This window comes from Salvelinus namaycush, chromosome 18 (genome assembly GCF_016432855.1).
Source record: "Salvelinus namaycush isolate Seneca chromosome 18, SaNama_1.0, whole genome shotgun sequence".
In the NCBI taxonomy this organism is placed as follows: Eukaryota; Metazoa; Chordata; class Actinopteri; order Salmoniformes; family Salmonidae; genus Salvelinus; species Salvelinus namaycush.
The window spans coordinates 11,713,227-11,857,405 of record NC_052324.1 but is presented as its reverse complement, the minus strand read 5'-3'; the positions used below and the strand labels follow the sequence as shown (position 1 = coordinate 11,857,405).

The 144,179-nt window shown below is 43.5% G+C and overlaps 5 protein-coding genes across 5 annotated transcripts; 2 read left to right on the top strand and 3 right to left on the bottom strand.

Moving 5' to 3' along the window:
* Positions 1–15,924: 15,924 nt before the first annotated feature.
* On the top strand, positions 15,925–16,860 carry LOC120062840 (forkhead box protein B2-like). The gene has a single exon (XM_039012912.1). It carries the CDS (start codon positions 15,925–15,927, stop codon positions 16,858–16,860), a length of 936 nt encoding a protein of 311 aa, XP_038868840.1.
* A 17,782-nt stretch (positions 16,861–34,642) lies between these two features.
* On the top strand, positions 34,643–87,865 carry LOC120063084 (vacuolar protein sorting-associated protein 13A-like). Its single transcript, XM_039013222.1, has 69 exons — positions 34,643–34,812; positions 37,744–37,787; positions 37,900–37,942; positions 38,073–38,168; positions 38,322–38,423; positions 38,590–38,699; positions 38,799–38,858; positions 39,058–39,117; positions 39,231–39,311; positions 39,430–39,484; positions 39,715–39,842; positions 40,241–40,347; positions 40,588–40,759; positions 41,514–41,576; positions 41,847–41,982; positions 43,573–43,667; positions 43,796–43,938; positions 44,267–44,468; positions 44,629–44,743; positions 45,033–45,169; positions 45,475–45,607; positions 45,818–45,935; positions 46,053–46,197; positions 46,338–46,422; positions 46,537–46,715; positions 46,869–47,025; positions 47,608–47,687; positions 47,826–47,885; positions 48,028–48,207; positions 48,595–48,694; positions 49,011–49,114; positions 49,221–49,388; positions 49,584–49,891; positions 50,132–50,279; positions 50,400–50,550; positions 50,682–50,806; positions 50,914–51,083; positions 53,251–53,492; positions 53,617–53,939; positions 54,142–54,504; positions 54,632–54,733; positions 54,954–55,106; positions 57,550–57,811; positions 59,746–59,906; positions 60,199–60,302; positions 60,396–60,690; positions 60,826–61,260; positions 61,421–61,525; positions 61,707–61,853; positions 62,098–62,229; positions 62,376–62,509; positions 64,191–64,317; positions 65,014–65,243; positions 65,512–65,665; positions 65,812–65,958; positions 66,158–66,239; positions 66,932–67,001; positions 67,092–67,206; positions 73,941–74,054; positions 74,532–74,677; positions 79,735–79,816; positions 80,031–80,144; positions 80,304–80,379; positions 80,554–80,717; positions 80,961–81,245; positions 84,211–84,296; positions 84,431–84,554; positions 86,325–86,399; positions 86,586–87,865. Exons 1-69 carry the CDS (start codon positions 34,713–34,715, stop codon positions 86,634–86,636), a joined length of 9,660 nt encoding a protein of 3,219 aa, XP_038869150.1. The 5' UTR covers positions 34,643–34,712; the 3' UTR covers positions 86,637–87,865.
* Positions 87,866–88,738: 873 nt separating this feature from the next.
* LOC120063085 (guanine nucleotide-binding protein subunit alpha-14-like) lies at positions 88,739–102,889 on the bottom strand. Its single transcript, XM_039013223.1, has 7 exons — positions 102,512–102,889; positions 92,318–92,502; positions 92,004–92,158; positions 91,018–91,146; positions 90,559–90,688; positions 90,184–90,337; positions 88,739–89,923 (listed from the first exon to the last, which is right to left on the bottom strand). Exons 1-7 carry the CDS (start codon positions 102,633–102,635, stop codon positions 89,733–89,735), a joined length of 1,068 nt encoding a protein of 355 aa, XP_038869151.1. The 5' UTR covers positions 102,636–102,889; the 3' UTR covers positions 88,739–89,732.
* Positions 102,890–105,668: 2,779 nt separating this feature from the next.
* LOC120063082 (guanine nucleotide-binding protein G(q) subunit alpha-like) lies at positions 105,669–139,743 on the bottom strand. Its single transcript, XM_039013221.1, has 7 exons — positions 139,080–139,743; positions 124,459–124,643; positions 121,925–122,079; positions 121,692–121,820; positions 119,166–119,295; positions 108,992–109,145; positions 105,669–108,807 (listed from the first exon to the last, which is right to left on the bottom strand). The coding sequence occupies exons 1-7, from the start codon at positions 139,213–139,215 to the stop codon at positions 108,617–108,619; spliced, it is 1,080 nt and encodes a 359-aa protein (XP_038869149.1). The 5' UTR covers positions 139,216–139,743; the 3' UTR covers positions 105,669–108,616.
* A 3,462-nt stretch (positions 139,744–143,205) lies between these two features.
* On the bottom strand, positions 143,206–143,850 carry LOC120063370 (ladderlectin-like). Its single transcript, XM_039013719.1, has one exon. It carries the CDS (start codon positions 143,848–143,850, stop codon positions 143,206–143,208), a length of 645 nt encoding a protein of 214 aa, XP_038869647.1.
* Between the last annotated feature and the right edge of the window lie 329 nt (positions 143,851–144,179).

The window sequence follows — 144,179 nt, the reverse complement described above, 5'->3', positions numbered from 1 at the left end:
ACCATGTGCTAACTAAACTCAGCAAAAAAAGAAACGTCCCTTTTTCCGGACCCTGTCTTTCAAAGATAATTCGTAAAAATCCAAATAACTTCACAGATCTTCATTGTAAATGGTTCAAACACTGTTTCCCATGCATGTTCAATGAACCATAAACAATTAATTAACATGCACCTGTGGAACGGTCATTAAGACACTAACAGCTTACAGATGGTAGGCAATTGAGGTCACAGTTATGAAAACTTAGGACACTAAAGAGGCCTCTCTACTGACGCTGAAAAACACCAAAAGAAAGATGGCCAGGGTCCCTGCTCACCTGCGTGAACGTGCCTTAGGCATGCTGCAAGGAGGCATGAGGACTGTAGACGTGGCCAGGGCAATAAATTGCAATGTCCGTACTATGAGACACCTAAGACAGCTCTACAGGGAGACAGGACGGACAGCTGATCATCCTCACAGTGGCAGACCATGTGTAATACCTGCAGAGGATCGGTACATCTGAACATCACACCTGTGGTACAGGTACAGGATGGCAACAACAACAGCCTGAGTTACACCAGGAATGCACAATCCCTCCATCAGTGCTCAGACTCTCAGCCTATTGCGAACAGAGGCTGGACTGAGGGCTTGTAGGCCTGTTGTAAGGCAGGTCCTCACCAGACATCACCGGCAACAACATCGCCTATGGGCACAAACCCACCGTCGCTGGACCAGACAGGACTGGCAAAAAGTGCTCTTCACTGACGAGTCACAGTTTTGTCTCACCAGGGGTGATGGTCGGATTCACGTTTATCGTCGAAGGAATGAGCGTTACAGCGAGGCCTGTACTCTGGAGCGGAATCGATTTGCAGGTGGAAGGTCTGTCATGGTCTGGGGCGGTGTGTCACAGCACCATCGGACTGAGCTTGTTGTCATTGCAGGCAATCTCAACCCTGTGTGTTGCAGGGAAGAAATCCTCCTCCCTCATGTGGTACCCTTCCTGCAGGCTCATCCTGACATGACCCCCCAGCATGACAATGCCACCAGCCATACTGCTCATTCTGTGCGTGATTTCCTGCAAGACAGGAATGTCAGTGTTCTGCCATGACCAGCGAAGTGCCCGGATCTCAATCCCATTGGGCACGTCTGGGACCTGTTGGATCGGAGGGTGAGGGCTAGGGCCATTACCTCCAGAAATGTCCGGGAACTTGCAGGTGCCTTGGGGGAAGAGTGGAGTAACATCTCACAGCAAGAACTGGCAAATCTGGTGCAGTCCATGAGGAGGAGATGCACTGCAGTACTTAATGCCACTGGTGGCCACACCAGATACTGACTGTTACTTTTTATTTTGACCCCCCCTTTGTTCAGGGACACATTATTCCATTTATGTTAGTCACATGTCTGTGGAACTTGTTCAGTTTGTGTCTCAGTTGTTGAATCTTATGTTCATACAAATATTTACACATGTTAAGTTTGCTGAAAATAAACGCAGTTGACAGTAAGAGGACATTCCTTTTTTTTGCTGAGTTTTTTTTGCTAGTTAGCTAGCTAGTACACGGTGTCGCTCCTGCCTCCCGCCTGCTTTGTACCGAAGTCTTCCGTAGGACTAGCTGGCTAAGGTAGCACACAGTGTCCTTCACTCCCACTTGCCAAACACCTGCCCTCGCTGTCATTAACAGAACTGCGGGTAAACAATGCCTGACAGGAGGGGGCGAAGGACACACTACCGCTGTGTCCCAGCTATAGCTAGCTACACTTCTCTTTGGCAGCTGGAAATGAACAGATGAGAATGATTAGTACCATTAAAGGTAGAATATTTAACCAAAGTAATTGTTGGCGCTTGTTGATTGATGAAATGTTTTAATAATCAGGCCGATGTGGAGGCTGCTTACCAGGCTTTTCTCACATCTTTCAATTCTGCATTTCACCACTGTTTTCTCTTAGTTAAATCACATAGGAGAGCAGCAGATGGGTTCTGGAAACCTTGGTTTACAACCGGTTTTAAAAAATCCAAGTTTAAAAAAAACTAGTTGTGGCCTCCCGAGTGGCGCAGCGGTCTAAGGCACTGCATTGCAGTGCTTGAGGCATCACTACAGACAAGGGTTCAATCCCATGCTGTGACACAACCGACCGGGAGTCCAATAGGGTGGCACACAATTGGCCCAGCATCATCCGGGTTGGGGGAGGGTTTGGCCGGGGGGGCTTTACCTGGTTCATCGAGCTGGAATGGTGTTTCCTCCAACACATCGGTGCAGCTGGCTTTCGGGTTAAGCGGGCAGGTGTTAAGAAGCGTGGTTTGGAGGGTCAATTTTCGGAGGACGAATGACTCGACCTTCGCCTCTTCCGAGCCCGTTGGGGAGTTGCAGTGATGAGACAAGATCGTCATTGGGGAGAAAAAAAGTGGCAAAAAAAAAGTTTCTCACAAATATAGTGATCCTGATGTTATTTCATTGTGAATGTGGGTTCCTCTCTGTCAAAGAAAATAGAGAAAACTGACAGAAATCCCTTGGATTACATTAAGGGACATGTCCCTTCTCTGCATCAGTTTGATCCTCCTGATGTAATGGAGGTGATGGAGGTAATTGGTAACTTAAAGATATCAGCAGGAGGCCATGACGAGATTGGTGCCTCTGGTGAAATCAGTGTCTTCCTTGATTACTGAGCCTCTAACGCATATCTTCACCAAATCAATGCAAACTGGCAATGTTACTAAAGAGTTTAAAATGGCAAAAGTTATCCTCCTCTATAAATGTGTCTATAAGAGAATGTTGAAACATTTAAATCAACACTGTATTCTATATGAGCACCAATATGGTTTTCGTAAAAACTACTCCACAGATATGGTTCTTTAGCAACAATGAATCCGCTCTTGTCATCTTTTTAGATTTATCCAAGGCGTTTGACACAGTTGATCATAAAATATTACTTTCTAAATTGCATTATTACAGTTTTCATGATTATACATATAATTGCCTCTATAGTTATGATTATGGTAGAGATCAAAGTGTTTATGCAAATGGCCGTGCATCTACTTGTAACGGCTGTTGGAAGGAGAGGACCAAGGTGCAGCGTGGTACGTGTCCATATTTATTAAAAGAACACTGAAATAACAAAAATAACAAAGAATAACGACCGAAACAGTTCTGGCTGGTGCAGACACACAACAGAAAATAACTACCCACAAACACATGTGGGAACAGGCTACCTAAGTATGGTTCTCAATCAGAGACAACGATAGACAGCTGCCTCTGATTGAGAACCACACACGGCCAAACACAAAGAAATAGACAACATAGAACACCAGACACAGAATGCCCACCCCAACTCACACCCTGACCAAACCAAAATAGAGACATAAAAAAGGAACTAATGTCAGGGCGTGACACTTCTAGGGACAAGATATCCTGTGGCATGCCACAGGGTTCGATAATTGGACCTTTGTTATTCCCAATCTATATCAATGACCTTCCTGCTGTGTCTTCTACTATACTTCCCATTCTCTTTGTTGATGATAACAATTTGATTTTATCACACAAAAATGCTGATTCACTAATTAATGAAGCCAACTCAGGTATGGACAAATGTTCTGAACGGTTCCAGATAATTTGCTAATCTTTAAATGTTAAACAATCCAACTTTATTGTATTCGCTAGTAATAAGAAATATTGTAATAATAATAATAATAATAAAAAATTAAAAAAGAGCGAGAATCTCAATTGGTGGGAATGAAATAGAACAAGTGACATCCACTAGATTCCTCTGAGTTCTAAGTGATGAAAAGTTATCCTGGAAAGATCATATTCAATTTGTCTCCAGCTATACAATAGCTTCATTTATCCATATCTCATTTACTGTGATATTGTCTGGGCCAGTACATATGCCTCCTACCTACACAAATTACTCATCATAACAAAATTAATTTGTAAGACTAGCCACATCCTTTAAATACCTATTTACGACAATAATGTACGCCAATTATGCACTTTCATCTACAAATACTCATACCTGCCAGACAGTTTACCTAAATCCTTCAATGGATTCTTCCAGGTGAATTCAGAAATCCATCTATATAACACAAGACACTGTGATAACCTTCACCCTCTCCACTGCCACACCTCACATAGTAAATTCTCTATCAGATACAGAGGTATCATACTCTGGACTTCTTATCTTCAACATTGCCAAAACACCATCACCCCTCAATAACTTAAAGTGAAGACTGGGGGTCAGCCTGATGAACCAAACTACTCAGTAATCTCCTCCATATAGCCTAACTCTCACACACTCACATCAAAAAAAATATATATATGTTTTTTTCGTGATTGCTGATCAATTCATTTATACATTTGTAATTAGTAGGTTTTATTATCTGTTATAACATAACTTTTTTATTTTTGTACTTGTATATTGTATTGTGTATTGTTTTTTTGTGGTGTGGTTTCATTATAAGCCCTTGGGCTTCCAACCACACCTGCACACATTTTATTTTATTACATTTTTATCTATCACTTGTTTTCTTTGGTGCAAATAAATACATTAATAAAATAAATAAATAAATAAAATGTATTCTCTGTGGGGTTTATCAGCGGTTGGCATCCAATGTTATGGCGCATTACCACAATATAATGTACTGGAGCACCCCTGCCTCCCGCCTATGTACTGGAGTCATAGCTTAAAAATGGACCAATAGAAGTACAAATAGGGGTTCTTGCAGATGCAGGAATGCCCACATGCAGGAACGCCCCGATTTGCGGACTGCAGTTGCATTCTTCTTAGTAAAAGACGCAAAAACTAAACTTAAGAACGGGAAGCATAGAAATAGTGCACATAGAACATATCTACACTTCTTAGCCTTGCTTTCAATGAGAATGACAGATCTAGAATTCACATTTCTATGTTTCGCCACACAGATCTTGACTATAGACTACTGAAATATTCTGTATGTGAATCTCTGTCTGCAATTGCATTTTATTACTAAAGAGTTTTATACCAAGGTTCCTATGTCATCTATCTGGAACACTGATTGTTGAAGGAAACTTACATCACCCCATGCAAAGGACCAGCCAACACTGTGCTGGAATGCAGTACTCAGAGTGCGTGTACTTGCATGCGTGTATCCTAGTCACTACTACCAGTACTAGTACTACACCAATGAGAATGAAGAGTACTACATCATACACAGTTGTGACAGTATCTGGGGTGGTTGTTACATTGAGCTAGTCAGCATATTAAGGCAGTATTGGGTATACACGCCAACTGCAGTATACCGTGCCACACTGGCCTGCTGAAATCTCTCCTGGATACAACCACAGGTCAAATAGGGAAATTTGCAATGAATACCCATCCATATCTCAGTCTCATATTACCGTGCATGTCCATGATTAGAGTGGATGAGGAGGGGAGCAGGGGAGGGATGGGCACTGGGCAGGGATATCTGTTTGAGATGTTAATATCTGGTCTCATGTTTCTTAAGGTGGATGGATGGGGGAGGTGGGAGAAGGGGGGGGGGGGTTGGGTCGGTCGATACTCTGATGGCTACGGGAGGAAGAGACGCATTAGCGGAGAAAGGAAAGGCCACTCACTGTCTGTTCCACTGCAGCAGCAGCAGCAGCAGCAGCAGCACACAGACAACAAAACACACAGCCGGTACCGCTCTCTCATCTCCATTTCACTGTGTGCTCCTCATCTAAAATTCACCCCATTCATCTCAAGGAGGCTCGGGGTGGACAGACGCAGTGCTGCTGCTTTTCTCTGCCTTCCTTAGCTCTTATTGCTTTCCCTCTCTCTTACCCTCCATTATCTCTGTCTTCCTTAGCTCTTATTGCTTTCCCTCTCTCTTACCCTCCATTATCTCTGTATTCCTTAGCTCTTATTGCTTTCCCTCTCTCTTACCCTCCATTATCTCTGTCCTTCCATCATCTCCTCTCTTTCACCACCACTGTCTTCTGTTTATGAATCCCTCCAACTCCCCCCTTCTCCCCTCCTCTATAGCTCAGCGGTAATATCGTGACTCCTTCTCCAGTGACGTGGCTAATTTAGCAGGGCTGCCTGCCCATAAAGCCTTCCGTACTAAAGACTAAAATGACTAACAGCTGACTGCTACCTGGGCATCAGTGATTTACAGTGCGTCGTCATGAATAAAAGGAAAGCTTTTTACACAAATGTATACACACACACGTACATATCAAAACACAGACACACATACACACATGCGTATTCCCCATGTGTGTAAGAAACAACAGTCTGTGTGTTTCTGTCAATCACATGCACTGTCCAAGTCAAAGCGTGTCCAAGTCTAAATGTTTTAGGTCTACTATGGCAATACATCTCTGTATATATATGTACATCTCTGTATATGTCTCCAATCTCCACAAAGTGTGCAGACACTGGGCAGGGTTCTGCCGTGGGGTGATGGACAGGGTGATCCACTTTCCAAATCCCCTTGCCAAAGCCTTGATCAATGTGTTCCTTAAAAACATGTGTGCACTGTGTATGCATGCGTGCGTATGTGGATGTGTGTGTGTGTCCACTAAGCACATTGCCTTAGTGCCATGCCAGAGAGCGAGCAAGAAAGCGAGAGAGTGAAAGAGAAAGAGCCACAGACAGAAAGAGAAAGCGAGCGAGACCCAGTAAGCACTTATACAGGAAAGCCAATTAGAGGTATGGATGTTCTGGATGGTTGCCATGCAGGAGAAGATGAAAAAGGAGGAAGAGAGGCCATTCACACACTGCAATGCTAAAGGAAGGTGAAAAAAAAGATGGCGAGAATGAGAGAGAGACAGAGGGTGGAGTAGTCCTCATGTCGATAAGCATGTATTGTACTACACGGCATCTCCAACCACGACACAATCAGCTAGCATCCTTATAGTCCAATTGCACGAGCACGAGCCTTGGCTTGTGCGAGTCTCCTGTTTCTGTAGCGTGAGACAGCTTGATGTACAAGTACACCCGCTGGACACTACGCTATAGTCCATCGCAGGGCCTTAACCTCAATCTGTCTCCTTAATGTGGCGTGCCAAGCAGAGACGCATTCGGTACCATTTTTACAGTCTTCTTTGGTATGACTCGACCGAGGATCGAATTCCCAACCTTCCAATCTCAGGGCGGACACTAACCACGAGGCCACAGAGTTGGGCCTTATCGTCCAATTACTCTTTCTCTTTCAGTTGGCCCAATTTATCCCAATCTCCATGGTGGATCCCATGCTCCCATGTGTATTTCCTGCTTTCTGTTATGACATCATCTCTGTCTTATCCTTCTATGTTATCCTAGTAGGATCCCATGATCTCATCACACAAAAGGGAACTGTGTATTCAATGGATGGACCAGCAACAAAAAAAACAACAACATTGCACACACTCTACCTACAACACACACAACTACCTACAACAATAGGCATACTGACACTATTAGGCTGTAATGCATGGCTCTGGACATATACAGAAAACGACAGACTTCACGGGGGTTTGTCTATTCAAGGAGCTTTAGACACAACATGACTTTATGGAGAATGACCAAACAAAATCAAGCAACTTTAGACCTCACCCGCATGTTTATTGTAGCTACAGGCCTACACTCATTTATACTGTTGTGATGTAGCCTAAGCCTACCTAAAACGAACAGTTAATATCCTTTCGCCTACCTGTCAAGTAAGTGAGTAGTCATCATGAGGTGTTTACAACAACTTTTTACTGGAAACTACTTCCCTGAGCTCTGCCGAGACAGCGGGCCTTAAATGCAAATAGTCTGCTTGATGACAGATTAGGCGTAAATAAAATGCAAATAGTGCGCTTGATGACAGATGAGGCGTTATCTGCAGCATAGGTGCGTACGGGCTGGTGCGTGCCTCTGATGAACTTGCTATTTCCATGCATTCCCTGATCAAAATGTAATTTTAAAAAATGTGTGGGAGGAGAAGCTTATGGTTTGGACCGCTCGTTTTTATTCATCATTCAGGCCTGGCGCCGTAGCCTACTCAAGGCGCTGCTTGTGGGGCAAAGAAACGAGAGAATGTACAGTTCAGCAACAGGAATAGAGCCTGTAGCATGTCGTCATCATCCCAATCAGTAAAACCCTTATTAACCCCGGGCTGTTTAGGCTAAAACTCACCAGCATGGTCTTGGCCCGCCGCAAATAATCTTCCATGTTGGACTTTGTCGTTGCGGGGACGCTGCAGTCTCCATATACAAGTTTACAACGCTGGTTGTCTTTGCGCTGTTGCGCCGCCGAATCCCCCGCTGCGCTCACTGCAGCACTGGCTCAACTAGCGGTCCTCCCTCTCCAGGCTGGCCAGATATGGAGTGGGTGTGACGGGAAGCTATCCAGCGGGGGCGCGCTCGCTGAATTCAACGTGCACCCAGCGTTTGGGAATCCCCGCCAATGGCAAAAATGTATCCGGGTAGATTAAAGCCGTTTATAACAGGAATGCAAACATGGATAGAGCGCCCAGCCGCTTCAGAAATGCAGAATTCTGCAGCGCCGAGGATACGGTTTGACGTGTTTGTAGTAGCCTACTGGTGAGACTGTCCGACCACGGAGGCCAAAGACTGTGTGTGTGTGTGTGTGTGTTTATGCGCGTGAGTGTTTCGTGCGTGTGGTCGCGTGCGCGTCCCGTTGGCGCACAAATTGATAATATGCACTGCATGACAAATAAAAACCCAGAGACGTTGTTTTTAAGAACCGTCAATAAAATGTTGAACGCTCATACAATTGCCTTGGCATACATTTATGCTTTTTTTTTTTTACTGTGATTGAACAGTAATCAACCCCAATTGAATTAAAACGCAATGAAAACATGTTATAGGATAACATAAAAAAAACACACCTTCGGGAAGATCTCTCTCTCTCTCTCTTTTTCACACACAGACTTGGAGCAATTTGTGATTGACCGCATGCAAAAGGCGTTTGGCGTTACACACTGTAGTCCCCGTGTCACATAGGCCTACCCAACCATTTCAAAATACCAGTAGGCCATATGTAAAAGTGGTGCAACACACACCTCAGCAGCCTGCCTCTCACCCCTCTTCAAGCTCACTCCTGTCCTCTATAAACAGGCCATGACTGTAACTGACTGGCTATTACTACGTAATAATTCATTTTTGTTCGTCAACAAAATGCAATTCTATAATTGTTATTATAAACTGGGAAGTTCGAGACCAGAATGCTGATTGTTTGACAGCTGTGGTATATCAGACATATACCACAGGTATGACAAAACGTTCATTTTTACTGCTCAAATTACGTGTGTAACCAGTTTATAATAGCAGTAAGGCACATATATGGCCAATACACCATGTCTAAGGGCTGTGTCCAGGCACTCTGCGTTGCGTCATGCGTAAGATCAGCCGTTAGCCCTGGTTTATTGGCCATACACCATACCCCTCCGGTCTTATAATATAGTCAACATTGTTGTTCCTTGTTTGAAACCAAAATTAACAATTTTCTGAAGTCTACTTTGTTGAAACCACACAGAAGTTGTGGAGGGACATCCGATGTATGAGCAACAAATAGCTTACCAGCGATATGAGATTTCAGCATGGACAGCGGCGAAACATTGGTCTCGTCCCGACTCCAGAGAACTGACCTTCAGCACCACACTGACAGTGGACAGCGGCCGTTAGGTAGGCGGGTCTATCAATAGCCTAAATCTCACTGGCCACTAAGGAAAACCCAATTTAATGGAAGAGGGCTGCACAATAATCCTGAACGGGAAAGCTCCCAGTGTGGTTGTTCAGCCATATTTCAAACGTTCAACTTTTACAATTGTACATAATAGGGGATATATAACTGAAATAGACTTCTTCAGTGATTCGGACTCTAACCAGGCTAGTCAACTCCACAACTCGAATATTCTTGCAAATAAACTGGTCTTGCATGGCCAGGGCAGGTGCATAACCCATGGTGTGGGCACGTGCAGAACATTATAGCTGAGAGGCGGGGAGGGGGGGTAGAGAGAAGGAAATGATGGAGAGAGCTGACCACTGCCGCCCAGTGTCCATTGCCCGATAGAGCATCAACGGTCTTGCCCGCTCACCAGCCACTGCGCTACAACTGTCCCCCGTACCAAATGATCTTCACCTTGTAATTTCTCTGAAAAACTGTCTCCGAGGTGAATGTGTAATTCACTCACTGTTCACAACTGACAGACCAATTTTTATATTTTTCCAATAATTGGTCTTTTGACCGATCACGTCAGATCATTTAATGTCAGCTATTTCTCAGAGCTGATCTGATTGGTCAAAAGACCAATTCTTGAAAAAAAATATAGGCCGGTCTTAATAACTAGCCTACTTAAATTACTAAATGAGGACCAGATTTATGTCGTGATGGCACCAACCAAAAAGCCACTTTTCTGTCATGAGGAATATTATATAGGTTCACCAGAACTTGACTGAGTTTCCAATAACTTTTAACGACAACAAGGAGACGCCATCACCACCACCCCACCCGCTGTTTTATGGGGAAATAGAGCAATCATGGAGCATTATGCGTCACCACTAAATAATTTCCCATTACTCCAACGGTAGGGCCTAAACCTTACCACTCCCAAACCGGCTAATTTTTCCCTTGAAACAATAGGGTTAATTGATTTAAATGTTTCGCTCTGCTGCTATGCGCCCTGATGACTTCACGAGGGGTCTTTAAAGATTATTATCATAATTTCCATTATCCACATCTCTTTTCAAATGGGAGACAGAGGAATAACATCCTGCCCTAAGCTGAACAAATAATTATTAGACTCTCGAAACAAACAGACGACCCCTTTCCCCGCACCCCCACCCCATGTGTGGGCCCCCTCCCTGCGCCTTTATCCCCCTACCTCCTTCTTCAGCGGTGTGCCGCCTTAATTTATGCAAAATTAATTGATATATATTTTATAATTGATGTGCTGTAAAAATTAATGAGTAATTTATGTAATTAGTCAATTAAGGATAATTCCAGCATATGTTCAGTATGCCCAGAAGGTGTGCTTTACAAGTAGTTATTTGTCCAGGAGTTGGATGCTGCGAACACTACCTAATTAATTTTGTTATGCATATCAGCGCGATGTCTAGGCCTACTTAACGGCCCCCTATGTGAAAACAGATTTAATATTTATCTTTCCCGCGCGTTTAAAGAGGATGTATCCACCCGCATTAGCCTCTGTGGGCCTCGAAGGGCACCAACTAAATTTTAGGCGCTGAAAAACAATGGATTTTTCATGAAGCCTATAGGCCTAAATTACTTTTAAAAAGTGCTTTATTTTAAAGGTGCTTATATGAGGACTCATAGGCTCTGTATAAAATATACTCTTATATGGCGCTGGTGACTCTGTAGTGCTTGAAGGTGGCAGACGTAATGGAAGAGATCTGTTGGCAAATTAATTGACATGTTTTGCAGGGCCAGCCCTGGGCATAAGCTACATAGGCATTTGCCTAGGGCCTAGGGCTTTTTATTTTAACATTTTTTACTCAGTCGGGGTCTTAACTTACTGTTGAATGCTAGAATACACAAAGTGCCATTTCGAAATTTGGTTGTGCATTCAGTAAAACATTTTAAAGTGGTAAATTAGTCTAGGAGGGGGGGGTTCTACTAAGCTAGTGCTGGCTGCTGAGGGGAGGACGGCTCATAATAATGTCTGGAACGGCGCAAACGGATTGGCACCATTCCACTGATTCTGCTCCAGCCATTACCATGAGCCCGTCCTGCCCACTTAAGGTGCCACCAACCTCCTGTGAAGCTAACATATGGAATTGTTTTGAGATGGTCATACCAAGGATCATTTAGCGATTTGATTTTGAATATTAGGACCCCTTTAGATATCCTAAAAATACAGTACCAGTCAAAAGTTTGGACACACCTACTCATTCAAGGGTTTTTCTTTATTTTTACTTTTTTCTACATTGTAGAATAATAGTGAAGACATCAAAACTATGAAATAACACATATGGAATCAGATTCTTCAAAGTAGCCACCCTTTGCCTTGATGACAGATTTGCACACTCTTGGCATTCTCTCAACCAGCTTCATGAGGTAGTCCCCTGGAATGCATTTCAATTAACAGGTGTGCCTTGTTAAAAGTACATTTGTGGAATTTATTTTCTTCTTACTGCGTTTGAGCCAATCAGTTGTGTTGTGACAAGGTAGGGATGGTATACAGAAGGTGGCCCTATTTGGTGAAAGACCAAGTCCATATTATGTCAGGAACAGCTCAAATAAGCAAAGAGAAACAACAGTCCATCATTACTTTAAGACATGAAGGTCAGTCAATACGGAACATTTCAAGAACTTTGAAAGTTTCTTCAAGTGCAGTCGCAAAAACCATCAAGTGCTATGATGAAACTGTCTCTCATGAGGACCGCCACAGGAGAGGAAGACCCAGAGTTACCTCTGCTGCAGAGGATAAGTTCATTAGAGTTAACTGCACCTCAGAAATTGCAGCCCAAATAAATGCTTCACAGAGTTCAAGTAACAGACATTTCAACAAAAACTGTTCAGAGAATACTACGTGAATCAGGCCAGGCAAATTGCTGCAAAGAAACCACTACTAAAGGACACCAATAAGAAGACACTTGCTTGGGCCAACAAACACGAGCAATGGACATTAGACCGGCGGAAATCTGTCCTTTGGTCTGAGGAGTCCAAATTTGAGATATTTGGTTCCAACCGCCGTGTCTTTGTGAGACGCAGAGTAGGTGAACGGATGATCTTCGCAAGTGTGATTCCCACGTGAAGCATGGAGGAGAAGGTGTGAAGGTGTGGTGGTGCTTTGCTGGTGACACTGTCTGTGATTTATTTACAATTCAAGGCACTCTTAACCAGCATGGCTACCACAGCATTTTGCAGCACTATCATTTGTTCTTCAAAAGAACAATGACCCAACACACCTCCAGGCTGTGTAAGGGCTATTTGTCCAAGAAGGAGAGGGCTGCATCAGATGACATGGCCTCCACAATCACCCGACCTTAACCCAATTGAGATGGTTTGGGATGAGTTGGACCACAGAGTGAAGGAAAAGCAGCCAACGAGTACTCAGCATATGTGGGAACTCCTTCAAGACTGTTGGAAAAGCATTCCTCATGAAGCTGGTTGAGAGCATGCCAAGTTTTGACTGGTAATGCATATACACATTTTGGGGGGGATGAAACATTGAGTTTGGCTATTAGCCCATTAAAACGCATTGAAAAACAACAGATTCATACATGGAAAAACAGATAGTTAAAAAATGTAACAAAAGGAAGTTTGTTTTAAAGTGTCAGCGATATAAGAAAGATCAGGAAATTATTTGTATATCATTTTTTACCCATATTTAACAACAAAAAAATCGACACTAAACTACTTCCATATATACTTCCATAAATGTTTTTAACTGGTACTGCCTACCTTCAGACGAGTCATGTGAGGCTTGTGGGCGTCCTAGAGCAAAAAAACAAGTGTTCGTGAGAGTTTAACCTTTCCATATTAGTATCTAGCCCAAACTGTTTGGACACTACAAACAGAAGTTGGCAGATCGGCGGTGCAGACTTCAGACTAGTCCCGTGACTCTTGTGGGGGTCATAGAGCAAAACGGAGAGCACCATCGTGAGAGTCTCATCTTTTTGGTCGTTAGTTTTGTAGGCCAAACCGTTCGGATGCTACAGAAGTTTTCTTGAGAAGTCCGATTTTCAGGATGTCTCATAGTCTGACAAACACCGCTGTAGCTCGGTCTCCTTCCACCTCAGATGAGGCTAGACCTCCATTGGTGGATTGAAACGCAGCCCATGCAAAAAAAACAACAACATATCTCTAGTTTAAACAGACAGGGGATTTTGTATTATGCTAATTAGATTTATGCGGGGAATTGGACATACACTCTATGTTAACATGACACAAGGCTGTAAAACTGCACATTTTTCTCTCCGCCCCATGCCAAAACAAGTAGAATTTTATGAAATGAGTTATTCAATTTGAAACAATTCTCTCCGCCCCATTGCAAAATGTGTCGTATTGCAGAAATCTTGCTTTAAAACTGCTACATTTTCTCTATCCCCATGAAAATGTTTCTAGAATTGCAGAAACTTGACTTTAAACCAAATCTTGCCCAGGGCCCCCAAAAGGCTAGAGCTGGCCCTGCCGTTTTGAATATTCATATATAAAATAGCAAGCTCATGCTTAATTACATTGTTGGACCTCTCTCCAAGGAAGGTAAATCACGGAAGGCTTAATTATTGTAATGTATTCGGGTCCCGCTGGGGCGCACGAGAAGACGGGCGCCGTTGAGGGCCGAGCCGTGACACCTGGCCGTGCAAAATCAGGAGCAGCTTTTGTTATTTCGTTTATCGGAACTCAGAGGAGGGAGCAAGTTTGTTTACATCCTTGTAGTATACGCGGGAGGGTGTTTAAACAGACAGACAGCAGGTTGGCTGCAAGGAGTCCCCTCACCGCAATTAATCTCCAACAACATGAGTGTGTGTGTGTGTGTGTGTGTGTGTGTGTGTGTGTGTGCGCGCGTGCGTGCGTGTTGGCAGGTTGGTTGGTTGCAACGAGTCCCCTCTCCGCAATTAATCAACGTGCGTTTGTGTGTGTGTGTGTGTGTGTGTTCATAGCCTACATGATTGATTGTTATCTTAAACTGCAGTTTCAACAATTTGAAAAAGAATGGAATGAAAATAGATCTTTCTAGATTTACACTCATAGGCTTACCATTGCCATATGTGATATCCTTCTGAACAGTGTGCATAAAGTTAAATTGCATAATGTGTATTTTCAAGCATCAAAATTACTGGTTAATAGCTTAGACTAGGTTCGAATCGGTCATATTTCGTCACATAAACAAATAATACACTAAGATAGAAAACGAAGATAAACGTAGCTATAACGAATTTGAGATTTTTCCAAAGAAATTGCTTCTTACAATGGCATCACACAAAAAGCTATTGTAGAGTTTAAGAAATGAAAAGCAACGTTAAGAATTCAGAGATCTTTAGCTCTATCCAAGAAGGCATTAAAAAGCTCCAGTGTTTCAATTTGAACTTATTAACATAAAACACAGACACGCGGCAAATTTTCATGGACGATTTACGAGAAGAAAATCTGACTTAAATTAACAAAATTGGTGAAAGATAAATTACATTCAAACATATTCGAATAAAGGTGAAAAAACTGTAAGAACATTTTGTTCTGTTTTAATTATCCCTTTATAGTTATCATATTCTTCCCTAAACATTAGTATTGTAATGAAACAGGCAGGGAGCAGGGGTCGTTACAGTATTATTAGACTAGGCTACTATTATGGGGTTTTATATGCCCCATCACTAATATTTACTGTTATGTCCACCCTTTATCCTCTTGGAGCGCGCGAGGGTCCTGATTGGCACGGGCTAAGGGCACGCGGATGAGTTCAGATTTCCCCTTCCCCTCCTCTTTATTCCTCACCATCCATCCCTCCCCTTTCCCCCAACGTGTCTTTGAGTGCTTGTATGCCAGCCTTACAAAAACGGCGCGGGGTGGCCAGAAGAGCGCACTAGGAGCGCTCGGCCCCACACGAGGAGCATCACCAAACCCTCGCCCTTTTGCTGTCGCAGAGACTGGTCTCGTATCTCCTGTGTAGCGGGAAAAGAAACAGCAAGAGACGGACTCTTTCATGTGTTGTCATTTTACGCACGAGATGAACTTCTGAATTTGTGTGCGCCGGTGGAGGAATGAGAAACCTTTTGGGGCTTTTTGTGAGCCACATCTTTGAGGAATTCATCTGGAGAAAGCATGACCGAAATGTGTGTCTGTGTTTGCCTGTCTGACTCACACATGATTTTAGACCACTAAAATACGAACACACAATGCCAGGAAATAAATGATTTTGGAGTCTCCAAACTTTGGAAAATCGTGCGTAAAGTCACTGATACTGACCAAAGCCTTGCAACAATATTCAGGCGCCCTCATCAGAAAATAGACAGCAGAGCTAAATCATAAATAGGCTTAGTAACCACAAGCATGCCTCGTCCGGGGAAGAACTCGTACAGTGACCAGAAGCCGCCTTACTCCTATATCTCTCTGACAGCCATGGCCATCCAGAACTCAACGGAGAAGATGCTCCCACTGAGCGACATCTATAAGTTCATTATGGACCGCTTCCCTTACTACCGGGAGAACACACAGCGGTGGCAGAACTCTCTGCGACACAACCTGTCATTCAATGATTGCTTCATCAAAATCCCCCGGCGGCCCGATCAGCCGGGGAAGGGCAGCTTTTGGGCCCTGCACCCAGACTGTGGGGACATGTTCGAAAACGGCAGCTTTCTACGCAGGCGGAAGCGCTTTAAACTGCTGCGCGCTGAGCACATGGCCTGCAAGAGCTCCCCGATGATGCACTACTTCCACCACCAGGGCAAGCTGAGTGGAGGGCATCATGAGCATCCAGGCCCCGCGGCGGCAGTGGGCAGGCTCCCCCACTTTCAGAGCTACGGCAGCATCAACTGCGGACAGTCCGGCGGCTTCAAGCACCCGTTTGCCATTGAGAACATCATAGGTCGGGACTACAAGGGCGTGATGACGAGCGGGCTGCCCATCACTTCGGTAATGCACCACCTGGGCTACCCTGTGCCCGCGCAGCTCAGCAGTGTGGTCAACTCAATGTGGCCGCACGTCGGCATGCTGTCAGATTCCATGAGCGCCATACCCGTCTCCTCAGAGTATGCGCCCTTTGGCGTGTCCATGAAGGGTCTCTACCATCACGCCAGTGGACAGACGCTACCCGCTGTTCCTGTGCCCATCAAACCCACCCCGTCTATGGGTCCGATGCCCGGTCTTTCGGGCCTTCCGTCCGGCCCATCGCAGCTCTGCTCCTCTTCATCCATGCTGGAGAAGAATGGTTCCGACCCTTTGGAGGGCAAGGGCAACGCGATACACCCGGCTCTTCTGCTGTCTTAACCGGGTAAAACATCAACAACTCGATTCTGTATCTACGAGGGAACGAGAGCAGTATCTAAAATGTTAATCATGTATAGTTGCCTAGATGTTGAGCAGGTATGAAGAGCTGTAAAGGAATTCAGACTGTATCTTTATAGTGATGAGTTGTAAGCTACCACGTATTTCAGCATAATTTCTTCTTAAATCCATTATTAGCACATTTTGTGAAGGTATTTATGACATTACATGTGGCACTAAAATACAATGAGGAATTGACCCAAAGAGAGTTTTAATTTAATAATAATAATTTAGTCAATCAAAATAAAGAAGAAAATCAAAACTTGCTGCCTCAGTTTTTAAATGTATGAGCGGATAATATAAATGATTTCAAAGTTTTTGTTCATTAGATTTAATTGAAAAATGAAACGTGTTGTCTAATAATAGCACACATGTTTATTATGGGCTGTTCTTATTAGCACGCTAAATGAATATAACATGTAAGATAAATGTTATGACTGTAAAATAACATGATTTATCTTAAGAGATTTATAAAGAACTTTAAACGAAATTCATCATCTGTCTGAGTTATTTTGTCATTTTTTTTGTGTGGATTGTTTCGTTTGAATTATCGAGACGTTTTTTCTGACGTCGTTTGTTTGCTGGTTTTCCTCAATTGTGTGACACCTCGTGTGAAAGGCATGAGAGCAAGTCACACTATCTTGCGCTTGTTATACACGATATTTCAGGTGTCAATTTATGTGGTCAAATTGAAGATTAGAGAATCATTCACGCACTTGAACATGTTGTAGTACAAATATGGTCTCATTGCCTAATGTAGGCCAATGTTTGCTTTAAGGGGTATCATGATATTCACAGAGCTCGTCACCAAGCTAAAGAGTAGATGCATTTATGCCTTTATGATTATTATGATTGTTATTATGTTTGAATCATATTAACATAATCACGCGCATAAACGAGCGCAGTAAAGCATCAAACTCTGGGAGAAAAACGGCCTGACGCGCGGGGCACCTGTTGCGCGTTATCCAATTGAGACAGTTTATTAACCAGGGATTTCACCGTTTTTGTATACAATCAAGCAGAAAACAAGCGTCCCACACATTGAACTATATTGAGATATCTGGTATTAAATTGTTAGGCTATGCTATGATAACATCAAATATACTTTTTTCCAATATTGTTGTAACATGTAGCTAAAAGGTCATTAAATATATGTCAATTAACTTCCGTGTTTGCAAGGACTCCAGATGTAGCACTGAACCTTAGATTACTGTGATTGTGTGTATGTGTGTGTGTGTGTGTGTGTGTGTGTGTGTGTGTGTGTGTGTGTGTGTGTGTGTGTGTGTGTGTGTGTGTGTGTGTGTGTGTGTGTGTGTGTGTGTGTGTGTGTGTGTGTCTAGAAGGCCTGGCTGCTATGAGTGTGCCACAAAAGATGGATTGAGGGGGGTGTATTATATACCTCCATAACTTCAAAAGCGGGCATTAGATGAAGTTTTCTTTTGTTTCTCTCTTTCCAACATAATCCCACCTTTGAAGTCCAGGGAGCAGGTCCCCTCCAGAACACAAAGGGCTTGGTACTGCCCACTGACAGTGACTTACTTTCAGGCTTCCTGTTTAGCATTCCAAAGGCAACCATAACCCATTCCGTTGTCACACCGGCCTCTGAACAAATAATTGAGACGTACAAGTGGAGGAAAGACGTGGGAGTTAGTATTAAAATGGGTCTGTGTCATTATTAATGAGGTATCTGTCACATACGCACATGCATACACAAACACACGCACCATGTCTCAAATCCTTCTCTTTTTGTATAATTCTCCATGACTTTCTCTAAATAACAGCCCAGTGGTGAACTGAAAAAGCATCTGGAGGCCTCTCTCTCTCTCTCTCTCTCTCTCTCTCTCTCTCTCTCTCTCTCTCTCTCTCTCTCTCTCTCTCTCTCTCTCTCTCTCTCTCTCTCTCTCTCTCTCTCTCTCTCTCTCTTGCTCTCTAGGTTAATCTACAGTATATTAGTTATACCGAGTGATATTGTTATGAGGAGGTAATACCCTAATCTGTGTTGTCTCTCTAATGATTCTCCCAGTGTTACTGTATAATTAAACACCTCTTAATTACCAGCTAATAAGAGGCGTAATAATGTCTCAATTATCCTCGCTGATCCTCTAGCTTCAGAATATCACAGCTTCTTGAATCAGAATATCACATGACCATCTGACATGTGTATGTTTGCACATTCAGTTTTCCTGGCTATTCTAAGTGGGTCCCTGTGTGTGTGTGTGTGTGTGTGTCCCATGATATAGCTACTCGGTACAATAGCACAGTAATAAACCTATCATATCAAGTTGTACCTGATCAAGAGGCCACAGACAAAGAGATAAAATGAATATGAATGGGGCTGAAAGTGAGATGACAATATTTCGTTTGCGCAAGGCAAATACGTCATTATATCTTAGAAAAACTGATTAACTAAACTGTATGACATGAATATGAATCGAACTTTTGTTCTGTGAAAATCTGTTAATCACGAATAATATGACTGTTAAGATGAATAAAATATGAGGTCAGGGGGTTGTTGCTGCACGACCCTCCTAAGCATAACGCTCCAGCCTTGAATAGGAGATGAGACATTAACCATAATTACCCAGACTCCATCGGGGCCAGGGTGACAAATTCTACATGAGTTTTTTTAATGACCAACAAGAGCAGACCATTATAATGAGCAGCTTAATTCATTAATGCTCTCATTCATCCACACACACACGCACACGCACACACACACACACACACACACACGCACACACACACACACACACGCACGCACGCACACACACACACACACACACACGCGCACACACACACACACACACACACACACACACACACACACACACACACACACACACACACACACACACACACACACACACACACACAAACACACAGATTAAGCAGAGTAGGGATATAACATTCTCTGAAACAGATAGTACATTTTATTATGTTGATACCATTGTATGAGAGAAATTGTGGTAATAGATAAAAACATATAATTGCATTGATAGATTCATCGTTTAATCCAGCAGCATTTAGGGTGAGCAATTACAATTACATCGCTGCAGTTATCTATACTCGAGTTAAACCATCAGTGTGTACGTAAACTAAGGTCTACCCATCCGCACAGGGTAAACAATAGAGATAAGGTGTGTGTTTGGGATCGACAGCAGTTGGCGTCTGCAGACCAGCTGATCAACAAATAATAACGAGCTGTCATGTAGGATGTGATACGATTTGTACACTACTGGTCAAAAGTTTTAGAACACCTACTCATTCAAGGGTTTTTCTTTATTTGTACTATTTTCTACATTGTAGAATAATAGTGGAGACATGAAAACTATGAAATAATACATATGGAATCATGTAGTAACCAAAAAAAGTGTTAAACAAATCAAAATATATTTTATATTTGAGATTCTTCAAATAGCCACCCTTTGCCTTGGTGACAGCTTTGCACACTTAAGGACACCAATAATAAGAAGAGACTTGCTTGGGCCAAGAAATACGAGCAATGGACATCAGACCGGTGGAAATGTGTCCTTTGGTCTGGAGTCCAAATTGGAGATTTTTGGTTCCAAACGCTGTGTCTTTGTGAGATGCGGTGTGGGTGAACGGATGATCTCCACATGTGTATTTCCCACCGTAAAGCATGGATTAGGAGGTGTGATGGTGTGGGGGGTCCTTTGCTGGTGACACTGTCTGTGATTTATTTAGAATTCAAGGCACACTTAACTAGCATGGCTACCACAGCATTCTGTAGTGGTATGCCATCCCATCTGGTTTGGGCTTAGTGGGACTATCATTTGTTGTCAACAGGACAATGACCCAACATACCTCCAGGCTGTGTAAGGGCTATTTTACCAAGAAGGAGAGTGATGGAGTGCTGCATCAGATGACCTGGCCTCCACAATCCCCTGTCCTCAACCTAATTGAGATGGTTTGGGATGTGTCGGAACCCCGAGTGAAGGAAAAGCAGCCAACAAGTGCTCAACATATGTGGGAATTCCTTCAAGACTGTTGGAAAAGCATTCCAGGTGAAGCTGGTTGAGAGAATGGCAAGAGTGTGTAAAGCTGTCATCAAGGAAAAGGGTGGCTATTTGAAGAATCTCAAATATAAAATATATTTTGGTTTGTTTGACACTTTTTTTGGTTACTACATGATTCCATGTGTATTATTTCATAGTTTTCATGTCTCCACTATTATTCTACAATGTAGAAAATAGTACAAATAAAGAAAAACCCTTGAATGAGTAGGTGTTCTAAAACAATTGACCGGTAGTCTAGATCATCCGTCAGTCTGCAGTTGCCAAGTGCAATGTCGTCGATCTCAAGCATGCATTCTTCTCCGTCTCGGCACAAACTCGTGGCTTAACAAGACAGCAGACAGTAGAGAACAAGACCCCCACAAGGGCACAAGGGCTGCACCATATAGCAGCACTAATGAAATTATAATATTCTTAAGAGGTTTCTTTATCAACTTGAATTTCCAGTGCCAGGGAAAGTGTGACCTCAGAGGATACTTATCTCAGGACCTTGAGAGAGCAACTCCACTGTGCAACTGAGAAACTTTACACACTCGATCTGCAACACTAGAATATATTAAAATAGTTTTTTTCAAACCATTGTAATTATAGTATAAGTCACCTGCTGACATAGTTACTGTGTGTCACCTATGTTGACGTTTACACTCCTGACAAACTTCTGCAAGCCTTCGATTAGAGGGCTAGCACTCTACCTCCTGTGCCATAAAGGTCCACACATCTCTTGGCAGAGGCCATTAAAGTACACCCACACACAAGGAGACAACTATTTTGTTGATAAGGCAGTATTGCACTCCAATAGCCTACATCTGTACATAGCTGCCTTCAAAGCCAGCCTCGCAGATTGCCTGGATGAGTTACCCTCATCATGCTAACGTATATGATTCACTGCTAGCGGGCGCTGGGAGTACGGACCACAGCTGCTGCCACTCGGTAATAGCTGCCTCACCGTCTGTACCACGCCAGCCCATTGATGGTGGGGATAGTTGGCACATGACGTGTCTGCTGCCCGTCGAGACAGTAAAGCCCGGCTAATGAAAAACTCACCTAACATTAACCATCGGCCCCAGCAACAGAGAGAAGCTGTCAGCCCCGGCACTCTAAACGGCAGGTCACCCAGAGAGGACCGCAGATTACAATAACTCTCTCTTTTCATTGTCGTTCACTTTTTGCACAGCCTCTTATCTTGCTTTCTCCAACCCTTCCTTTCTCTCTCTCCCTTAGACCCCCCCTTTCTTCTCTCGATCTCTCTCTCTCATATTGTCTCTCTCTCTCTCTGTGATTCAGGGTGATTCAGTGCTCAGAGGTGAGGGTCTAGATGCCCTCTGGTTGTCCTTTGAACAAGGTCCTCTGACGCAACTCATCCAATCTCCATTCTGCTGTCGGCGTTAATGGTTCACATTATTCTACCTGATTAGAGATTATTACACTTCATTATGGATTACAAAAAGGGGTCAGGGGGCATTCTTGTTGGCCTCCGTCCCATGCTTTCTCCTTTTTCAATCCTTTCTCCTCTTTCATCTCTCACTTTCTGTAACGAACGTCGTCGGGAGAAGGAGAAGAGGACCAAGGTGCAGCGTGGTAAGTGTTCATATTACTTTAATAAAATACGAAACACTTGACAAAACAACAGAAACGACAAACGAACAGTTCTGTAAGGTGACGAAACACAAAACAGAAAACACCTACCCACAAACACAGGTGGGAACAGGCTACCTAAGTATGGTTCTCAATCAGAGACAACGATAGACAGCTGCCTCTGATTGGGAACCATACCAGGCCAAACACATAGAAATACAAAACAAGGACAACATAGAACACCAGACATAGAATGCCCACCCAAACTCACGCCCTGACCAACCAAAATAGAGACATAAAAAGGATCTCTACGGTCAGGGCGTGACACTTTCTCACATGGGGACACAGTCTACTTGGAGAAGAGGTTCATTTAACCTCCCAAAAACATTCCAACCTTTTGAGGAGGGTAAGGATAAGTGTTCATATTCTTTTTCATGGCCCCAACAATAGAAATGGAGGGTAAAGTACTCAAAAAGTGCTGAAAAGAGAAAGTCAAAGGTTTGGCTTTTCTCAGAAACTCGAAGTATAACAATTCCAGTTTTGAACAGTTAGAAATACATCTACTGCAGCCTACTAGACTTTCACACACGGTTCGTATACATTAGACAAAAACGGGAAAAAACAGACTCAAGCCGGGAAGGATTACCTGAACTTGTCCAACCAATTTCCATTGCAAAACGTTTTTCTACGGTGTATCCTAATGAACAGGCTCTACACTCAGACCCATTCCAGCCATTTCCCTTCCCATCCCTGTCGGGGGCTCCCGAGTGGTGCAGCGGTCTAAGGCACTGCATCTCAGTGCTAGAGGCATTACTACAGACCCTGGTTTGATTCCAGGCTGTATCACAACCGGCCGTGATTGGGAGTCCCATAGGGCGGCGCACAATTGGACCGGCATCGTCCGGGTTAGGGTTTGACCGGGGTAGGACGTCATTGTAAATAAGAATTTGTTCTTAACTGACTTGCCTAGTTGAATATACAAATTTACCCACTTCAGGGGACGTTAAGGATCTATAGGTGGATGTCTGACCATCCGACTGCACCGCAGCCTCTTTGTCCAGTAAGAGAGTACAGACAACAGGACACTCTCTGCCCAAGGCCACAGATATGGAGTTACCGGACCTGCAGGGAAGGAGGAAAGAGAGAAACAGAGAGATGGACCATTATGTGTATTCCATGATGTCGGTTTTACATGTTTGTATTATGTGTGTCTGTGCGATATGAGTGCGTGAGTATGTGCATGTCTGTGTAGTTATGGGTTTAGGAGAGAAACACACAAAGGGAAAGAGAGAGGAGAATATGAATGTGTTTGTATTGTATGGCAGTAGAGGGCCATTAGACCTGGGCATGAACTCTTAGATAAAGCACACAGACAAAGGAATGGATAATTATGGCAAAGCTTGAGCAGGTTTAATTCTGAAGCTCACATCAATCACATGAGCCCTGAGGGTGTGTGTGTTTGTGTGTGTGCTCGTCTGTGATGTATGAGTGAATGTGTCTAAGAGCAGAGACAGAGAAAGAGTGAGGGGAGGATATAGGTACTCAAGAGAGATAGGATCTCACATTACAGGTAGGTGTAGGTTTCTTCAACACGGGTGACAATCTGTCTTCTGCAGTTTGACTTTGACGTTAACATTAGGGTGCTTGCTTTCACAATATGCTGTAGGCACGCTTCCTATGCCACAGGGCCCGTAATCATAAAGTTTCTCAGAGTAGAAGTGCTGCTGTTCTAGGATAAGTTTTCTCTTTAAGACTATAATCATCGACAGGGGGGACCTGGTCCAAGATCAGCCCTCCTACTCTGAGATGGTTTATGTATACTGACCCAGACCTTGCAGCAGAGGCTACCGGTACGGTAGCTACGCAGGAACGGCGGGGTCTAGCTACGACCCACTGTTCTAGTCTCTCGTTAGTGTTAATTGCGGCTGTGGCAGCGGTTAAAGGAAAGGTCCTCCACTGACTCCCGGATCATTTATCTCTCCATTAGAGGAAGCACTTGGGTTTTTATTGGTGCAATAAAGTCTATCTTAACTCACCTGACCCCTGAGCGCGGTGGGGCCCCCGACTCCCTCTGCATATTCATCATCTCACTCGGAGCGTGAGGGAACACGGGCATGTTGTTCCTCCCAATCACTTAATTACTGTTATCTTTAATTAGGCAAACAAGGGGAACTGGATTAATCGCACAGACAAAGACCCCGGCGCGTCGTGTGTGTGTGTTTGTGTGTGTGTGTGTGTGTGTGTGTGTGTTTGAGCATGCGTGTGTGTCAAGGCATGTTCTCTCTCTGTAACTGCACACCAGTTTGTGTCACTTTGTTATTCATTGTCTGACTTTTAATTTTACGCAATGTTTCATTTTTATAACAAACACATTGTTGCTGTGCTTAACTGGACCCATGGAAATAATCAAAAACCATCCATTGAAAGACACTTATGATACGAGATACTGTGAATTTTTACTTTGATATCTATCCATTGAAAAAAAGAAAAGTTTATGGCAAAATGTTCAAAACCCCAAAGATCTGCCCTATACGAATAAATCAAGATTTTTGTTCATGAAAACATCAATAGCAAAATCACCCAGGTTAAATTCAGTCTGAAAGGTTAAATTCAGTCTGCTTGCACCCTCTAGTGGCCATTAGGGTTCATGTTTTTATGGACAAAACCTCAAATGAAACATTGGGTCCGATCCCAAATCAACTTCTAAACCCTACCTACACCCTATACACTTGAAGAGATCTAAAGGGATTGTGAAGTCTGCCACACCATCCATCCCTACTTCCGTACTGTGCCAAACACAAATAGAATTCTGACAGTCTGGAACTTTGTAGGGCTTGCTTTTGAGTGCACAAAGTTTGTGCTACAAGTTACATCGCAACATTTAATTTACAACCAGTGTCTGTGTTTGCCATCTCCAGTACTGTATAAAGGGTGCACGCACACAACAGTTCGGTCTCGTTCCCCTGCTCGGAAGGGATTTCCACATAACACGATCATTTGGATAGCCACTCTAGCTTCGCCCTCATGTCAGTCCTAGCAAGCTAGCAAGTAGGCTAGGTAGTGCTCGGTATCAACAGCCAATCCAGTACGGGCTGGAAACTATAGTGAGCTTTGATTGGTCAATAGCGTTTACATAAAGTTCAGCTTTACCCAACTTTGGTCGCTCTCTGTTCACGCCCCCTCCTTTGAAAATGAATTGGGCTCCGTTATTTCATCACACCCATCGTGTTTTGTGGAAATGCAACGTCACAGAGCGTTCACACTATAAAAGCGGCAATCGCCTAGCCACGCTAGCCTCGCCCTCATGTGGGTGTTAACAAGCTAGCAAGCAAGCCAGGTAGTGCAACATATCAACCATAGAGAATTAAAAAAGCCTCTAGTGGTCAAAAGGCCATTTAAGCATGGTCAGCGCCATTGAGGGCTTCCACCATTTTAAGTAGTCAAAATAGTTAACTGGGTGGGGATTCCTATGGGTTTTATGCTCAATGGAGCTGCCCAAGATGTCACAGACACTGTAATGGCAGAGATATAAAGATGAGTCCTCTATCTATTTCTATGGTATTAACAGCCATAGTCAGCCAGTCCAGTAAGGGTTGGAAGCTATGGTGAGCTTTGATTGGTCACTCTCCTGTCCCGTTCAGCTCCCTCGCCCATGCTCGAGTCGCTAAACGGTCCCCCTGCCCACTCTGCTTCTCTCGCCTTCCTTCCATTGACAGTGAATAGGTGTGTTCGAGCTGGAAGCCTAACGAAGCCGACAGTAGACAAAGTCAGCGAGTAAAGTCTGGGGAGGTGCATCTGTCACAGCCGAAAGTCGTACACTGAATTGGTCTTCCAACAGGAAGGCTCAGATCAACATGGCAGTGTCAACATAGCTGCTATTGTTTAGAAAAGTTTGTCTGTATAAATGTTGAAATAAACTATTCTATACCCCCATATCACACACTCACAAACTGGAAACATAACATGTGTACAACTCATTGGTTAGAGCAGGGTGTCAAATTCATTCCACAGAGGGCGGAGTTTCTGCAGGGTTTCATTTTTTCTTTTCAAATAAGACCTAGACAACCAGGTGAGGGGAGTTCCTTACTACTCAATCAAGTACAAGGGTGGACTGAAAACCCGCAGACACTCTGCGCTCCGTGGAAGGAGTTTGACACGTGGGTTAGAAAGAGGTTTCAAATATCACTTTTAAATTGTATCCCCTGTAGTTTTAGAATCGGGCAAAGTTGGTTCCCTGTTTCAGTCACTTATTTTGCCATGTTTGTAGGGGTCAAACAAAAGATTATTGGTTGACAAATAGTGCTTCTCACAAGGCAGGTGGTGCAGTTCGTGAGAAGCAACTGCAGCAACTAGAAGGTGACTTCATCAAAAACTGCAGGACCTTTGAGCACATCATTTTTGTAAAGTTCATGCAGTCAGCAAGTCAGACAATTTTTTTAACCATAATGCAACAGACTTGGAAAGGCAGTGACCAACGATGGTCAACAACTTGATAAAAGTGATCCGTTCGAAGGCGCCCAATGACTTCCTATGTTTCACTGCATGATGCGGATGTATAGTGTGAATGCATGCATCAACCAATGGTAACGTGTCATGCCGTCAGGCACCAGATTGCTATTTTTATTTTATTTATTTGTATTTAACCTTTATTTAACTAGGCAAGTCAGTTAAAAACAAATTCTTATTTACAATGACGGCCTACCAAAAGGTAAAAGGCCTCCTGCGGGAATGGGGGCTGGAATTTAAAAAATTACAAAATAGAATATAAATATAGGACAAAACATACATCACGACAAGAGAGACAACACAACACTACATAAAGAGAGACCTAAGACAACAACATAGCAAGGCAGCAACACATGACAACACAGCATGGTAGCAACACAACATGACAACAACATGGTAGCAACACAACATGGTAGCAACACAAAACATGGTACAAACTTTATTGGGCACAGACAACAGCACAAAGGGCAAGAAGGTAGAGACAACAATACATCACGCGAAGCAGCCACAACTGTCAGTAAGAGTGTCCATGATTGAGTCTTTTAATGAAGAGATTGAGATAAAACTGTCCAGTTTGAGTGTTTGTTGCAGCTCGTTCCAGTCGTTAGCTGCAGCAAACTGAAAAGATGATCGACCCAGGGATGTGTGTGCTTTCGGGACCTTTAGCAGAATGTTACTGGCAGAACGGGTGTTGTATGTGGAGGATGAGGGCTGCAGTAGATATCTCAGATAGGGGGGAGTGAGACCTAAGAGGGTTTTATAAATTAGCATCAACCAGTGAGTCTTGCGACGGGTATACAGAGATGACCAGTTTACAGAGGAGTATAGAGTGCAGTGATGTGTCCTATAAGGAGCATCACTGCACTCTATACTCCTCTGTAAACTGGTCACGGTAAAGAAAATCTAGCTGTTTGAGAGCACCCTTACCTTTATACCTTTATTTAACTAGGCAAGTCAGTTAAGAAAAAAATATTATTTTCAATGACTGCCTAGGAACAGTGTGTTAACTGCCTTGTTCAGATCGACAGATTTGTACCTTGCCAGCTCAGGGAATCGAACTTGAAACCTTTCGGTTACTAGCCCAACGCTCCAACCACTAGGCTACCCTACCTGCTGATCTATAAATGATGTCTCCATAATCTATCATGGGTAGGATGGTCATCTGAATCAGGGTTAGTTTGGCAGCTGGGTGAAAGAGGAGCGATTACGATAGAGGAAACCAAGTCTAGATTTAACTTTAGCCTGCAGCTTTGATATGTGCTGAGAGAAGGACAGTGCACTGTCTAGTCATACTCTCAAGTACTTGTATGAGGTGACTACCTCAATCTCTAAACCTTCAGCAGTTTGTAATCACACCTGTGGGGAGAGGGGCATTCTTCTTACCAAACCACATGACCTTGGTTTTGGAGGTGTTCAGAACAAGGTTAAGGGTATAGGAAGCTTGTTAGAAACTAGGAAATCTTTGTTGTCGAGCGTTTAACACGAAATCCGGGGAGGGGCCAGCTGAGTATAAGACTGTGTCATCTGCATATAAATGGATGAGAGAGCTTCCTACTGCCTGAGCTATGTTGTTGATGTAAATTGAGAAGAGCGTGGGGCCTAGGATTGAGCCTTGGGGTACTCCCTTGGTGACAGGCAGTGGCTGAGACAGCAGATTTTCAGACTTTTTTTTTCTGACTATACATTACACTCTTTGAGAGAGGTAGTTAGCAAACCAGGCCAAAGACCCCTCAGAGACACCAATACTCCTTAGCCTGCCCACAAGAATGGAATGGTCTACCGTATCAAAATCTTTGGCCAAGTCAATAAAAATAGCAGCACAACATTGCTTAGAATCAAGGGCAACGGTGACATCATTGAGGACCTTTAAGGTTGCAGTGACACATCCATAACCTGAGCGGAAACCAGATTTCATACCAGAGAGAATACCATAGACATCAAGAAAGCCAGTCAGTTGATTATTGACAAGTTTTTGCAACACTTTTGATAAACAGGGCAAAGTAGAAATAGGCCTATAACAATTAGGATCAGCTTGATCTCCCCCTTTAAATAAAGGACGAACCGTGGCTGCCTTTCAAGCAATGGCAACCTCCCCAGAAAGGAGAGACGGGTTAAAGAGGTTAGAGATAGGCTTGGCGATGATACGGGCAGCAACCATAAAGAAGAAAGGGTCTAAACCATCTGACCCAGATGTTTTTTGGGGGTCAAGTTTCAGGAGCTCCTTTAGTGACTGCCTGCAGGGAGAAACTTTGTTGCGGGGCAGAGGAAAAAGAGGGAGAAGCATCGGGGATAGTCGCATTAGAAGGGGTGGGAGATGAGGAAATGTTGGACGGGCAAGGAGGCATGGCTGAGTCAAATAGGAATCCTGATTTAATGAAGTGGTGATTAAAGAGCTCAGCCATGTGCGTCTTGTCAGTGACAACCACATCATCAACTTCAAGGGACATGGGCAGCTGTGAGGAGGAGCGTTTATTCTCCAGGTCTTCAACCATTGTTGAACCAAGACCATTTGTCCTTATTTTAAGTGCTCTAAAATCCACTATGGAAAAAATGAATAGTGGAAAAACTATTGGAACCATTTCCCATTATGGGCATTATGACTCATTCTCTGGTACTCTCTTGCATTGGTTTATTTAATTTTGGGTATATTCATGTCTGATACAGTCAGTGACTGCAGTTATCATTAATGATGTCTATAGTGTTTTGTGTCTATATGTTTTTGATATGCACATTTTGACCGGCCATGTAAATCAAAACCTACCTGTTTGATTAATCGTGAATGGTTTAGCCCGTTTTGGGAGTGTCAAGTTCAGGTAGCCTTTATGGCTTCCTTGTTGCGGATAACAGGTTGTGAAACAACGTGTGTTGTCTCTCTTGTATGTTTTAGGCTATCTAGGTATGTTGCCCTGTGTCTATGTTGGACTATCACTTTTGCACTGTTATCATTGGGCTGCACTGTAAATAAAATGTATATTTTCACCATGTTTTTATTCTGAGGTTTATTCTGTGTGCTCAAACCCTCCTAATTAGACTGTTGGCGCCCATTATATTTTAACATACTGGAAAGGTATAAGCAACATGGTACTTGATTCACCTTTTAATTCTGACACATGTATGCTTAATGCTTATACCTAGGGCTGTGGAGGTCATGACATTTTGTCATCAGGTGATTGTCATGAAAATAACTGCCGGTATTACGCTAATTGACCGTCAATTAACATGAACATGTTTAGCATCTCCGGCTTCCACTGCATAGCCTACAAGCCACTGATGCAGACTTTTGGAACATCTACATTTTAAAAAGTCAAATCCATTTAATACATCCTACACCAATAAATCCATTATTTAGGTCTAAAGGAACATTATGAAAAAAATGTAGCCTATTTCGGAAGAACATAATAGCATATTCTGAGTTGTCTTTATTTTAGGCCCTGGTCTGGCTATGCCATATGGCTGTGGGCTACATTACTTCATTTAGCAGGCAATATTTGCTTATAATTCCCTTGGCAAAATATTTTATATGATTTTATAGTAATAACAAATTGACGATAAAATGATTGTGGGGGCTGTCTTGTTAGACTTCAGTGCAGCTTTTGACATTATTGATCATAGTCTGCTGCTGGAAAAACGTATGTGTTATGGCTTTACACCCTCTGCTATAATGTGGATAAAAAATTACTTGTCTAACAGAACACAAAGGATGTTCTTTAATGGAAGCCTATCAAATATAATCCAGTTAGAATCAGGAACTCCCCAGGGTAGCTGTTTAGGCCCTTTGCTTTTTTCAATTTTTACAAACGACATGCCACTGACTTTGAGTAAAGCCAGAGTTTCTATGTATGCGGATGACTCAACAAAACTGAAATGACTGCAACACTCAACAAAGAGCTGCAGTTAGTTTCAGAGTGGGTGGCAAGGAATAAGTTAGCCCAAAATATTTCTAAAACTAAAAGCATTGTATTTGGAATAAAACCCTCACTAAACCATAAACCTCAACTAAATCTTGTAATGAATAATATGGAAATTGAGCAAGTTGAGATGACTAAACTGCTTGGAGTAACCCTAGATTGTAAACTGTCATGGTCAAAACATATTGATGCAGTAGTTGCTAAGATAAGGAGAAGTCTGTCTATAATAAAGCGATGTTCTGCCTTCTTAACAACACTATCAACAAGGCAGGTCCTAGTTTTGTCGCACCTTGACTACTGTTCAGTCGTGTGGTCAGGTGCCACAAAAAAGGACTTTGCAATTGGCTCACGGCTGGCATGGCTGGCCCTTGGATGTACACATATAGCTAATATTAATAATATGCATGTCAATCTCTCCTGGCTGAAAGTGGAGGAGAGACTGACTTCATCCCTACTTATATTTATGAGAGGTATTGAATGCACCGAGCTGTCTGTATAAACTACTGGCACACAGCTCGGACACCCATGCATACCCCACAAGACATGCCACAAGAGGTCTCTTCACAGTCCCCAAATCCAGAACAGACTATGGGAGGCACACAGCACTACATAGAGCCATGCCTACATGGAACTCTATTCCACATCAAGTAACTGACGCAAGCAGTAAAATTTGATTTAAAAACAGATAAAAAAACACCTTATGGAACAGCAGGGACTGTGAAGCAACACAAACACTGGCGCACACACACACACACACACACACACACACACACACACACACACACACACACACACACACACACACACACACACACACACACACACACACACACACACACACACACACACACACATGCAATAACATACGCACTATACATACACATGGATTTAGTACTGTAGATATGTGGTAGTGGTGGAGTAGGGGCCTGAAGGCCCACAGTGTGTTGTGAAATCTGTGAATGTATTGTAACGTTTTAAAATGGTATAAACTGCCTTCATTTTGGTGGACCCCAGGAAGAGTAGCTGCTGCTTTGGCAGCAGATAATGGGGATCCATAAAAAATAAAAATAGAAAGGATATTTTCCACAAATGATTTCCGCGGGAGTGAGCACATGCGGCTGGCTATATGTGCTGAGCAGTTAAAAATCCTTAAGAGTATATTGACGCACCCGTGCATGAATCTAAGTAACATAATAAGAAAATCCCCATCAAAATCCGTCAGTTTGAGCCCACATTAATTCTCTTAACCTGCCACGTTAATTTTCCTAACCTGCTACGTTTATTCTCCTAACCTGCCATGTTAATTCTATTAACCTGCCTAACCGGGTTCAGCTAAAATGCTACAAGGAAGCAGGAGGTAGCCATGCAAAACAGTCTTGAGTGGCAACAGATCTCCCCAATTGGCTGTTAGGTTTCGACGTTCGACACACCCACTGGTGTTGATCCTCCCACTTGTTTCGCAACGCCCACTTTCAGAGAATGATGAAGGCCTCTAGTGGCCACCATGTTTCCACCATTTTAAAGTGGTGAAAGTATTCAACTTGGTCGGGATTCCTATGGGTTGTAGCCACTGAGGTATAATAAGAACTGGAGACTGCATCCAAGATGTCCAACTGTTGTTTTCAAGCTTATCTACTTACGTTTGCATATGCCGATTCGTGGACCGTCTATGTCCGAGTTGCATCCGATTTATATGAACCAACATCACATGCGCACTAGCACTCAGTGTGCACCGGGAGCAGCAGCGACATCATCAGGTCAACCAAAAACATGGTAGACATTGGATGAATATAAACATTTTATATCTTCGTTGTGAGTGATGAAAAACTAAATTGGCCTCAGCGACAATTATTTGAGTGATTCAGTGGATGTTTTGTGCACAATGGTGATGTCTAAAAAGTCTTACGAGGAATTTTCTAGTCTGATTTCTCTATGTGGCCGTCTACGGAAATTGTCTTTCTGGGCCGTGCATCAGTTAAACTGCAGTACCGAAGCAAACCTGTAGGAGAAGTCGAAACCATGCTTCTGGGCCGGAACACTGGGCCCTTGGTTGTAGCCTCATGCCTCAATCACACCGACAGTGTTTTGCATTTTGGTTCACCAGAAGTACATTCATTTCCAATGAAACGCTGCGTTTGCCTTGCAGCATTGAGTTGCAGATGCAGTTGCAGTGCGTTCTGTGTGGTGCATTTGTAACAGTTGTTAAAATACTGTGAATTTCAACAGGTTCATATATTAATATAGCATGTTGATTTGTTATTATGCATGCCTGCATCCTGGGAAATAGGGGAGCGCATACTTACCCTTTGCCCTGTGTGCTCGTGCTCAAATCATTTTAATGCACTAGGAGAGTTAGGCACACTTTTTCTGTCATGTTCAGGAAAGTTAGATTCCTTTAAGTACAGAGTCATGAATAATGTTGTATATTTAGAGTTTACTCATAAGTGGATGGTATTGTAAAGATGCTATTGTAATTGTACTTGTTAGGATGATATTAACATTCTGAATTCAACATGTGGTTACTAGCTAGCTAAGGTACTGTATGTGTTATTGTAGCTATTGTGTATTGTGCGTCTATGTTGTAGAGAGAAGCGACGATTGGCAGAACATATTTGTTTTCTACAAATGTTTTGCCTTTTCTTTTGGATGCAGGGATGTGGTTTTATCTATGTAAAATGAGAATTGTGTTGATGCATTATAAGGAGAGGCTGTTCTCACTTTTGTATTCTAAAATAATTTTGATGCACTTGGAGAGAGGCAACGTTTGGCAGAACATATTTGTGCTCTACAAATGTTTTGTCTTTTCTTTTGGATGCAGGAGAGTGAACTCTGATACATTAAAGCAACCTGATCTCCGAAGTCCACGGCTTTAGTCTTAATCAATCACACACAACGCTGAGCTGCAGCGGTGCAGTACTTTTGTTGCACATATATCCAGATGATGCTTCATACCATTTTGCGCAATTTCACTGTAGATGTATCAAGGTATCAATGGCGCTGCCCATGCTGTCACAGACTTATAATGGCACAGACATAAAGACGAGTCCTCTATCTATCTATATAAGTTACCCATAATTGGGCCATGGCTAGAATGGATCCAGATTTTGTCAAATTAACTCAAAAGTTGAAACGTTTTTCATTTTATCTAAACCTTTCCTAATTTAATTATCCTAACCTGATATGTTAATTCTCATAAACTGCTACGAACCGACAACTCTGATCGATCCACCTACAACACTCGCTAAGTATGCAGCATCGTCTGGATGTGTGCAACACAAGTTCAACATTCAATTTCTGCTACAGCTTGACAGAAATGGTAGCAGAAGGTGTATGTTGAAATTTTGGTGCACACATGTCCAGATGATGCCGCCTGAGAACCATTTTGCACAAAATACTGTAGGTGTGACCTAGGCGTGACGTTAATTTTACGAAAGCTGCAACCTTTCTAACCATGACCACAAATTTCTACCTGTTCACCACTAATTAGGGCCCCCTGTGAATCATGGACCATAATTATGGTTCCTATTCTGTCACGGACTGTAACGCTAATCTACTATCTTTGGCAAGAGGAATAGGAACCTTGCATTGGATACTCCAAAGAGAATAATCTATTGACGCAACCACATGGGGTCAAGACCGTCCATGTGACCGAGCGTCGTTGGATATTTCAAGAAACAGGACCAGCCAGCTGTCATTATTAGCGAAAGGCGAGCGAGTTAAGCGTTAAAACGGAATGTAAACATGGTGACCGAGAGGTGAACGAAACAGCAACATGGTCTTCGAAAGCGTGGTGGTAGATGTCCTAAACAGGTTTTTAGGGGATTACGTTGTAAACCTTGACAGCTCACAACTCAAGCTCGGGATTTGGGGAGGTAACGATTATGTGTTATGGTTAGCTTCCTTGCTAGCCACCCTAGCTAGTTAGCTTAACGTCAGTTCAGAAACCTGCAGCTGTCATGATTGTCATAGATGTTAGCATTAGACAATGCTGCTGTGCTTGTTTGCTGGGGGCAGGTTTACTAGTTAGCTAGCTATTACAGTACTTGCTTATTTGTTAGCAAGGTTTTGTAGTCAACTGGCTAACTACAGTATATTAGTTTGCTAGCTAGCTGTTAAGCCAGCTAGCTAGCTAAATTGGATAACGTTAGCTTGACTCTGCCAGCTAATCTAATTAGATAGCTACACTGTATACACAAAAGTATGTGGACACCCCATAAAATGAGTGGATTCGGCTATTTCAGCCACACCCTTTGCTGACAGGTGTATAAAATAGAGCACACAACTATGCAATCTACATAGACATATACGTTGGCAGTTGAATGGCCTTAGTGAAGAGCTCAGTGACTTTCAACCTTTCCAACGAGTCAGTTTGCAAAATTTCTGCCCTGCTAGAGCTGCCCCGGTCAACTGTAAGTGCTCTTATTGTGAAGGGTAAATGTCTCGGAGCAACAATCAAATCAAATGTTATTTGTCACGTACACATGGTTAGCAGATGTTATTGCGAGGGTAGCGAAATTCTTGTGCTTCAAGTCCTGACCGCAGTAATATCTAACAAGTAATCTAACAATTCCACAACACCTACCTAATACAAATCTATGGGATGGAATAGGAATATATGGATGAGCGATGACCGAACAGCATAGGCAAGATAGTATAAAATACAGTATATACATATGATATGAGTAATGAAAGATATGTAGAAATTATTAAAGTGGCAATATTAAATCACGATGACTGGTTGGTGACCACTGGCCTAAACAGTATCTAGGCATATTTCATTTTTAGAAAGATATGATACTTGGAGAAAATGTATTGTAAGTCCAACGCCTGACATCTTGCCAACAGACGAAGCACAAAATTGTCTACTGATAGTCTTCACAGAGCCTGCATATCTGGGCACATGATAACATACTGCGCCGCTTGCTAATATTTGCTTTGAATGGAAAATGTACAGTGGAATTAGGCTAAGTTATTTGTCAGCTTAGACTAGGCCATATGTTTCCAACATCAGGTTACTATGCATTTTATTAGTGAAATAATCTGAGTGTACAAAACATTAAACACCTTCCTAATATTGAGTTGCACCCCCTCCCCTTTTTCCCTCAATTCGTCGGTGCATGGACTCTACAAGGTGTCGAAAGCATTCCACAGGGATGCTGACCCATGTTGATTCCAATGCTTCCCACAGTTGTGTCAAGTTGGCAGGATGTCCATTGGGTAGTGGACCATTCTTGATACACACATGAAACTGTTGAGCGTTTAAACATAAAAAATAAAAAAACAGCGTTGCAGTTCTTGACACAAACCGGTGTGCCTGGCACCTACTACCATATCATGTTCAGTGGCAATTAAATATTTTCTTTCCCGTTAACCCTCTGAATGGCACACATGCACAATCCATGTCTCAATTGTCTAAAGGCTTAACAATCCTTCTTTTAACCTGTCTCCTCCCCTTCATGTACACTGATTTGAAGTGGATTTAACAAGTGACATCCATAAGGGATCATAGCTTTTACCTGTCATGGAAAGAGCAGGTGTTCATAATGTTTTGTACACTGTATATTCATGTATCAGTGCTTATTGAATAATTTTAAAGGTCAACTGCCTCTTAGAACAAACTTATCTGGTTTTAAGCAGCCAATGTGGCATTGGTATAAGTCAAACATTAATTATAGTGTCAAAATTGCGTGTAAATAGGATCATTTTGGTCAGTCAGTCACTTCCAAAACTGAGTTACTGGAGGTTTGGGTATGGATTACAATGGTGCACACTAACAGAAGAGAGAGCGCAATCAGCACAGCTGCTTATCAGCTGTGTGAGTTCTATCCAATCATAAGTCAGAACCTCCAGACAGTGAGACAGATCTGACCATTATGCAGCGCCTCAGACTTGTTTACATAAGACAACGAGTCGCCTATGTTAAAATAACCCTTGGCCTTAGCCCTTTGAGTGGCTACTTACTCATGTGTTTGATAGTGTCAATCACTTGAGTCTGCCACTTTTTGAATTGAGACGACCATTGACAGTTGTCCCAACTGCAACTTATTAATTTTACAAAACACATTCGCGACCTGTTTTGTAACATGATTCCCTATGAAACACTGCCAGACAGATACGCACTCTGGTAATAGTGAGAAAGTTGTACAAAACACACTGAAGTACACACATGGCCAGTGACTTGATAAGCTGATTGTGGCCTGACTGCTCAATGTGCCTGCTAGCTACTACCTGCTAGCTTCTTTGACAAACACAGAGTTGGAATTTACCTAGCTAGCAAGTGGTTTGGGGCACTGATAAACGTGTAGCTTGTGCTTTATTTACGATAGATTGACAGCATGTTATTGTTCTAAGAATTCAGTCCTGAGCGCACAGCCAGACTTTCCCGACTCAATAGACTGTATTCAGTTGTTCATGGAAATGTTTTAACTTGAGAAATACTGCACCAAGTAACTTAGCTAGATGTAAAATTGCGCGACTAAGACCTCCTCGGCAAAAACGTCCGTGAATGACATGTTTCTCGATTTATCGTGACTATTTTAAGGAAGTAAATTTTGAGGAAGTGGCTGTTGTTGCTACGGTGACTCAGGAGGGGCAAACAACAGTACCACAGTACCTGCCAGGGTATGATATGCAAACATAACACACCTACATCAAACCACACCCCCCCCAAGAATTAGACAACGCTCGTTTGGCTTCAGTCATGGCCGCTAGCATTAGCGAGTAATCTTCAAAACGAGGCCAAATCAGCAAGTGCAGTCGCCCTTTAAACAAATCTTTTTTTTCTTCTTTTTTTTTTTCTCTAGGTGATGCAGTGCTCAGAAATCTTGAAATAAAGGAAAATGCCTTGGTATGTTTGACATGAATGGCTAGGCTTACTACTAAACGTATCCGTGGTTAAATGTTAATTATGTAGGTAGATTCACATTGTATTGTGCTGAATATTGTTGTTCTTGTTTCAGAGTCAACTTGACATTCCTTTTAAAGTAAGAGCAGGGCATATAGGTAAGATTTGTCCGATGACTCTCAAACCAACACCTCCTACCATTACCATACATTCACTGTTATAATTCCTCTCTATCTTTCTCACTCTTCAACCTTTTTCCTATTAACTGTGTGTGTGTGGTTCTGTCAGGACGCTTGGAGTTGAAGATTCCATGGAAGAATCTGTACACCCAGTCAGTGGAAGCCACACTGGATGGAGTCTACCTACTCATCGTGCCCACAGCCAGTAAGAAACCTAGCTGTAGCGTGTGTGTGTGTGTGTGTGTGTGTGTGTGTGTGTGTGTGTGTGTGTGTGTGTGTGTGTGTGTGTGTGTGTGTGTGTGTGTGTGTGTGTGTGTGTGTGTGTGTGTGTGTGGTTTTTAATGTTTGCGTGTTTCAGGTATAAAGTATGATGCAGAGAAGGAGGAGAAACAGCTCCAGGAGGCTCGTCAGAGGGAGCTGCAGAGGATCGAAGAGACCAAACAGAAAGCAGCAGAACAAGGTCAGAGTTCATGTGTCTGTCTGTGAGTCATGCTTTCATTACATCTTCAAACCGCTCTTAAATAGATGTTATAATGTCATTGAGTTGCAGCGCTGGCATCGGGCTAAAACAGACTCAGGACTGTGACCTGAACGCATGTACTGTAATGTGTTATTTGGTTCCACAGAAAACCCTGCACTTGAGAAGCAGGACACCTTTGTGGAGAAACTTGTGACGCAGGTGATCAAGAACCTTCAAGTGAAGATCTCCAACATCCACGTCCGCTATGAGGATGATGTGTGTATTCTACCCAGTGTGCTACAGTTGTATTACAACATTTTAAATGAGTGTATTATTCCTGTATTTCATTACTGTACGCTTCTCTCACTCTCTCAGGTCACCAACCCCAATTGCCCCTTTTCATTTGGAGTGTCACTGCAGAACCTCAGCCTTCAGGTAATGCGTGAGGCCCCGACCTCGTGAAATCGGTCATTCATTGGAGATGATATACAAGCTCAATTACAGTGGTTCAATTTAGTTAAGGTCTGGATGTGGGATATGAGATCTTTGTTGTGGTCAGGTTTATGATCTGTTTCTGGTCTGACCCTGAATCCATATCACGTAACGTCTCAACCCCATAACTGTGACCCCACAGACGGCAGATGAGAATTGGATGCCTTGTCTCCTGGATGAGAAAGCCAAGCTGTTTTTCAAGGTAGTCAGTCCACGGCAATTGATATACTGTACGAGTTTTACAACAGTTATGACACTGTTCTATTGTCTACAGCATTCTAAGCTGTTTTCTGTTATGCTTTTTCCTCTCCTCAGCTTGTCCAGTTGGACAATCTCTTTGCTTACTGGAATGTGAACTCGATGCTGTACTCCAATCACATGCCAGATGAGGCCCTGGTGAGTCACAGTGCCATCATTCAGTGCCGTCGCGGAGCGGCGGGTCCCTTAAGTGAGTGATTATGTCTATCAATGAGGTCTAACGAGGCATCTCTTCCTGTCTGTCGCATTTCCACAGCGATGCCTTCAGGACAGCATCCCGGGGGGTTCCACTCCCATCAACCACGATTTCAGTGAGTGTCACCCAGTCGATATAGGGGTGTGACATCCTTCACGTCTGGATCAGAGTCTTGATAGTAATGTTGTCACCCACCTGATACAGGGAATAAAATCTCAAGTCAGTGTAGTCGTTGGAGTTTTTATTGTAATTGAAGATATCTGCTCATTACGATGGCCCACAGTGGAATTGTTGATTAATTCTGTATCATATTAATAACCTTATTTCCCTGTCCATTGGTGGCAGTTTTTCGTCCGATAACGGCCGATGCGAAGCTGCGCATGAACCCCCGGTCAGATGTGGACTTCTCCTCTCCCAAGGTGGACCTGGTGGTCAACCTAAGAGAGGTGGCCGTGGAGCTCAACAGACCACAGGTGATGGAGGGAGATATGAGAGAGAGAAAGATGCAACATTTTAATCGAGCAAAAGAGCACAGGAAAGTACCATAAAAATAATTTAAATCTGCAGCCTGATTTAATTAGGAACATTTCTTCAACAATGTGCATAGTAAGGAGGATGACTGTTATTTAACCACAGTGAAGTAAACTGATGCATGCCATTCACACAATCAGAACTCGCATTGGATTATATACCATCCCGTCTATTTGAAATGTTACAGTATTTAATTTTTTTTGCACGATCTGTGCTCTCTTGCATGATGAGCGTTGCCCAGAGTTAGAATTTCGACACATTTTTAAAGTCACTGTCTTATTGTTTTCCCCCTCTGTGCTTCTCGATGACCCCTGAACTCTCACCCCTTCCTTCTCTCCAGTACATCAGCATTCTGGAGCTCCTGGGGTCAGTGGATATGATGTCACGCAACCTGCCCTACAGGAAATACCGGCCGCAAGTCCACGTGCACACCAACGCCTATCTATGGTCAGCTCTCACACTTTTTCTTTTACTTACAATTCTTTCCTCTACTAAAAAATTGTCACAACGACAAAAATGTTGGTTATTGTTGATGTTTAGATAGTGAATGCATTTGATTGATTGTGTTGTTGTTTCATGCCATCCAGTATAAGATTATGAGATACATTTCCTTCAATCGATTTGAGCTATCGTGATGTACACGTGCTGGTTCCGTTGTGACTGTCACTGCTTGTGTATGTCATCCAGGTGGCAGTATGTGATTACAGGCATCATGGAGGTGGACGTGAAGCCGCGGCTGCACATGTGGTCGTGGCAGCACATCCGCTGCCACCGGCAGACAGTCAAGCAGTACAGAGAGCTCTACAAGGCCAAGATCACCAGCAAGAAGCCCACTGAGAAGCAGCTCAGGGAGCTGGAGGTGTGTAGAGATCAGGGCGATGTTCATTAGGCACCAAATGGAAGACAATGAACTGAAACAGGGAAGGACTACCTGGGCATTAAGAAACACTCATTAACATTTTCCGTTTTGAAAAGTTTTCTGTTGCGTTCCCTAATGAGTGCAACCCAGACCTGAGTTCAAATGGTTTTCATTTCAAAACTTGAGCAGTGCTTGATTGAGCCTGCCTGTCTGTAATGGGAACAGTGGCATAGTCCTCAACGTGCATACTCTGCCCATCTGGCACAGCAGCCAGGCTCAATCAAGTGCTCAAACTATTTGAAAGGAAAGAAAATGCTATTTGAACCCAGGTGTGGAGATTGAGAAGGGCCTAGTTCTGAGTTGCATCCCCAGTCTTTGTATCTACTCTGCTGCATTGATTGATGATGGACATTAAAGGTATACTCAGCGACATGACGTAGATGCAGAAAGTAAACCGCATAGTGGTCAATTTTCGCAACAACTAAGAGCGTTGAAGCACAACGCTCTTCTCCACTGTTTTGGTCCCCTACCTACCAAGCTGTAACAGCGTGACGCGAACCTGTGCACACAGATACTGTGTGTGTGTGACTGTGAGAGCGAAGTCTTGCATCTCGCTCATCTCAGTATCTGCGGTGCTGCTCGTGGCAATGTCATTTTGCTGAGTCTACCTTTTAAAGTAATTGATGGATTCCCATAACGGTCAGGGAACTGTTTTAATGGACCAGTCGATCCGTCTTTCTTGCCGTGTGCCCAGGAGCCTGAGCGGACTCTGGATATTTTTAACATCACTCTGGCCAGGCAGCAAGCTGAGATGGAGGTACGGATTGAGCAATCTGTTGAATTATCCCTAACGAACTATCCATCTTCTCTGTATGTACTGTACTCAGTTTTGTCTGTCTACTAACTAATTTGTTCAAAATGGCAGAAAAGCATGACTGAAATGACCCTACTCAGTCACACTGCTGTAGCGTAACCACCAGTGCATCACCTGGTCAGTGGTCACAGTGGAACTAACAGTGGTTCTAGCTAGTGGTTGAGGCTGAAGTGTTATGTATAGACTGTGACTGGCGCTGGTCGGTTGTTCCAGGCAAGCAAAGCGGGTCTGCGTATCTTCCGTCCGGGGGTGAAGGTGGAGGAGGAGGAATCTCAGGGCTGGTTGGGCTGGATGTGGTCCGGCTGGTCAGGAGACGGTGGCGCCGAGGCCAAGGAGGTCAAGACCGGAGGTGAGATCGCCCGCGTAGCCAATCACCATGCTCCATTTTGTACATCCAGTGCCTTGAGAAAGTATTAACACCCCATGACTTTTTCCACAATTATTTACAGCCCGAATTTAAAATTGATACATTTTTTTTTTTTTTTTTTTCTACAAACAATACCTCATAATGTCAGAGTGGAATTATGTTTGTTTTTTTAATTACAAAATGAAAAGCTGGAAGGTCTTGATTCAGTAAGTATTCAAACCTGTTGTTATGTCAAGCCTATATACGTTCAGCAGTAAAAATGTTCTTAACAAGTCACGTAATAAGTTGTATGGAGTCACTCTGTGTGCAATAATAGTGTTTAACATTGTTTTTAATGACTACTTCATCTCTGTACCCCACACATACAATTATCTGTACGGTCCCTCAGTCGAGCAGTGAATTTCAAACACACATTCTACCATAAAGACCAGGGAGGTTATCCAATACCTCACAAAGAAGGGCACCTATTGGTAGATTAAAAAATAAAAGCAGTCATTGAATATCCCTTTGAGCATGGTGAAGTTATTAATTACACTTTGAATGGTGTATCAATGCTAAAGGTGCTTCTATAAAGTTTTGACTCGGGGGTGTGAACACAGTACTTATGTAAATTAGATATTTTCATTTTTCATTTTCATGAAATAAAAATATGTTTTCACTTTGTCATTATGGGGTATTGTGTGTAGATGAGTGAGAGAAAACAAATCAATTTAATCCATTTTGAATTCAGGCTGTAACAAAACAAAATGTGGAATAAGTCAAGGGGTCCGACTCCACCCCCAATGATAATGCAAAGAGCACCGGGCCAATCATTCAGCCGGTCATCAGTGTGTCATGAGCATGCCAATGCGCTGCAGTTACTATTTTTGATGAACAGTGTTCTTCAGTCCTGGTCCTGGGGAACCATGGGGTGTGTAACTAGGGCTGACACAATTACTGTGTAACTGACCGTTATCGATGAAAATAAAATAACCGTTAAACGAAATCTAGTGGATTAGTTGAGTCAATGGTGTTGATGTTGGGCTGGAGGTTAAAACCTGCAGACCCTGTGAGTCTCCAGAACCAGCATGAAAGAACACTGGACAAAAATTATTCCAATTGTGCATTTAACCTGTCCTGTCCCACCCTTATGAAGTATTGAATCACGTTGATGACCAGGTTCTCAAGATGATGGTTTTGGACCAAAGATGTTCATGTATATCTGTAGCGTTTCCACCGCCATTTCTCGCATCATTTATTTTACAGACACAAAAAGAGAGCGCGAACAAATGATCTGTCGGCATTTTATGAACTTCCTGTTTCTATCACAGGTGTCGTGATTTTTTTTTCTTCTCCGTACGATATGACTTTACTCGCATAGAAAATGTGGATGGGAATGTGGTTGACTTTGATTTAACCGTGCACTTGGAACCGCATTTTGCACTCTGTATTACCTTTTTGTGAAGTTGATTTGAAATAATCTTGATAAGGTGCTCCTGATGTTTTAATGCTGTTATTGTAAATAATAAGACACATTTCCACATTGCATGGAGATTGACGTGTTTTTTTTTTTTGTCTTATAATTATCCTTAGCTTTTGACGAGCTTATGACTTCTGCTGAGAAGGCCAAACTCTACACCGCCATCGACTACAGTGAGATAGCTGTCAATCATAACCTGCCAAAGAACGTGAGTTGCTACTGTATATTCCCACACACTGTAGGGCAGTATCACAATCCCTTGCGTCTTCAAAAAGAAAGAAAGATAATCCAGGACACTGAACAGTCTCCCTTTTCTCTCTGGTCTTGTTTGTGCAGTTTGAGGATATGAAGATTAATTTCCACATGGAGAGGATGTCTGTCTCAATGAAAGACAACAAGGACCAGAATGAAATCCTCAAACTCACAGTTGAAGATCTGAAATCCATGCTGACCCAGAGGCCTGGAGCACAAGCCATTAAGTAAGTACAGTATGCCCTCTGGGGTGTGTTCCCTAAGGTGAAACCTTTAGAACGTTGCAGATAGATATTAATAGAACTGACATGATGCCCAATTCTACTTGACATACCGGTAACGCTTTACGCTTCTGAACAAACCCTGTATTTAAATACTTTCCCCTTTCTTCCCTGCTCTGTTTTAGTGCTTTATCAATGGTATGCACTATATTTGGCATGTCATTATCTCTTTTTCTCTGCTTTTCCCGCTTTCTTCCCCCTCTCTCTCTTCCTCTGCCTCCACTCTCTCCCCACTTCTTTCTGCCCTTGGTTCTGATGCGGTATTTCCTCTCAGGCTGTCGGCCCAGCTCAGTCTGTTTGAGGTGACAGGACTAGCCAGTAACCGGCCGGCACCCACATTGCTGTCGTCAAGGAAGGCTGCCACGGTAACGGGGACCCCCTTGTTGGACATCCTGTTTGAGACCAACCCTCTGGACGAGAGCGCTGATCAGCGGCTCCGTGTCGAGTCCCAGCCTCTGGAGATCATCTATGATGCTGTGAGTTTGTTTGTGCATTTTTGTGTGTGTGTCCTGTGTACATAATTGTTTTCCAGTCGTTCCTCGGTTCAATCAGGCATGTTAGAACGAAAGTCTGCTCCTCCTGTTTTTGTGTGTGTGTGTGTGTAACAACATGGATACCTGTCTCTCTCTCCGGCAGGTGACGGTGAACAGCATGTCTGCGTTCTTCTCGCCGCCTGATGACCTCCAGCTGGACGAGCTGACCAACGCCACGCTCATGAAGCTGGAGCAGTTCCGAGACCGCACCTCCACAGGTCAGAGCCCCGCCTCTAGCTCTGACTGACAGGCCACACTCGCACTCCTGGCCTGTCACAAGAAACACGGCACTGATAGATTTTTTGACGTGTGCCGCAGACCCAAACATAGAGATCTATTCTAATTTGCCTTTCTATGGACATTTTACTCTGATTCATCAGACAGGATTACAAGCCTTTGACCTCAATCTCCACTCCATACTTCCTACTGGCACGCCTCCCTCCCGTTTCGTATCCATATGTAAGAACATGTTGAAGTATGCCCTCCGTTCTATGTCGTTGTCTGCAGGACTGATGTACGTGATTGAGACCCAGAAGGTTCTGGATCTGAACGTCAACCTCATGGCCTCCTACGTAATCGTTCCCCAAACCGGCTTCTACGACTCTACCCAGAACCTCATGCTGTTGGACCTGGGTCACTTCAAGGTAAGTCACTTCAACGTGCTCAGTGCGAGTGGTCGGTTCGAGACGATGTATGGAGAAGTTGAGAATTATGATCGAGCACACTTGGCTTTGTCTTTTTTCTCCTTCTTGTGAGTCACTAAATTCACCTGAAAAATGGGACACTGGAGGTAACACATTAACAGTTGTCTTCAACACAATTTGACCACAGAGAAGGATCCACTTGCCTGACTGTTTTAATTGACTTGCCCCAGGCAACCGTTAATGTCAATCCCTGCCTAATGAACAGGACCTCACCCAGGTGTTATGGCATTGTCTTGTGTTATCAGGTGTCTAGTCTGAGCAGAGAGGGGCTGCCGCAGCTCTCTGTGGGGAGAAGTACTATAGAGGACATTATGTCCCGAGCCTACGACAGCTTCGATGTCCAACTCAGCAGCCTACAGTTCCTCTACAGCAAACCAGGTACGCACGCCGCCGGACGAAGGCACACACACGCAAACTCGCGTATGGGGAGAGACACACACACACAATTATCGGAAGGTTTGCTGCCTAAATCGTCACGTGACGCAACTACGCAGGGAATACATTTTGTGTAGCTTATTGTGTTCTTGCGTTGGGTAATTAGGTAGACTATAAATGAGGCTTAACGGCGCCAGTGGTTGTTGTGTTTAGATGGGGACTGGAAGAAAGCCCGTAAGCTGAGGCAGTCGGCCCTCCACATCCTGGAGCCTGTCGACGTCAAGGTGGTGTTCAGCAGAGCCATGGTGGTCACAGATTCCCGCATGCCCAAGTAAGAGGGAAAGGTGGGGGTGCGGGTTGGTGTGATGGACAGTCAGCCACTGTGTAATGGTGTTTGTCAAACAACTGGTCAGATGAATGATATGAATAAAGTGTGTGTGTGTGTCAGGTTTAAAATCTCCGGGGAGCTGCCCCTCCTGTCTCTGAGGATCTCTGATGATAAGGTGCGGGGCGTGCTGGAGCTGATCGACAGCATCCCGCTGCCAGAGAGCAAGCCGGCCCCGCGCAGCACCAACGCTCACTCAACATCCAAGGTACTAACTCTACTGGGCCTCTATCTCTGCCTGTCTGTAGGTTGACTCTGTCTGTAGTGTCTGTTGGGTTTGTGTGTAGATAGACAAGCCAATAGAAATCTATGTGCGGCGTGTAATCTCCGCTTGTGTTTATGACGTAGGCTTTAAAGCAGTCGTACACCCCTCAGCTAACCCCCAGGAAACCAACCATGGCTGAACTGCGCAATTCCCTGATATGGGAATCAGGTGAGAGACATGCACACACACATATACAGCCCTGTGTACACATTACAAATGGATGTATGTACTTTAATACGCATACACACAGTGTGGCAATTACACGTGTGTGTGTGTGTGCAGGCTCAGAGGAGGACCTGTTCTACGATGCTCCCAGCTCTCCTATAGGAGACCGTCCGTTCTTCCCCGACAACATGCCCAGCCCCCTGCAGCGCTCCGACTCGGTCAAGAGGAGAGGTCTGGTCAAGAAAGACCCTAAGAAGAACATGACCGAGTTCCTCATGACGTTTGAGATCAGCAAAGTATGGTTAAAACTCATCTACATCTGTGTGTGTGAGAGAGAGTACCTAAACACTTCATTTAGTTGCGTTCACTCTGATCGCTAGTATAGGAGTGCGTGTGTGTGCGTGCATGAACCTGAACCTCCTCTCCCTTCTTCTTCTTCTGCTGTCTAGCTGTCCGTTCAGCTGTGTCGTCTGTCTGGAGGCGAGGAGGTCACAGTGTTGCACCTGGACATTGAGGGGCTGGGCACCGAGTTGAAGCTACGTACCTTCGACATGACATCCTACACGTTCCTACGAGAGATCTGCCTGGAGTGCCCCGAGTACATGGGTCAGTGAGGGATTGGCTGGTAGAGCTGTCAACTGAGGCAGAAATTCACAATCGGGGAAAATATTTTTTATCTAATTTTGGACACATTGATGTAAAAATGTAAATGTTGAAGTGAGCGATATGCACCTTTCGCTACAGCCTTAGATATCCACAGCAGCTCTGACGTTAGGGGAGACGCCAGAAAGGTAGTTCAAACTTGAATGTGTCTGTTTTCTGGAGGTGTTCTTTATATGCCATTGAAACCAGCGTTTCTCTCCTGTTCTATTGGTTTTCAAATCAACTTCATTTCGTTGTCCAATGCATTCAAAGGGACTTTGTTCGCAAACCATTATAGTCGCGTCTTTAGATCACCCCTCTTTCTACGCTTTTTACATAGATTTTCATCTCTGTCACCTGGTGCTTTCAGAACTGTGTTTTTCCTGCGATTGCATTTTTTGAAACACTAGCAGGACTGTGAAGACATTTGTATATATCTATCATACGATTAAACATTGTTATGTTGTTGGTAGTTGTATGTGTGTGGCATGTCTGCAGACGTGCATATGTGTGATATGCTTTTTCTGGTTTTGTAAACGTGTCCAGATTCAGAGGAGAAGAAAGTGCACCTGATCACCACTCTAGACAACACAGAGGATGACCTCCTCACATTGGAGTACACTAAGGTACACACACACACACACACACACACACACACACACACACAGTGAACACTTCCAACAGTCAACATTGGATGAAGAATGCAAGACGACAATGTAGATTTAACAGTAGAGCAGGTCTAATAGCATCAGTGTCTCTTTCAGGCTGATAAGAATGGGCCAGAATTCAAGTCTGAGTACAAGAACACTGAACAATCAGTTAAGGTAATGTCTTGCAATACAGTACAGTACAACTGTGTTAACCCGCAGTTGGAATTTCAACATGTTGATTTGAGCTCACTTCTCTGCGTAGTTGTATTAGTGTGTGTTCATAGTGAAGGTGGTATGTCTGTGTGTGACGTCTCAGGTGAACTTCTCGTCTCTGGACATACACCTGCACACGGAGGCTCTGCTCAATGCCATGAACTTCCTGATCAGTCTCCTCCCCCCGACCAAGGAGGTGGCGCCCAGCCAGGAGGAGCTGCCCACCATCCCCGAGGAGGACGAGGGAGAAGGGGAGGAAGGCGAGAAGAAAGAGGGATCGGCCGTGGCAAAAAAAACTTGTAACTATCCGTTTCATGGAATCGATTCTGCTTACTGGAACTTAGACTTCTCCGCGTTTTGATATTGATTTACAATTTCATGATTCAAGGTAGTTGAAAGTGGAAGAGACATCGGTTAGGTCGTATACTTTCTATATGTTTGTTGCATGTGGAGATATTGAGTAGACGCGTGTTCTCCTAATACGTAGATTAGCTAGCTAAACCAAATGTACATTTCCATGCCATTTGTATGGACCAGTGGACATTAGATGTATTCTGATGCACCAACAAAGTCCTCTTCACATCGATGGATCTTTGAAATTCTGACAACAGAGCAGCTCTTTCATAAATGTCTCTCTGCCCCCTTCTCCTTAGCTTCTAAGAAGTCAAAGTTTGAGGATGTGGTGAATTTGCACATCCGAGCCGATCTCAACTGTCTGAAGGTTTTCATCCGAGGCCAGAGCCACAGGATAGCGGAGATCCGCATCGAGGGTAAAGGCCGCCTCACACACGACAAGTCCCCGCCTGCAACACACGTCCACAGCATAAAGTCAACAGCTACATGCATGACTTATGATGGCCTCTGCATCAAATATCAAAATGATGTGTGATGTGTTGACAGGACGTGTTCACACACACACACACACATGATAATGATGCTAGTGCCACCTTGTGGTAGACATAAATAAACCACTGATGATAGTGTCTTATTGGCTCTGGTACTGAAACAGCTGTCTATGTTCTAGAATTGTCCTACACCTCCTCCTTCTGTTCTACCGGTTCTCTCTACCTCTGTTCTATGTTCCAGGCCTGGTGTCGGAGGTGCTGATGAGGAGAAAGGCGGTTGAGGTTCTGGCCAACCTGAAGAACATAGTCATCCTGGACTGTGATAAGGAGGCTTTGTACAAGCAGGTAGCCTTGGATACCTGTACATTTTTAAATTAGCTAAAAAGGAAATTAATAAATTTTCTGCTGGTGTGCTTCTAATGAGTATTTCTGTATGAATTCTGTGTCCTAGTGTGTATCCATAGCCGATGAGGAGGTGTTTGCTTTCCGCATGGTGAACCACACGGAAGCCACGGAGGGCGACGCCTATCTAGACATGGGTAAAGTGGACACCAGCATCACCCTGACGGTGGGCTGCATCCAGGTCATCTTCCTCAACAAGTTTGTCTCCTCCATCCTGGTAAGAGACCCGCCGCCATCTTTCTTCATTCCACCTATCGATCTTTTAACCTCGATTCTCCTGTTCTTTGAGAACCGGTGCCTTTACTAATACCGGTACAAAAATACCCCAGAATTTATTGACTTGGATAATCCTAAGTGCTATGACGATCCACGAGCACTTTGTAACATGACCTGACTCCTCCTCCTCCCCCAGGCCTTCATCAACAACTTCCAGGTGGCCAAGGAGGCCCTGGCTGAGGTGACTGTGCAGGCAGCGGAGAAGGCGGCCACAGGGGTGATGGAGCTGGCTGAGCGCAGCACGCGCATCTCCCTGGACGTGGACTTCAACGCTCCTGTCGTCTTCCTGCCGCAGTCGTCGTCCTCCGCCAACGTCATCGTGGCCGACCTCGGTATGGTCACGGTCAAGAACCGCTTCGCCATGGTCCCCTCCCAGATGCACGTCAAGATCCCTCCCGTCATGGACACCATGACCGTGGGCCTCAGCGACCTCAAGATGTACAGGTGAGATACAAACTGGTAGTCAGGCCATTCTGTAGATGTACAAGGATTGGAATTAAACGTCATAGATGCGTAGTTGTTTTACAATGAAAGGACTACTTGTGCACTGGGATGTGAAGTGTTGATTAACTATTGACACGTCTCTGTGTTATTTCACTTAGTTTTGCATATTTGGTCCGTCCCCGGATGTGCAGCAAATCAGAACCTGTAAAGTTGTGTGTGTGTGTTTGATTGATTGTCCAGAACCACCTTTGAAGAGGGGAGGTTTCAGGGGGAAATCCAGCTTCTGAAGCCGGTCAACCTGGACCTGTCCATCCAGAGGAACCTGTCAGCCTCCTGGTACCACAGCATCCCCGACATAGAGATCACTGCTCACCTCAAACCAATGAACGTGAGTGTGTGTGTGTGTGTCGGAGTGTATGCGTTTGTGTTAGTTAAAGCCAACTCTCAATGAACAAATGTTAGTATGAAATGTTGATGCATCAGTGTTACGGTGTGTGTGTCTTACTAGCTGATCCTGGGTCAGGATGATATGACGGTGGTGTTGAGGACTCTGAGTGGGAACCTGTCAGAGACGTCAGACTCTGCTTCCCCCCCTCCTCCTCCGCGTACAGTGGACCGCTCCGACACGGCCTCTACCAAAGGCTCACAGGCATCAGGAGGTACTGGTACTAACCCCACCAGCGGTGAGGACAGCAGTGTGTCAGTCTGGGTTGAATTTGGATGTGTTTTGTGGCCGCGTGTGTTGCTGGGATTGTGCTGTTATTATAATTGTGTTGAACCCTGTCTGTAGGCAACACAGTGGTAACTGCTGCAGTGGTGGAGACCCAGAAGAGCACCAAGCTGAAGAGCACACTGAAACTTGACTTCAAGTTTGACTCCATGACCCTGGTCCTGTACAGCCCCAATGGGACTGAGGTGACTACTACACGCCTTCACAAACACTGGCTTTGACCATATAAAACTCCATCCACTTGGATATTCTTACGCCCACAGACAGAGACTTTTTGTTGTGTGTCTCCAAGGTGCAGGTGTTGGACTCGAGGGATGAGCAGCTGAAGCTGGCTGAGTTCACCCTGGGGACGATCTCTACATCTGTCCACATGTTCTCAGACGGATCTATGAAGGCCTCCGTCAAACTCACAGACTGCCTGCTAGACGACAAAAGATGCAGTGTCAAGAAGATCACTGCCAGGTAGAGGACACACCCACAGTTACCTAGGTTTCGCTACACCCGCAATAACATCTGCTAAACACGTGTATGTGACAAATAAGATTTGATTTGGTACTGAGCCTACTTACACATTCACAAAACCTGGGAGAGATGCCACAGAGTAATGTATGTGTACTGTGAACATATGATCGTGTGACTCGGTGCTGGCGTTGATGTACGAGGCTCAGTGTGTGTTCTTCAGCGTGGCATCATGTTCATCACTGCTTCACCATCTGTCTACTCACATAGGACTCACACAGCTAAGATGAATGTCTTTGGTTAGCAGCCCCATCATAGTCAAAGCAACTAAGTTAATCTCTCACTCCCAGTCCATCAAAACCCATGAGTAAGGATAAAGTATGTCAATTGTGTTGAGAGAATGGAATCTTTGTATCTGTAGAATAGAAAGTTAGTCTCACTCCTCAATGTAACATCATTTGACAAACGGATTACACGGTATTTAGTGCACTTATGGTAGGGTTTGTTATTAGTGCTGTCGTGACGTGACTTTGATTTCATGTGATGACTGTTATTTATCTTATCAACTAACTATGTTTAATTGTTACTCTATTAAATTAATCATGAAACAATTAACTCATTAGGAATTTGGGGCACCACGGGAGAATTTGTTTATAGTTACCATCTCCCGAATTGGAGCACTCAAGAGGGGCTGACCATGTGGCCAGCTACTCCAGGCTGCAAACAGCCAGTGAGTATACTTGCAAGCAAGATATTACACTTACCAGTGACTTACCAAGTGAACTTCAGAACGTTTGTACCGCAAACCATACGGACGTCCGCTGAGAAAATGAAAGAGAACGTCTGTCTCGGCCATGGTGTCTATATATAGGGGCGGATCCCAGCCGTGACACAGGTGTACACGGGAGTGAATCTGTAAATCCTCGGATGTAATCCCTCCGCCGCGGAGTGATACCGATATTTTGGAGTGATCCAATATAGTGAAACATAACAGATACTCTGAGATGGGATTTTCTTCCTTCCACCTCGTGTCTTTAGTCAAAGTTCTAGATCCCTTTTACATGCACAGCTGCAGCCTGTCAATGTTTTGGTCTAGTGAGTTTTTCTTAACCTTGTGTTGAGTTTGCAACCATTTCAACGTGTGGACCACGGTCTCACGTCTTTTGGTCTGCATTTTAATTCTTAGGGAGTCCTTTTAAGCACTCTGGTCGAAAAGGGCAGTTCCATCACACTGACACGCTCTTCTGACCTCATTCGGGGCGTGGTTTAGTTAATGTGCAAGGGACATGAAAACTAAAATCACATTCATATCTTAACAAAAGTAGTTTCAGCATTCTTCATATTGTATGGAAACTTAACAGCCGAAGGGGGTTTCCTTCCTAAGTTACAGTATTTGGTTCATACAGTTTTTAAAAACATCACAAAATGAAAAGCAATATGACATGATTATTATTTATATCCCCACTGACCATTCTTAATATTCCTACCTTAGAAATATTGTTCCAGTATTTACTTTTTTGGTCATTTATAGCTTTGGCGGCAAAAGTTTCCCGGAGGTCAAAGGCATTCCTTTGGTTGGTACTGAAGAGCAGGAGAGCGTTCTCTGCTTCATAATATTTACAATTGGCGTGAAGTGTCATTAAAAACGGCACAGCCCGCGCTCTCCTTTCTTGTGCCTTGGATCCCTGACCAGGAGCGTCATGACATTGCCCTGCTGTAGAGTTTGTTGTTAGTGCCCTTGCTATAGGGTTTGTTGTTAGTTGCCCTTGCTATAGGGTTTGTTGTTAGTTCCCCTGCTATAGGGTTTGTTGATAGTTCCCTTGCTATAGGGTTTGTTGATAGTTCCCCTTGCTATAGGGTTTGTTGATAGTTCCCCTTGCTATAGGGTTTGTTGATAGTTCCCCTTGCTATAGGGTTTGTTGATAGTTCCCCTTGCTATAGGGTTTGTTGATAGTTCCCCTTGCTATAGGGTTTGTTGATAGTTCCCCTTGCTATAGGGTTTGTTGATAGTTCCCCTTGCTATAGGGTTTGTTGATAGTTCCCCTTGCTATAGGGTTTGTTGATAGTTCCCCTTGCTATAGGGTTTGTTGATAGTTCCCCTTGCTATAGGGTTTGTTGATAGTTCTCTTGCTCTAAGGTTCATCATGTCCCTCTGGCCTCTGTCTGTCAGGATGATGGCGATGCGTCCGGGCGCTGAGAGGAACGTGATGGTGGAGGTGAACTACAAGCAGGGCCGCGACGGCACCTCTTTGGACACGGTGGTGCAGGACGTGTACCTCTGTGCCAGCATGGAGTTCCTGCTCACTGTGGCCGACATCTTCCTCAAAGCCAGCCAGCAGGGCTTCTCCTCCGCCACCCCCAAGAACAGCAGTAGCACTAAACCCACTGCAGCCGCAGCCTCCAAGGAACCTGGTATGACACATTCAAATTTCACACTTCACATTACTCACCACAAATGTCATGTTTGCACAATGAAGTTTTGGATTGGATGCCTAATGTACACGCCCCTGCTTTCCTCTCTGTTTCCGTAACACAGCTCCAGTGGGGGTGGTGGCAAAGTCAGAGATGAATGTTCTGGTGAAGAACCCCGAGATCGTGTTTGTGGCCGACCTGACACGTGCTGACGCCCCGGCCCTGGTCATGACCACGGAGTGCGAGCTGGTGATGAAGAGTGACCCGGACGGTCAGCTGATGACGGCGGTGGTCAAGGACCTGAAGGTGGTGGCCTGCCCCTTTCTGAAGGAGAAGAGGAACAAGGAGACCACTGTGCTGCAGCCCTGCCAAGTGTTCTTCAAGAGCACACAGTCCTCCACCTCCCCGCAGGCCATGGAGGTCTGCATCAACGCACTCACATTCAAGGTAGGCCGCAGCCAAAAACAAAACCATCCCTTTAAGACAGGAAGCAGCGTCTTACTAATAAAATACCTGTTAGGAACATATCATTTTGGTCATAGACCTTATTGTCATCTTTTTCCTGTGTTTTTATTTCTGGCCCAGCTAGCCAAACCAGAGTGATGTGCCTCACGTTCCATTCTCCTCTGTGCCCCCCCCCCCTCCCCAGGTGTCACCCATCATTATCAACACAGTGATTACCATTCAGTCGGTGCTGAGCCCGGCCGGTGCCGAGACACCCCAGTCTGAGCTGGAGAGCCCTGTGCCCCCAGACCTGTGGGAGCGCCGGTCCTGGAGGGACCTCAAGCTGTGGTTCCTGGAGGAGGAGGGTAAAGACGAGGATGCCCAGTCCCTGGTCCCGCTGATTCCCCAAGGCGAGTCCCTGCAGTTGGCCATCAACTCCATCTGCCTGACCCTGGAGGCAGGGGTGGGCCACCGCACCGTCCCCATGCTCCTGGCCAAGTCCTCCTTCCACGGGGACGTCAAGAACTGGAGCACCCTCATCAACCTGCACAGCCAGCTCAACCTGGAGGTCAGACACTGCACAGCTCTACACAACCCTTTACACAACATCTACATGACCTTTACACAACCTCCATTCAACTAAAACATGGGTTTAGTCAGACTGCATTTACTGTACAGTAACATGGTGTGTTTAGGTTCACTACTTCAACGAGGTGATGGGGGTGTGGGAGCCACTGCTGGAGCCCCTAGAAGACGAGACCCGAGACGGCTTCAGACCTTGGACCCTGGGATTAAAGGTAACCCTTGCATGCATGCATGCATACATACATACATACATACATACATACATACATACATACATACATACATACATACATACATACATACATACATACATACATACATACATACACTCACTCACACTGTCCCATGTTCCACACACATCCTTCATACAGATTGTATAAATACACTATCCACCACACACACATAACGGCTATGCGTTCTCCTGAACTGTAGATGAAGAAGAAGCCAGTGAAGTACACAGGTATATCAGAAGAAGTGGAATACAGCATCCCTGACTACAAGACCGTGATCAGCATCAGCAGCAAGGACCAACTTAACATCACCCTCTCCAAGTGTGGACTGGGCATGCTTAGTAACCTGGGCACGGTAAGTCAATGACGTCACACACCAGCACTCTTGTACAGTGCATTCGGAAAGTATTCAGACCCTTTGACTTTTTCCACATTTTGTTACGTTACAGGCTTATTCTAAAATTGATTATATTGTTTTTTTCCCCTCATAAATCTACATACAATGTCCCATAATAACAAAGCAGAAACAAGTGTTTATACATTCTTGCAAATTTATATAAAAAAAAAACGAAATCTTTCCGATCCTTTACTCAGTACTTTGTTGAAGCACCTTTGGCAGCGATTACAGCCTCGAGTCTTGGGTATGATGCACGCTCTCCATAGCTGACGTGAGGAAGACCTTTAAACAGGTCAACATACACAAGGCTGCGGGGCCAGATGGATTACCAGGACGTGTGCTCCGGGCATGTGCTGACCAACTGGCAGGTGTCTTCACTGACATTTTCAACATGTCCCTGATTGAGTCTGTAATACCAACATGTTTCAAGCAGACCACCATAGTCCCTGTGCCCAAGAACACAAAGACAACCTGCCTAAATGACTACAGACCCGTAGCACTCACGTCCGTAGCCATGAAGTGCTTTGAAAGGTTGGTAATGGCTCACATCAACACCATTATCCCAGAAACCCTAGACCCACTCCAATTTGCATACCGCCCAAACAGATCCACAGATGATGCAATCTCTATTGCACTGCCCTTTCCCACCTGGACAAAAGGAACACTTGCTATTCATTGACTACAGCTCAGCGTTCAACACCATAGTACCCTCAAAGCTCATAACTAAGCTAAGGATCCTGGGACTAAACCCCTCCCTCTGCAACTGGATCCTGGACTTCCGCCCCCAGGTGGTGAGGGTAGGTAGCAACACATCTGCCACGCTGATCCTCAACACTGGAGCTCCCCAGGGGTGCGTGCTCAGTCCCCTCCTGTACTCCCTGTTCACCCACGACTGCATGGCCAGGCACAACTCCAACACCATCATTAAGTTTGCAAACGACACAACAGTGATAGGCCTGATCACCGACAACGATGAGACAACCTATAGGGAGGAGGTCAAAGATCTGACAGGGTGGTGCCAGAATAACAACCTATCCCTCAACGTAACCAAGACTAAGGAGATGATTGTGGACTCCAGGAAAAGGAGGACCGAGCACGCCCCCATTCTCATCGACGGGGCTGTAGTGGAGAAAGTTGTGAGCTTCAAGTTCTTTGGTGTCCACATCAACAACAAACTAGAATGGTCCAAACACATCAAGACAGTCGCGAAGAGGGCACGACAAAGCCTAATCCCCCTCAGGAAACTAAAAAGATTTGTCATGGGTCCTGAGATCCTCAAAAGGTTCTACAGCTGCAATATCGAGAGCATCCTGACTGGTTGCATCACCGCCTGGTACGGCAATTGCTCGGCCTTTGGCCGCAAGGCACTACAGAGGGTAGTGCGTACGGCCCAGTACATCACTGGGGCTAAGCTGCCTCCCATCCAGGACCTCTACACCAGGCGGTGTCAGAGGAACGCCCCAAAAATTGTCAAAGACCCCAGCCACCCCAGTCATAGACTGTTCTCTCTACTACCGCATGGCAAGCGGTACCGGAGTGCCAAGTCTAGGACAAAAAGGCTTAACAGTTTTTACCCCCAAGCCATAAGACTCCTGAACTTGCATTGTTGTTGAAATGTGTCTGTTACATTAAGACATGTTTCACAGAGTTCAAGTAATGATGGACTGTCATTTCTCTTTGCTTATTTGAGCTGTTCTTGCCATAATATGGACTTGGGCTTTTACCAAATAGGCATATCTTCTGTATACCACCCCTAGCTTGTCACAACACAACTGCTTGGCTCAAAAGCATTATGAAAGAAATTCCACACATGAACTTTTAACAAAGCACACCTGTTAATTGAAATTCATTCCAGGTGACTACCTCATGAAGCTGGTTGAGAGAATGCCATGTGTGCAAAGCTGTCATCAAGGCAAAGGGTGGCAACTTTGAAGAATCTCAAATATAAAATATATATTAATTTGTTTAACACTTTTTTGGTTACTACATTATTCCATATGTGTTATTTCATAGTTTTGATGTCCTCACTATTATTCTACAATGTAGAAAATAGTGAAAATAACTTTTGACTGGTACTGTATGTAAATAAGCTATTTGTTTTTTTTTACATTTGCAAACATTTCTAAAAACCTGTTTGCTTTGTCATTATGGGGTATTGTGCATAGATTGATGAGGAAAATCTTTTATTTAATAAATTTTTGAATGAAGCTGTAACAAAATTGAATGAATTCTTTCCGAATGCACTGTAAATGCTCTTCTATTCTCTAGCTGAAAAGGTGGCTACTTTTTGTATAAGTGGGTTGTTTTGAATAATGTGATGGAATAGCTTGCCTAAAATTCATTTTTTGGGGGGGTGACATGTTTGCATGTGCATGCCTGGGTGTGTTTGTGTGTGTGACAGGCCTTTGCGGAGGCGGCCAAGCAGGCATCGGATAGTTTCCAGAAGGACGAGGCTCCGTTCGTCGTGAAGAACCGTCTAGGTCTGACTGTTTCGGTGGTACACAGTGAACTGTTCAGCCCCCTGGGCCGCGAGGCCACAGCGCGCCGGGTAGAGCTGCAGAACGGAGAGAGCCTCAACATGGACTACCTTCGCACCACCACCCACTCAGACCAGTTCTCTGCCATGACTTCGTTGGTGGCCAAGGACTACTACATACAGCCCAGTAAGCAACACAGTTACAACCACTGCAGAAGTGCAGACCAGCGTCTGTATTCATTGTACTGCCAGTCTAGTTTTTGCTTTTTATATCCTAATGGACAGGAGGAACCTGATCCTCGATCAGCGCTCCTGCTCAGAGACACTTCATACATACGACGTCAGATATCAAATCCTAGGTCCAAAACCGTGTTAGGGTTCTGACCTAATGCCCAGGTATTAGTTTGGGGGGGGGGGTTAACCTAGGGATGCAAACTAGTCACCTTTTCGGCGAAATTCGCCGTTTTGAATCCAAAACAGGTGACCTACGTGATTCGTGTAGATCCGATGAGAAAAGTTTGGGCGGGGGGGGATTTTGGATGACTACTGGCTGTATGCGAACGAGTAATGCGCGTTTGGAGCAATACTGGCTCTATCCAAGGGTCAGCCAATCATTCACATAACAGAATGCAGCATGCGACTGAAGAGAGAAGTACTCTGGAAACACAGCTAGCCAGAGAAATGTTGAGCAACATTAGCCAACTTAACTGATCAAATAATTGAGTTCATGGTGTGAAAATTAGCTGGCTAATAGTCAGACCACACAACATCAGATGAGCTAACGTTAGTAACCTAACCAATTCACAATTGTATTAACTGTTAACGTTATACGACTCCTTGCCATTCCTCAAGTTATAATGCGTTAGTTGCTTACTGGACCCTGGCAATCTGTGTGAAACGTTAACTAGCTAACTGAACTAACAGTAATGTTTTCCCTCTACAGTATGTGGTTCATTTTCAGAATGAGAGAATTAGGTGAAAAGGAGACTTTGCTTGATAAGCAAGTGGATTCAGGGATCAAGTGTAGCTGGAGCTGAGCCTGGCTTAAGCTAGATGCCACTATAGAGGTGAAATGAACACCACACACTTTCCCTCTTTCTCAATTTTCAATACAGTGGATAAAAAGGGGTATGCCAGGTGTACTCTGCATGAAAGAGATCAATTATGCCAACAAAGGGTACAATGCTCTGCTGGCACATTGTAGAACAGATGTCCACAGGCAGGACGTGTACAATGTAATAATGTGCAGTGTAGCCCAAAGATAATGCTTATGTTGTGTTGAACTGGACACTACCACTTTGTGAGTGAGGGGGGATTATTACGTTTTTTACTCAGTGAATGTTATTTTTGCACACATGTGGACTTGATCGATGTCTACTATAGTGGCCACTATAATAGAGCAAAAATAGAATGCCTGTTTGTTTCATTCTATTTCTAATTTAAAATGTTTTTTTCCCTAAGTGCAATATATGTGTGTGTGTGGTCACAAGTGTTCTATTATAAAGGCTGTCATGGCTAACTGCAATATTAGTGTATTGTTTTTTCTTCTCAAGGTTTGAGTGTCATTTGCAGTAAAGTCTAGGCAACAAATAACATTGGATTGCTTTCTTTAAGGGTGGCAGGTAGCCTAGTGTTTAGAGTGTTGGGCCAGTAACCAAAATATTGCTGGATCAAATCCCCAAGCATACAAGGTAAAAATCTGTCGTTCTGCCCCTGAGCAAGGCAGTTAACCCACTGTTCCCCGGGGCCGAAAAAGTGGATGTCGATTTAAGGCGGCACCTCTCTGATTCAGATGGGTTGGGTCAAATGCGGAAGACACATTTCAGTTGAATGCATTGTTTGACAACTGACATTTTTTTTTAGCTGTGAATTAGGTTCACATTAACCACTTTTTATTTTACACACAGAGACGGATCATGTAGATCATATTCTTAGTTGTTTAATTAGTTAAAACCTGTATTTCCACCTAGAAGGGATTTTTTTGCATGTTTCAGTGCAGAAAAAAAAGCGTCACCTTTTTGGGCCCTCACCAGTTTTGTATCCCTGGTTAACAAAAGTCAGTACTCGTGGCTCGGGTCACTAGTCATTGATCACGCTGTTTTTTTATGTTCATGTCCTCAGCTCCGGTGGGCCACACTTCAACAGGCATGATTCCGTTGATCAAAGTGGGGCGTGGCATGTACAGTGTCATGCACAAAGACTCTGGGGTCACCCGTTTCCTGGTCTGTCAGATATACTCTGTGGAGGGAAGCAAGTACATCAAGATCCGCTCTCCCTTCCAGGCAAGTTAGTCACCCCGCCACCCCTCACCTCTACTCCAACTCACACCAATGAATGCTCACTGTTCTCAGACTGACTAATGCAGATTTCACCCAAATGCTCATTTTCTCCAACCATTCATCTCAATCCACCCTGCTTGCTTCCCTAGCCCTCTCCGTTCTCTCTCTCCCTTTACTTTCTCTAGTCTGTACTTAACTTGAGCTCAGAATGTGTTCAACTATCTGACCAGAGAATGTATTTTCTATCTGAAGAATGTTTTTTTCTATCTGTCTCTTTCTCATGTCTCCCCTACAGATCATAAACCACTTCTCCATCCCATTCAGAGTGATGGAGGGCTCCACCTGTCTGGGGATATCACTGCCTACAGAGGAGTTCTGTGTGCCTCTGGACTCTTACAGGTGACATGCACATGCGCTCGCACATACATACATACATACACACACACAAACACACACGCTGACTGTGCTGAACCCCCCCCCCCCCCCCCGTAGGTCAGAGCTAAGACTGCAACCGGTAACCGAGGGAGACGATCAGTACGACTGCTCCGAGGGTTTCAGCTACGAGTTGGTGAGCCAGCAGCCCGGTGCACGTGTGCAGCAGACCTGTCATCGCCATGGTGACAGCGCTGGCGTCCTCATGGTCAACATCGTCCCTCTGAAAGATACTGTGACATCACCACACACAGGAATGGCCGGGGAGCACTTTGACGAGCCCTACATCCTGCACCTGTGGCCCTCCGTCCTGCTCCGGAACCTTCTGCCTTACCCCATCACCTATCGCCTACAGGTACACACACATTACCCCATCCCTACGCACCAGCAGAGAAATTGACCTACAGCTCATCTATCATATTTCCTCAGAGCTTCCCCTTCACATGACATGCCTATTATTGATTGGTATTGTGTGTTGATTGGCTGACAGGACAGTGAAGAGCCCACCCCCATCACCCTGATGGATGGCCACTCGGCCCAGCTGCACACCGCCATCATGGACCAGTCCAGCCTGGAACTCCGCCTCCTCGACTACCTGGGGCACGATTGGCAGGCCCACTACGGTCTCCGTGGCGACCTGGACGAGATCACCTTCATTGTGTTCAGCTCCTTGCGCGTTGAAGAGGAGGTGGTCAGGTTAGGAGAGGGGGGAGAAGGGAAGAGGGCGGAGCTGGATATTGCGGTGCATGTGAAGTACGACCCTGGCCAGACTGAGGTGGCAATCCATTCTCCCTACTGGATGGTGAACAAGACGGGCCGCCTGCTGCAATACAAGGCTGACGACATCCACCGTAAACACGCCATGGACTATGACATGCCTCTGCTCTTCTCCTTCAAGCCACACAACTTTCTGCAGAACAACAAGGTAGTGGGGTGGGGATCAACTTTGGTCCAAGCTCAAGCCAAGTAGCTGGGATGCTATTTTGTTTTGGGGGGTTTTAAACAAGGAGGGGCTTTTAAGTGAAAACTCCTAACCCCTGCTGTTTGTCTCCCTGACATCTGACCCTATTCTCTCTCCGGGTCAGGTGCGGCTGATGATCTCGGACAGCGACCTGTCGGATGATTTCTCCCTGGATACCGTGGGTAGTTATGGTGAAGTGAAGTGCAAAGGGAGGCTTAAAGATTACGTGGTGAGTGAGTGGTGGATCAAGCATACTAAGATTTGATTTGAAATGACACTCCAGCAGAAGAACAGCGTCAGTTGATGTTTCACCTTTCAGATTGGTCATTGAGTGTAATTTGCTGAACCGTCGATAGATGGATGGATGGATTGATTCATGTTGATTGTGGCTTTCTATGGTTTGATTGAAGATCGGAGTGAAGATCGACGCCAGCAGTTTCAGCCTGACCCGTATCGTAAGCTTTGTGCCGTACTACCTGTTAGTGAACAGGACCAAACATGTAATCTGGGTGGGAGAGGAGGGCCAGGACGACTGGACCGAGGCCAGACCACAACAGGTACCACAACTAGAGCTACTTGCAAACGCCAGTGCAATTCAGTCCATTCAGAAAGCGCTGATAGTAAAAATGTGTTAAAATGATGGTTTGAATATCGGTTAATTTCCTGAATTCTGAAATGGGAATAATGGACCCCTACCCTGCGTACAGTAGCACATCCATGTAGTGAAACGGACACCTCTTTGTCTGTCTCTCCCTCTCTCCCTCTCTCGCTTTTCTCTCTCTTTTTTTCTGTGCTTCTCAGGCAGCCATCCCGTTTTGGCCTGAGAGGGACTCCAAGAAGCTCAAAGTCAAAGTAGAAGGCAGTCGGTCAACTCCTCAAACCATGGACTTCACCAAACCAGAAAACTGCCTGCTGCTGCACCTGGACAACACGGTGAGTAGTTTACACACACACACATACACATACATTGTTTGTAACTACTTTATAAGTTGATGCTTTGTGACGATTAAATCCACTTCCCACGTTGGGTTCAGTAAAGTACTAATACTTCTGTTTTTAATTTGGCTTTACTGTTCCAGCTGGGCGGGGTCATTGTGGATGTGAACCTATCAGACCACTCGATTATCATCCGTTTCTCTGACTACCACGACGGGGCCGCCCCCTTCCTCATCATCAACCACACCCAGGAGCAGACTGTGGAGTTCTACCAGAGGTAAAGGATGGGGAGGGAAAACGGTAATGGGGCAATAAGCAGAAATGTGTTTCATTATATAGGTCACGTTTTACTGTTCTCAAAACAGGCGCAATGCCCTAAAATAAAACCTGTTTTTGTCGCATCTTAAATTTGGGATGTCTCATCTTTCCTTTTAGAAATGTCCATGAGATGGTGGCAATTATTTATGGGGATAGAAGTAAACAGTACAAAATTAGTGTTACACTCTGTACTATTCCAAATGTTGTTTCTGAATGAGATCTGCATGTTATATATATTTAGCAAACTTCCCAGGATGTGCTGCATGTATTTGTTTTGATACAAGGTATTCGTGTTCTTGGCTTTTGTGTTGATGTAGGTTTGTCTGTTTGCATGGATCCATTTCCTTTGGTTTGTGACTTGTTGTGACGGACACTTATTTTTCTTCAATTTGTTTTTCAATCCATATTTTTTTGTTACTGACTTTTTTGGTCTGACTTTGTGTTGATGGATTTGTTTTGTTTTTGTTTAAGTCTGACTTTTTCCCTCCCCACACCTCTTGGCCGGGCAGATTTCGGAGAGATTCATCAGAATGGGTGGCAGACGAGCTGCTCGGCCTCTCCTTCTCAGTAGAGGAGACCCAGCCCAGGTAGCAGGACCCGGCCCCACAAGGGTTCTTGCTCTCACCCACTCTGACCCTGACACAGAAAGGGTGGACATATTGGGGAACTTCAAATGCCTTCCCTAGCATGCAATGACTAATGCAAAAGGCATGGTCTGTAGATCTCTATTTGAACATGCACACATTCAGTGGGGGATGTGGTCTCTGTGTTCCCGTTTCATAGTTGAGCTGTGGTCAGGGTGTGGACAGAGCTGGACCCCAGGTAACCGAAGGTGTAGGGGAAGAGCTTTTCTTTCCATTTTGGTGTTTGAGCCGGATCTACTCCTTTACATGCCACTCAACAAGGAAATTGATAATGTGCATTTTATAAAAGCTGAAAAATATTGCGTTACATTAATATCACTGTATGGTTCAACAGACCAAGTCATCTGATTTGATAGTGACCAAACTACAGGAAGTGGAGTGATCAAGGAGGAGCTCCGGCTTCAGTGTCATGACCATTTGCTCTTTGACCTCCCCCTTAATTCCAGGTCTTTGCTTTTATAGTGGGACTTAGTTTTGGCTGCTGCTGTTTGGATGGGTCTCTGCCAATGGGATCCGACCTCTGCTTCCATACGCCTTCCATTTTCCCTCATGCCCCCATTTCCATTGCCCCCCCCGTTCCCCCCACCCCAACAGTCCTGCCAATCATTCTTCATCCTCCTCTTTCCCTGTGTCTTCTGCAATAATGACGATTTGAATCATTCTTTCTCTTTGATCGAAGGGGGGGGTTGTTTTCGTTTGTTGGAGGAAGAACGACAACATGATCAAATTGGATAGTAGCCTCGACACCTCCATTAATGGGTCAGATTTCTTCTCTCCATAGTGTTGATTTGCAAATGGGCTCTTGGGTTTCTTTTCATGGTGCCTGGGCTGTGTAACGTGGCTACGTTCTCATGACCGCGGCTTTTTTTTCTGACCGTCGTCTATCTTCCTCTTGGTGGGGTTCTGGTGGTCTTGTGTGTGTGCTTTCTAACTCGTGTGTGTGTGTGTGTGTGTGTGTGTGTGTGTGTGTGTGTGTGTGTGTGTGTGTGTGAGTAGTAGTCAGAAGGAGAAGGACAAGCTAATCCCCGGGAAGGCAATGTACTACACATGGGCTGAGCCCACTGGGTCGCGCTCCCTGGCATGGCAGTGTGGCAGCTACAGCGGCGAGCTGAAGAGCGAAGAGGTATCGTACCACAGCGTTCTATTTACGCCCCTTTTGCTCTAACGGTGGTGGAATGTTACATTCTCCAACATTTGGATTGATACTACGGTTAAGTCTGGTATAAAAATCAGTGTTTCTTATTAGTTTGACGCACACTTGTATAAAGTACTTTAGACCAATATGACACACAGGTGTCAGACTTAACTATAGATTAGGATCTTCTGCTTAGTGTTTTAACAGCTGCTTAATATGGCTTAGCCCATCATTATACACACACAAAGACTTTTATTAAGGCTCCAATCCTCAATAGGATTAGTGTAGGGATTAGCGAAGTCTGCCAGAAAGTTAAGTGTTACTGAATTTTCTTCCCCCTTATACTGGCTGGATGAGCTGAGCAGTTTTACAAGGGAAGCAACATATATACCCAGTTAAAATATTAGAAGATTGGGTGCTTTGGCATGTCAGCCACAGTGGTGAGACAGAATGCAAACCGTAGTATAACCAGAAAGATATATATTGTTGAAATCAAATCAACTGTCAAATGATAGCAACTGTTGTTGCCTGGACTCATTAGTTCCCTGAAATCTCAATTAAAAGCTGATATGGTATATAATTTTGTTGTTGTGTGAGTTATGGCTGTGGCTACAAAGCAAAAGAGCAACTTAAAAGTGAAACGCGGATTACTTCCCATCTGATGGGCACTTGTTCTGTGTGTAGGACCTGCGGTTGGACGTGAACGAGGAGGGCAAGCTGTACCTTATCTCGTTCTACGAGGGCCTCCAGCGGGTGGCGCTGTTCACTGAGGACAGACGCATCTACAAGCTGCTGTGTGAGAGTGAGAAGGCCGAGCTGGCCGAACAGGAGATCATCCTCTCCCTGCAAGACGTGGGCGTCTCCCTGGTCAACAACAGCAGCCGCCAGGAGGTGTCCTTCATCGGTATTACCAGGTGTGTGTGTGTGTGTGTGTGTGTGTGTGTGTGTGTGTGTGTGTGTGTGTGTGTGTGTGTGTGTGTGTGTGTGTGTGTGTGTGTACACGCACACACAAAACGTGTAACCATACATACAAACACCGTATATACACTCAATGGTATGGTTGTGCTACAGTTGACTACTTTGTGGGAACATGCTTTTTCAAATTCAGTGCAGCATGTTCAGTGTGCTTTCCTCGTGTGTGTGTGTGTGTGTGTGTGTGTGTGTGTGTGTGTGTGTGTGTAGTTCAGACGTGGTGTGGGAGTCCAAGCCAAAGAAGAAGTCTCGCTGGAAACCCCTAAGTGGAAAAGATGCCGAGCTGCTGGAGACCCACTTCAAAGAGTACACAGAGAGTGGACCAATGGACAACGTCATCTTAGACCTGGAGAACAACTTCCAGGTCAGGCAGCAACTGGCTATGCCTCTGTCTGGTACCATATATACCATACCACCCCCTTGAAAGCTTTAGAAATTCTAGAGGTAGACGTTGTTCCTAGTTTTGCTAGCACGGTTGTGTGTGTGTCCTAAGTCTAACTGTGTTATCAGGTGTCTCTAACCCATAATGGGCAAGACATGAGGATGATGCAGCCATATGACGCTCCAATCAGGAGGAGCTTCCTGCCAGGGGTGAAGGTGGAGTACAGCGTATCGGCCCGCCAGAGTGCCTACCGTGTCCAGATCAACCGCATACAGGTGGGTCCCCAGAGAGTTGGAAAGTGTGCATTCTATCCAACTCTACGGTGGGTCCCCTCCCGACCACCAACCATACGATAGAGTTTTTACATTGACTGTTTATCTTGCCAACCGTTCAATTAAAACGATTTCATGCTGACCCATTGGAGACATGGTTGGAGGGATTTTTTTGTTGTTGAGTGCTTTTGTTTTTCCACAGATCCAGAATCAGCTACCTGGAGCAATCTTCCCATATGTCTTCTACCCTATAAAACTACCTAAGTCTGTCACCATGGACTCAGGTCAGTCCCAAGCTCTGTCCAAGTCTCTCTGTGTTGTGCATTTACACTTGCATACAGTGGGGTATAAAATTGACACCCTTGATAAAGATGAGCAAAAAATGACAACAAGACGAGCAAGACGATATCCACAAAGAAATGGTTCAAATCAACATTTTGCAATGGCCACCTCAGTCTCCGGACTTGAATCCCATTGAGAACCTGTGGTTTGAATTGAATTGAAGAGGGCACTCCAGAAGCGCAGATGATGTCATGTGGACATCTGGAAAGATTCTGTATGGAGATATGGTCTAAGATCCCTCCCAATGTGTTCTCCAATCTCATAAAACATTTTAGAAAAATGCTCGAGTGCCATTACCCTCGCAAGGTGAGGTATTGAAAACAGGCTGTCAATCATTTTGACCTATCTTTTTTGTATTTCTTGTTTTGTATTACTTGTTAAACAAAACCTCTTTCTCTGAGCAATTGTATTAGTATAAAATAATATAATTATCAAAAAATGTTGGAGCATACAATACATGCTCATTATAGTCATATTTGCTCATCTTTATTAAGGATGTCTAATTTTGGACCCCACTGTAAATAGCTACATAGGCAAAAGGAGCGATTGGGGACGCATCCATAGGCATTGTTTTACTGAGGTACTCTGGATAAATACATCGTGATGGGTGTTTCTGCTCCTCTCTCTCCTGTAGAGCCCAAACCTCTGACCGACATCAGCATTGTTACCAGGGCAGCCGGGCACTCTGATATCTCACGCATCAAGTGAGTCCATCGCTATAGTTCATGTTCTTTCCATATCTCTCTCTCTCAACCACACATAACAACATCCCTTTCTTGGCATGTTGTGGTCAGGTATTTCAAGGTGCTAATCCAGGAGATGGATCTGAAGTTGGACCTGGGCTTCCTCTATGCCGTCTTGGATCTGTTCACTCCGGAGAATGCCAGCGTGATGACGTCAGAGCAGCAGGTTTTTATTTGTACTATTCTTTATTTATGCAGGGGAAAACCCATTGAGAGAAGGGTCTCATTCTCAAGGGTGCCCTGATCACAGCAATGCAACAATCCAATACAATGTCAAATATAACGTCACAACACTAAATTGAAGAAAAACGGTTAAATTTCTCAGCTACTAAGTCCTCAATTAAATTTTTTTATATTGCTCGAGCGGCACCAGAACATCCATTTGTAATGAGTTTTGTAAATTGTTCCAGTGGGGAGGTGCATTAAAACTAAAAGCGGAATTTCCTATTTCGGTGGTGACCCGAGGAACCTTTAAGAGTTAACCAACCCTGTGAACGGGTTTGATAACTTTGTCGTTGAAGTATAAAAACACGAGTTATGTAAGTCGGAAGCTTGTGTAGTAGAGCTTTGTAAAAACTGTAATCTTAGATTAGGGCTGTCTCCGACCCAAAAAAATCTTGATCGACCAAAAGTCATCTGTTCTTTCGACTGCTCAAAATGTTTAAACTTGTATTTTTCCATTTTATAGACACCCTATGTGTTTTAATAAAATCAACTAGATGCATTGGGGCGGCAGGTAGCCTAGTGGTTAGAGCGTTGGACTAGTAACCGAAAGGTTGCAAGATTGAATCCCCGAGCTGACAAGGTGAAAATCTGTCGTTCTGCCCCTGAACAAGGCAGTTAACCCACTGTTCCTAGGCCGTCATTGAAAATAAGAATTTGTTCTTAACTGGCTTGCCTAGTTAAATAAAGGTTAAATAAATTAATTGAGCTTGTCTGATGCTTTAAGCTGACTTTTTTTTGCCTGAAGAGGGCACCAGATCTACATAACCAGAAGAAGGCAAAACTTAACCCGACCCAACTATATATTCTCCTCCCGTTCCAGCTGGCTTTTGCAGATTCTGGCATTACTCTCCTGAAGTTGCCGATAATAGGCCACATGAGTCGTCGGAAACTTTTTCTCATGTGGAATGCCAATTTATCTGACCACTTTTACCGATCTTCATAGCTCATTGTCATGTGGTTAATCAAATTCTATCCAAATCTAAATGAAAATGATACGAACCTAAAAAGTAACTTCTTTTGCCAACTATGTAAAAATAGCCTACATAAAGCCAACAAATAAATACATTGCAGCCTGCAGGTAGAAAATATCCTGATTTAAAAAAAGAAATATCCTATAAATCACATTGGCTACACATGGTCTGTCTGCAACAAACTTAAAAAATTGTATAAACTTGGGTCTAGCCCGAAGCTTGTGCTAGTGAACTTACAACATTGTATAAAATATTCTGGGCCCTCAGTTTCCTGTGCCTGTGAGCTCGGGACAGACACAGCTGTAGGCTATTTGTGCAAGGGGTAAGAAGCCGTGCTTGACTTGGGCAGGAGCTCACCGGAGCTGAGTACCGGCACCTCAAATGTTCTACTGCTTGAGCTCCTGTTCCTCTTATAGAATATTAGCTCAAAAGTATTGTTGAGCTCCTGCACCTAAATATAAACAGTACCACACCCAAAATGAGTACCGGAACCTATTTCAGTCCAAGTCAAACACTGATAAGAAGCCTATTTTATGACGTTAATGCTGGATCAGAGCATGACATGTTTCCCTTTCACTCTGAGTGGTTATCGAAAGGGCGAGCACTAGAAATATTTTTCAAATGCATTGAGGAACTATTGTAATTCTCAATGCATGTAAAAACATACTTTGTTTTCCTGCTGTTTGAGGTGAAGAAAACATTACTTTGAGAAGCTCCAGAGGTTATTAGTGGTGGTGCGTTAAGCCAATCAGAAATACTATCAGATCCCCAAATGGGCAATTTTATATGATTACGTTGGCGAGCAGGCCAGGTAGCCTATAGGCCCACTTCTGTGTGTGCTCATCCTTACTCAACATCGACAGGAGCGCTCCAAACAAAAGACAATGACTAAATTGACGGAACTCATAAATGGAATTAAATAATCCTAAACTTGTTTCTCACAAGTGTAGCATAGATTGTGCACTCCGCAAACAATGTGTCCACTCTGACAATGAAAACAGGCAGACTGGAATAATAATATTGAATGCATTAAAAGAAAGGACCGTAACCAAAGTAACAAATATTATAGATTAGAAATTATAGGAATAAATGGTGAATGTACTACTGGTGATACAGTGCATTCGGAAAGTATTCAGACCCCTTGACTTTTTACACATTTTGTTATGTTATTGCCTTATTCTAAAATGGATTTTTTTTTAAACATTCTCATCAATCTACTCACAAGACCCCATGATGACGAAGCATAAACAGTTTTTTAGAAATGTTTGCTAATTTATAAAAAAAAAAATAAACATTTATTTTCATAAGTATTCAGACCCTTTTGCTATGAGACTCAAAATTGAGCTCAGGTATATCCTGTTTCCATTGATCATCCTTTAGATGTTTCCATAACTTTGAGTACACCTTTTGTAAATTCTATTGATTTTGACATGATTTGGAAAGGCACACACCTGTCTATATAAGGCCCCACAGTTGACTGCATGTCAGAGCAAAGACCAAGTCATGAGGTCAAAGGAATTGTCCGTAGAGCTCCGAGACAGGATTGTGTCGAGGTACAGATCTGGGGAAGAGTACCAAAACATTTCTGCAGCATTTAATGTCCCCAAGAACACAGTGGCCTCCATCATTCTTAAATGGAAGAAGATTGGAACCACCAAGACTCTTCCTTGAGCTGGCCGTCCGGCCAAACTGAGCAATCAGGGGAGAAGGGCCTTAGTCAGGGAAGTGACCAAGTACCCGGTGGTCACTTTGATAGAGTTCCTCTGAGGAGATGGAACAACCATCTCTGCAGCACTCCACCAATCAGGCCTTTATGGTAGAGTGGCCAGACGGAAGCCACTCCTCAGTAAAAGGCATGACAGTCCGCTTGAAGTTTGCCAAAAAGCACCTAAACAACTCTGACCCTTTTTTAAATGTTTTTAAAATTTATTTAACCTTTATTTAACTAGGCAAGTCAGTTAAGAACATAATATTTTTTACAATGACGGCCTACCAAAAGGCAAAAGACCTCCTGCGGGGACGAGGGCCTGGGATTAAAATAAATACAATATAAATATAGAACAAAACACGCATCACAACAAGAGAGAACACAACACTACATAAAGAGAGCCCTAAGACAACATAGCAAGGCAGCAACACATGACAACACAGCATGGTAGCAACACAACATAACAACATGGTAGCAACACAACATGGTAGCAGCACAAAACATGGTACAAACGTTATTGGGCACAGTCAACAGCACCAAGGTCAAGAAGGTAAAGACAACAATACATCACACAAAGCAGCCACAACTGTCAGTAAGAGTGTCCATGATTAAGTCTTTGAATGAAGAGATTGAGATAAAACTGTCCAGTGTGAGTGTTTGTTGCAGCTCGTTCCAGTCGCTAGCTGCAGCAAACTGAAAAGATGATCGACCCAGGGCAGAACGGGTGTTGTATGTGGAGGATGAGGGCTGCAGTAGATATCTCAGATAGGGGGGAGTGAGGCCTAAGAGGGTTTTATAAATAAGCGTAAACCAGTGGGTCTTGCGACAGGTATACAGAGATGACCAGTTTACAGAGGAGTATAGAGTGCAGTGATGTGTCCTATAAGGAGCATTGGTGGCAAATCTGATGGCCGAATGGTAAAGAACATCTAGCCACTCGAGAGCACCCTTTCCTGCCGATCTATAAATTGTCTCCGTGATCTAGCATGGGTAGGATGGTCATCTGAATCAAGGTTAGTTTGGCAGCTGGGGTGAAAGAGGAGCGATTACGATAGAGGAAACCAAGTCTAGATTTAACTTTAGCCTGCAGCTTTGATATGTGCTGAGAGAAGGACAGTGTACCATCTAGCCATACTACCAAGTACTTGTATGAGGTGACTCCCTCAATCTCTAAACCTTCAGCGGTTTGTAATCACACCTGTGGGGAGAGGGGCATTCTTCTTACCAAACCACATTACCTTTGTTTTGGAAAGGTGGTCAGAACAAGGTTAAGGGTAGAGAAAGCTTGTTGGACACTAAAATCTTTGTTTTCAAGCATCTCTGGTCTGATGAAACCAAGATTGAACTCTTTGGCCTGAATGCCAAGTGTCACGTCTGGGAGGGAAACCTGGCACCATCCCTACGGTGAAGCATGGTGGTTGCTGCATCATGCTGTGGGGGTGTTTTTCAACGGCAGGGACTGGAAGACTAGTCAGGATTGATGGAGTAAAGCTTCATCCTTGATGAAAAACTGCTCCGGACCTCAGACTGGGACAGCTTCCAACAGGACAATGACCCTAAGCACGCAGCCAAGACAGCGCAGGAGTGGCTTCGGGACAAGTCTCTGAATGTCCTTGAGTGGCCCAGCCAGAGCCCAGACTTGAACCTGATCGAACATCTCTGGAGAGAACTGAAAATACCTGTGCAGCGATGCTCCCCATCCAACCTGACAGAGCTTGAGAGGATCTGCAAAGAAGAATGGAAGAAACTCCCCAAATACAGGTATGCGAAGATTTTGCATCATACCCAAGACTCAAGGCTGTAATCACTGCCAAAGGTGCTTCAACAAAGTACTGAGTAAAGGGTCTGAATACTTATGTAAATGTGATATTTCAGTTAATTTTGCAAATGTATAAAAAAATATTCTGAACCTGATTTTGCTTTGACAGTATGTGGTCTTGTTTGTAGATTGAGTAAAAAAATAAATAAAGTAATCCAAATTAGAATAAGGCTGTAACGTTGAAAAAGTCAAGGGGTCTGAATACTTTCCGAATGCACTGTATACCTAATGAGGAATTGATAGGCCTCCCGAGTGGCACAGGGTTAGGTGAGGGTTTGGCCTGCCGGGATGTCCTTGTCTCATCGTGCTCTAGCGACTCCTCGCGCTCGGTCGCCAGTTGTTCATTGGTGCGGCATATCTTCCGGGTTAAGCAAGCAGTGTGTCAAGAAGCAGTGCGGCTTGGCAGGGTCATGTTTCGGAGGATGCATGGCTCTCAACCTTTGCCTCTCCTGAGTCCGTACAGGAGCTGCAGTGATGGGACAAGACTGTAACTACCAATTGGATACATCACGAAATTGGGGAGGATAAAGGGGTCAAAAGTACAAAAAGATATACACTAACAATCAAATGCAAACAATTTGCACAATGAAGTTATGAAACAATACATTTGCAAAAATTGGCAGGAGAACGCGTTCTGGAGAGAGAGAAGTGCATTGTACATCTGAGCCATGGTCAATCCAATGTCTGCATTGGCCATGCAGCATTTATGGCCTCAGCAGAAGTCAGGGCAAGAATGGCCTCATCAGAAGTCAGGACATTCATACTACTTGTGCTTCGCGGAGCAGTGCAGAGCTGTTGTCAAGTGAGTTTGTGTTGATACTGGACGTACCGCCCCCACCTACCGTCAACCAATCCTGTTAATCCGGAGCTACACAGAGTCCTCCGCATTGTTAGAGTTTGGGAGGCACATAGTGATGCGGTACGGAGCTCGATTTGGCCTCTGGAGGCTCTGCAGTTGCGTCAAACCCTCCATATGGAGCTTCTGACCATGTTTTCGAATTAAGCAATAATTGGCTTTTAGTCTCGGCCTCCGCAATGGATTAGTTCACTGAGATGGGTGCAAATATATTTGTTACTGCTCGACTAAAACAATCTCGGTCGACCAACAGCCTAACGACCAAACAATCGATCAGTCAACTAATTGGGGTCAGCCCTACCTGTGATGAAAGTAAGGGCGCTATGGTAAATGCTATCCAAAGGTTTAAGAGTGGCTGCTGTGTTCTGCTAAATGGTGTCACCGTAGTCAACAACTGTCAGGAAAGTTGACTGTACAATCTGCTTTTTGCTGTTTAGGGATTATCTAGATCTATTTCTAAAAAATAAGCCCACTTTAAATCTTTTTGTTTTTTTTTCATCAGTTTTTTTATTATTATATATATATATATTTTGTTAAATCCTTGTCAATCCAAATGCCCGGATAATTATTGGCGGGAACACGATCGATGGGAGAACCGTTCAATGAATAATTATGTAGTCCATCTGAAACATTTTTGTGAGAATTAGAGAACAATATATATATTTAGTCTTACCCACATTAAGTACACATTTTAAACCAACCAGGACTTTTTGTAAGGCAACAAAGTCAGATTGCAGCTCGAACAACACCTGTTCTACAGTTGGGGCGATGGCATACATATCAGTATTGTCTGCATACAGCTTAATATTTACAGACTGATATTATTTATAGAAATAGTCAAGAGAACAGGTCCCAATACCGACCCCTGCGGTACACCTTTCAGAATACCCAGGAAACTAGACTGAACACCATCAGAAATCACACATTGTGTCCTGTCTGACAGATCATTCTCAAACCACTTCCAAGAAGCCTGATCCAGGCCCAATTCAGTTAACCTTTTGAATGAGAATGTGATGGTCAACATTTGATGGTCAACAGTGTGTAAGGCCTTGGAAAGGTCTATAAATAAGGCAGCACAATGTTGAGTGAGACCCCCATCTCTCTTCCCCACAATTGACCTCCCCACATTACTACCACAACCCACTACCTACCTCAATTACAGTAGCCTCAGTAATCTCTAGTGGTGCTCTTTGCATATGCTAGTTCAATTAGCTTCTGAGTTCGTAACGAACCAGAAAGCTAAATTGAACTAGCATGTGCAAAGAGCCTATCAGGGCTAAGACCATTGTATCTCTCGTCTGTCTCTGTGTGTGGTGTTCAGGTGGAGTTGTTTGAGAAGGACATAGAGTATCTGAAGACAGAGCTCAACGACGTCTCGGCCACTGACACGTCCCCTATCAGTCTCTATGAGTACTTCCACATCTCTCCTATCAAGGTAAGCTTCGGTGTCACCACAGTGCGTTCACTGTGTATTTTTATTTTAAGCAATAAGGCACGTGTAGGTGTGGTAGATGGCCAATATACCACGGCTAAGGGCTGTTTTTATGCACGACGTATCGCGGAGTGCCTGGACACATCCCTTAGCCTTGGTATATTGGCCATATATCGCAAACCCCCAAGGTGCCTTATTGCTATTAAAAACTGGTTACCAACGTTTTGTCATACCCGTGGTATACGGTCTGTCAACCAATCAGCATTCCGTGCTCGAACCACCAGTTTATAAATTGCATTAGGACAAACCATGACTAAATGGCCTAGCGATTGTAACGAAGTGTTACTGACCAAGTATGTACCATAGTAAGGGCTTCTGACCAGTAAAAACGTATGGGCTTGGACTTTTTCCTGGTCACATCATCGGGTTAGGAAAACTGCCCTAGGGATGATCTATCTATGAGGCATGTTTGTTTGGCAGCTGCACCTGAGTTTCTCTCTGAGTTCTGGAGGAGAGGATGGTAACAAGGAGAAGAGGGAGACCGAGATCATCCCTGTCCAGTCCCTCAATCTGCTGCTGAAAAGCATCGGAGCAACCCTTACTGACGTGCAGGATGTCGTCTTCAAGTATGTACACATACACTTTTGTTTTATTTAACCTTTTAATTTATCAGGGAGTCATACTGAGACCAAGCAGATGAGCCCTGAATTACAGAAAATACACACATCAATATAAATACGAAACGCAAGCAGAAAGAACAACACGGTCATAAAAAACAAACATATTCATCAGTAATAAGGTCCTCAATCAGCTTTCTGAATTACACTAGAGGCACCAGAACATCACATTTAAGAACATTTTGAAGATTGTTTCACAAATAAGGAGCAAGAATGACGATGTACCGGATGTACCTAACTCAGTAGAGACCAAAGGAATTCCCAGAGTTAACCATCCCTGACACCTGGTGTGGTAACTCGTATGTCTAAAGTTTACTAAAGATGTTAGGTACAGTGGGACTTTTTGTAAAAGGGATTTATAAATGAGAACATGACAATGTATCAACCTACTGTACGTCACGTCAAAAGAGAGCCAAAATTGGCGCCCGTAAAAAAGTGCAATGCGCTATGATAAACTGCCTCGAACTGCTTTAATGAAGTGCCCAGATATTTGTAATAAGGGACATGAATATTGTAGACACCATCCAAAGTACATACAGTGGTTGCTCCACTAAAGGTTTTGAGATTATGCAGCGGGATTTAGAGGTAATTTGTGGTTTAGTACGGTAGCCTGCGTCACCACTTCATCACTCCAGACCAGCGCAAGGGAGAGTTAGAGCACTGATTATGCTTTTGGGTCCCAAGGCGCTACTGTGTCTCTAACTGACAATGAATGGGCGACATCAACCAAATAGGAACTGATAATTGTGCACGACTTCAGTGTTACTTACTAAAACTGTTGTTACACTAAGGTTTTTATTCTTAGAGAAACTTAGACTACAATTAGTGTGTGGAAATGTTAGGATTATTTTGCTCTTACTGTAGTACTGTAGCCTAATCCCAACCGGTCACATTGTACAGCGCCCGAGTGGCGCAGCGGTCTAAGACACTTTGAAAACGAAATCTCCAAAATATATATATATATTTTTTTATATATACAGTGGGGAGAACAAGTATTTGATAGACTGCCGATTTTGCAGGTTTTCCTACTTACAAAGCATGTAGAGGTCTGTAATTTTTATCATAGGTACACTGCAACTGTGAGAGACGGAATCTAAAACAAAAATCCAGAAAATCACATTGTATGATTTTTAAGTAATTATTTGCATTTTATTGCATGACATAAGTATTTGATCACCTACCAACCAGTAAGAAGTCCGGCTCTCACAGACCTGTTAGTTTTTCTTTAAGAAGCCTCCTGTTCTCCACTCATTACCTGTATTAACTGCACCTGTTTGAACTTGTTACCTGTATAAAAGAGACCTGTCCACACACTCAATCAAACAGACTCCAACCTCTCCACAATGGCCAAGACCAGAGAGCTGTGTAAGGACATCAGGGATAAAATTGTAGACCTGCACAAGGCTGGGATGGGCTACAGGACAAAAGGCAAGCAGTTTGGTGAGAAGGCAACAACTGTTGGAGCAATTATTAGAAAATGGAAGAAGTTCAAGATGACAGTCAATCAGCCTCGGTCTGGGGCTCCATGCAAGATCTCACCTCGTGGGGCATCAATGATCATGAGGAAGGTGAGGGATCAGCCCAGAACTACACGGCAGGACCTGGTCAATGACCTGAAGAGAGCTGGGACCACAGTCTCAAAGAAAACCATTAGTAACACACTACGCCGTCATGGATTAAAATCCTGCAGCGCACGCAAGGTCCCCTGCTCAAGCCAGCGCATGTCCAGGCCCGTCTGAAGTTTGCCAATGACCATCTGGATGATCCAGAGGAGGAATGGGAGAAGGTCATGTGGTCTGATGAGACAAAAATAGAGCTTTTTGGTCTAAACTCCACTCGCCGTGTTTGGAGGAAGAAGAAGGATGAGTACAACCCCAAGAACACCATCCCAACCGTGAAGCATGGAGGTGGATAAATCATTCTTTGGGGATGCTTTTCTGCAAAGGGGACAGGACGACTGCACCGTATTGAGGGAAGGATGGATGGGGCCATGTATCGCGAGATCTTGGCCAACAACCTCCTTCCCTCAGTAAGAGCATTGGAGATGGGTCGTGGCTGGGTCTTCCAGCATGACAATGACCCGAAACACACAGCCAGGGCAACTAAGGAGTGGCTCCGTAAGAAGCATCTCAAGGTCCTAGAGTGGCCTAGCCAGTCTCCAGACCTGACCCCAATGAACCCAGACCTGAACCCAGCTGAAAGTCCGCATTGCCCAGCGACAGCCCTGAAACCTGAAGGATCTGGAGAAGGTCTGTATGGAGGAGTGGGCCAAAATCCCTGCTGCAGTGTGTGCAAACCTGGTCAAGAACTACAGGAAACGTATGATCTCTGTAATTGCAAACAAAAGTTTCTGTACCAAATATTAAGTTCTGCTTTTCTGATGTATCAAATACTTATGTCATGCAATAAAATGCAAATTAATTACTTAAAAATCATACAATGTGATTTTCTGGATTTTTGTTTTAGATTCCGTCTCTCACGGTTGAAGTGTACCTATGATAAGAAATTACAGACCTCTACATGCTTTGTAAGTAGGAAAACCTGCAAAATCGGCAGTGTATCAAATACTTGTTCTCCCCACTGTGTGTATATATATATATATATATATATCGGCCATTTTAATCGTTATTGTTTTTTTTTTGGTACTCCAATAATCGGTATCGGTGTTGAAAAATCATAATCAGTCGACCTCTAATAAAAGCCCCTTAGATATTCTCACAGATCAGATATGCCCCTTATATATTAATTTTGAATTCTCCAATCCTCAAAATCGAATTATTGGCTGAGAGTCACGTCATTGAAAAAAAAATATTTGTAGATATACTGTAGGCCTACTGTAGGCGAGATGTCTCACTAGTGTTGAGTAATGTGCTGTTAAAAGTGTAGGTCTTATTTATTTAAAAAGCATATTGAAGTTAGAAGCAATAGGATTTGAAGCAATAGCCTACAACTATTTTAGCACTGTTTCGTGCTGCTCTGAGACAAGCATGGGGACTGGTCTTGATAAATCAATTAGATGTTTATTTTCACTGAATCTCCGTTTGGTTAGACTACGATTAGGGTGTGGAAATGTTATGCTCTTAGTACTGTAGCCTTCTCCAGACCGTCACGTTATACAGCGCCATATTTTACGTTCCATCCGAATGAAAACCCCAAGGGTTTCGTTTTTCTTGGGATAGAAGCACCATAATATTAGTCTAATTAATTAAGCTAAATATCTTCCAATCAATCCCATATACTGTGTTCTTACATAAAACTAGCACTAACTAGCATTAATGGTAACAATGGCTGGCATCTTAATAACGTGCCATAGAATTCTGCGTGTTGCCGTATGACGCAACTTTTAAAGGAAGTACCACTGTATGCTTAAATCATCCGTGGTATATTTATCTGCTCCAGAAAATAATGTATACTTAGTTTTACCTGCATTCAATACTAATTTCAGGTCAAAGTTATTATGTAATATAATGAAAGCAGACTGTAGTTCAGATAGAGTCTGGTCAACAGTCGGGGCAATAGCATACACAACAGTATCATTGGCATACAAGTGCAGGTTAAAAATCAATATTGTTAGTGTAAACAGTAAAAAGTACAGGACCCAGAATTGACCCCTTCAGGACACCTTTCGTAATATCCAGGAAGCCTGATTTTTAACACCATCAGTAGATACAGCCTGGTCTAGGCCAATTGAGGAAAACCTTTAGATTAGCAGTGAGTGATCAACCGTAACGAAAGCCTTTGACAGGTCAATGAAGAGGGCAGCACCATGTTGCCTTTTATCCGTACAGTACAACTAGGGATGCAGCAGAACTAGTGGCATGACCTGGTCTAAAACCTGACTGATGTACATTTAGAATACATTTCAAATATAAGAATAATCTTAGCTGAGAATTAATCAAGGATTCTAATATTTTCGCTAGGCAAGAAAGTTTCGAAATAGGGCGATTTTTAAAATGTTTTTATTTAGTTCACAAGGGTCACCACCTTTTGAAGGGGTAGTACACGGGCCGCCTTCAAAAGCTCGAGGATAGTACCAGATATAATCGTCAGGTTAAAAATACAGGTTAATCATTCAGCAATCAGGGGGGCAGAGGGCTGCATCAAAAATGGAACAAGCATTTCAGCCCCCGTGTATTTGTTTTACATCAATCTTAAGCAAGGCATCTAGCACATGACAGATAGTAAATTGTTGAAATGAAAGCTGATTCAACTTCTAGTGAATCTGTTAAGGGCTGGCAGAGGGAAGAGCAGTTGATCGACCGACTAGGGTCAATTAAACCACCGTTTCTCTCAAATAAAAAGCCTGTCGATGATGATAAAATGATGAATAAAAGCATCGCTTATCCCATTCTTCTCAGTTGTGATGCCAGTTAGACAACTTGCATGGCAGGGAAAAAGAGGAATTTGTACGCTTCTGTGCGTTTGTTTTCCACAATTTTGAAGAATCACCAGAATTCAGAGATGGGGCTTGATTTGGCTTTCTTACTTGAGATAGTAAGTCTGTTTTCTAAATTGTCTGAAAGATTTCCAGTGCACTAAAGTCAGGTTTTCTTTCTTTGGCCCAGACCTGATTCATCTGAATGAGCTCAGATGGCCCCGAAGAGCTAACCATTGGTTTTCTATCTTTTGACTCTGAATTGTTTAATAGGGTGTGTTCATCTGCCAGGGGAATAAATATGGAGGAGACATTTTCTAGAGCCAACTCAGGGTCAACTCTGAGAATATAGGAAATAGTGACTTAACCAGAGTAGAATGTATCATGTGAAATGGCAATGGCTCGCTCTCTCTCACACACACACACACACACACACACACACACACACACACACACACACACACACACACACACACACACACACACACACACACACAAACCATACAGAGACTCTACAAAACCTCTTAATGTTAATTATTTGCTTATGGCAAGGCTTTATTCAACCATGTCCTTTTTTTGTATACATTTACGCTAGTGTCTGACCCAAAGTCATTTTCTGCAACTTCCCTAGATTGGCCTTCTTCGAGCTGACCTTCCAGTTTCGCACTCGCCAGCAACTACAATGGGAGGTCATCAGACACTACTCGAAACAGGTAACGTCTGACACACATTCCACTCCAAGTGGGCTCTAATGGCCAAATCCTAACTGAAAATGTGCACGTCCAACGCAAATGTTCCCACTTCAATTAATGATTCATGTGAAAAATGTTAGTTCAATCCAGGTTCCTCATGTTAGGATTCCCCTTTCTAACAACTCATTGAGTTACTATGATACACGACTGAGCCGTGTTCTCATCTGTGTCCCAGGCGATAAAGCAGATGTATGTGCTGGTGTTGGGCTTGGACGTGCTGGGAAACCCCTTTGGACTCATTAGAGGTCTGTCGGAGGGAGTGGAGGCATTCTTCTACGAGCCCTATCAGGTGAGACCACAGTACAACCAATATGAACCACAGCAGGTAGGCGCTAAATCCCTTGTAGCACCGAACACTACCAGTATGGATGTGTAATACTTGACACAGTGCGGTAGTTATCCATGTAGATGGCATGTATCTGAGTAACTCTGTTTTGGGCTTCCCCAGGGAGCTATCCAGGGGCCAGAGGAGTTTGTGGAGGGTATGGCGCTGGGGGTGAAAGCGCTGGTAGGAGGAGCAGTAGGTAAGTAATGCTCTCGCTCATCTCTTTTCTGCTAACCTTAGTTCCTTCATTGCCATCCCTCCACTTCCGACTTAACTGTGTTCCCCCCCTGACATATCTCTCTCTTCTCTCTCCTATCTACTTGGCCCCTCGCTCTTCTTCTCCACTGTGTGTTCACGCTGTCCCCTCTCCCAGGTGGCATTGCGGGTGCTGCCTCCAGGATCACAGGCGCCATGGCGAAGGGTGTGGCTGCCATGACGATGGACGAGGAGTACCAGCAGAAGAGACGGGAGGCCATTAACAAGCAGCCTAGCGGCCTGAGAGAGGGCCTGACCCGCGGAGGCAAAGGACTGGTGTCTGTGAGTCTGACCTACTATAGTATGCTAACACCAGTACAGCTTAACTGGTCTCTGATAGTCTGACCCAGCAACACCAGCACAACCGGGACCTGTTCAGTAGGACCCAACATAGCAAAATTGAAGATGAGCATTGTTGTCAATTGAACACAACCAGTATAGCTGAGCAGTAGAAACAGTCTCTCAGGCTGGTTCTCTCTCAACTCTGCTGCTCTGTCTGTAACACTCGCCTTTTCTACGTCTCAGGGCTTTGTCAGTGGGATCACAGGGATTGTCACCAAGCCCATTAAAGGTGCTCAGAAGGAGGGTGCTGCGGGCTTCTTTAAGGGTGTGGGCAAGGGGCTAGTGGGTGCTGTGGCCAGACCCACTGGAGGCATCATCGACATGGCCAGCAGCACCTTCCAGGGCATCAAGAGGGCGGCTGAGACGTCCCAGGATGTGGAGAGTCTGCGTCCGCCTCGCTTCATCCACGAGGACGGGGTCATCCGACCATACAAGGAAAGAGAGGGCATCGGCAGCCAGATGCTACAGGTAACAGGAATTCTCGGGGAAACAAAACTAACCCTTATGTCCTCTAAACAGATGGCTCCCCTGACCTGGGTGGTGTTCATTAGGCACCAAATGGAAGAAAAAAAACTGACATCGGGAAGGGACTACATGAACCTGTCCAATAAGAAACGCTCATCTTTGTTTTCTGTTGCAAAACTTTTGAAAAAGTTTTCCCTCTCGTGTCCTAATGAACACGACCCTGAGGTCAGGGTTCATGTTAATGAGTGTGGCCTCACATAGAAACACCCCCTTGCTCTCCATCTCTCCTTCCACTTCTCAACCCCTTATTGCTTCTCAGTCCCGATAGATTTTCAGCGTCATTATCTCTTTCATCCTGTGATTATGTGCTTTCACCCACCTGCTCTAAAGTTCTCCCATAGCCGCATGGCTGTTGTAGCTCTCTGTGTGTGAGTCCCACTTAGTGATGTAAATGGCAGAGGTCGAGTTCTTGCCCGACAAGATACGCATGCGTTGCATAAACCAATGGTTGCATTCCACGTCATGGACTGTGCAGTCGGGCATCAGATTGCTATATCATATGACGTGGTTAGCTGATATGTTAAATAACCTATACAGGCGTTGTAAAATCGGGCACGCGTCTGCAATGTAGTCGAGCAGGAACATGACCGGAGTTGGGGCCGATTCCATTTCAATTCAGTCAATTCAATTTGACTCTTGAGTTTAAATGGAATGGACCCAACCCTTGTCAGTGGCCTGTAGGGCCGTAGTGGAATGGGACCGTCGTGAGCAGAAGCTGTAGTGAGCCAAGGCATTGAGGTGTTGGCTGTAGTGTGGTTGTGGGGTCACTATACTTGTGGTTTCTAGCTGTAGCTTGAGTACTAACAGATTATCTTGAAGCTGTACTGTACTTCTGTATTGATGTGTCACTGAGAATGCTGAAGTGATGTCGTCATTTTATTCAATGCAAAAAAACAAGATATCTGGAGATTAATAGTAGCGTCAGTCTCTGTCTGTATGTGCGTGTGTCTGTCTGTCTGTCCTGACATTGGCTTTGTCTTCTCTCTTGTCATGTCCACAGAAAACGGTGGCCTTCACTGAAGGGAGTAGAACTGTCAGTGATGATGATGATGATGATGAACAAGCGCTATACATATCAAATGTGTTATTGTTACTATTGTTGATGTGGATGATAACAAGTAGAATGGAATTGATAAGCACTAGTTAATGCTTTGGTCTTTCGTAGTTTATCTTGAAGCTGCACTGTACCACTGTACTGGCGTTTTTTAATTGGTGAAATGTGATCATTTGCTTCAATGGAAACTAGATGTTTTTGTAGCGCTAGAGATTATTAGAGACGGGCTTGTCTGTTCTGACATTGGCTTTGTCTTCTCTCTTGTCATGTCCACAGAAAAGGGTGGCCTTCACTGAATGGAGTAGGACTGGCAATGATGATGATGATGATGACAGCTAGAATGGAATTGCTAAGTCCTAGTTGATGCTTTGGTCTTCCATAGCTTTTAATGTGTTGTCAGTCAATGTGGAGTAGCCTGCTCCAGCAGGATATTTTAACATTCAATGCATCCCGAATAACACGAATAACCAGCTGCCAGCCAATTTGTCATTCTCGGCTGTTCGTAATTTTTGGTAACTCTAGACGTGCACTGTATTTCAATTGTTTTTATTAAACACCCATGTATTCTCAGGATTCTGCTGCTGCAGGACCCCTTGCATTTTGTCATGTAAAACCATAATTCTACTTATTTTAACTGTCTTCTGTCATCCAACCTTCTACCCTATCATGTAAGGGGGAGGAGTCAGAAAGCCAAGAGACTCGTCAATCATAATATTTGATCTGAAAATAATTCAGAATATTCTATTTTAGAGCAAGTTGATATTATTCATATTAAAGCTGGAATCCTTAAAGGGACACTTCTGGATTTTTGTATCTACTTCCCCAGAGTCAGATGAACTAGTGGATACTATTTTTATGTCTCTGTGTCCAGTATGAAGGAAGTTGGAGGTAGTTTTGCAAGCCAATGCTAACTAGCGTTAGCACCATGACTGGAAGTCTATGGGTTTCTGCTAGCATGCTCACCTCTGTCCACCACACAAAAATGATAACAAAGGTGCTGGGGTGGACAGTGGTGCTGTTTCCCCTAATGCAGATTCCATCTTTAAGTTAATATGAAATCTATTGTATTGGTCTGGACTGGATTCATGCAATAGTCAGTCATCCGTACTCCCTCTTGGCATTTTGGCCCCTCCCTCTTTCATAAGAGTCCTTGCTATGCGCGCAGTCATATACTCATAGCCAGCACCACTTCCCTTCTGAATAAAGTGCATTTTGAAACATCTATTTCGTCTTCTCATCCCTACCTTTTCCCTTCACTTCATCAACACTCATTAACATGCTGTTATGAGCAGTTTATAATCGGTCTATAACAGGTATACATTGGACTCAAGGAAGTATCAGTGTACCGCAGTGGAACATTTTAGATGCCGTTTGACATGTCTCTGGGTCAAAGAGGATGGCCCTGTGTTTGAATATTTTTAAAAGCAACCTTGGTTCCCTTGAAGTGATCACTGATCTTATGCAATTTGATGTGTAAGCAACTGTTGTAGCACAGCTTTCTTCAATCCAGCCATGTCAGAATTTCTTCAAAGAAGGGAGAAAGGAAGGACGTAATCAAACGGGGCCTAGGATGTGTCCAGTATACAAGTTGTTGTCAGATCAGGAGGGAAAGTAGGTGTAGATCAGTAACAATACCCATCAGATCATCTGCCAGAGCCTGTGTGAATGGTCAACATCCTGAAGCCATTTTAATCTAACTTTGGAAAAAGGTACCGAGTGACTCGTTTATGTATCATATCAACAGTAGACTTAGCGTAGCATATGTGTTTTTATATACTCAATTTGATAAATGTGTGCATATTTTCTCGAAAATGTGTGTTGAGCAAACCTGATAAGTTAATATTTCTCTTTTAGAAAATTGAAAATGGAAGGTTCGCCAAGTACAGATACTTTGCGCACGCCAAAGTGAACGAGTCCGATTTCCTGATGATCACCAAAAGGTAAGAGGCTGGCTGGGGTTTGTTTCTAAAAGTGGACTGCAGTGACCTACAGAGTGCTGCTGTTTCACTTCCTGTGTCACCGTCTTGTCTGTCAGTGAATGTTCTGAGGCTCTACCTCTCTTGCCTTTCACCAGGGGAATCTTTTTCGTGACCAAAGGTACATTTGGGCAGCTGACCTGCGAGTGGCAGTATCTGTTCGACGAGTTCACCAAGGAGCCCATGATCGTGGAGGGGAGGCGGCTTCGGATCGAGGCCAAGGTATCCTCATCTGCTTATTGTCATCCAGACACAGGAACACACGAATGACTAACTACCACATGAAGCTCTCCTTTATCAAACTGCTCATCATGTCCATCTGAATAACCACTCCCGTTTCCAACCATCATGATACTCACGCCTGCCTAGGAAATACCCCTTCACTCATTTGCATCCAAACTGTTTGTGCCTCTATATAAACACTAGAACTGCTGGGCCTCGAGGAACACCCCTTCCAGCTAATGAGCAGTCATTCTGACTACAACTTTCTAACAGTCTAATTAATAAGTTTCATATATGCTATTGGTAAAATAATAATTTGGTTGTGTTCATGAAGGCGTTAATTAAGTAACATTTTATAATAATAAAATAGCATTTTCATTAGTTTGTTACTGGGCTATATGTAAAAACACATTGAACTGTTCAATCAATTTTATAGTCATGGTCTTTTGTTACAACTATGAAACAGAAATCATGTGTTTGTTTTTTTTAACAAAATACCCCAACCACAAAGCCAGGTCAGCAATACGCTCGGTCAAATGATTAAAAGAGTAACCTAAACATCATTATAAGCGCCAAGTGTGCTTGATAATTTGTGAAAATCCGCACAAAATCAATAATTGCGTTTTATAATGAATGTGTTGATATGACAGCAGTCAATTATTGTCAGCTCATGCTTACATGGTTTGCATTTTAAGCAATGGCATCAATTGGATATCATTTAGCGCTTATCCCTTGTCTTGACAGTCGACACGAATCTTCGCCACTTTCACTCGCACGAAACACTTCCCACAAACGGCTGTCTTGGGTTCTGTTCTTTGTGCGTCGGGCCACCTGGCGCTGTGTCCACCCCTGAGAGCTGTGTGCAATTTGGCTCGTGTGGAATCTTTGCTGCTGCCTTGGCCCCCATGTCTCTGTCACGTAGCCCGTATGCCAGACTCATGATGAAGTCTCTCCTGGGCATGGTGTCGTTGATGCACTGCTTGTACAACACTTGTGCGTTGATAGCAGCCAAGTCAAGCTTGTTATAGAAAACAGCAACAGGGCAGCCGGCGGGTGCCTCCTTTCAGAGTACAGCCGTGCCTTCTAAGCCAAAACATACACACCATCCTATGGAACAGTATAGAGTAGTAAAACATGAGCATTGATTTTCCCATAGGAAAAACAACACGTGTTCTACAGAAGAGCATAATGCGTCACATACGTTGATCTATATATGGCGATGCGTATTATGTAATATTGACATGCCTTGGTTGTAGCGCGTCGTAGTATCCCGTTTTCTCTTAACGTGTCCCCGTCGATGGCAACTGTCGGCTGCATGGTGCTCATGACAGTGATGTTATTTCTTGACTTGCTTTGGTAAAGTGTGAGCGCTGTCTTGTCATTCCTCAGTACAACGGCTGTGCATGTGCCTTGTTTTGCACAGCGGGAGGGAGCTCTATTCCAATGTCGGGAGAATGAGTGGAGCAGGCCCTGCTGTCGGGAGGAGGGGGGGGGACCCATTCAAATAATGACATGCCTTCCTAAAACTGGTTAAAACTCCAGTTCTGTTTGTGATGTTAAGATTCTAACAAGGGCAGTGGGTTCTACAGACTTATTTAGGACAAGTCAAGGACAGAGGTGGACATGACTTTAAAACATGGCAGAGTAATAAAATCAATACATTCAAAATGACTGCTTTAGAGGTTCTAGTGCCGACAGTATATCACCGTACATCCCCCTATTTCTCAGAAGTCGTGTTGAACTAAAAACTATTTCCTGTGTCTGTTTCAGGAGAGAGTGAAGTCTGTGTTTCATGCCAAAGAGTTTGGGAAGATTATAAACTTCAGAAGTCCAGAAATAGCCAAGGTGGGTTAGCATAACATAAATATAAACTGCTGCCAGTTTTTGCTTTCTTTATACATAGCAAACAGTATTTGTCAGTGAACAACACACAACTTACACAATAGTTTATGTAGGATGTGGTTCCAAGTTGTAATGTGACTTTTGATGGTGTAGTTTTTAAAAAATGTGTGTGGTTTTGTTTATCTGCAGTGGGTTCTTACCAAGCTTGAAGACGCCAGGGAGAGTCTACACAAATACTGATTGGCCACTCTAATAGGGCCACCAACCAGCACTGAGGCATGACAAAAGTACAACGTTGACTGTTATAGTGTGTGTATGCATGCTAGGAGAGTAGGGTGTGCCTCCATCAGTGTACTACTAACTCTCAGGTTAGACTTCCTCTTTCATTCTCACACACGGACTGTTTGGACATCTTGCAGACACACACGGACTTCACTATCACAAACACCATCACTGTTTCGGTTGTACACAGCAATATCGGCTAACTCCTTGCACTACCGTAAGCCTGCATGAGGTTGTACCCGAAGAGGCCGCGGTGGGAGTATTCGAAGGCGGCAAACCTCTCGCGGATGTTCTGTCGGCGTCACAGGTGAAGTAGACAGTCTTTTCTCTGTCTGGGTTCTGCTCCTGGAACATCTTCAGGATGAACTCCCTGGCTGCTTTAGGGTCATTCTGCAGCCCTGGAAACGAGCTTTAGTTCTGATGTGTGGAGTCAGCCTCTATCTCTATATCAGCTTGCAGTCTGTCTGTAAAACGATGTTTGTTGTGAACGGCGAACACAAAACCCTACACAATGTCACCGCTCCGATTGTACACAACTATGTGCTAGACATTTCTCCTTTTCCCCCAAATGTCGTTTTTTTTTGTTGTTTTCGTTGAAAAAGTAGGGTACCTGAATGACTTTTCAAACTGCCACTGTTGAAGTAGCCCTATCCATCACATTTCAATCCGTTTGCCAGTTACTGAGTGATGTGCTTGAAAAGAGATTGTGGCCAAATTTGAAGTATTATTGTGGGACTCGGAGCACTGGGTTTAACTGCCTTGATGTGTATATGTTACACACATTGTTATTTTACTGGTTGATATAGGATGGGGGGGGTAACAAACGTTACTGTTAATATGCTTGTTGTGATAGTTATTCTGTACCAATACTCCCCCTCTTCCTAAATCACTAACTTATGTTTTTCTATACATTTCTGCAAGCTATGACTTTGCACGTGATCGAAAAAAGCATGCTATTTTTCTACGGTACATGTCAATCTGCTGTAAAATGATTTCAATAGGGTATCCTGTGTGTATATACAGATAACTTCCAAAATAAAGGAAACATCAACATAGTGTCTTTAATAGGGCATTGGGTCACCCAAACAGCTTCAATGCACCTTGGAATAGATTCTACAAGTGTCTGGAACTCTATTGGAGGGATGCGACACCATTCTTCCACAATAAATGTAATACTTTTGTTTTGTTGATGGTGGTAGAAAATGCTTAGGATCTGGTGACTGAGACACCCACACCAACCTTTAAACCCCCTATGCTCCTTTGAGACCCCTCATGGGCAACTGGGGATTTTTATACATGACCCAAAGCATGATGGGATGTTATATGCTTAATTGACTCAGGAACCACACAATTGGAAGCACCTGACTTCAATATAATTTGTACCCCTCATTTACTCAAGTGTAGCCTTTATTTTGGAAGTTTTGTGTATAGATATATCTCTCTATTTAAGACACAGGCGGCTGGTGGCACCTTAATTGAGGAGGACTAGTAATGGCTGGAATGGAACACATTTCAATGGTATCAAACATGGAAACCATGTGTTTTGTTCTGTACCATTCCATTCCCTCCATTGTTATGAGCCGTCCTCCCCTCAGCAGCCTGCTGTGATTTAAGATAATCTATTGAGGGGTTGTATCTCATCATTGGCGATTTTCATGTTTTTATACAGCAGGTATGCAATGCCATTAACGACGAAGAGTTATGCAATGGAGAGACATATATTTAAAATAAATGATAAATTGTCAGCTGCTACATTCATACTCAAATGTTTTAAAGGTTTGTTTTGGTTTGGGGTCACTAATTAATGTAACTAAATTATTTAATCTGTTTTGCCTTTGTCAGCAAGTGCTCTCATTGTGAGGCGGTATAAAATCACTGGTGCAGATAAAGTTCTGCCATTTTTTGAAAAATAAAGGGTATTTAATTTGTTTGGTATTGGGTCTTTCTGTCATGGTGGGATCTACAACGACATACAATCAGCACATATTTCTCTCTCCAAGTTCTGTTTGACACTTTTTAATCTGACGCATCAATAAAAATTTTACATTTGACTAACAATTTATTGAAATGTAACAATGTAGAAATGACTTGATGCACATATTAAATAAGTAAGTGGTCATAATCTATGAATGGAGAATTCTTTCATGACCAAAAATCGGTTGTTAGGAATACCTATTCATATTTATGCACTTAGTGGTGAATCCTAACTCCTACTTCAAATTTTTAATTTTCACTTAGTTTCCCATTGACACCAACTGAAAATTTGAATCAAGTAGAAGTAAGGATTTGCTCCTAAATGAAGGTCTCCGGTAAATGTCCCTATAGTCCACTGGAGTTATTCTGTTATTCCTCTCACAAACAAGGCACTTTAGACTGATTACTTGGCTAAAATATGCACGTCTTCACTGTTTAGATATATGACAGAGTACATAAATACAGTATCTGTATGAAAACATTACATTTTTACGGCCAAGTGTTGCTCACATTTAAACAAGTAAAAGACTTGGACTGAATTCACAATTTCACTTGCACTCTCACTCATCACTATCACACTACTGCTCAAGGAAAGACATCCAAAGGAGTGTTGTATGTAATTGCTAGATCATAGTTTTACATAAATCAAAAGGTGCTATACTTTAACTCCTTCCTCTGTGCTAACTCCACAACAAATAAATTAAAATCGTCCGTTTCAAAGAAAAAATATATTTTACTTAATAAAACGTAACGTTGGCATCCCTGTCACTATACATATGAGTAGAATTTTCATCCTTTTGAAAAGTTATCTAGAGGAGCTTTTCTCTTGGTATAGATGTTCAACCTAAAAAGCTGGACAGAAAAACAGCACTACAAATCTGGCAGTCCGAGCATATTCTTCTAGCACATCAATCTGACCTTCCAACCTAACCCTATACATCTAGTCTCAGGTCTCCTAGCCAGATCCCAGATCTGTATGTGCTTTAACCAACTCATGTCAACGATAGAGAAGTTAGCTGAAGCACATCATCTCGGACCAGTCTAGATGTCTCCTAACCTTGCAGGAGCCCTAGCTCTCCTCTAAACCAGGTTGAACTCCTTGAGGTTGTGTCTGAGGATGGTGTCTTTGACAGCAACAAAGACAAAGCGGATGTTCTCTGTGTCGGTGGCACAGGTGAAGTGGGAGTAGACAGTCTTTTCTCTGTCTGGGTTCTGCTCCTGGTACATCTTCAGGATGAACTCCCTGGCTGCTTTAGGGTCGTTCTGTGGCCCTGGAAACAAGAGCTTTAGTTATGATGTGTGTACCTAGCAGAGGTTGTTAGATGAACTACAATCGTGATGCGTAACCTTGCCTGAGACTTGAAAATGTGTTAGCTCCCAGAACGAATGCCTAGGCTTTAGCTCAGTGTTCTTGAGTCATGTGGCAGCCTGGGTTTGATACCAGGTTGGTCATGTGTGTGTTAAGTAATGTTTACTTACTATACACATAAGAATAGCAGTCACACACAACACAAACACTACTAGAGCTTACCGGTGTATTCTGGGAAGTAGTTGACAAGGTGGGAGCGTGTGATCTTCTCCTCTAGGATGTCAGTTTTGTTGAGGAAAAGGATTACAGAAGAGCGCTGGAACCAGGGGTATGTGATGATGGTCTTGAAGAGAGCTTTGCTCTCTTCCATACGGTTCTAGGGGAAGTTGATGCACGTACAGTAAGTGGATATGATGGCCCATACTCATCAAATTTGTGAGATACATTTAACTTATGCATTTCAATGTGAGGTACATTTGACTTAATAGCTTATTTTACTCATCAATTTTACATGACAGCGTGTTAGCTCAACGAATGCGACCTGCAAGTGTATCAGGCAAAGGCCCGGTGACGGTGCTCTGACTGAAGGGAGCTCACCTCGTTGTCACACTCAGCCAGCACCTGGTCGTACTCACTAAGCGCCACCAAGAAGATGATGGATGTGACGTTCTCAAAGCAGTGGATCCACTTTCTCCTCTCTGACCTCTGACCCCCCACGTCCACCATCCTGTCACAACAAGCCAATGTTTGGAGCGCTGCTTATTGTATACCAATAGACAGACATATTTGTTGTTTACAAGCAAACATCTCGTTCGAGTGATGCCCACATCCTCAACAAAAAAGATCTGTAGCAGGAGAGCTAAAGCTGAAGTTGGGATCTTGCTAAACTTGAGTGATGACCATGAAAACATTCTCTATCCGCTCCCATGTAAACCCACCCCTTTCTGATTTGGATCTGCCTGTGCAACTTTTCATGACACAGACAGGAAATGGGTCTGTAGTGTTTCTCGTATGTAGGACGCTCAGTGGCGATTGGAGAACCAAAGTGTACCTCACCTGAAGATGACGTTTTCCATGTCGAAGGGGTACTCGATGATGCCTGTTGTAGGTACTCGGACCCTCAGGATGTCCTGCTGGGTGGGCAGGTAGGAGGGCTCTGCGATCCTGTCCATGTCACTCAGATAACTGAACAACACATGAAGAAAAAGTTTAAGGGAATGATGTGTCACGCCAAGAGAAAAGAAGAACAATGATACCACAACCAATGATACACACACTTTACCTTGGTACACGCTGAAGAAAACCCAGCTAGAGTTCAAATATTGTCCACGTAATTAAACAGGGCTTGTTGGCAGCATATTTACATTCCAGTATGAATATTGATTTAGTTCTCTTATAGGGCATGCAGGGGAAACATTGCAGCAGCACAGATTTCATCTTTAATTAAGGTTCATTGAACGGCAGAGTACTGTGCACCTGTCTGGTCAAGGTTGTCACACGCACACAGAGTTGACACAGCTAAACACCACCACGCGCATCATCACTGACACATTACGATCTACCCGCTTTCCTGACTCCCTGCCCTGACAAACGTCACCCCCCCCCCCCCCCATACACCCGAGACTCGAAACTACCCACAAAATGATTGAAAATAGTCTTCAATGCCCCACACCTGACGCGCTAAATTTGTAAAGACGCACCCACTGATGACTTCAACACAAATCTCACCTGGACACAAGAGTGGGAGGAATAAAAGCTCCCTATGTGCCTGTGGGGTGGAGCAAACCATGTACTACATGAAGCCTGCCCAATCCACAAACCCAGTGGAGGCCTATTAACCCTCAACACAACAGGACTGGAAGCAACCGCTTGGCTCAGGGACTAACATTTTTTTACGGCTTTGCAGTCTTACGTTATAGTGTCATTACTTTTTGGCAATAGACATGTTGTCTTTGGCTAAGGCCAAGTTACCTGACCTGTGGTTTTCCTGATCATGACCAGTTCAAGAAAAACTCCTGGCCCTATGACCTAAGTCTACTCACTATTTGGCGGAGTCAGATAGCTGGTACTCCCTGCGACGGTCGTAGCACTCCTGCACTCCACTGTCCATCCACAGGCTCCTGATGGCGTCCACATGGCCTTTCTCCAGATCATTCACCATGTCCACCTCCACCTCACTCAACATGCTGGCATAGCCCTGGGAGGGAGGGAGCAAACAAGATGGTTGGGGCGTGTTCCTTGGGGCACGCAACGGAAAATGCTTTAAAACACTTCACAAAGAAAAACGAAAGTCTTTGGCTCCGTGATCAGCCAGTACTGAGGTAGGGCTGAAGTGTAATGTTGCTGGGATTCTTGCCTTATTCTGGGCCTCAGAGAAGGGGATGTTGAGGGTCTCCATGGCGCGGATCATGGACTGCATGGCAGTGAAGATGTTCTGGTACACCAGCTTGGTGAAGCCGCGCTTGTCCTCCTCTGAGTAGCCGGCGCCATGGATGATTCTCATCTGTTTAATGAAGGTGCTCTTCCCACTCTCTCCAGTACCTGGGAAAGGAGGGAGGAAAGAGACAGGGTTGATCCCAATACAGCCCCTTACATGTGGTGTTCCCCAAGGCACTCTATTTGGCCCAGTCCTACTCCTTTCCCTCATCAATGATGCTGCATAAAAGGCTGCCGACCCTGTGCAGAAATATGTCAGTGACATAAATAGACTTCAAACAAGCAAGCTGCAGCAACCATCATCAATGCCGAAGCAACTAGATACGCTCAGCACCTGGTCCACCAACAGCGACATATCAAAAGCCAAAGTACTCAATCTCATTATCCAACAGGACCTGCACTAGAGCAGTGCAGAGCACGTGGTCTAGTGGTAAAGCTCCTGGCTCTAGATACAGTGTATACCTCTCCCCACCGGAGACAGGGGTTTGATCTCTGCGTCCCCCCTTCCCAATGGCCTCCCTTTCTGATTCATTCATCATAACTGTCTCAATAAAGTACAAAATATATAAGAATTCCAGGTCTGCTGAAGTCACAGGGAAACACTCAATGTGGTCTTCAGTGAGTTGCCAGTAAATGCTACTACTGCCGCAGAGGGAATGAGTAGGGCCCAGGGAAGGGGAGAGGGCCAGGAGAGCAATGAGTGTCCAGCAGATAGAACAGCAGAGCCTGTGACTGTATAACCCCACCTCCGCTGCTCTATGAATCACCCGCGGTTAACTCCATCACAAACAACCACACCAGGATGTAAACACACACTGAAAAAAACATCCATCCACCCTGCTACTGTAGGAACAATGAGTAGTGTGTGTGTCTAGTTGACAAGGAGACCTTAGAGCCAGGGTCTCTGTCCTTTGTATGTATCCCAGCAGCAGTGCTCTAGTGGCACGGCAGCCTTCACTCCCAGCTGTGTTTTTGTTTCTGTGCCTCTGAAAATATAAATCTGGACACATTATATCAGCACTATGGCAGGATTAGGTTGAGCCTCATCCCCCAATCACAGCACTGATACACACACATTATCTAATGAGTCGGGCAACAGCAACACATATTAAGTGAACTGCTCCGAGGCCATAAATAATTGACAGATTCATTGATGAATAGAATAGTGACCTTGATCAAAAATATATTATGTGAAGACACTCAGAGACCCAAAACAGGGAAGAGCTGTAACGGAGCATGTATTATGCAAAACTCTTGTTGCAACCAGATTGTTAACTTCTCTTGAAGTGGTTGGGAAATGGAAGAGAGTGACTCCGGATTGTCAGCTTAGAGGAATTCACCTGGATAGGCCGAGGTGAAAAAGAGACGAGAAAAAGGAAAGCGAGGCGAGAAAGGGGGATGGGGAGAGGAGAGAAGCTTGTTCTTGAGAAGTGTGCTGTTTAAAGAGGGGGCCAGCTGGGTAACAGTCTTCTCTCGTTCTGTAAACTGTTTAGCGTCGTTTCTGAGAGGAAGTCAAAGACGGGCTCATTCCTGACCACCATTTAGTCACAGTTCCCCTCAGGATTTAAACATGTCAGCATAGGAATAAATGCTGCCAACACACACCAGACACCAACAGATTCAGAACACAAGTTCCTCTGTTGCTGGGTCTCCTCTGTCTTTAGTTGCTTGCGAATCCAATGCACCTCACTCAAACACACACCCACCTTCTAGCAAAACATTAAGCTACTCTTGGAGGACAATGGAAGTGGTCTTCAAAAATGCTTCTTACAGTCTGTTTGTACGTGTGAGAGTTGAGATGGAGGGTTTCCAAGAGACTAAAACCAAATAAGTAAGTTGTTGCTAAGGAAACTGTATTTGCAGACATCTGTACATAGGCTTTGACAAATTTGAATGAATTTGACTTTCAAAAATTAGCCAGTCAATATTCTAATGAGAACAACATGAAAACATGTCCTCAATAAGCCGCCACATCCATCCATCAATCAGACATAATGGGCAGGGACTTGTGCCTGACCATGACCAATCAAAGAGGTCACAGGCACTTGTGAACATTAAGTTGACCAATCAAAAGGGAGAGTTGGCATGTACAACTGTCCAAAGCAGTCAGAGGGGGAGCTGGTATTTGCACTTACCCTCATGACCTATTAAACCATAGAGATACAAGATCAATGTTCCATTGAATTATATTTTAAACACTGTACTGGAGAGGGTTGATCCATCCTTTTGCCATTGAGATTAGAAAGTTACGGCAGTTTTCCAAATCAATACAATGAGTTATATTAATTATATTAATATACCAACTTAATTCCATCCATTAGGACCTTCACACAGAGAACAGAACATGATTTAGCTATAGGCCTATACACCTACTATTTTATGCTTACAGTAATTATGCATTCTTTCAGACCCCTACTTTTAAAAATATAATACAAAGCCCACCACCCATCATCAAATTACTTTATGATTTCCAGTTCAATACATTTTTATTCTAGTGTACATTGGTGGGGGGGGGGGGGGGGGGGGGGGTTGTCATTGCTCTCCCCGTCCCTACCACAAAACTCCCCTAGTTCCCCTCGTGACAGTTACACTTATACCGAACAAAATATAAATGCAACATGTAAAGTCTTGGTCCCATGTTTCATGAGCTGAGATAAAAGATCCCAGAAATGTTCCATTTGCACAAAAAGCGTATTTCTGAAAATGTTGTGCAGAAATTTGTTTACATCTCTTTTAGTGAGCATTTATTCTTTGTGAAGATAATCCATCCACCTGACAGGTGTGGCATATCAAGAAGCTGATTAAAGAGCATGATCATTACACAGGTGCACCTTGTGCTGAGGACAATAAAAGACCACTAAAATGTGCGGTTTTGTCTCACAACATAATTCCACAGATGTCTCAAGTTGAGGGAGTGTGCAATTGGCATGCTGGCTGCAGGAATGTCCACCAGAGCTGTTGCCAGACAATTCAATGTTAATTTCTCTACCATAAGCCGCCTCCAACATAATTGTTGAGAATTGGCAGTACGTCCAACCGGCCTTACAACTGCAGACCACGTGTAACCACACCAGCCCAGGACCTCCACATCCGGCTTCTTAAACTGCGGGATTGTCTGAGACCAGCCACCCGGACAGCTGATGAAACGGTGGGTTTGCACAACTTAAGAATTTCTGCACAAAGTCAGAAACCGTCTCAGGGAAGCTCATCTGCGTGCTCGTCATCCTCACCAGGGTCTTGACCTGACTGCAGTTCGGCGTCGTAACCGACTTCACTGGCCAAATGCTCACCTTCGATGGCCACTGGCATGCTGGAGAAGTGTGCTCTTCACGGACTTCAACTGTACCCGACAGATGGCAGACAGGGTGTATGGTGTCGTGTGGGCGAGTGGTTGGCTGATGTCAACGTTGTGAACAGATTGCCCCATGGTGGCGATGCGGTTATGGTATGGGCAGGCATAAGCTACGGACAACAAACACAATTGCATTTTAGCGATGGCAATTTGAATGCATAGAGATACCGTGACACAGAGATCCTGATGTCTATTGTCGTGCCATCCATCCGCCGCCATCACCTCATGTTTTACAAATGTCCCAGTTCTTCCATGGCCTGCATACTCACCAGACATGTCACCCATTGAGCATGTTTCGGAAGCTCTGGATCGACATATACGACAGTGTGTTCCAGTTCCCGCCAATATCTAGCAACTTCCCACAGCCATTGAAGAGGAGTGGGACAACATTCCACAGGCCACAATCAACAGCCTGATCAACTCTATGCAAAGGAGATGTGCCGCGCTGCATGAGGCAAATGGTGGTCACACCAGATACTGACTGGTTTTCTGATCCACAACCTACCTTTTTTTTTAAAGGTATCTGTGACCAATAGATGCATGGTTGTATTCCCAGTCATGTGAAAACTTAGATTAGGGCCTAATTCATGTATTTAAATTGACTGATTTCCTTATATGAACTGTAAATCTTAGAAATTGTTGCATGTTATCCTATCCATGCAGAAAACCCTTGATTTGACCATTTCTATTGGCCATTGCCTTCAAAAATATATAGTAGATGATTGTTGATGATGAATTATACTCTGGAAACTGTTCACTCTCAATGATTCCTGATCTTGTGTCAAAAAAATGAACACCAGGAAGATAAAGTTGGTAATTATTTGGCTACCCACCCATAGGTCACCCAGCATCACTAAAGGGCAAAGTGTGTGAACTGATCATTGTATTTAAAGAAAAACTAACATTGTTGGACCTGCAGTTAAAAAGGGCTAGCCTGACTACACATCCACAAACGCCACACCTACTAGCCTTTCTTATGGAGTGATTGCCAGAGCAGAAGCATAAAATTCAGAATGAGTCTTCAGTCAAAAAAAATGGGCTGCATAAGAACCTACATTTGTGTGTGTGCACGATCTTGCGTGCGTGTGTGTTACTGTAATGGCCAATCTGTTGGGCAAAGAGAAGTGTGTGTGTGGTGTGAGGGTGAGGGACGGTGATGCTCTGTAGACTGTCAGAGGTTCTGTCTGTGGTTGTTTGGACATGTTTATCGGCTCTCTCAGCTCCTCTCTGCAGACCCCATCACACACTCTCGCTGCTAGCATTCCTCTCCGAGTCCTACTGCAAGAACACCACGTCCTCACACACTACCAGCCTGAGCTGGTTCAACAAATATGTTGTATGAATGTACAGTGCATTCAGAAAGTATTCAGACCCTTTCCCTTTTTCCACATTTTGTTATGTCACAGCTTCATTCTAAAATGGATTCAATTAATTGTTTTCCTCAACAATCTACGCACAATACTCCATGATGACAAAGTGAAAACAGGTTTAAAAAAAATAAGAAAAACCTTATTTACAGACTTTGCTATGAGACTCGAATTGAGCTCAGGTGCATCTCGTTTTCATTGATCATCCTTGAGATGTTTTTGCAACTTTATTGGAGTCCACCTGTGGTAAATTCATTTAATTGGACATGAATTGGAAAGGTAGACACCTGTCTATATAAGGTCCCATAGTTGACAGTGCATTTCAGAGCAAAAGCAAGCCATGAGGTCCAAGGAATTGTCTGTAAAGCTCAGAGACAGGATTGTGTTGAGGCACAGATCTGGGGAAGGGTACCAAAACATTTATGCAGCATTGAAGGTCCCCAAGAACACAGTGGCCTCCATCATTCTTAAATGGAAGACGTTTGGAACCACCAAGACTCTTCCTAGAGCTGGCTGCCCGGCCAAACTGAGCAATCGGGGGAGAAGGGCTTTGGTCATCTCCAGAGTTCCTCTGTGGAGATGGCAAAACCTTCCAGAAGGACAACCATCCCTGCAGCACTCCACCAATCAGGCCTTTATGGTAGAGTGGCCAGACGGAAGCCACTCCGTAGCACACGCTCCAGCAGATATATTTCACTGGTCATTTCCAAAGCCAACACTTCCTTTGGCCGCCTTTCCTTCCAGTTCTCTGCTGCCAATGACTGGAACGAATTGCAAAAATCACTGAAGCTGGAGTCTTATATCTCCCTCTCTAACTTTAAGCATCAGCTGTCAGAGCAGCTTATCGATCACTGTACCTGTACACAGCCAATCTGTAAATAGCACACCCAACTACCTCATCCCCATATTGTTATTTATCCTCTTGCTCTTTTGCACCCCATTATCTCTATTTGCACATCATCATCTGCACATCTATCACTCCAGTGTTAATGCTAAATTAGAATTATTTTGCCTCTATGGCCTATTTATTGCCTACCTCCCTACTCTTCTACATTTGCACACACTGTACATAGATTTTTCTATTATGTACGCTTGTTTATGTGTAACTCTGTGTTGTTGTTTTTGTCGCACTGCTTTGCTTTATCTTGGCCAGGTCACAGTTGTAAATGAGAACTTGTTCTCAACTTGCCTACCTGGTTAAATAAAGGTGAAAAAAATGGTGGTGGCAGCATCATGCTGTGGGGATGTTTTTCAGCGGCAGGGACTGTGAGATTGAGGGAACGAGAGAAAAGTACAGAGAGATCCTTGATGACAACTGCTCCAGAGCGCTCAGGACCTCAGACTGGGGCGAAGGTTCACATTCCAACAGGACAACGACCCTAAGCACACAGCCAAGACAACGCAGGAGTGGCTTGGGGACAAGAATCTGAATGTCCTTGAGTGGCCCAGCCAGAGCTCAGACTTGAACCCGATCGAACATCTCTGGAGAGACCTGAAAATAGCTGTGCAGCGACACTCCCCATCCAACCTTACAGAGCTTGAGAGGATCTGCAGAGAAGAATGGGAGAAACTTCCCAAATTCAGGTGTGCCAAGCTTGTAGCGTCATACCCAAGACTCAAGGCTGTAATCGCTGCCAAAGGTGCTTCAACAAAGTTCTGAGTAAATGGTCTAAATACCTATGTAAACGTGATAATTCAGTTTTTTTCGCAAACATTTCTGAAAACCTGTTTTGCTTTGTCATTATGGGCTATTGTGTGTAGATTTATGATGGGAAAAACAAACTATTTAATACATTTTAGAATAAGGCTGTAACGTAACAAAATTTTGAAAAAGTCAAGGGGTCTGAATACTTCCCGAATGCACTGTATGTTTAAGCACATCACTGTAACATTTTCTCTGACTGAATCTCTAATATAGGATGTGAAGGCATGGTGCTGAATTTGATTCAATCTCCCAGGCAGTCTCAATAGAGAGACAAGGGTCAAAGGTTAAGATGTCATAGCAATGTTTGGAGAAGCAGGCAGGAGATTTAAGGGTACTGTCCAGAAACAACCCCTAGTCCCTACCCCCTAGACAATTGTCGCGATCTGAGAGGATGTGACAGGTTTAAGCGATATGACAGTAGCTCCAACTTGCCCTCTAATAGGCTACTAGAAATTATGTTGTATTGCTTACACCTGTCCAATCCTCTCAGATATGTATAGAATTTGGGACATCTATTCTGTAACTTTACAGTGCAATTTTAAAAGTTGCCTGTGTGTTTGCATGATAGTTCAAATCATCCGAAAGTATCTACATTTGATTGTGAAGCTCAACAAAGTCACTTATAGATGATTTGAACATGCTAATATCGGTTCCATGACTTGAATGGGATTTGTGCCACAAATGCTAAAACATTAGCATTTGGAACCCGCGCCAGGGAAACTAAACCAAAGCATGGATTTCTGGCCTACCTTGTCCATAGCCTGCTTATAGGGTAAGGAAACAAATATGTCATTTTGTCATTTGAACTATCCCTTTAACATCCCGTGTTTAGAAGTTGACATGTCAGGTTATAGTTCAAAGAATTATGAATTATTTTGAAAATATATACAAAGGTAAATTATCATTTCTACAGTTTCTATCTGGTTTAAGTTAAACTTTTAGTAGTTTGTTTTAACCAAAACCAAAACCATTCTAAAAGAGATTCAGCCTATTATTTTCTTACTACAACGACCATGACGGATTGAATTGGATTTCAGCCCTCAGCTGGAGCGCACGGTCATATGTCATGCACCCTTGGTTTACACAGTGATGTAATAGTGAAATTGGGTTATTACCATACCAGTATTACCACTGTGGTTACCACCACCAGTCTGCTTCCCTGTCTGTCTGTCTATCTGTCTGCCCAGCTGGCCCCTCCCCCGCTCAGAGGAGCATTCAGCTGTGGGCATTACTGGCATTAGCTATAACCATAACCACCCAGCTTGCCCCTCTGACCACAGAAACAGACACACAAACCTCCACTTCCTCATTTGTCGGAGCTAAGGTGTGAGGACAGTAGCCTACACAAAGCCCTGCTGCAGAATCTGTATAGTCTCTTACTGAAGCATGAGGAGGCAGATGCTGGTGTAAAAACAGAGGTGGTCCGTTGAACCACACTCACGTGAAAAATAAGTTACCTTGCCTGCGGTGATGACTGATGCCCTCTGTTCACCAATGCTAACAAGCAATAGTTAAAAGTGTTACACAATACACATGGTGATCATATGTAGGTCTGGCCCAGAAAGCCTTCAGTGTCAACCTTTTCATCATGTGCTGAATGTCTCCCATGAGTTTTACTGTGGGCAGTCAATGGTCTAATGACACCTTCAGGGACATGTAGTGGCTCACACACTTCACTGCCTCTCACACACACACTGGACAGAAGAGCACCATCTAAGGTTTTTCCTTATAGCACAACTCGGCCTATGTTCGTCTGCTATATGGCAAACAAAGATATTCAAGTTGTAGACATGTCTATGATACATTCTGATGTATTCTTAACATAAGATATGGCTTTCATAATGGTTTTGTGGTGTTTAACAGGTGAAGATCTATTAGAAACATAAGATATCCAGTGTGTATGACATTTACATAAAACTTGTTTATATGAGTGTGCGTTACAAGCCCTTCTTTTTTCATTCTAGACTTTTGGGTGTGTGTTTAGAGCACACTTTCCAGGAGCGTTGATCAGGCAAAACTGAAATGATACTCTCAGCTGTATTTGCATGACTTTGCATGAGAAAATAACCGTGGTACAACCTGCGACTACAAACACATCGGTGGGCCAACGCCCCAAGGCAAGCCACCAACATTTCGTAATTGAACGCTTCGCAGTTAGTTATTATTAGTTGTTAGCAAAGTAGGCTATTCTATTTGTTGACAATGAAAGTGAAGCCATCAAATGTTTTCACCAGTACAATTTCATTCACCTCTCTCGACTGGGTGCAAAGTAGCCCAATAATGTATGGCTAAGGAGCCGGAACCCTAACTCTAACTCTATAAAGGTGTGTAGTAATTTAACCTTTTGTTTTTTGAAAATGATTTCTCGTCGATATGAAAGTTCAGTACCAAATGTTTCCAAAACCGTATTGCAAGTGAAGCGTATTGACATTTAGACAGAGCTTCTGGGCAGCGTCGATGCATTTGCCCCTGGACGGGGGTATACAACGGTATATGTTTAACATTGCTGTCTATGAATGGGCTAGTTGTAAAGGCGCCTTCTATCTGAGCAGCACAACTGTTTAGTAAGCCTTGGCAATATTTTTAAAAAGTTATGCTAATAGCCTAGGAAAAAAGTGTGAGTGCCTAGGCTATGTTGAGAAGTTGTGCAGTGCTGACATTATGGAACAATGTGGAACAACTGTGCCAAGCTCAGTGAACAGTGCCAGAGCGCACCACAACCACATCCGGAGAGGGAGGGTGAAGTCTGGGTGAAGGAAATGAAATTAAAAGGAGATAAAAAAAAGGAATGTGCTCCCATGTCTGCACAGCATGGACACATTATAGGCCTATTACTTAATATATTAAATGTGTTACAGTCTAACAATTACCAGAATGTAATAGCACGTCTGTGATAGCCTAGACTACTGATCCTTTCCTCACCTGACTTGACACCTATGGCCAGGTGTGGTCCACGCTTTGCCTAGTAGCCAATTTCGAAACTTGGCTGTGCCTCAGCAGTTTTCCTCGTGTTATATCTCCTTCACTGACAGTCAGTCAATTAGCCCATGTCAGTAATTTTGGGGGGATAAATTAGTCTATTTAGTCTAACTAAACCAGCTATCTAAACTTGTAGTTAACATGAATTACCGACTAGGCACACAGGGCACCTGCTCAGGGGTCCGGAACTCCAGGGTACCCACACTTAACATGTCATAAGTCATGGCAAAATGTGTAGAATTGCATAAAATGTGCTTTACAACTGCAAAAATGTCTCCCCACCCCATAGTAAAATGTGTAGAATTGCAGGAAATCTGCTCTAAAACTGCAACAATAAAAACATATTATGTCAAGCAAACTTATTTGTTTACCATTTGTTAATAAAATACTTTCCCCTCTGTACATATTCAATTATAGTTTTTAATCCCGGTGCTGAGTTAGTGTGAGTTAATGTGTAGCAGCTATAGCTAATAGGCTATGTGTTTGTAGATCGACTAAAGTGAATGAAGCTGCAGCAACCAATGTGATTGATAATGGCTGGGGTCATTTTTGCTTGTTTTTGCTCTTCTCCAAATAGCATTTTAACGTTTTTAAATTGTAAAGAAATTAAGTAAATGAGCTTCAACTTTCTTCAAATGTATTGGACCCTGGCTACAGCCGTGGCTATGCACTAAGCAGTGTGTACCTATTGACAGATGTGATAGCTCTCACCTAATAGCAGCAGTTTGAGTTCCCTGCGCGAGTCTTTCTTGTCCCGCCGCAGCTGCCTGTCAATCTCCTGATTGATTCTCTGATTCTCCTTCTCCTCGGCCGACATACAACATCCAGCCATCATTGACGCAGTCACTGTCCAATGTCCCCTCTGTTTGCACTTAGAGCACTGGAGAAGATGGAGCAGTAGACACAGGAGTCCCAATGAAAGGCCAACCTGTCTGTCCGATTAGTTCCTCCCGGTCGGAATGCGCATAGCAAATAAATTGTTATTTTCGTTTTCCCGTTTTGATCTTTCTGTCTGAAGTTCCGGAATCGTCTCCTTCCCAGTTGTCGGTATAGGAATACTAACCTCCTGCTCTACAGGTAACAGCTACAAGCTGTGGGTGAACGTTAGACTGGCAGTGCGCATATGTTTCCTGGCGCTTGGTCACATCCTGAACTTTATCCAAGGCAATAGGACACATCTCCACCGGGGCGGGGACGGGCGCGCCTACAGTAGATGCCTGACTATGATATAGTTACTTACAAGGAGCCTGCAGGAAGCAGGGCCGGCTCTAGCCTTTTAGGGTCCCTAAGCAAGGTTTGGGTGGAGGGCCCCCCACCTTGCACAAAATATTTTAGCAGCTCCCCTGTTGATGGTGGAGAGGAAAGTTCATTTCCTGCAATTCTACACATTTTTCCATGGGGTGTAGAGAAAATGTGGCAGTTTTAAAGCACGTTTTCTGCATTTCTACATGATTACTATGATTACTATAAATTTAGATACCTGGCTAGATTAACTAATAATGTAAAAATTGACATGGCTAATTAAGTGACTGTCAGTGACTGACATAACAAAATAAAACTGCTGATGAAATTACACCTGGTGTATTCTACTATTCTATCACTCAATAGTAAGTTGAGACCCCGACTCCAGTTCCTAAAATATATACACGACCAGTCAAAAGTTTTAGAACACCTACTAATTCAAGAGTTTTCTTTATTTTTACTATTTTCTACATTGTAGAATAATAGTGAAGACATCAAAACTATGAAATAACACATATGGAATCATGTAGTAACCAAAAAAGTGTTAAGCAAATCAAAATATATTTCATATTTGAGATTCTTCAAAGTAACCACCCTTTGCCTTGATGACAGCTTTGCATACTCTTGGCATTCTCTCAACCAGCTTCACCTGGAATGCTTTTCTCAAACCAACCATCTCAATTGGGTTGAGGTCGGGTGATTGTGGAGGCCAGGTCATCTGATGCAGCACTCCATCACTCTCCTTCTTGGCCAAATTGCTCTTACACAGCCTGGAAGTGTGTTTCAGGTCATTGTCCTGTTGAAAAATAAATGATAGCCCCACTAAGCGCAAACCAGATGGGATGGCGTATCACTGCAGAATGCTGTGGTAGCCATGCTGGTTAAGAGTGCCTTGAATTCTAAATAAATCACAGACAGTGTCACCAGCAAAGGACCCCACACCATCACACCTCCTCCTACATGCTTCACAGTGAGAACCACACATGCGGAGATCATCCGTTCACCTACTCTGTGTCTGACAAAGACCTGGCGGTTGGAACCAAAAATCGCAAATTTGGACTCATCAGACAAAAGGACAGATTTCCACCGGTCTAATATCCATTGCTCGTGTTTCTTGGCCAAAGCAAGTCTCTTCTTCTTATTTATGTCCTTTAGTAGTGCTTTATTTGCAGAAATTCGACCATGAAGGCCTGATTCACGCAGTCTCCTCTGAACAGTTGAGATGTGTCTGTTACTTGAAATCTGTGAAGCATTTATTTGGGCTGCAATTTGAGGTGCAGTTAATAGCCGATTTCTGAGGCTGGTAACTCCAATTAGCTTATCCTCTGCAGCAGAGGTAACTCTGGGTCTTCCATTCCTGTGGCGATCCTCATGAGAGCCAGTTTCATCATAGCGCTTGATGTTTTTTGCGACTGCACTTGAAGAAACTTTCAAAGTTCTTGACATTTTCCAGATTGACTGACCTTCATGTCTTAAAATAATGATGGACTGTTGTTTCTCTTTGGTTATTTTAGCTGTTCTTTCTAATATATAGACTTGGTCTTTTACCAAATAGGGCTATCTTCTGTATACCAACCCTACCTTGTCACAACACAACTGATTGTCTCAAACGAAGGGAAAAAATTCCACAAATTAACTTTTAACAAGGCACACCTGTTAATTGAAATGCATTCCAGGTAACTACCTCATGAAGCTGGTTGAGTGAATGCCTAGAGTGTGCAAAGCTGTCATCAAAGCAAAGGGTGGCTTTTTTGGAGAATCTCAAATATAACATTTTGGTTACTACATGATTCCGTATGTGTTATTTAATAGTTTTGATGTCTTCACTATTATTCTACAATGTAGAAAATAGTAAAAATAAAGAAAAACCCTTGAATGAGTAGGTGTGTTCAAACTTTTGACTGGTACTGCATATCTTTTTTTATTGTTCAGAGGCCCCCGAGCAGTCGGGGGTTATGTCACTTATGCCTGGAACCGGCCCTGGCAGGAAGCACTGTAATGTAACAATATTTGACCTGGCCAATTGGATATCTAGGACCACATGACAAAAGGAACACTACACCAAGACTCCCAGTTTAGTCTTCCTGCTTTAGAAATAAGATTAGTTGAATTCTTTGTTTGGGCTAATTATATTAAGTCTAACATTTCAATCAAATGTAACATAAATATGAGTCCTCTTGAACTCCTCTGCAAGGTTTACCTGTCTGTTGCAACTAAGCCAGTCACCTCACAAGGTAAATATCCGGCAAGCGACTCCAGGATAGGAATTCTTTATGGCGTCTTTATCTGCACTGTCTCTATGTATGTGTGTGTGTTGCACATTTATTGTAGGAAAATACTTTGCTGTACTCACTTTATTTGTCTTCCTTGGGAAACGTTCTAGCTGGCTTCCTAGCCTTCTGGTCTGTGTGAATACTGAAACATGTTCACAGAGGAGTCTCATTCAGAGAGAGGTAACATATGATGAAGTGTTCCTTAATTAAATGAGAGCAGGAGGCACAGCTCCCACAATAAGACAACATGTACAAGTTAACTTTTTTCTATCACTTGTTCATAAACAAATCTGTACATTCTGATGATTGGCCATCAAAACAAAAGCACGAAACGCCAGTTTCATCATAGCGCTTGATGTTTTTTGCGACTGCACTTTTATTAATGTACCATCCATTAATATATCCATTCAAACAAATTTGGGTTCCTAGCATATTGTGATAGTGGTGCACATTCTTTTTTTGGCAAGTGCCACATTTTGTCCCCGACCTGCATTCTAACCTATCACCCACCCCGGTAATCAAGTGCCCACATGTTCCATCCCATAGCCCCCTACCCCTTCAATGTTATAGATCTGAACGCACTAGGTCGTGTTTATTATGTGTAACCGGATTCAGTGTGCTAGCTTAGCATATAGCGCTGCCTCCCAGAACTTGCCTCGGACTGCTTAGAACCAGGGTCCTCTACCTTGCCAACACACGTGACCGCCCGCTTGACAACGTGCGAACCATTTGAACTATACGAAAAGGTACCAGTTGGTTAGCTCCATTAGCCGAGGAATGAATTTACAATACGTTCTTAACTCCATTGAATAGGCACCAAACGTAAAACATCAACTGAAACCTGGCTTCCTGCAATAAGAAAAACTCAAATGTTCTTGTTCTGTTGTTAATTTTTTTGTTTTGTTGCATGCATAATGAACACGACCCAGGATAATATCAAGCATGTAGGGATTAGGGAGTGGTTCGAATGTAGATGTGGTTTTCGTGGACCCTCGACAGCAAAAAGACACTGGAAGGTGTTTTTGAGAGGCGAATGGCTTGTTCTTACTGGGCATTGGAACAGTCTCCTCCTGGTCACAGCTTAGTCTTAAATGTTAACATAAGAAACCTCAGGGGGTGCAGAATTACGTTAAATGGCCAATGAACAATTAGCCCCAACAGAACGCGCAGTCCCAGTGTGGGGATGACAAGGGGAAATGGGGAAACTGCAGAGTGCTGTCTCCAAGACCCTGTTTGAATAAATAAAATAGCTAACAAATGTAGTCAAATAAAGAAAGGAGTCGGAGAATGCGTGATGTGGTCATTCCTACATGACAAGTGCTCTTTTCCTGAAGCCAGTATTTAGATTTAAACCAATGGAATTAGCCCTGTAATTTGAGTCTGCAGTTTTTTATACGAAAGTCAATTAGCAAAAGTGATTGCTGCTTCTGGCATATTGTTTCGTTAGATCATATTGATTACTCCTTAAGCAGTTCTGAAACTGCACTTCATTTCTTGTTGAGAAATGAACTGGGAAAAAAATATACATTCTCCTTTTAAAAACAATCAAACGTAAATAATTTCCCCCCAAACGAATTAGCCATACATTAGACATACAATGCAATTACATAGATACATTTTTTCAATACCGCACATTCAATCTGCCAAAAAATAATGATTACAAAGCCAACATGGATGCTGCCATATATATATATATATATGAGAGAGAGAGATGTATGTAAAATGATTATAGCATTCATAATTGCACTATACCTCAATAAAATGTCAATTACAGGGTTATGTTTAGGGAATTGTTACAAAAAATGTATATACTCAGAGAAATAACTGGGAGTCAGAGCCACTGCCCCTTTTAACGTGGGAAACAGCTAATCATCTCCACTGCTAACAAACTAAAACAGTCGGACAGCTGGGCTGTGATTGGACAATCAAAAGGACAGAGCTGCATTGTGATTTCTCAGTCTATGTGAGACACTGGCACTGTGATTGGCTGCCACAGCTGCCTTTGCGGTGGTCCAGCTCAGTCCAGGCAGTGAGAGAAGACTAGCAGCCCCTCTACGAGAGAAGAGCCCTTGTCAAAAGCAGATTCTCACAACTGAATCTGTGTGACCCATCAGTAATAGAGCAAGGTCCTCCATCCCCCTGGTCCCCGCCTCCGTCTGGTCAAAAGAAAATAACCATTTCATAGTGTGTAAGGTGTACCAAACCCAAGACTTGGATAAGAAGGGCCTATGGAATACAACCAACCACATAATCACAACTGGTCACCAGAGGACTTCAGCTTCTACTGTCAATAGTATTATAATTTCCATACAATGCCCACAAAACGATTGGCCACTCAATTTGGCATTAACAACACAACAACTCTATGAACTCCAGTGAATGTGTGTTTTGTCAGGCTCGGCATACTGACTCAAACGACTGGTTTTGGCATTCAACAATGAATACGAGATGGGGGAGGATTGTATAACCAGAAACGGGGGGAAACACTTTAAAATGGTCACGTGTGCATTGGCAACTCTTGGTGCCTTCAAAAGGCTGTGTCCTGTCTTGCTTCCAATACACTTTCTAGTTAACTGTGCAAAGGGGAGCGTTGAGTTAACCTTACTCTACGTCCTTTTGGCGTCGGCAATAAACAGGACCTTAAAAAAAGTGAGCGTGGCACAGCGCAACTTCAACACTGTCTCATCAATAACCTTTTCCTGACCCCGGGGCCTGTGATGGACAATGAGTATCATGGTGCTCACTCCACAACCTAGTTACACGGCTAACCTCCTGCCCTGCTGTGTGGCTCAAACCACTCCCACGTCAAACGCTACCAAATAATTTGATGCAATAATGAAAAACAATCACTTAAAAAAATCACAGTATCAACCCTTTTCACCCTTTCTGAGGAAAATAAGTGTTAGGCAGAAGAATGGACCGACTGGGTCGAATCAGAAACACAGAAGGCAGGAGCACCTTGGAATCGAGATCAGAGGCGGACAAAACCCAGCTGTCACTTTAAATGTCTTAAAAATAAAACGTCACAACGCTTAGCCTAAAACAATTGGAGGAACGGTGCTGTACATATCCAACAACGACATTTAAACCCCCCAAACCCCCTCAATAATGTTTTTCTTTTAAATAGACAAAAGAAAGGAAGGGTCAACAATGGCAATAAATTAGCATTACGCAACCATTAGATGTTTGTTTTGACAGTCAGTTTGACATTCAGTCTGTCAATGTTGGAGAAGGGTCTCGGCCCCAGTCGTGCTCCGCTCATGCCGAAGAAGTCCCTTCTAGGATTCTAACTCTATGGCTTTCACACCAGGTTATACTCCTTCAGGTTGAGCTGCAGGATGGTGTCTTTGACGGCGGCGAACACAAAGCGGATGTTCTCCGTGTCCGTGGCGCAGGTGAAGTGGGAGTAGATGATCTTGTCGTTGTCCGGGTTCAGGTCCACAAACATCTTCAGGATGAACTCGCGGCCCGCCTGGGCGTCTCTCTGGGGACCTATGTTAGAGACATACACATATTACAAGCCTTGTCATAACACATTATAAAGGCTCATTCGTGCTTTTAACAAGTCATAAAGCATAGAGGCTAGTACAGTTTTAGGGAACTTTATTTTTCCTGAGGGAATTTAATTTGTGGTCGGGCCCCTGACTCCAAATAGCAAACGGGTGCGGCCACTCACCGTCATACTCCGGGAAGTAGTCAACCAGGTGGGAGTAATTGATCTTCTCCTCCAGCAGATCCTTCTTGTTGAGGAAGAGGATGACAGAGGAGTTCTGGAACCAGGGATATGTGATGATGGTCCTAAACAAGGCTTTGCTCTCCTCCATTCGGTTCTGAGGGAGAAACGAGGAGAGAAGAAAACAGTTTGTCAAGTCCAGCTGCTATCATTGAAGGGATAGTTCAGTTCAGCTATACTATCCCGTTAAGTACAGGTTCTAATCAACTTTTTACAGCCAGAGAGGGAGAGAGAGAGAGAGAGAGAGAGAGAGAGAGAGAGAGAGAGAGAGGCCTCCAGATGCTTTTTCAGTTCACCACTGTTATTTACTTTCTTTTAACATTTACACTCACTGCTAAACACACACACACACACCACCTAAAGCACATTCAAAGTCTGTTCTATGGTGTCATCACCATTTAGACAAGAGTATTGTCACACATCTCCCATATGTTTCAAGCTGACTACCACCATTCCTGTTCCCAAAAATTCTAAGGCAACCTGCCACAATGACTACCGCCCTGTAGCACTCACATCTGTAACAATGAAGTGCTTTGAAAGGCTGGTCATAGCACACATCAACTCCATCATCCCAGACCCAGACACCCTGGACCCACTCCATTTTGCATACCGCCCCAACATATCCACAGATTACGCAATCTCAATTGCTCTCCACACTGCCCTGTTCCACTTAGAAAGGAGGAATACCTATGTGAGGATGCTCTTCATCGACTACAGCTCAGTGTTCAACACCATAGTGCCCTCCAAGCTCATCACTAAGCTTAGGACCCTGGGACTGAACACCCCTTCTGTAACTGGATCCTATACTTCCTGACGGGCCACCCCCAGGTGGTAAGAGTAGGTAACAACACCTCTGCCACGCTGACCCTCAACAAGGGGGCCCCCCACGGGTGTGTGCTTAGCCCCCTCCTGTACTCCCTGTTCACCCACAACTGTGTGGCCACGCACGACTCCAACTCCATCATCAAGTTTGCTGACGACACAACGGTAGTAGGCCTGATCACAAACAGTGATGAGACAGCCTACAGGGATTTATTGAAGGATAATTAACATTGACGTCTAAAGGTTTGATTCTGTCGGGAGGAGGTCAGAGGCCTGGCAGTGTGGTACCAATACAACAACCTCTCCCTCAACATCAGCAAGACCAAGGAGCTGATCGTGGACTACAGGAAACAGGGGAGGGTGCACACCCACATCGACGGGGCCACAGTGGAGAGGGTCAAGAGCTTCAACTTCCACACAACGGAAGACTTAACATGGCCCTCTCACACCAGCACAGTCGTGAAGAAAGCACGGTAGTGCCTCTTCTCCCTCAGGAGGTTTGAAACGATTCTGCGTGGCCCCTCAGATCCTTAGGAACTTTTGCACCTGTACCATCAAGAGCATCCTGACCGGTTGTATCACCGTCTGGCATGGCAATTGCACCACTCTCGACCGGAAGGCCCTACATAGGATGGTGTGGACGTCCCAGCACATCACTGGGGGTGAGCTCCCAGCCATCCAGGACGTACATGCCGGGCGATGTCTGAGAAAGGGCTGAAAAATTGCAAAAGATTCCAGCCACCCGAGACATGAACTATTCTCCAGGCTCCTGTCTGGCAGGCGGTGCCGGTGCATCAAGGCTCAGACCAACAGACTCCTAAACAGCTTCCATCCCCTGTTAAATGGCTAACAACTTGATCTTAGCCAAAAGCCAGGGAAGCTAACAACTACTGCTCCCCTTACACCTACGCTTCTGCAAAAATGATTATTGATTAGATTCATTACTACCGCTACAATGCTGTTCATTGATTATCGATTGCAATTACCATTAATATCTATACTGCTACTTGACAATATTACTCCTTTTTACATGTACATATTACCATTAGCATGTTATCATAAGTATTTACCGGTATATATTCCTGTTACCAGTCTCTTTTCCGCCTATCAGGCCAACACTAATACTCTTGCACACCCCCACACGCTTACACTTACATACACACACTTACCACCACGCACACTCCCACCCACCACTTACACTTCTGCCATACTGTTTACTACTATTATTATTATTATTATTTATCCTGCTACCAGTCACTTTCTCCTAATCCTGTCTACATGTACATATCTACCTCAAATACTCCAGTATCCCTGCACAATGTACATTTGGTACTGGCACTAACCCTGTATATATCTTCCTCTTCTTTTTCTTATTTCTCTTGTTTAAAAAAAAAATGTTTGGGCCTCCCGGGTGGCGCAGTGGTCTAGGGCACTGCATCGCAGTGCTAGCTGCGCCACCAGAGTCTCTGGGTTTGCGCCCAGGCTCTGTCGCAGCCGGCCGCGACCGGGAGGTCCGTGGGGCGACGCACAATTGGGCTAGCGTCGTCCGGGTTAGGGAGGGTTTGGCCGGTAGGGATATCCTTGTCTCATCGCGCTCCAGCGACTCCTGTGGCGGGCCGGGCGCAGTGCGCGCTAACCAAGGGGGCCAGGTGCACGGTGTTTCCTCCGACACATTGGTGCGGCTGGCTTCCGGGTTGGAGGCACGCTGTGTTAAGAAGCAGTGCGGCTTGGTTGGGTTGTGCTTCGGAGGACGCGTGGCTTTCGACCTTCGTCTCTCCCGAGCCCGTACGGGAGTTGTAGCGATGAGACAAGATAGTAATTACTAGCGATTGGATACCACGAAAATTGGGGAGAAAAGGGGGGATAAAAAAAAAAAAAAAATTGTTTTATTAGTTATACTATTTTGATATTGAATACTGTACTGTTGGGTAGCGGTTACAATTTAAGCATTTCACTGTCCATGTGACAAATTTAAAAAATTAAAAAATAAAAATTTGTGTGTGGTGCTTCACAAGCATTACAAACAACCTTTCAGGGCTTCCAAACCTCTGATTTGCATGAAGGTTTAAACTGCAGGTTTAAAGTACAGGGGGAAAACGGTAAAATGTCATAGCTTTACATCCATAAGCTATCAAAATAAAGAGAGTTGGCAGCTGAAACGTTGGTGATTATCAGACGGATTACCAGGACGTGTACTCAGGGCATGCGCTGACCAACTGGCAAGTGTCTTCACTGACATTTTCAACCTGTCCCTGTCTGAGTCTGTAATGCCAACATGTTTCAAGCAGACCACCATAGTCCCTGTGCCCAAGAACACTAAGGTAACCTGCCTAAATGACTACTGACCCGTAGCACTCACGTCTGTATCCATGAAATACTTTGAAAGACTGGTCATGGCTCACATCAACACCATTATCCCATGAACCCTAGACCCACTCCAATTTGCATACAGCACCAACAGATCCACAGATGATGCAATCTCTATTGCACTCCACACTGCCCTTTCACACCTGGACAAAAGGAACACCTATGTGAGAATGCTATTCATTGACTACAGCTCAGCGTTCAACACCATAGTGCCCTCAAAGCTCATCACTAAGCTAAGGACCCTGGGATTAAACACCTCCCTCTGCAACTGGATCCTGGACTTCCTGACAGGCCGCCCCCAGGTGGTAAGGGTAGGTAACAACACATCCACCACGCTGATCCTCAACACGGGGGCCCCTCAGGGGTGCGTGCTCAGTCCCCTCCTGTACTCCCTGTTTACTCATGACTGCACCGCCAGGCATGACTCCAACACCATCACCGACAACGATGAGACAGACTATAGGGAGGAGGTCAGAGACCTGACAGTGTGGTGCAAGGACAACAACCTCTCCCTCAAAGTGATCAAGACAAAGGAGATGATTGTGGACTATAGGAAAAGGAGGGCCGAGCACGCCCCCATTCTCATCGACGGGGCTGCAGTGGAGCAGGTTGAGAGCTTCAAGTTCCTTGGCGTCCACATCACCAACAAACTAACATGGTCCAAGCACACCAAGACAGTTGTGAAGAGGGAACGACAAAACCTATTCCCCCTCAGGACACTGAAAAGATTTGGCATGGGTCCTTAGATCCTCAAAAGGCTTTACAGCTGCACCATCGAGAGCATCCTGATGGGTTGCATCACTGCCTGGTATGCCAACTGATCGGCCTCCGACCGCAAGGATCTACAGAGGGTAGTGTGTACGGCCCAGTACATCACCGGGGCCAAGCTTCCTGCCATCCAGGACCTCTATATCAGGCGGTGTCAGAGAAAGGACCTAAAAATTGTCAAAGACTCCAGCCAACCTAGTCATAGACTGTTCTCTCTGCTACCGCACGGCAAGCGGTACCGCAGTGCCAAAGTCTAGGTCCAAGAGGCTTCTAAACAGCTTCTACCCCCAAGCCATAAGACTCCTGAAAAGCTAATCAAATGGCTACCCAGACTATTTGTATTGCCCCCCACCCCTTCTACCCTGCTGCTACTCTCTGTTATTATCTATGCATAATCACTTTAATAACTCTACCTACATGTACATATTACCTCAATTACCTCGACACCGGTGCCCCCGCACATTGGCTCTGTACTGGTACTCCCAGTATATAGCCCCGCTATTGTTATTTACTGCTGCTCTTGAATTATTTGTTATTCTTATCTCTTACTTTTTTTTATGGTATTTTCTTAAAACTGCATTGTTGGTTAAGGGCTTGTAAGTAAGCATTTCACTGTAAGGTCTACACCTGTTGTATTTGGCGGATGTGACAAAAAACATTTGATTGGATTTACCCAATAAATTACTGGGAGTTTATATAGAGAGTGTGCGACTCTCTTTATTTTTTATAGCGTCTAGTTTATTCGCCGTTAGTCAGCACCTCTACATAAAATAATTTTCTCTGGGTGTGCGCCAGCTCATGTTTTTAATATAGCTTTACATTCAACCAACTGGTCTTATGTTATTTGTATTGTATCGTCACTGTAAACATGAACTGCCTGATTACAGATGTTTTAATGGTCTCTCTCTGGTTTTATCCTATGGACACAGGTTTCTACTGACAAAGTTGAAAAGTCAAGAGCATGCTGGGAAATTCTGGGAACACACAGATGGTGTGTATTCTCTTGAAGAAGTTCTGTCGCCCGTAGGCTGTATTCAAAACAGCTGTAGGAGTAATTTACAACTGCTTTCCAAGTGAAAGGGAGGTCTAGCTGGAAAAAGCCAGGAAAAAGCAGTGTCTTATTTCCATTATTTTAAATAAGGACAAGCCTTTCTCTTTCAGAAGCACAGAGAGGTGTGCCTCTAAAACACCCATATACACCATAGTTGAGAGAGAGAAGACCATAGCCACAGATATATTCACATTATTTTGCCCATGGGAATAATGTAATTCGAGTAGAAAGACTGAATTGTACAATGGTTCAGAGACCTGTAATTAACTTACTTTGTTAGAGATTATTTGAAGTCCTATTGTCAAATGATGTAACTTCATGCAAAGTGCTGTTGTTATCTAAATAGTAAAATAGGTGTACTTTCTGAGTGTGTGTGTTAGTTAAACATACTGCAGAGCTCGACATGAGTGCTTGTCTTCTTGCCCGGAACATGTAAAACAAAATTGTCGGACAAGAAGAATCACAATATCAAAAAATTACTCCGATCAAAATTGGATCAGTGAGAACAACACTGGAATAATATTCAAATAAATGTTTCAAGTCCATAAATAAAAAAGCATACATGTCAAAGTGTAGGTGATATGCATATTGGCCAAACAGATGCTGACACGAGAGAGGCGCCAGAAAATGTAGCCAAACTTTAGTGACCCTTTAAATGACGTAAATATAGGCTATGCGCCAGTCATGTTTGGCAAATATAATGAAAGATAATTAACATTAGCGTCTAAAGGTTTGATTCTGTCGACATTGGCCTACTCATGGCACTGTCCGTTCAGATCAAATGGTCACAAGACCGGAGAGGGAAGAACAGTGCTGCACATCACCCACCTGAGCGGAGGAGGTCAGCATTTTGAAATAATTTAACCATAAACGTAATTGTATATAACCTGGACGTTTTTTCAAAGTAGCCTAGTATTTATTTTATAAACAATTAATATGCCATTGAAAGAAGCATTTTTCTCATTTTCTATTGGTTTTCAAATCAACATTATTTTATTGACCAGCCTCCAAAGGCATAATCCTAGTCATACCAGTAACCCACACTCTTAGAAAATGGGTTATTTGGGGTTCTATTTAGAACCTTTTGGTTCTTTGGACAAGATTAAAGAACCCTTTACTAAACAAGGCCTTCAGAAAGCATTCATACCCTTTGACTTGTTACACATTTTGCTGTGTTACAGCCTGAATTTAAAATGTATTAAATTTAGATTTTTGGTCAGTAGCCTACACACAATACCCCATAATGTGGAATTTGGGTTTTCTACATTTTTACAAATTAATTGAAAATGAAGAGTTGAAATGTCTTGAGTCAATAAGTATTCAACCACTTTGTTATGGCAAGCCTAAATAAGTTGAGGAGTAAATATGTGCTTAACAAGTCACATAATAAGTTGCATGGATTCACTCTTTGTGCAATAATAGTGTTTAACATGAATTTTGAATGACTTACTCATCTCTATACCCCACACATACAATTATCTGCAAGATCCCTCGGTCGAGCAGTGCATTTCAAACACAGATTCAACCACAAAGACCTGGAAGGTGTTCTAATGCCTCGCAAAGAAGGGCACCTATTGGTAGATGGGTACAAACAAACAGACATTGAATATTCCTTTGAGCAAGGTGAAGTTATTAATTACACTTTGGATGGCGTATCAATACACTCAGTCACTACAATGATAGAGGCGACCTTCCTAACTCAGTTGCCAGAGAGGAATGAAACCGCTCAGGGATTTCACCATGAGGCCAAAGGTGACTTTAAAACAGTTACAGAGTTTAATGGCTGTGATAGGAGAAAACTGAGGATGGATCAACAAAATTGTAGTTACTACACAATACTAAGTAATTGACAGAGTGAAAAGAAGGAAGCCTGTACAGAATGAAAATATTCCAAAACATGCATCCTGTTTGCAACAAGGCACTAAAGTAATACTGCAAAAAATATGGCAAAGCAATTCACTTTTTGTCCTGACTACAAAGTGTTATGTTAGGGGCAAATCCAATACAACACATTACTGAGTACCACTCTCCATATTTTCAAGCAAAGTGGTGGCTGCGTCATGTTATGGGTATGCTTGTAATCGTTAAGGACTGGGGAATTTTTCAGGAAAAATAAGAAACGGAATGGAGCTAAGCCCAGGCAAAATCATAGAGGAAAACCTGGTTCAGACTGCTTTCCACCAGACACTGAGAGATTAATTCACCTTTCAGCAGGACAATAACAAGGCCAAATCTACACTGGAGATGCTTACCAAGAAGACAGTGAATGTTCCTGAGTAGCCGAGTTACAGTTTTGACATACATTTGCTTCAAAATCTATGGCAAGACCTGAAAATGGTTGTCTAGCAATGATCAATAAACAATTTGACAGAGTTTGAAGTATTTTGAAAAGAATAATGGACAAATGTTGCACAATTCAAGTGTGGAGAGCTCGTAGAGACGTACCCAGAAAGACTGTGATCGCTGCCAAAGATGATTCTATGTATTGACTCAGGGGGTTGAATAATTATCTAATCAAGATATATTTGTGTTTTATTTTTCAGAAATGTTTTACAAATATTAAAAATGTTCCTTCCATTTTGACATTATAGAGTACTTTGTGTAGATTGTTGACAAAAAAAAAGACAATTAATCCCTTTTAATCCCACTTTGTAAAACAACAAAATGTGGAAAAGTCAAGGGGTGTGAATACTTTCTGAAGGAATTGAACTAAATATACCCAGTGAAGGCAAAGAACTTTGAGTATAATGGGGATTTTAGAAAGAAAATGCTAACAAAAGCTAACCCAGTCACATCAAACTCTGAAATGACAGCTAATATTCCCTTTTAATTTGTTTCAGCTGTTTTGCATTGACATGTATAGCCATATTAATGATGCTGCTGCATGATTTGCGTTATCTTGGCCAGGTTGCAGTTGTAAATGACAACTTGTTCTCAACTGGCCTACCTGGTTAAATAAAGGTGAAATATTTGTTTTTGGCATGGTCAGAAAGATGGCTAGCTGACGTCTGTAAACCGTTAGCCCTCTATGGCAGGAGGATGATCGATTTCCTATTTTGAAACATTGTTGCCGAGTTCTGAGTGGCAAACAGCAAGGTTGATACAAACCAGTGCTGTTGCAAACTAAATTCTATCTAGAGGCATGAGGAAATAATGTGCTTAATGAAAGCATACAGTCTTAGATTAAAAAAGGGGTTCTATATAGAAACGATCTGTCATTCCAGCATAACCACGCAAGAGGACGGTGATTGAACCAACTTGCATGTGGCCTACCAATAAGCACGTTCTTTTTCAATATATTAAGGTAAACAAAGTTGATTATTTAATTCAATAATAATGAAATTAAATCAAAGTCATATGATAAACTATACGCTAGATAAATAAAGTTTAAAGAATTTGAGCATGTTTGTAAGATAGCTAGCTACGTTAGCTAACTTTGCTAACTGAACAAAAAAAGCTAGGCTACTTGCATTTGCCACTTTACAAGCTAGCCAGCTAACTCTTTCAAATAAACATACTTTTCTATTATGGGATATGCCAAATAGAGCTACAGACCCAGCCTGACATTGGCAATTTGCTAATTGTTACTTTATTTCAGTGTGGAGTCAATTGAGGGGACTATGTGTCATGAAGCCATTAGTAAACTGTTGCTGACTGAGAGGAGGTATGTATAAATTATTTATAATAAATTATGTATAATACGTTTCGGTGATTTAATAGCCTAGTTAATCATTACATGACTTTTAAACACACTGTTTATGTTTTGCTCAGTTTGGCAGTAACCCAGAACTAACAGAGCCAGAGGATCTCTCTTGTGGCTGCTGCTGACAACAACTGCATGTAAGTTGTTCTTCTACATCATAATAATTCTATGCCCGCATAGCATTTTGTCTTCATTTTGGCAGATGAACTCATGCTTATTTCTGAAGATTATCTCATGTTTTTGCTCCTCTTTTCTTCTTCTCTGGAACCAGTCAGGCAACAACCCATACTGTACTGACGGTAGATAGCCCAGTGGCTAAGGAGTTGGACCGGTGGCAGGAGTTTTACCTGTGGACGAAAGGTGGCCAGTTGGAAAAAAAATAGACGAAATGTATCTGATAACTGGAGGGCTGATGGTTTCAAATCCTCAAAAACATTCCCCTACCGTTGGACCCTTGAGCAAGGCCCTTAACCCCACAACATGGTCTCCATCCAGGAACCTGTGACCGTCTCCACTGTATGTGTGAGGTCTGCTGTTTGGGGGGGTTGAAAACTGAGCAGAGGAACATTTTTGTTGTTCACTGTAACTAATGAACAAAGTTGTATTGTATTGTAAAGAAGTTAGCAAGAGTTGACATGGACCATCATTCAAACGAAGAGATGCCTCCCTGGCCACCAGTGCACATTTCCAATCTGTTTGCATATTATGATAATACATTCTAAAAAACAGTACTGATATTCTTTTGTCCATTATTTAGTTGTTTATTAAATGATATTCTTAGCAAAGAATATTACTATTTAATAGTAGTAGCCATCATTTATAAATGGCACCATGCAGGGTTCTATATGGAAACATTTTGGTTCAGTGAAGAAGAACCACTAGGGTTCTGATCAATATATAGAACGTTTAGTGGTTCCATATTTGAAGCAAGCGATATAACCATTTTTTGGTTCTACAAGGAACCTTTTTGTCTCAGAGTGCATGCTAGTTGATGCATCTTTACCCTTTCTTAATTTCTAACCGATATTTTCATCTCTGCCACATGAAACCGCTCTTACGTGCGGTGTGCAGTGGTCTGTCCCAGAGTCTGTTTTGAACTGTAGACATATACAAAAGTATTTGGTCGTAATTGTAATGTTGCAATATTTTATAGGCTACCAAGGTTGGCCAACCATCCTCAAGGAGAGCCTTAAAGGGGGAGTGTTTTTTTTTTATAAACAGGCTTGAATATGCTAAGAAGCCAATAGGCAGAGTATAGCACTACATTTTTGTCTGATTCTCTATCACATTTTATTTTTGTATAATGGTTCCTTTCATCATACACGGATCATACAACTTTTGGACAAGTAAAAAAAAAGTTAAAGTCAAGCCCTGCATACTGCACAGTTGTTAATAACAAAGCTCACCTCGTTATCAGATTCTACGAGCACCTGGTCATACTCGCTGAGTGCCACCAGAAACATGATGGATGTGACGTTCTCAAAGCAGTGGATCCACTTCCTCCTCTCTGACCTCTGACCTCCCACATCCACCATCCTGTCATAGGAAGAGATGAACAATATCAAGCACAGATGAGTGGAGTACAACTACAGTTGGTATGGGAATATAGTGTAGGTCCTATTCGTGTTTGCGAGATTATTATTGTTTCATTTAAACGTAGCATTTTGGTGTAAAAAAAAACAGCTAGCATTTTTACAGCAAAGACATGCTTGAGACTCATTTTAAAGCAACTGTACACGAGAGGATGTGTTAAACTACTTTTTTAGCACGGCTGTGCTGCGGTCGTAGGTACGAGGCGTAGCTGAGTACCAACATAACATTAAAACAATGTGTGAGATATTTTCATTAAAACCTTTTTGTTTGATATATGTATTCATACAGACCCGACAGTAAACCAAGGGTTGCTAGCCGAGCCGTCTGGTCGTTTGTTCAATTGTCCCAGTCAATATTCACGTCATAGGAAGGAATTCCCCTAGACCACGCCCTCTTTGGGGGAAAACAATCTGTCTTCCCCATTGACCCCCCATTGAAAAAGAGCTAACTTCTATTATTTTTTTAAATACAAAACCATGCTAAAAAATCTGCTGTGTTGTACAATGTACACTACCGGTCAAAAGTTTTAGAACACCTACTTATTCAAGGGTTTTTCTTTATGTTTTACTATTTTCTACATTGTAGAATAATACTGAAGACATCAAAACTATGAAATAACACATATGGAATCATGTACTAACCAAACAAGTGTTAAACAAGTCAAAATATCTTTAATATTTGAGATTCTTCAAATAGTCACCCTTTGCCTTGATGACAGCTTTGCACACTCTGGGTTCATTAGGTTGCTTTAACCCTAACTACATGTACAAATTACCTTGACTAACCTGTACCCCCGCACATTGACTCGGTACCGGTACCCCCTGTATATAGCCTCGTTATTGTTATTTTATAATGTGTTAAATTTTAGATTTTTTAAAAACTTTTGTTCATTTAGTAAATGTTTTCTTAACTCTATTTCTTGAACTGCATTGTTCGTTAAGGGCTTGTAAGTAAGCATTTCACGGTAAGGTCTACTACACCTGTTGTATTCGGCGCATGTAACAAATCAAATTTGATTTGATTTGGGTGATTGATTAGCTATGCATATAGTGCCGTCTGACAATCTCTACTCATCAAAATATTTAAGGCTAATCAGTAGCCTACGTCAGCCTAGCTAGGCTACCTTTCTTTTGACTACTCCAGGATTTTTGGAGTCGACTCCAACTCTCGGTGGTCAAGGAGTCGAGATATCGACTCTTTTGGAGTTGACACTCCACCACTACACACAATCACTTCAAACTGAAGCTGGAGAGACAGCAAACTATAAGCATTTCGATTCGTTTTACTTGTTTTTATATTGACATTTATTTGTATATAACCATGAAAATTGTGTTGATGTATCATTTTTCCAGTATCAGAAAAGCTGTCTGTCTCATCTCATCCTAATTCTCTAGTCTACACGATGGTGGAGATCGCAATAAAAAAAATATACAATGTTGCAAAGGTTGGAGAGGCAGACAGCAATGTTTGTAGAAACCCCCGTTGTTGCAAGCCAAACGTTAAACTAGAACAAGGGGTAATAATGTGTTAAATAAAAGCCTTCTTGCTTTTCTCTTGTCATTTGCCCTGGTATCAAGAAAAGCAGTGATATTTCGGATGGAACAGTAAACAAGTGTTTTTTGCGATGTACCTGTTGTTAATGGATTTTTTTAGATCAGCTTAGAACGGATCTCAAGCAATCACAATGCTTGTTTTGACCAACCCGTGGTAGAAATGTAGCTTAGTGTTTCGAAAAGTGTATTTAAGTGTCACTACACAACGATACAATATTTGAAAATACCGATTTTTAAAAAACACATTGTGGACCACTCAAATTGCTTTTTTAGATACTAAAAAACAAACATAGTCAAACATGGTACAGGGGTCATCAAAAAACAAAATACCATACATATTATTTACATGATTGTTACCTGATAAATTTCACACAATTTATTATTTTAATCTAGACCGTTAAAATTACTATTTTCGCTGGACAGCTGATAAAATATAATCCCTAATGTTGTTGTACAACCCACAGTAAAGCAAGGCATGAGCTACTGCTTCAATGGAACCATTGTTACACATGTTTATCTAAGAATGAGCTATAGTGAACTTGCAAGTCTGTACTCTAGATACCCTAAGAATATAACATCAATTGATAGAGCTCCACCCTCTGGTCTGTTCTCCCCACTACATCAGTATGGAAGTTGAAGGCTACATATAAGCAGTGCCTAGTGTGAGTACAGAGACAAACCTCAATCTCACTTTCTCACACTGTGTCGGTTATAGAATAGAATAGAATATAATGGAGTGTAGTAGAATAGAATTGAACAGCTCAGTGAGATTGAGGGTTGGCATACCTGAAGATGACACTCTGGAGGTCGAAGGGGTACTCAATGATGCCCGTAGTGGGGACCCTAACCCTCAGCACATCCTGCTGGGTGGGCAGGTAAGAGGTTTCTGCGATCCGGTCCAATGCATTCATGTAACTATGGAGACAAAAAAAAGGGGGGGGGGGGTATTGTGAGTGCCCACTGCCTAGCAGGAGGGGAAATGTGATGTAGTAGTAGAGTTAGAGATCTCATTTACTCACTATTTGGTAGAGTCCGACAGCTGGTACTCCCGTCTCCGGTCGTAAGCCTCCTGGATGCCCGGGTCATTCCATAAACACTTGATGGCGTTTATGTAGGGGTTCTCAAACGTGTAGACTTTCTCCACGTCCACCTCTTGGACCACGTTAGCGTTGCCCTGAGGGAGGGAAGAAAAAACAGACTGAGACACTCCTCCAGGTCAGACTTTTAGTCGACAGAAACAAATATATAAATTAAATGGCATCAATTCAAGGTTCAGTGAGTCTGAATTGGTACTAAAGCATAACCCAGGCTCAGGCAAACAATCCTGTCGGTGAGTATGGCCGGGTTCCGGGTGGACTATTTTACAGTTGTAATGCGGAGACGATCAGATCTCGCGACACTTGAATAGGTGTTTAATTAATGTCTAACACCATGCCCAGACCAGAAACGCGTGTGCGCCATCGTACGCAAATTGATTTTGTCCCCCGACACTAAACGTGATCACGGCACGCAGGTTGTAATATCAAAACAAACTCTGAACCAATTATATTAATTTGGGAACAGGTCGAAAAGCATTAAACATTTATGGCAATTTAGCTAGCTAGCTTGCAGTTGCTAGCTAATTGTCCTATTTAGCTAGATTGCTGTTGCTAGCTAATTTGTCCTGGGATATAAACGTTGAGTTGTTTTTTTACCTGAAATGCACAAGGTCCTCTACTCCGACAATTATTCCATACATAAAACGGTCAATTGAATCGTTTCTAGTCATCTCTCCTCCTTCCAGGCTTTTTCTTCTTTGCACTCTATATGGCGATTGGCATCTAACTTTCATAGGTGTATTACCACGACCGACCGACCTCGGTTCAACTTTCAATCACCCACGTGGGTATAACCAATGAGGAGATGGCACGTGGGTATATGCTTCTATAAACCAATGAGGAGATGGGAGAGGCAGGACTTGCACCGCGTTCAGCGTCACAAATAGAACTGACTTCTATGTTTGCGCTTGGCAACGCAGACCCTCGTTGGCGCGCGCGAGCAGTGTGGGTGCAATGATTGAATAACATGTATGTGTACATTTATTTTGCAACGCTCGCGATCACGATGTGGTCAGCATGTTAGGTGTCATGCTGGTATAAGGGATCGGGAGACAGGCGCAGGAATGCGTAATAGGGATTTTTATTGCCAAACTACAGCGTGCCGTGTAAAGGCACGGGGACGAAGACCAAACAAACACGTATACCAAACACAGGGTTGAGACCCAAACGAGCGAGGAGTACCTCGAATAAATACACAATCGCACAATGATTATCACACGAGACGAGACCCGTAACAGGCCACAGCACAGGTACTCACACGACCAACGGACATCGGAACAATAATCGACAGGACAATGGTAAACAAAGGGCACACTTATACAATTACTAATCAATGGGAATAGGGACCAGGTGTGCGTAATGACAGTTCCGGAGGGATCCGTGACATTAGGAAGCAATTTAATCTGATATAGTAATATTCTGAGATGAACAGCGAGTGCAACTGCAAAAAAAGAACACAGCCTATTTGTTTCACTATATGCCGCTCCACAGAGGACTCTAAGGGCCTAATATGAAGCTACCACATAGCCCACCTAGCACAACTCCAGCAGTATTTCGTTCTACTATTATTTAGAAAAAGTTAAATGATTGATTCTGAAATCCCCCGAGTCACATGACTGGCTTCACTTCATTATCTGACCTCACCTCATTACTTATCTCTACTGTACCTTGTACACCAAAACCCCAAATGTTAGTGATTGTTTTTGCCCGGTGACAACCAGGGAATGACATGCTACTGCCCCGTTGAATGTATCCAATCCTCAAGCCAACATAACACACCAGGAAAATACCACAGGCTTCATATACAATCCAGGTCACTTAAAACTTGTGATGACTATATGAACACTAAAGAACAACATGTATACAACGTAACATACATAAGGGAACGACCCTATCCTCTATTAACAACCTGAGACTACATGGTCAGATGTCACACCAGGCCTAGTGATTCATATAAGACATGGCCCGTCAACAACTGATAGGTCTCAGTACCTCAATTGGACAGTTTCATGTGGAATTACCTGCAGTTCTAGATTTTTGAGACCTCTCTTTTCTCTGTAACCAAAATAATAGCCTGAATTAGCCTAAGGCTCAGGATAAAGGACACCAGTCTTAATCAAAGAGGAGGAATTCATATAAGCAGTTTCAGTCTACGCAGACAACTGAAACCGAGAAATATGACCTCAGTACACCAGATAACTATTTTTCTCTCTCTCACACACACACACCCTTGGCTGGATGACATGGAATGGGTTGAGAGTGACAGGAAGACACAGGAAATACCGAAACAGACAGGATGTGAATGTGGAAGGCTGTTCCATGACTATGAAAGATAGAGTCATCTTCTTATGCTCACTAACACATCTCTCTCTCGCACACGCACTCACATACACACACAGCTTTCGTTCCCACTCTGTCCCACAACTTCCCTTCTTTCCCTCTCCCACCCTCCTTACCTTGTTGTGTTCATATTTGTAAGGGATCATGAGGGTCTCCGTGGCGCGGATCATGGACTGCATGGCAGTGAAGATGTTCTGGTACACCAGCTTGGTGAAGCCGCGCTTGTCCTCCTCTGAGTAGCCGGCGCCATGGATGATTCTCATCTGTTTAATGAAGGTGCTCTTCCCACTCTCTCCAGTACCTGGGAAAGGGGGAGATGGGTGAGAGGAGGGGAAGGAAGGAATACATGGGTTTTTGAAGAATTGTGAGGCATTATTTACCGATACTGAGTTTTAAAATGTACATGTTTTGAAATATTTGTGAAATATTTAAAATTGGCCAAATAAGGTATATATATATATAGAAAAAAATGTAATCAATGCATTTTAAACACATTCCAACATATTATGGAATGTATTTAAAATGTATTTATAAATGTATGTAAACTGTATATCACAATATATGTTAAATGCATCGTAAGATATATTTAATGTATTTTAAAATACATTCTGAAATATATGTTTATCAAAATATTAGGTCAATTCATTTTAAAATGTATTTGGTAATGTTTTGTGAAATACTCCTACATGCATTTACATTTACTTGTAAGAAATATACATTTTAATTAAAACATTTTTTTTAATCCAAATTATATATTTTGTCAAAATGCATTTTTATTGTACCTGACACGTACCAAAGGCACTAAAATGCATTTAAATTACTACAAAAATGACTACAAACATGATATATTATCAGTCAAGTAGTGACTCCATGTTTTTAAGGTGCATTTGACAAATAAACAAACAAACTTGACGAGAGCATTGCAACCTACGTCCAATGGGCAGAATTTAATGTTAACACTACTGGGTCGTTCCACAAAATGATAGCCTTTTGCGTCCGTTTGATATGTTAAGTAGAAATTGTGCACCAATATTACATTCTGAAATCCTTTTATATTAAATGAGGTGCCCTTTAATATAGACCACATGGAGAATTCAATAAATCTGATTTTGAATCTGAATAAAGATTTGCTCTATGTGATATAATGTATTTCCCTCTGTGCACCCTCTGTGACTTTAACCCACACTCCCAAATGTCTCATGTCTCTGTTTTCACCATCATTGTAAAGCCCTAGTTATTTCATTGCTTTGACATCTAATAGTCAAATCATAGTGTTAAATGTGCACTACGCATAAATCGCTCTGCCATTTCCTGGTTGCTAAAATTCTAATAGTTAGCCTAATTTCAGTTTATGTGACAAAACAAGCGTAGAGAATCATTGTACCATCTAAACCACTGTGAAATCTCTTTTCAATAACCAAAAATATATATTTTTTCCAGCTGTTTGAAGCTGGTGTACAAAACTGAAAGTAAAAGTAAAACCTTTAGAATGGGAAGTAAAGAAATAGTGCACATATAACAGTTATAGATCTATCATTCTTATTGAAAGCAAGTATAAGAAGCGTTAGATCTGTTCTACATGCGCTATTTCTATGCATCCCGTTCGTAAGTTTCGTTTTTGTGTCTTTTACTTTCAGTTTTGTACACCAGCTTCAAACAGCTGAAAATACAATATTTTTGGTTATGTAAAATACATTTCACAGCGGTTTAGATGGTACAATGATTCTCTACACTATACTTGCTTGTTTTGTCACATAAACAGAAATTAGGCGACCAATTCAAATTTTAGCAACCAGGAAATGGCAGAGCGATTTCTGCATATGTGGACACCCCTTCAAATTAGTGGATTTGGCTATTTCAGCCACACACGTTGCTGACAGGCATATAAAATCGAGCACACTGCAATGCAATCTCCATAGACAAACATTGGCCTTACTGAAGAGCTCAGTGACTTTCAACGTGGCACTGTCATAGGATGCCACCTTGCAAAAAGTCAGTTTGGGGAGTGGTGGGTACACCCATCATATGAGCCAGACCAAACCCTCTGACTCCCTTAAGGCCTGCATTCCCTGATAGATGAGCATTGCATGTAGGAAATGCAGTGCGAACCACACTGATCTAGTATAGAACTCCCAAAGGTACCTTCATTTGATTTAGCTTGTTACAACTTTAGCAACTGGACTAGTTGGTGACTGAGGCAGTACATTTATGTATGTGGTAAGGTGACAGTGTATTAAATGACAGGGATGTGATTGTCACCAACAGAGCAGCAGGTAAACCACACCTAAACTATAGATACCAATTATTATGTGTTCTAAGGATGGACTTTATCAAGGTAGCAGTCTTCCCCCATCATTCTACTAGCTCGTCTCACGTGGATTACAATCTCACTTTATGCTACACTCCAACATTTCTATCCATGATTCTGGGAGAGAAAGTTTAGCCCCAGGCGATGCTGTTGGTTCATTGATTGTGCAGGGAGGCTTACAGAGAGTTAGCCTACAATTATAGTGAATTTGTATTTGATTTTGAATAGCCTAGCAATAGGGCATTTTTTATATTTTCATGATTAATTGGGTGACACATTACCTTTAGGGATACAGAATATCTCACCACTATCCGTTTCCATCTCCTCCTCTCTCTCCTTTATTCCTTTCTAGAGCGTGCAGAGGGGCTGTCAACAGTTTAGTGCTCCCGAACAGATTTAATTTAGTTTCCCAAATTAAGCACTGGGTAGCTGCAGGAACAGGGTTGGAGAGCCCCTGGCATACAGAGTTTAGGCCGGAATATCACCTGTCGCCCAGCGAGAGCATGCTCCTCAAACAGTGGTTGATGCATGGAGTGAAATAAGTGTTGTTATATGTATTTCTCGGCTGCTCATATGAAGCACAGCTCAGCTATAAAACTGAAGTAGCCTACCTGACATCATTGAAAAACGGACCATGGGAAAGCGTGCGGACTCCATTTGCTATTCGACTGCATACTGATGACAGGTATTTTTATCCCCTGCCCCTGTTCCTGCCCATTTGATAATGGGACATTCTAAATTGAAACCAATTTTACATATTAGTAAAGACAAGATTAAGTTGAGAATAGTCTGATGGGTGAAAATATGATCACTTGATGAGAGAACAGTGTGTGCAGCCCGAGGCAAGGAACTGATTGCAAACTCTTTTTTTTTAACTTTCTCAAATCATCAATAGCCTATAGTCACATCATGCAGTCTGTACATGTTTGATTTCTAAGACATTCTAAGGTTTGTATCATTCGCAACTAAAGTTGCCAAATAACTCTAACCAGGTGTATAGGATGTGTTTCAAATGATCACTTTTACACTCAACATAGCCACTTCGTATGCGCACTTGCTCCGGAATGGGAAAAATATCCTTTCTATTTTATTCAGCTAAGTTAAATTATATTCTTCTCACTATAAAATCATATAATATAAAATAATGGCACTTGACTTATAAGCAAATCTTGTCAGCTAAATGAACAAGCCTACAGCCTATTGCATGGATCATAGCCAGATAACATACAGTAGGCCAACATATTCTGTTCTTCTGAAATACATTTTCTTCATATCATAATGTTTCTTTAGACCTGCCTAAAATAAATAATGGATTTATTGTGATGACGTATATTAAATTGATTTATTCAACTTTAAAAAATTTGCGTGGAGGCTTGTATGCGTGGAGGCCTAGAGATGCTAAACCTGTTTATGTTAATTAACAGTCAATTACCGTGAGACTGGCATACTTTTGCATGACAATAACCGGCTGACAAAATGCTGTGACTGCCACAGCCCTAGACTCAGGAAGTAAGATTAGCCTAGTTCTGTCACAGAACAGGAAGGAGATCTGTGTCAGGAACAGATGTCAGTTTCCTGTATCCATAGTGAGACACGCAGATACCCAGTGGCGCAGGTTACGTTAGTAACTACCAAAGGCAAGTGCACTATGAAAATGGGGGTGGTGAACCATTTACCTGTACCAGTACTGCTAGGAGATACTGTAAGCTGTTCGAGAGCCTATGGCAGCGTAAACAGAACCGCCCCGATACACAGAAGCAAAGCGAAGCAGTCCCTGGCACACTCTGAGAAAACACATCCCCAACAGGCGCGCACTCGCCGTGCCCTACTGGCACTACAGGGAGACGTCTCTTCTTCACCCAGATCGAGTGCTGGGGAGGAAGAAAAATACATTTCTAGATCAGAGGCTGAGGCAGCTGTTTCAAGAAACGACAGAGGATGACACGTGCCCAGGTCTCCCAACAGAGAGCGGGAGGAGACCAATTCCCCCCACTGAGAATAGACAGCCAAGATTTTCCTTTATCTGATGAGTTGATAGTACAGTTCGGCACCGCACAGTTGCAGGACACAGACCTGGTCTTGGGGCGGAGCAAAGTGAAAGTAGTGGATGGGAATCGCTTGTAGGGCATCAATGAGGTAAATCCGCGTATTACTGCATAAAGAAGGGCTTACTGTACTGGGTGGTTAAGAGAAGGGACGAGGTTCTAGATTTCTTAATGGTGCCTGGATCATATAGAGACACTGTACTCTACTGTACCTGGAGCATTAGCACGTGCTGGGAGGCCACTTGGCCATCAACAAAACTAAAGAGCGCATCATGAGTAGATTCTACTGGCCCCATATTACGAATGATGTAGAAAAGTACTGTTAGTCATGCGACCAGTGCCAAAAGACGACCCCCGAAGTCAATTACAGAAACCTGCTCATTCCACCATTGAAACACCCTTTGAGCAGATAGCAATGGATCTGGTGGGTCCTATTCCCAAATCAGCAGAAGGCACGAATATATACTGGTGGTAATCGAATATGAAACACACTACCCGGAAGCCATTCCCCAGCTAAATATGTCCACTAAAGGGATTGCAAAGGAGTTGGTTCAGATTTCTCCAGAGTTGGCCTACCCTCCTCTATTTTGTCGGACCAAGTGACCCCGTTTATGTCCAGCATAATGAAATACTTGCACACCTTGTACAATATGAGTAAAATACTCACAAGTGTATATCATCCACAAAACAATGATTTATGTGAACGCCTGATTAAAACTGTTAAGTCTATGCTGAAGAAGGCGATTGAGTGAGACGGCAGGAACTGAGACATGTTATTACCTCACTTGTTGTTTGCTCTTAGGAAGGTGCCCCAGTCGTCAACGGGCTTCTCTCCATTCTATCTGTTATATGGGAGGCAGTGCAGAGGGATCCAGGACCTCGCCAAGGAGGCGTGGGAAGCCCAGCCGTGTCCCCACAGAACACTGATAGAACATGTCGCTCTAATGCGAGACCTGATGGCCACGGTCTGGCAAATAGTGAAGGAACACATGGGGAGCGCGCTGCAAGCGCAACAAAGAGCCTACAACCGGACTTCCTAGCCCCGAAGTTTGGGGTCGCTGACGTGCGAGCAAGAGCAGAACCCACGGGCCCTAGTTGACTGACACTGGGAGGTATTTTCCTCCCTCCCAGGGAATACATACCTCATCCAGCATAATTTATACACAGAGCCAGGCAAGAGAGTAAACTTAAGGCCTTACAGAATCCCTGCTGACTGACGATAAATCATCAGGGAGGGAGTGAGAGAGATGGCGCTGACAGACATGGAAGCTCTGCTTCTAGCTCCTAAGGAACTTGGCAGTATTTTTTACATTTATTTTTGTTATTTCTTACAATATTAGACCATAAAAATGTTTTGTGTTCTCAACCATTGTTACTCTCTCTTCTGGGATGGCAACAAGGTTCACGACTCTATTCGGGTAGCCTCTGAGAATAACATTGACGTATATACAGACACCGTGACTGAGTTCATCAGGATGTGTATAGGGGATGTTGTTCCTACTGTGATTATCAAAACATACCCAAACCAAAAACCGTGGATAGATGGCAGCATTCATGCAAAACTGAAAGCGCGAACCAGCCCATTTAACCACGGCAAGGTGACTGGGAATATGGTTGAATCCAAACAGTACAGTTATGCCCTCCGTAAGGCAATCAAACAGGCAAAACGTCAGTACAGAGAAAGTGGAGTTGCAATTCAACGGCACAGACACGAGACGTATGTGGCAGGGACACCAGACAATCAAGGATTACAAAGGGAAAACCAGCCACATCGTGGGCACAAATGTCTTGCTCCCATACAAGCTAAACACCTTCTTCGCCCGCTTTGAGGAAAGCACAGTGCCACCGACGTGGGCCGCTCCTGAGGTCTGTGGGCTCTCGTTCTCCGTTGCCAACGTGAGTAAGACATTTACGCGTGTTAACCCTCGCAAGGCTGCCGGCCCAGACGGCATCCCTAGCCGCATCCTCAGAGCATGTGCCGACCAGCTGGCTGGAGTGTTTACAGAAATATTCAATCTCTCCCTATCCCAGTCTGCTGTCCCCACTGGCTTCAAGATGTTCACCATTGTTCCTGTTTCCAAGAAAGCAAAGGTAACTGAACTAAATGACTATCACCACGTAGCACTCACTTCTGTCATCATGAAGTGCTTTGAGAGGCTAGTTAAGGATCATATCACCTCCACCTTACCTGAGACCCGAGACCCACCTCAATTCGCATACCGCCCCAATAGATCCCCAGACAATGCAATCGCCATCGCACTGCCCTATCCCATCTAGATAAGAGGAATACCTATGTAAGAATGCTTTTCATTGACTACAGCTCAGCCTTCAACACCATAGTACCCTCCAAGCTCATCATTCACCTGGGTCTGAACCCCGCCCTGTGCAACTGGGTCCTGGACTTCCCAACGGGCTTTCCCCAGGTGATGAAGGTAGGAAACAATACCTCCGCTACATTGATCCTCAACACAGGGGCCCCACAAGGGTGCATGCTCAGCCCCTTCCCTTATTTCCTGATGACTATGTGACCACGCACCCCTCCAACTCAATCATCCAACTCAAGTTCGCAGACAACACAATAGTAATAGGCCTGATTGCCAACAACAACGAGACAGCCTACAGGGAAGAGGTGAGGGCCCTGGCGGAGTGGTGCCAGGAAAATAACCTCTCCCTCAACGTCTACAAAACGAAGGAGCTGATCGTGGACTTCAGGAGACAGCAGAGGGAGCACGCCCCCATCCACATCGACGGGGCAGCAGTGAAGAAGGTGAAAAGCTTCAAGTTCCTCAGCGTACACATCACTGACAATCTGAAATGGTCTACCCACACAGACAGAGTGGTGAAGAAGGCGCAACAGTGCCAATAAATTTGATATGGGCCCTAAGACCCTCGTTTACAGATGCACCAATGAGGGCTTCCTGTCGGGCTGTATCCCCCCTGGTATGGCAACTGCACTGCCTGCAACCGCATGGCTCTCAAGAGGGTGGTGCAGTCTGCCCAAGGCATTACCGGGGGCACACTGCTTGCCCTCCAGAACACCTACAGCACCTGATGTCACATGAAGGCAAAATATCATCAAGGACATCTACCATCCGAGCCACGGCATGTTCACCCCACTATCATCCAGGAGGTCAGTACAGCTGCATCTAAGCTGGGACTGAGCGACTGAAAAACAGCTTCTATCTCAAGGCCATCAGACTGTTAAATAGCCATTACTAGCCAGCTTCCACCCAGTACCCTGCCCTGAACTTAGTCACTGTCACTAGCCGGCTACAACCCGGTTACTCAACCGTGCACCTTAGAGGCTGCTGCCCTATGTACATAGACATGGAATCACTGGTCACTTTAATAATGGAACACTGGTCACTTTAATAAAGTGTACATACTGTTTTATTAAGCTATTGCTGCATATATACTATTCTATCCTACGTGTTCTACAGATATACTAAATATTCTATCCTCATACTGCCCATAATGTATATAAGGTCTATACATCCCATCACATATTTAAGCAATAAGGCTAGGGGGTGTAGTATATGGCCAATATACCATGGCTAAGGGCTATTTTTAGACATGGCGCATCACGGAGTATTGGCCATATATCACAAACCCTGAGGTGCCTTATTGCTATTATAAACTGGTTACCAACGTAATTAGAGCAGTAAAAATAAATGTTTTGTCATACGGTCTGATATACCGCGGCTGTCAGCCAATCAGTATTCAGGGCTCGAACCACCCAGTTTATAAATATATTTATACTCCCGGACTCTGACATTGCTCGTCCTAATATTCATATATTTCTTAATTCCATTCTTTTACTTTTAGATGTGTGTGCATTGTTAGATACTACTGCACTGCTGGAGCTAGGAGCACAAGCACTTCGCTACACCTGCAATAACATCTGCTAAATATGTGTATGCGACCAATAAAATCTGATTTGATTTTGAGTTATTGAGTCGTTCCACAGCGCATGATCCAGTCCGATAGTTCTCGTTCCGAAGCCAGACGGAATGATGAGATTCTGTTCAGGACTTCTGAGGAAGGAATGACATCTCCAAATGAACGCATACCCAATGCCGAGGGTAGATGAGCTGATAGAGCGGTTGGGAGAAGCGAGCTACATAACTAACCTAGATCTCACTATAAAGGCTATTGGCAGGTGCCTTTGGCCCCAGAAGACAGGGGAAAGAAAATGTTTTCTACGCCAGACAGCCTTTAACATTACGTGAAATTACCCTTCGGGCTTCACGGAGCTGGCGTGACGTTCCAGCGGTTAATGGACTAGCTACTTAGACCCCACCAAGCTTACGTTGCAGCTTACATCGACGACGTGGTGATCCACAGAGAAGACTGGGAGACGCACCTACAACGGCTACGGGCCGTGCTGGGGAGCCTAAGTAGAGCTAGATTGACAGCAAGAAATGCAGGTTCGGGTTAAGTGAGGCAAAATATCTGGGGTACAAAATTGGGAGTGGTCTCATATGCCCCCAGACAAAGAAAGTGGAGGCTATCTGGGAGTGGCCAAGGCCAGTGTGTAAAAGCATGTGTGATCCTTCCTAGGGATCACAAGTTACAACCAGTGCTTTATACCCAACTATGCATCTATAGTCGCTCCACTGTCCGACCTGACAAAGTAAGACCTTCCCACCCAGGTGAAGCGGACTCAAGCAGCCAAAATAGCTTTCCAAAAGTTGAAAGAATCCCTGTGCGCAAAACCAGTACAAAGCTCACCAAACTTGGGCAGGGACTTCATTGTGCAGCCAGAGGCCTCTGATTTCGGCATAGGAGCAGCTCTCCAAGAGGTTGGGAGAGGACAAGCACCCCATAGCCTACATCGGCTGTAAACTCTCCGAAAGAAAAAGGAAATATGCCATGGTTGAAAGAGAGGGGCTAGCGATATTATCTGTTAGGAAGCAAATTCCCTCTATTGACTGATCACGTACCACTCACCTGCATGGCGAGAAACAAAGAGAATAACAGTAGGGTAACTACAGATTCAGGGTCCCTCACGGAAATGCAGACTACTGTCCCGCCGCGGCGAGAGGGCACTCGACCTGCTGGGTAGATTCTGAGGATGGGGGTGTGTGAGCCACCCAGAGGTGTAGCGGTCAATGGGAGTCAGAGGGGCGGGGGAACGCAGGGAATCCCTGACGATGTCACAAGACTCCCCAAGCACACCCCTTATTATCGGCACAGGGGAAGGCACAGGACCAATTACGCACGGACAAAAGAGAACAATGGAGACACGGAAGGCGAGGAACGAATCGACAAAGAAACGAGGAGAAATATAGAGCAACGAAACAAGAAAAGGAAAGAAGAGGACATTGAGACAAAGAAAAATAATGGATTAAAAGACGAAGAACGTGCGTGAGTGATTCCCGTAGCCAAAAGCCAAAGTCAAGCCTAGCCACAAAAGAGATTGTTTAATTTGTTGTATTTTGAAATACTCTTTGGTTTATAAGTGAAGTGCTCTGAACCGAGCTAGGTTTTTATTTTCCCTTTCTTGAACCTGCCGAGTGCCATGATATGAACATGAAATATACAATTTTAGATTTTTGCATCATAAAAAGCAGATTCTTCCTCTGTATACACCACACCCTGCTATAGATTGGAAGGAAGAAAGGGTCTCCACCACCATCTCCTCCTTACCTTCCAGGCCAACTACACTGCTCAAAAAAATAAAGGGAACACTTAAACAACACAATGTAACTCCAAGTCAATCACACTTCTATGAAATCAAACTGTCCAATTAGGAAGCAACACTGATTGACAATAAATTTCACATGCTGTTGTGCAAATGGAATAGACAAAAGGTGGAAATTATAGGCAATTAGCAAGACACCCCCAAAAAAGGAGTGATTCTGCAGGTGGTGACCACAGACCACTTCTCAGTTCCTATGCTTCCTGGCTGATGTTTTGGTCACTTTTGAATGCTGGCGGTGCTCTCACTCTAGTGGTAGCATGAGACGGAGTCTACAACCCACACAAGTGGCTCAGGTAGTGCAGTTCATCCAGGATGGCACATCAATGCGAGCTGTGGCAAAAAGGTTTGCTGTGTCTGTCAGCGTAGTGTCCAGAGCATGGAGGCGCTACCAGGAGACAGGCCAGTACATCAGGAGACGTGGAGGAGGCCGTAGGAGGGCAACAACCCAGCAGCAGGACCGCTACCTCCGCCTTTGTGCAAGGAGGTGCACAGCCAGCGCCCTGCAAAATGACCTCCAGCAGGCCACAAATGTGCATGTGTCAGCATATGGTCTCACAAGGGGTCTGAGGATCTCATCTCGGTACCTAATGGCAGTCAGGCTACCTCTGGCGAGCCCATGGAGGGCTGTGCGGCCCCACAAAGAAATGCCACCACACACCATGACTGACCCACCGCCAAACCGGTCATGCTGGAGGATGTTGCAGGCAGCAGAACGTTCTCCACGGCGTCTCCAGACTCTGTCACGTCTGTCACATGTGCTCATGTCCTCAGTGTGAACCTGCTTTCATCTGTGAAGAGCACAGGGCGCCAGTGGCGAATTTGCCAATCTTGGTGTTAAATGCCAAACGTCCTGCACGGTGTTGGGCTGTAAGCACAACCCCCACCTGTGGACGTCGGGCCCTCATACCACCCTCATGGAGTCTGACCGTTTGAGCAGACACATGCACATTTGTGGCCTGCTGGAGGTCATTTTGCAGGGCGCTGGCAGTGCACCTCCTTGCACAAAGGCGGAGGTAGCGGTCCTGCTGCTGGGTTGTTGCCCTCCTACGGCCTCCTCCACGTCTCCTGATGTACTGGCCTGTCTCCTGGTAGCGCCTCCATGCTCTGGACACTACGCTGACAGACACAGCAAACCTTTTTGCCACAGCTCGCATTGATGTGCCATCCTGGATGAACTGCACTACCTGAGCCACTTGTGTGGGTTGTAGACTCCGTCTCATGCTACCACTAGAGTGAGAGCACCGCCAGCATTCAAAAGTGACCAAAACATCAGCCAGGAAGCATAGGAACTGAGAAGTGGTCTGTGGTCACCACCTGCAGAATCACTCCTTTTTTGGGGGTGTCTTGCTAATTGCCTATAATTTCCACCTTTTGTCTATTCCATTTGCACAACAGCATGTTAAATTTATTGTCAATCAGTGTTGCTTCCTAATTGGACAGTTTGATTTCAAAGAAGTGTGATTGACTTGGAGTTACATTGTGTTGTTTAAGTGTTCCCTTTATTTTTTTGAGCAGTGTACATTGCAGTCTTTGCAATGCATCAACCAATGGATGTGCGCCATGCCATTGACTGCACAGTTGGGCATCAGATTGCTTTGTCATATGATGCGGTTAGCTGAAATGTTAAACACCTATCCAGGTGTTGTGAGATATGGCAGGCGTCTGCAATGTAGTCAGGCTGGAACGCCGCCTCAGTTTTCATAGAACACAAGGAGGCTGTGGAATACATTTCTTCCAGCGTGATGACAAAGAGCCAATGAGTAGAAAGAGGCCCCACTTGTTTGCATTCAGAGGGGACAGTCAAAAATCTATAGTGTGTGCCTGGTTCTAGAGAGCCTGTATTCTGAGTGGTGTTTGAGGGGTTGCATTCGAGTCAGGAAACTGTTGACACAAGGACGATGATCTAGTATAGTTACAGTACAGTGTTAAAACAATGGCAACGATGCTAAAGTTCACTGTATCTGGGCGGCAGGTAGCCTAGTGGTTAAGAGTGTTGGGTCAGTAGTCGAAAGGTCGCTGGTTTGAATCACCAAGCCGACTAGGTGAAAAAATCCGCCAATGTGCCCTTGAGCAAGGCACTTAACCCTAATTGCTCCTGTGAGTTGCTCTGCATAGGAGCGTCTTCTAAATGACTCAAATGTAAATGTAAAATGTATCTGGAGTTCCCAAACTGACACATGGCCGACAGAGCTGCCTAACAATGGTTGGACTTCCTTGATACACTCGTAAAACTAAAGTGAACGGTCAATGTTATAGTGTTAGTAATGACCTCCCACATGAGTGGTTTTTCTGTGAATTACCCATACTGCATTTCAAGGAATTGTTGATTCGCTGCTGCCGTGCAACAAATGTGAGGAAAATCCAGCTTACTGACCCATGTCCGTAGGCCTATGAGTGCAGGCTTTCAGTTCAGGCAGCTAGGAGTTGATTTGATTACATCTGCCCCTTTTGAACCCAGTTAATTTACAAGCCAAAGACCTAAAACCCCCAGCCTTTTTACGTAAGTAACATTCATCATACAGTAGGCCATATATGAAACGTTGATCAAATAGACTACATTTAGTCATTAATAGTAACTTTGTAATAGATAGTCCATTAAAGCTATATTCTGGGATTAGATAAGCAATCAAACGTGGTCCCTGCCACTTGTTTTGGTATAGGTATAGGCATACAGCCAGCATTCTAGATGCAAGGACTGACAATCCATGACATCCACATGATAGCTCTAAACATATTTTAAAGCTATTATTTTTGCTTGCGGCCTTCTTGTTTGTAAACACTAATAAAACCTTATTTTTTTGTGGGTATGATAGAAAAGGAGAGTTGTGTTAACATTAGGCATCTTCTTCAAGAGTCAATGGGTAGGCTTGCCTGATAATCAGACTGTGATACCTCTGGTTCACAGTGTGAGATTAATGCTGTACATTTGTTTGGAAAAATGTCCTCTCACAAGCAGAATGCTGAATAAAATCATATTTTAACTTACTTTACTGGTTGACCGTGCGGTGGGTCCTTTTGCAGGTAGGAATGTGAGACAATACATCCACAGGAAAGTATAACTACGTACAACTTTTCAAAGCGCTGGTAGTGCGTTCACATTTCAATCACCTGAAGCATTTCAAAAACAGCTGTCTATTTCAGAGATGTGTGCGAGTGGCGTGCACAGATTGTTGGGCCAAACGTTCGGACTCGAAACATGCAGGAATGTCTACATGCTTAATAGTGTAGGCCAACAGGTAAACACCACTGTAAACACGCTTTTATCTCAGGAGTTCTAGACCCTGTAATTGCTACCAATAAAACGCCTAGACTTTGGCCTCATCAGTAAACAGACGGAAACCACTTGGAATGATTTAGGGATCACAACTATCATCCTCAACTATCACTGAAATCAATTGTTGGATGGTGCGAGTGATTCAAAAAATGGTAGCTAAATACACTGAACAAAAATATAAACGCAACATGTAAAGTGTTGCTTCCATGTTTCATGAGCTGAAATAAAAGATCCCACTTTTTTTTTTTTTTACATATGCACAAAAGGCTTATTTTTCTCAAATGTTGTGCACAAATTTGTTTACATCCCTGTTAGTGAGCATTTGTCCTTTGCCAAGATAATCCATCTACCTGACAGGTGTGGCATATCAAGAAGCTGATTAAACAGCTTGATCGTTACACAGGTGCACCTTATGCTGGGGACAATAAAATGTGCAGTTTTGTCACACAACACAATGCCACAGATGTCTTAAGTTTTGAGGGAGTGTGCAACTGGTATGCTGACTGCAGGAATGTCCACCAGAGCTGTTGTCAGATAATTTTATGTTAATTCTCTACCATAAGATGCCTACAACGTAGTCGTTTTAGAGAATTTGGCAGTACGTCCAAGCGGCCTCACAACCGCAGACCACGTGTATGGCGTTGTGTGGTTTGCTGATGTCAACGTTGTGAACAGAGTGCTCCATGGTGGAGGTGGGGTTATGGTATGGGCAGGCATAAGCTACGGACAACGAATACAATTGAAGTTTATCGATGGCAATTTGAATGCATGGAGATACCGTGACGAGATCCTGAGGCCCATTGTCGTGTCCCAGTTCTTCCATGGCCTGCATACTCACCAGACATGTCACCCATTGAGCATGTTTGGGATGCTCTGGATCAACGTGTACGACAGCGTGTTCCAATTCCCGCCAACATCCAGCAACTTCGCACAGCCATTGAAGAGGAATGGGACAACATTCCACAGGCCACAATCAACAGCCTGATCAACTCTATGCAAAGGAGATGTGTCTTGGTGCATGAGGCAAATGGTGGTCACACCAGATACTGACTGGTTTACTGATCCACTCCCCTACTTTTTTTTAAAGGTATCTGTGACCAACATATGCATATTTGTATTCCCAGTCATGTGAAATCCATTGATTTGGGCCAAATGTATTTATTTTAATTAACTGATTTCCTTACATGAACTGTAACTCAGTAAGATTTTTGTAATTGTTGCATTCATATTTTTGTTCAGTATATATTCAAATAAGATGGCTTTGGAACACGTAAGATTGAAAACTGCAATTCGACATGCGTGGCTGGTTACAAACTTAACAGGCTGATTCGCAGGCGTAGCTCGCGTATCACTACCTATATGGAATTTTGGGCTTTACTTGCATCTCATCATCACCACTAGCTTACCGAGAAGCAACAGCTTCAATTCCCGCCGAGCATCCCTCTTATCCCGGCGGAGCTGCCTTTCGATCTCGTCGTTGATCCGCCTGGCTTCTTTCGCCTCCTCGCTGAGGCAACACGCCATTATGGAGTCAAGGGTCATTCTTTTAAAATCACTTTTCCTGCTTCTTTATGCAGATTCCACTTGCAATAAATTATAACAGTTAACGAATATCATATCACGCCCTCACAGCTGCAGAAAAAAACATGGACGCGTTTAATATAAATAGGACATAGCCTAGATGTGGTTAAAATAAAATGTATATTTGTGTTGCCCCCCGTTTCGTGTCCTTTCTGATCGCCTGTCAGTCAGAAGACAGTAGCTCGGGGAGTTAACTAAATGTCAGTAAAATTCTAATTGGGTAATGGGTAGTGTGAATTCTCTTCTAAATATGATCAACAGATCCGTCCGTAGTCTTTGTGATAAGCATTCTCATTCTTGCCCAGTCATCCTTTTCACGTCTTTTATTAAAAGGCATGTCTTCATATCCTACCTCCAATATAGTCCTATCATATCATCCGTTTGATGAAAAAAGACATGAATAAACGTGTCCGCTTTATTTCCAATAGCTCGACTCCCGGGCGTGGTAAAGCAGAATATGGCGGACTTTCATTCCAATCCGCTAGACATGAATACAATTATCTCTCACTCGCAACAAAAAAAAAAAAACACGAAAAAACACGCAACACCAATCGCATGTTAACTTTACAAAACGGAAAAACTCGTCATCCGTGTGCCATGAATAGGAAAACGTTGATTATTCCGCTACACGTTTGCCTATAATACAAATAGAAAAAACGATCATGTTTCGTACAGGCTTGAGCCTTTCCCTTTCATCAATTCCATGTATTTTTACAGAGACCATTCACTCCTGGTCGGTGACGTCGGACAGTGGTAGGGAGTGTCCTCAGAAGAAAAGCGACTCGAAAGTGGGCCTAGTCCCATAACAAGCAGTTGATGTTACCTGCGCTACCTAAAATCTGTACAGAATAATACATACTACATTTGCATGATGGTAGTAGCTGCATGTAAAAAAAAGTAATGCAAAGAGACTGGCATTATTGCATAGCAGAAGAAAAACCCAAGGCAAGCAGACTAAAGCAGTATCTCTACAAGGTATAGGCTCGTCTAGCATACCATTATCCGAGAAATGCTATCTGCCAAATATGTTATCAGTAGTGAATTGGTCTGTGTTGCACAACTTGACCTTTAATCAACAACAATAACAACAAAAGGCCCTACAAGTATCTGAGTTGTTGTTTACTTTCATGTCACAGTTTGGGCCATGGAATAAGTGCAATTTATGACTTGAAGCCCACACAACCTCATAGAATCTGAGGTTTAAAATCCCTGAACTCCAGCACTGCAACTCACAGGATTTAAAAAGATGATTGCAAGGAAAGGAAAATAAATGTTGCTGAGTGAGTGGAACACAAACCTGTTCAAGGCCTGTAAGACCTATTGCAGAGCTATTGTAGGCCTATAGGCTAATGTGTCTCAACTACCTTTTTGAACAAGGCGATATTGTGCTTCTTCACTCGCTGTGTTTACTCAAATCATAGGGCACTGCTGTGTTTCCTGTCTATGGGGTAATGGACAGGATACTGCACTTCTCAAATTTCCTTGAGTACTTCTATTATGCACATTTTAATTAAATGAGCAGCGAAGGCATTTTACATCTATTTAATTGGTAATCTTAAAAAAGCCTCACTGGTCAATGCTTCCTTAATATAGTACAGGTTGGGTTTCTGTACCAGCACTGAAAAAACACATGAGCAAATGATTTCTGCATGATGGATCATTACCTTGGACATGGGAAGAATATAGCTAAGGTGATTGAAAGTTAATAGAACTAGTGATGAGCTGGTTGATTTCCTGTTTGTTACGGGGTTGGAGGATGTTCATTTTCCATGACAAGTCTGCTCCAAAATAGAGTAGGCCTACAGAGCAAATCATGATATGTACAACTTTTTAAAACATTATATGTAAAACGTATTATACTATGTAAAGTATTATTATTGAGCCATGGAAATAGACTTATGTTCATTTAAGCCCTGTGGCTCCTCTCATTGGCAGTTTTGGATGCTCTATTTGCATACTAACTAACAGTTACAATTGAGTTTATCTCACTGAGGAATTTAGTGTTAGTAACTTAAGCAACCCATTTGAGCCATGAAATGGTGTCATAAAAAAAAAAAGAGTGAGGAGCGTTTAGGGAAATGTGCCTTGTCCCAGATCTGCTGTCAGGGGATGCCAGTCACTCAGGCTCCCGAGTGCATCTCAGTGCAAGAGGCGTCACTGCAGTACCTGGTTCGATTCCAGGCTGCATCACATCTGGCCGTGATTGGGAGTCCCATAGGGCGGCGCACAATTGGCCCAGCGTCGTCCGGGTTTGGCCGGGGTAGGCCGTCATTGTAAATAAGTATTTGTTCTTAACTGACTTGCCTGGTTAAATAAAATAAAAAGTCAACCTGTGTCTGAAATGAAGGGCAAATTTCACAGGTAAACATTAGCCAAAGTGTTGCTGCCAGTCTGCTATGGTATGTTAACTACTACACTAGGAAGAAAGAAGAAAACAAATCCACAACATCTTTATAACAGGAAAGCAATTACATAGGTAATCAATAGCTATGTTTCCATTAACTTTTCCAGTGATTTTTTTTCTCGACATTTAATTCACAGACAGACGCGTATATTGCCTACCACCGTGCGTTCCCATTAAACTGTTGTGTCGATAAAAACAGCTGGACGTAATGACGTCACAAAACCTAAAACGTCGAATAGAAATGTGGTTGAAGTGTATCCATCATCTTATTAGGCATATTGCGTATTAATAAAGTGGCTACAGCATGTATGCCCAGCCCACATATCTTTCATATCTCAGGTAGCCCGCAAAATCCAGGATGGATATAATACAAAAATTGACTAATATTTGCAATATTCTTATCATTCTCATATGTCAATTTATCGCCACTGTCCGTGCCATGGTGTAACTTGCAGTCACGCAGGCCTAGATGATCTGAAACAATTTGATAGTGAAACTTCAAATTGCAATGCGAAGCAACTCAGGCATTCTTGAAAGTCAATACGAACTTTGTCCCGCAAAGAAACATTATTTTTTATTGTTGAATAAATGGATGTTGCGAGCAGTAGGCATTAGAATTACATGTGGAGTGAAGTTTTATAGTTGATAACATAATGTGGCAGCATACCTTCAAAATTATTCGGCAGTCATATTTATTCGAAGAGCACAGTTTCCATCATCAGTAGCTACTGTGTGTTTCCATTAACTTGTCCAGTGTATTTTTGTAGACATTTAGAAAGTTCGCATAGAAAATAGATTGCCTACTACGGTGCACTTCCATTTAACTATCTTGTGTCGATAAAAACAGCTGGACATAATGATGTCACCCCCCCAGAAAAGAAACATTTTTAGAGTGGAAAAAATTGATTTTGCTAGCAGTAGGCATTTAGAATGAAATGTGGCGTGGAGCGTTATAGTTACGTGATAACATCACGTGCCCAGTTTACCTTCAAAATTATTCTGCAATCATCATTTATTAGAAAAACACCATTATTTGTTGCAATAAAGAAAGTTCGACAAAATAAAAATCCCCCCCTGTCGAACAGATAAAAATGTTGTTGATCTTTCATAAATGTATCATATATCTGCCGTTTGCATTACACATGTCGCAATCATTTTTTGGGCGTCATTGCTTTTGTAGAACGTGGATCAATTGAATCCTATGACTGCATCTTGCCTACGTCACATTTAGCCTTTTGGCAGACATCCAGAGTGACTGAATAAAGTCAATAAGTTAATCAATGTTGAATTTTTTTTATTGAACCTTTATTTAACTCGGCAAGCCAGTTAAGAACAAATTCTAATTTACAATGACGGCCTACCCCGGCCAAACACGGACGACACTGGGGCAATTGTGCGCCGCCCTATGGGACTCCCAATCACGGCCGGATGTGATGCAGTCTGGATTCATTAGGCTAAAATGCTGAACGCAGTTAGAAATAACATCAACCAACTAACAATGCTTTCTCGTACTGAAATCATGCTGCTGGCAGGAAGCACAATCTTGACTAACAGGACATTTTCACACAGATGAATGGGAGACCTGTGCCACAGTGAGCATTTGACCAGCCCACTGAGGTGCGCAGATGGATGCAAGCGTTGCGGCCCACATCAAGGTGTGTGTACCAGTTTTCGTAGTAGAATCCTACACGGTCGATCCACAGCCACCTGTCCTGGAGATAGAATCCACCGATCCACGCGCTGTGCCGGTTGGCCATTGTCGTTAACTGCTGCAGGAAGCGATACTGTCGGGGGTTCTGAACGGAGGCCAGGTTTGCATGCAGAGTGTTGCAGTGTTCCTCTGCGTTGTGCCACGACAAGTATGAGTTCACAAAGAGGAAACAGCGTGACTGATGTAGGTACCAACCATCAGGGCAGTGCAAAAACCTTATCTCTGGTGCTTGGACCAGCGCAAGAGCATGAGCCTCAGCTTCCCCTTCTTCAAGTAGAGCAAGCTCTACTTTGTTTTCTACCAGTTCTACTATGGTCTCCATTGGAGCGTCACCCAGCGGCTTCAGTGGCCCAGTCTCTTTAGCCTCTTCTAGAACTGGAACAATGCTCAGTTGTTCCACTGCCACAGCCTGCTGCTGCCCTGCTGCTTCCCTTAGAGTTAAGGCCACACAGAGTAATACAGAGATGCTCAGGACCTTCATGGTGATTTTGCTGGTTAACTGTAGCCGTAGGTAAGTCACAGGTAGTATTTTCTCAGGTAGGCCAGTGATGGAGTGATGAGTGGAGTAGCGGTTGCTCCGCTCTTTATATACTGTCCCGTCCTGTATGCTCTCACCAAAGAACGTTACGTGACACAGAGCAATGATAAGTGGAATTTTTATGGTAGTTATGAACGAAGCTGTAAATTGTGATTGGCACTGGAAATTCATTTCCTGAAACCTTGGGTGTTTACGGTCTTTAGCCCGCCGTGTTCCAGTAAATTATGGTAATAAGGGTGTGTTACACTGAAAATAAACCCAGGTGACAGGAA

Coding starts and splice junctions, on each gene's coding strand:
- LOC120062840 (XM_039012912.1), top strand. CDS start 15,925: ATGCCTCGTCCGGGGAAGAACTCGTACAGTGACCAGAAGCCGCCTTAC.
- LOC120063084 (XM_039013222.1), top strand. CDS start 34,713: ATGGTCTTCGAAAGCGTGGTGGTAGATGTCCTAAACAGGTTTTTAGGG. Junction 48,695..49,010: donor AGCGGAGATCCGCATCGAGG/GTAAAGGCCGCC, acceptor TCTATGTTCCAG/GCCTGGTGTCGGAGGTGCTG. Junction 80,718..80,960: donor GAGGCAAAGGACTGGTGTCT/GTGAGTCTGACC, acceptor TCTACGTCTCAG/GGCTTTGTCAGTGGGATCAC.
- LOC120063085 (XM_039013223.1), bottom strand. CDS start 102,635: ATGATGGCTGGATGTTGTATGTCGGCCGAGGAGAAGGAGAATCAGAGA. Junction 92,503..102,511: donor ACTCAAACTGCTGCTATTAG/GTGAGAGCTATC, acceptor CTCCTTTCCCAG/GTACTGGAGAGAGTGGGAAG. Junction 89,924..90,183: donor CTACTTCCCAGAATACACCG/GTAAGCTCTAGT, acceptor TCTTGTTTCCAG/GGCCACAGAACGACCCTAAA.
- LOC120063082 (XM_039013221.1), bottom strand. CDS start 139,215: ATGACCCTTGACTCCATAATGGCGTGTTGCCTCAGCGAGGAGGCGAAA. Junction 124,644..139,079: donor ATTGAAGCTGTTGCTTCTCG/GTAAGCTAGTGG, acceptor CCCCTTTCCCAG/GTACTGGAGAGAGTGGGAAG. Junction 108,808..108,991: donor CTACTTCCCGGAGTATGACG/GTGAGTGGCCGC, acceptor TCTCTAACATAG/GTCCCCAGAGAGACGCCCAG.
- LOC120063370 (XM_039013719.1), bottom strand. CDS start 143,850: ATGAAGGTCCTGAGCATCTCTGTATTACTCTGTGTGGCCTTAACTCTA.